General features: G+C 39.3%; 3 protein-coding genes across 5 annotated transcripts; 1 reads left to right on the top strand and 2 right to left on the bottom strand.

The window, feature by feature from the left end:
• Positions 1-10817: 10817 nt before the first annotated feature.
• Positions 10818-12872, bottom strand: LOC133986195 (transmembrane O-methyltransferase homolog). Its single transcript, XM_062425998.1, has 3 exons — positions 12337-12872; positions 11341-11537; positions 10818-11252 (listed from the first exon to the last, which is right to left on the bottom strand). The coding sequence occupies exons 1-3, from the start codon at positions 12590-12592 to the stop codon at positions 10908-10910; spliced, it is 798 nt and encodes a 265-aa protein (XP_062281982.1). The 5' UTR covers positions 12593-12872; the 3' UTR covers positions 10818-10907.
• A 4013-nt stretch (positions 12873-16885) lies between these two features.
• Positions 16886-112352, top strand: LOC133985822 (LIM and calponin homology domains-containing protein 1-like). Of its 3 annotated transcripts, XM_062425536.1 has the most exons (27): positions 16886-17033; positions 55682-55752; positions 61619-61688; positions 68094-68200; positions 75093-75123; positions 78633-78743; positions 80501-80699; positions 86976-87234; positions 91259-91654; positions 92918-92953; positions 95100-95226; positions 95576-95733; positions 95993-96479; positions 98280-98594; positions 99284-99389; positions 99553-99647; positions 99733-99832; positions 100514-100588; positions 101344-101372; positions 104659-104751; positions 105107-105271; positions 105453-105547; positions 106310-106471; positions 107290-107385; positions 108121-108229; positions 109067-109169; positions 110235-112352. In XM_062425536.1, exons 1-27 carry the CDS (start codon positions 16932-16934, stop codon positions 110258-110260), a joined length of 3723 nt encoding a protein of 1240 aa, XP_062281520.1. In that variant the 5' UTR covers positions 16886-16931; the 3' UTR covers positions 110261-112352. The 3 variants fall into 3 exon arrangements, with proteins under 3 accessions (XP_062281520.1, XP_062281521.1, XP_062281522.1); XM_062425537.1 differs by lacking the exon at positions 100514-100588 and having other exon boundaries at positions 16887-17033; XM_062425538.1 differs by lacking the exons at positions 16886-17033; positions 55682-55752; positions 61619-61688 and adding an exon at positions 67773-67799.
• Positions 112353-114842: 2490 nt separating this feature from the next.
• On the bottom strand, positions 114843-116770 carry phox2bb (paired like homeobox 2Bb). Its single transcript, XM_062425951.1, has 3 exons — positions 116530-116770; positions 115693-115880; positions 114843-115271 (listed from the first exon to the last, which is right to left on the bottom strand). The coding sequence occupies exons 1-3, from the start codon at positions 116768-116770 to the stop codon at positions 114843-114845; spliced, it is 858 nt and encodes a 285-aa protein (XP_062281935.1).
• Between the last annotated feature and the right edge of the window lie 27409 nt (positions 116771-144179).

The following is a 144179-nucleotide window of genomic DNA, read 5'->3' on the forward strand; positions in this document are numbered from 1 at the left end:
TTTCTCCACTGCTGTTTTCAAGGTCAAGAATTACCTTTGAAACTCAACTTTTTCTCCAACATAGACAAGAAGTACATAAAGAAATCAGAGAAAAAATGGAAATCTGAACATCTGCATTTCTGTGTGAACTGGGAAAACTCTGGAAAAAAAAGATCCAGAACAGCTTCTAAATTGACTTGAGATGAGTACTTCAATATCTAGAGAAATACACTTTTTTCACTGATGCAAAATGCGGGTATTAATCTTTTTATCTAACTCTCGGCAGGAAACCAAATAAGTGTATTTCCAAAAATGTTGTACTATCCCTTTTAAGCTTTGATTTTTCAAATATCACAAAATAATGATTCTTTAGTCACTGGAAAATAAGGTCGAGTTGGCAAACCATTTGAGATATTCTGTGATAATAAAGTAGATAAGACAAACTGTTTTCTTGATCCCGAGAAATATTTATTTGATGCAGGACAACACATATTTTTCATGTCCAGGTGTTGAGTCCCAAAAATTGTAGATATGTTCTGCCTCCTGAGGACTCGCAGCACTGTAAAACGCTCTCCTTCAACATCATTTTTCTTTGCATTTAGAAATACCCCTGTACTCTTTCTGGATAATATATTTTACAATGGAACATTTTACAGTGCTGCTGGCCAAAGGCTTCCATATAAATTACCTGGTTTCACAGTAACATACTTACGGCATCAGATCACACCATGGCTCCAACTCACAGGCGGGTTCAGATCCAGCCAACATGAGTGAATCATACTCACACACACACACACACACACATACACACACACACACACACACACACACACACACACACACACACACACACATGCACACACACCTGAACCCACACCAGTAAACAAAGACTTAGAGCAGTGCCAGCAGCTTCATTGTTTGAGATTTGATCAGCTGTGCTGCTGTTGTGATCCAAACCCATTCTGTGTCATAATGAAAAGTCCATTTGGACGACGAGCAATGTTACCTCCTCTTCTCATGTGGGCTTGTAAAATGAGGGTCCACACAAGGGATTGAGTAACACTTGTCCTCCATTCTCAAATAGGATGAAAGAGACCATGGCGATGCACCAGATTAGACATTCACAGCAGCCGTTAGTGGCTGTGTGCAGGGGAATCTCAAAAGAAATAACATGAAATACCGCCAGAAAATAGGATGGACAGCGAAATAAGACAGGGCCCTGCAAGTGAATTTATGCCATTAGGGAATCTTAGAGATGGCCTCAATTCAAGTCTGCTGGTCAGAAATGAGGGAACAATACAATTTAAATTTAATATAATGCTGTTTCGCTACCAACTACATCAGGGATCGTCATGGAGCACATGGTGCTTATTCTGCTTCAAGGCGTAATATATCTATGGCTACTTCAGTGGTAATAGACTCATGGGAAATAAACTCAGCAGCTCCATAACCGTTTTTGCTCCACCCATGGCAGTTTGTTGGAATTACTCTCCATTTTAAAATAAGGTCATCGTGGCCTCTTCTTTGGGGCAAGATGAAGAATGTAGGAAGTGTGGGTGTTGCCTTTGCCTGCTAAATACATTAAATATATGACCCTCTATGACAGAGATTTTTCCAGATTTAGAGAAATAATTTAGTAATTTGGTAGCCATTCAATCTGGCTTCATGGCTTTCTTTTTCTTCTCAAAGCGGGGACAGACTTAAAAGACATGATGAAATAACAAATACATTTTACAAAATCCCTATCTTAAACTGTCCAGTTATCTCTTGTTACATAGGCTACTACATATGTGACCAAACAAATATTTTAATCCCATTCTTTTCATTTCCTGTAAAACTTTTTGATATTGTGATATTTGGGACAATTTACAATCCTTGCCCATCATGAAAAACTGTACTGGATGTTATTGAATATTATTTGACATTTCCAAAAATCATGGTTTTGCTCATATTTATTCATTGCCCCCTTTTGAGAGAGTCACGTGAATGATTTGAATAAAATCCCACATATTATTCTTTCACTCAGAAAAATGTCACATTGTAGAAGCGAGAGACAATCGAACAGATGTTTTTCTATGACTTTGATATGATGGAAAACTTTAGTAGACTACAAACTCCATAACAACTATTTCCACCAACATACAGGGTTTTTTTTGTCTTGAGTAAACACAGAGATGAAACACGGGAAAGTGGTTGATTAGAGTTGGATTGCGACGCTTTTGTGGTTTGTTGTTGTCATTATATCTCATGTTTGGCCCATTCACAGTCATACATATCAAACAAAATGATCATAATGAGAGCTATTTATAATCCTTGACCACCACATATTTTATCTGTGACTCTCAAATGGTTCACACTTGGTTCAACCCATTGACATAATTCAGCAAGGGTCCAATAGAAACAATGAAAGTCAAACACGTAGCATTAATTAATCAACTGTATCCCTATCAAATTACTGTTGTCTCCTTAATTGTGTAACATCGGAATAACACTGAAAGCTTGAACTTTCTGTAGTCTCCCAAAGATTATTTTAACAACACCCTCCGCATGTTTGTATGGGAGAGGCACACAATTTAGAAGCCAATGAAGTCTTTTCACTAATGGTTTTGTTCATTTATAACTTACTTATTGCACTGGTGAAGACTTTTTGATGTAATAGGTAGCAATAAAGTCTTACGAACAACATATTTCCTTCTCTTTTTCTCTAAAATTAGGGATATCACTAATGCAGAATGTGCAATGTACATTTTCAGTCAAATAATCCCCTCCTGTTTTCTGCTATGAGAACTTTTTAGCAGCTATTCATTTCTTATTTCCCTGGTAACTTATAGATCAATGAATCCACATTTCTCCAGCCCACCTTTTTGTGTGTATTTTGTGCTGAAATCAATACACCCTTAGTGAGCTTTGAAAGGTTGATGATGCAGAAACACAATTGATCCATTAATAAAACAGTCGAGTCCAATCCATAACGAACAAGCGAATGAACATTGGGCTACATGCATTCATAGGGGCACACACACATGCACAAACACACACACACACACACTATAGGCACACAATCTAATTTTTGCTTCTTGGCCGAGCAAATGCTTGAATAATACATAAAAAGGTCAATGATAATAAGATGCCCTGTCGATGTACGTTTATTGAAGTAATTGCACTTGTTCCATCCCTTCACCAAGACAATTCCCCCTCCACCTCCCTCATCGACCATCTCTTTATGTCCTGTATCTCTCTTTATCTCTCTTTGCTGCATGAGCCAAGTCACACCATAAAGGAGCAGAGCAAAATGAGTTTGCCTCTTGTCACAATGATACGCAGAAATAACTGTACTCTACTCCAAACAAGTAGCCCCATTTATTTTTTGCAGGTGAAAAGGCATCACAATATAAAAAGCCTAAAACAAAATGTAGAAAATGTCCTTAGTGTGGTAAAAGCATGAAGTGTCAAACACAGAAATACACACATATTACCTCAGCAAATGAACAAAATGTATCATCACACTTCAAACCTGTAGCCTATTCCTTCCAAACCTTTGAAGTGAAGCAAAGATAGCAGAGGATTGGTGTAATGTATGAAGTTGTACATAGTGTATAGTGCATCGTACCCAGCAAAAATATTAAAAAAAATATTACCTAGGTGACACAATTTCAACAAGTTTTGATTTGACAAAATACTCAAGGCCTAGACCTACTAGCTTTTTCTGGGGCTTTCAATCAAATCTCTGTCCTCATTATAGGCATGGAGCAGTAGTATTTATTGAAATGACACTATGAAAACTCATACATTGTCCTCTTCCAGTAATTTTTACCAATACATTACATAACTTTCATGTATTTGTAGAGGATACATTTGAATACATTCATCTAAAAAATTAAGTTTTAGCGCAATTTAGCGTTGCCTTTGCTCAAGTGTGACAATGCAAACTAAAAATCACTGGGTTAAAATTAGCAAAATATAGCACCAATACAGCTTTGAGTTAACTTTATCCAGTAGCAATCTTAACGCAATCTTAAAGATAAGAAGCTTTAGCTAAAAACTATGTATGTTTTTAAAAAAGAGTAGATTATAACAAACTTTAGTTTGTGTAGGCCTAAATAACCCAACAGTAAAATAAAAAAATAACGCTAAAACTGGGTCAAAATAACACTTTGTCTTGAATGGCTTTCTGGTTAACATTAATCAAGTACTGAGTTAGTGCTGATTAACCCGATGATTTTTAGTGTGTGGTTTGACACTGCTAAATCTTCAAAACGTCCCTATAACCAACCTAACAGCAGGTAGCTGGCTGTGTTAGCTTATAGCTAACATCAAGCTTCAACATTTCTTTGCTCAATATTTTGGTCATGATTATAAAGGTTGATGCAAATGTGTTTTTAAAGAGGACTTTTTAACCTTTATTTGACTAATGACAATGAAGAGCGATAGGAAATATAGGAGGGAATGTAGAATGACTTGCAACTAAATTAAGTTCCCAAATTGCTATTGAAAAAGGGCAGCAGCTTTATGGGTAAATAGCTATGTGTCAAAGGAACTAGCAAACTATAAGCTTGCTAGATTGGCATGTTGCTAACTTCATTCTTTTTCTTTTTAAGATTAATTATTTAGGTATTTTTACCTTTATTGGATATTTATTATATGGATAGTTGCAGTTATGTGGCATACACAGTAACCACTAAGGTACCTGGGCACTCCTGCTTCCAGTTCCTCTTTCTTGGTCTTTGAAATGAAACAAAATCTCAAAAATGTTAAATGTAATCATCAAAATAATAAGACAAAAGACAGATATAATCTTGAATAACGTTGAAAATATATTAGCATTTATTAATCTCTTTCAGAGTACATGCTTTGGTGACAAGTTTGCACCCGTGTATAAAACAAGTAAAATACAAGTACAATACTGTAAGATCTAAACAGCACTAGGAGTTTTGTTTGTATTTTTAATGAAGCCACGATCCCAGATCTCAATGAAAATGTATGAGGACAGCAGTAGTGCTTGTTCAATTTTCCCTCAGCACCATGTTCGGGCTCTTAATGTCTGAAGTATGAGACATGGACAGCGTGTCTTGCTTCAGCCTGCAAATAAAAAATCCCAAGTGTAGGAGGTCTCTTCAACCTGGAGCAGAGAAACTACATTCTGAGAGGCTTTGGCCCTCTTAAGACAGCGCATGGTGGGAGGTCTATTTTCTCTCAATCTTCCTTCTCTCCACAGGGAGGGTGTATGTGTGTGAATGCATATATGTGTTGTGTGTGTGGCAGTTGAAGTCCAGGTCAGAGGCGGGTGGTAGAGTCACTTCACACTGTTAGATCCTTCCACAGATTAAAAGAGAGAACTTGAGTGTTGTCATCTTTCAGTGGCTGACACTCATCAAAATCATAGGAATTAAAGGAACAGGTCACAAAGACAATACTGAATTTGAGCCTGTCTTTATTAAATATGTGTGTTCTGTGTGATTAAGTGAACAATAAGGCAGGGTGTATCTTAAAGCAACAATGTTTTTAATTAAAATTGATTCAGTTTATTTAATCTATTTAATCTTTAATAAAGCATGTTCGATCTCCTGATAACCAGATTCCATATTTGGAACTGAGAAACATTGTGAATACAATGAGGTGGGAGGCGAAATGACAAGATGAAGCAGCCATTGCACAATCATGTGACTAGTAAAGGGGACATATTATGCTTTTTGTGATTTTATATACTGATTTCAAGTGAAGAATGAGAAAAAGAAGTCAAGGCAGCTACTGGGAGTTAACCAATCAGAAAGGCGTGGGCTCATGTGAGGGGGGCCTTAAAGAGACACAATCTAAAATTACCTGTTTCAAACTGACGCTAAACTGAGGGCTTACATAAAAAGCTAGTATATACAATAAATAAGGAGTTTGGTTTTTTAAACTGTAAATCATGCAAAGATATTCCAGTAGAGCCCCATGACAATAACAAAGTAACATTTGCATATGAAAAAAAATCATTCATTTAATGTATGATCTCCTTTGCAGCCATAGATCAAATAAGGATAGATACATAGATAGATCAATAGAAACTTATACTCTAGGTAGATACATAAATCCAACTTTGAAAACTGTAACAAACCCTAAGCTTATAAATTATTTTAAATACCACTGTAATATCTCAAGAGAGCACAGCAGTCAGTCTAAAAATACGACTGCTTCCCCACTCCTGGAGAGATGACATGTTGGAGGAACAACACTTTCAAGTGACAGCAGTCAAATGTGAGGGTACAGCATCATTACACAATGCTGAAGTGAACAGAATGAAGTGTGTGTGTGTCTGTGGTGTGCATGGGGATAACAGTGTACCAAAAATAGAAGTCCTTTGGTCTCTGGAGAGGCCATCAAGAGTCTCCTTTCTCCTTTTGCTCTGCCCACTCAAGTTGATGAACCAGGCGAAGAGGGGGAGGCTTTCTTCCTTCAACGACTGAGAAGAAACATGGTGTGAATTTAAAATGACTTTTCTGTAAACAGAGGTTTGCTGCTATTAGACATGCTGATGTAAAAAGAAAACAATTCATACAAAGGATAAAAATCCTACAGAGGACTGTTGCAGTGCAGGTGTGGGCTAATTTACGACTTTTTGTCCGTGCAATTTTGAAGAACTAAAGAAAATAGCATAAATTGTTTGTTCAAATGCCAAGATGGGTTGTGATTACAAGAGACTGTCATCCCAAAGAAAACAACAGCATCAGTGGTTTCAGTCCATGTCCAAAAGCATTTGTTTACATTCAAGTGACAATGCCCCCAAGTGACAGGAGGATCGACTCTTGTCTGTCAGGATCAAAAGAAGAAGAAGTGTGATGTCATTATAATAAGTCTGCAGAGAGGAGGTCGGGATGGATAGATGGATTAATAAAAGGTCGTAGGACCACTGTTTGATTCCAGTTTCATAGAGAGTTTTAACATTGATGTCACTGAATCCAGATCATTACAGGTGTAGCTATGGCTCAGAAGATAGAGTGAGTAAAATTGCTTCAAATTGTGAGCGTGTGTAGGTGATTGAGCATCAGAGACATTGGAAAGTGTTACATTGCTTCTGATGAGCAGGTGAGTATGATGAGTGGCCGCCTCTGCCATCAGTGTGTGAATGTTGGCATGTGTTGCAAAGCAATTTGAGTGGTCGGTAGACTAGAAAAGCACAATATAAATGCAGTCCATTTACCAATGCATTCCATTCTTTAACCTTAACCTTGTGGTTATTATTGTGGCCATGATGACAGAAGTTCCCTAACCTTAATGAAGTATTTACTTTAAATGAAACCGTGCCTAAATCTAACCAAACCTTAATCTTAGTGGTATCAGATCGGAAAAAGGTTTAATTTTTTTGAAACAGTGATTTGTTATAGTTTAGTTTAAGGCACTGATAAATGTCAGCCTGTTGATCAGATCAGAAAATGTCCAAGTGTATTGTTTCAGAGAGCAATGACAAGTGACATTTTGAAATTGGAGGATTTGTTGCTTGACAATTATTGAACGAGGGTCTCTAGTGGCATCATGAATGACGTTTATTAGGAGAAAATGCTGAAGTAACATAACTACACAACCTGTTTCTTACCAACAGTCAATGTTGGTTTCTTTTACCTATGATCAAGACTTAACTTTAATGTTAACCAAGTTGTTTTTGTGTCTAAACCATACCAAACCTCAATCATAGCAGGGGCAGATAAGAAAAAAAGTCATATGAGTCATTTTGTTACAGCCATATGTAATGGTTTTGGAAAGCACTGACAAACACTTTATTATGTTGTTTAGTTTCCACTATAATCAAACCAGAGGGGTGAAAGATACGGTTGCAGGGTATTGATTTATCAACAAAAATGTACAATTCTATTTCATTTGTCCTTCTCACAGTGCTGTGCATGAAACAAGGGACAGATTGCTACATTTCTGATATACATAAGCTGTATGTTTGATTCAATTATGTAAATCCAGACAAGTATAAACGCTATGACAAAAATAAAAAAATTCGTCAAACCTCTGCTTTAAGTTTAGTAGTATAAGATGATGGATGGCATAATACCCAACACAGTATAAAAGATGAGCATCACACTCTCTGCATAACTTTGACAGACAGTTACAGAAAAAGTTTCTGTCTCTGTTGTGAATTTATCCTGGTGAATAGTTGTCCAGAAGTTGTCCAGAAGTTCCCAGCAGTGCGATGTGGGCTGTTTGGGTATGAAGGCTGGGCCTTTGTGTGGAAAGCCCGGGGGCAGCAGAGTGTGGCTCTTTTAGGGTTTGATTTATAATTGAAAGCTGTGTTTACATCCGCTCTCCAGCCTCCATAGCACAGAGTGCAGTTCATAGCTTGATGAAGGAGAAACCCAGAAATTGAACCCATTAAAATAGGAATTTTTAGGGAACTGAAGCAAGGGGGCAAAGGGTTAAGGTGGTCACAGAGCATGGTGTTTACATTTGGTTGTACATCATTGTGTACACTAGTGGTGCTCTGAAAGGAGGGCAAGGAAATGTTAAATCACCTCTGACAGCTGAGAAATTGACCACGTCTTGGCTCCAACACTTGTGTTTTGGGACGTTGGGAGACTATCTGAGCTGAGATAGTAGTGGAAGCTAATGAGCAATCATTACAGTTGGTCTACTTTGTATAATTACATACACACATTGGCCATTTGGGGATGTGCTGGGTCCAGCTAACATGATTGTAATGCTGCTAGTTTTTCTAAAATGCCTGCTAGAATCACAAAGTCATTATCTCATTGTAGATACGAGGCAGTTCTAGGGAAATAGACATATATGCAAATATGAACATGAATAAAGGTTAACAGACATACAGTATGCATGAGCAGGGGTACATGAGGACACTAATATGTTATTAATGTGGCATCATCCTGTTTTTCTTTTCAGTTGTGCACATCTGTTTAGGGGTACAGAAAGGAAAGTTAAGTCAGATTCCTTCATTACTTATCTACCATGTTGCTTTTATAGATGAAAAGGGATTAGTTTGAATTTAAAAGACCCAAAAACACAAATTGTAAACCATTTTCATTGGATGAATAAAAATCCTCACAGATGATTACACCCGCCCTGAATGTTGCTATTTTCCAAGTGAAACGCTCCAGATTGCTAATTAGCGATTATAATATTCAATACTTTGACTTGCATGGAGGCAATCACTTCCTCAGAGTGGGCGTTCCCTTTTTTTTCAATATTTTTTTTGATATCTTAATTTGGTACTGATTATGAGACTAACTTTGTATACTAATGAGTTAGTTGTTTCTACTTCTGCAGTTCTCCATAATAGAAGTAATATTACTAGGTGAGGAGCAGACACTAACCTTAAAATGCCTCTAGTCCCTCTCTTATTAATTCAGATTGAACAGCAAATCCATGTGACCTTGTAGTGCAGACGATTGGACATTTATGTCTGGCAGCAGTCAGTTTTCAGCTGATACATGAACAACGACCCAAACATATCAAAGTTTGCTGTAAATCTCCTGTTTCCCCTCAAGCATCAACGTACTATTCAACAAATGCACCACTTCCCCTTCTGAGCAAATAGTGGTCCATGTATGAGTTTATAAAGTATTCATTATCTTGTCATATCTGCCATTATAGCTCCAAGCTCCATTACCTGCTTCTCCGTGTGGAAACATTCACATTGGACAGTTAAACTGGATGGATTTGCAAAGTTTTCATCCCTGGCTGTGCATTATCTCCATGTTGAAGTCATAATAGTTAAAAATGTACACCCCTTCTCCTGACTCTCCTTTCTCTCTGCGTGTCTCCTTCACTTGTTCTCTTTAACTGCACTAAGCTCTGTAAGTTTGTATAATTTTAGAACATTACAACATCCATCATGCTGTTGTGTAACAACTGTGACCTCGAGTCAGGACCCACCCCGAGGCTCCTGGAAATATTGCATTTAATTAAATCCTGTTATTGCACAAGTATTATTTATTTAAATTCTGCACTAAATTGTCTCTAAACCATGTAATTGCTTCTTGGCTGCTATAAAAGCCTAGGCAGTGCCATTAGGATCTAATTTAGAGAACCCCACCTTATTTCTGCCCAGAAGAAAACACAGCTACCTCCTCATATTCAGGGGCTCATTATAGACGTTATAGCTATTTGTGGTGAAGGTGTTGATTTAACTATAAAAAGGGTAAAAAAAAAAAAAAAGAAAAGATATTTTCTTGATTGTAAACACTGAAATTTGGCTCTGAAAGTAAATATCACAATGCTCACAAGAGGGAGTGTTTGTCTTTGCTTCGGATCCTCCTCCTCATCATGAATTAATCAGGAAACATAAGTGTTCATATCACAAATTCAAAGGTTAACCAAGGCTGCTGTTCTATCATGAGCTGAGCTGTAGGGTGTAGAAAAAAATATTATATTTAAAAATGTGTGGTATTTCCCTTTAAATGTTTGCTTTGTCTGGACCAGTTCCATGTCTGCATTTTTTGTTTTCTTAGAGCAGACAGCACCATCAAGTGGTTATTCTATGCTCTACATCTACCCCTTTCTTTCTTTGTTTCTTTTGTTGTCAGGGGAGGTCTTTGTGAAAGCATGTTTGGGTTTTTCCTCAATATTACATGTAAAGCTAAATCAAATTTAGCATCTCTCTTACCTATATTATTGAAATCATTGTTTTCATTTATTGTTTGTCTTTTAAGTGCACGACATAACTGTGTTGATATAATAAAGTAAATCATAATGTATAATTTCTTTTTTTTAGCTGCAAATGAAATCCAACTGTCTCAGCAATGATATTCTTGTAATTATTGAAGACAAAAAAAAAAAGACAAAAGCATTTTTTTCAACAGCAATTTGAAAAATTGTAGTAAACCATTTATTCAGCACACGTTTTACACAGTAGTACCACTTGAGAAGACAGGATGGTTAAAGATGTCTGACTGATAAATTACACAAACAAAGAAAACTCACACACTTCTTTAGACTTTCTGGTCCATGTTTACCTCTGTGCTTTCCTTCTGGAAGAGGACCTCAGTCATAAACTGAAGCTCTGTCTTGATGCAGTAACAGTCTGGTTTTGCTCTGATATAATCCACAATCTCTCCCAGACTTTCAGCTCTTCGGTCCCTGTGGATCAGAAGAACAGAGCAGCCAGAGGGACAAAGGAGCTCCTCTTTCTCCAGGGCCAGCAAATCTGTAAGGTACTGCTGTGGGTTATGGTCCATCAGCACCAGATTGAAACCCTCACTGGTCCCTTGATCAGGTTTAATAAATGGACGCAATGTTGGGATGCTCTCATTTGAACTACAAGTCACCACCTGGAACTGCAAAAGAGCAAAGGGAATGATTAGATCTGATGTAATTTTCGGCTTTTGTTTTCACACCTTGTCTGTTCTGCGGATGTGAACATACCTGGGAGTGTTTAAAGCCCGAGACCAGTATGATTTCCTCTCCGAGCTCTGCTGTGAGTGGGTCCAGCTCCACCGTGACCAGTCTGCCAGCAGGGGGCAGCAGACGCAGCAGTCGGACAGAGCTGTAGCCACAGTGCATCCCCAGCTCCAGCACCCTAGAGGGGCAAACACGCCTCACCACCTCATCCAACGCCTCACCTGGGTTCACAGGAAAGGGTGGTGTTTATTTCTTCAATTAATGAAATAAGGATCAAAAGGATCTAGTGGATTTAGGATCATAAATGTTGTGCCGTGTAGGTAGAATTAGATCAGTATATGATAAGCGTCTTATTTTAAGCTTCTTATTGTAAAGACAGACTAAAATTCAAGTATGTTCCATTAAACTAAAATCTGGATTATCAAGTGGGGGTTGAAATACTCTGGACATGGTATCACCAGTTTTCTCATTTAACCTTTTTTATTGTATTGTACCATTACACAACGGACAGGACAGGTGAAATGCTGAAACAACAGTGAGTTTGTAGCAATAAACAAAAAACTGATCATAATCCCATATCAGTCAAATCTTAGTCTCATGTATGTGACTCCGTTTATTATTCGCATCTCTGTATCACTGATGGTTATTCAAGATGTCAACTTGCATGTGCATTGCATATATATCAAATATAATGACTTCAGACTTGACTCAAACTCTTAATAATGACTTACAAACAATACAAATTGTTCATGGGTTGTTAAGGAACAGTGAATATGCACCTGCCCATCACCAGAGCCTAACACTGAATCCAAACACAATACACTTTGCTGGTATGTTGGCAGCCTAAACTGGATCTGTACCTCACATTAAAGCCTTTGGTTTAAGAGACTTCAAACATCTTTGGTTTAATAGATGATCTGTGATGTGGAGGAAGAAAGACTAAACCATAAACCTTAAACTTCAGATAAATGCTGCTGAAAAAACTTTCAAGGACGATTTCTTGTAACTTGATGTACTGACCAATTTTTGGACCGATGCAGAGAGAAGGCTGCGTGGCACCATAGAGGTCAAAGGTCTCCAGGACGCTGTCAGCATTGCCATGAGTGCATTGGGAGAACACAAAGGCGTGGGTGCTCCTTACGCACACTCTTCCTCGCACCAGCCTCAGTACCCAGGCCAGAGCTCGATGGCACAGTGCGGTAACTTTGACACGATAGCGGCTGGATAACATCATGATGACAGGAAGCAGCGGGATGGAAACAACCATCAGTGACATTGGAATAACTGTGGAGGAAACAGTAGGAGGCCTCAAAATCTGTGGATGAAAAGAAGAGAAGGTGAGATCAGTCTGTGGACCTTAAATGTGTGGCTGATTTGATGAATGTGATATTGGCTTTTTGACAAAAGAAATATATTGGGTATGATTTAAGTGAAGTTTGATAACCAATTTTTACTCATTTACAGCTGTTATGAAACAGCAGATTAGATTCTTGGCAAGAAACAAAAGAAAACTAAAAGCAAAAAGCACTTTCATTTTCAGTAGATTTAGGCAATAATTTTGTCATATTTGATAAGGTGTTTTGTGATAAAGACAATCCTCTGAAAATACTCTCACTTGTTTTTTTATGCCAAGATGAATGAGAAGTCCTGAAAGTCCATCCACTGACTAAGCTAGAGCTCAGGGTGGATCTTGACATGCAGAAGTTAACTATTTACTATTTTATACTTATTATTGTGTATATGTGTTTCTCCAATGTGGAGCTGGTTCTTGATAACCAACACCACATCATTAATTAACAGATAGTATTCAGGACATTGAGCAAACTTTGACTTGTATGTTGTTTTTGTTTTTTTACTAACAGGCAACAAAAATGTACAGAAACACTGATCTTTGGCACCCCCTATAGACAAAATGTGGTATGATTTTGATGTGAACTGGTAAAAGTGTTTTGATCCTTTCTACAGCAATCAATGTGACACCATAAATCATGGAGGGCAAATAGCCAATAGGTTTTAACTTCCAATAAAAGCACTACAGCAACCACTTTCCCTGAATTAATTTAACACTAAACACACAATAAATGGGTGAACGGTATCTTTTAAGCTCTCAGTATAATAAATACACCACACTGCCTACTGCCTTTCCGAATTTTATATTGCCCCTACAAGTACTAACTTCAACTTTCTCAGTAAAATAAAGCACACTGTATTTCTCTTTGTGAGTCAAAACATTACTTTGTGAGTTGTGTATCTCTGTGGTTTCATAGATTTACCACATCGAACCACATTTAACAGGAAAAAGAAACAACTACAAGCACATTTTCAGCATCAAACATACCAAACAGAATGATAATGATGATTAAAGTGCTGTCTGCCAAGCAACAAGCTACACGTAATTTAAATTACTTTATTTATTTTGCAAAACCATTCCATGTCTTATTCTTCTACTGCAGGCTCCATCATTCATTTATAGTCTATTGTATCTTGCAATAAATAATTTAAAAAACACTATAACATCAATACACATATCTAATAAATGGTGTTTTAGTTTAAAATTGAATGAGGATTGTGGATATTATAGTAGCTTAAAATAATGAGAATGAACCTTTTAACAAGGACATTGAAACAGTTTCTTGAGACAGAAGTAACAAATCATTAACAGTAGTTGAGTAATACTTGCGAAACTGTTGCTCGTCCAGAATACGAGTGTGTCCTGTTAAACACAGATGGCTGTGTCACTCTGTTAAGTCAAGTACTCTGTCTCTGTGGGTGATCAGCACATGACAGCAGCGTACCTACTGAAAGACAGACATTGATTTTATTTTAGACATAGATCTCCTACGACATGGTCAAAGGAGGGAAAGGAAATAGATGCATGTGCACGGAAGAGAGGAGTAGCGAGTGAATACACCTTTAGTTCATATATCCTGTCAGGGAAGCCACTCCTCCCACTTTATAGCACTACTGCTTTATTCCACAAGAGGTCAGCAGAGATGTTAGAATATATATCACCTGTGCAGGACCACAGACTTCATTGGCATCATCTACCCTTAACTATGTTGTATTTATTTGTGTTTGGGATTTCTGTTTGAGAGATCTGCCATATTTAAGCTGATTTACTATGTAGGCAGCTTTTGTCTTATTGTTTTGCAGACCAGAATGGGATTGTATTTCACTTTATATGCAGCTAGAAATGTCTTTAAAAAAAGACTTAAATGCAACACAGGTGGCACAGGGACAAGACTGCAGAGCCCAGGTAAGCCTTGGTAATAGTACCTCTGGTTATGACTGAGTTTTTTCTAACCTCAGCCTTTACAGATGTTCACCTTTTTATTTGATTTGGCCTTGTGAAAGATAACCAAGCTTTTTATTGACAGATAAGATATTCCTTTATTAGTCCCACAGAGGGGACATTTACATTAGGGCAGCAGCAAGTGGATAACAAACACAGAAAGAGCATCAATAAAAATAATAAAGAATGGTAAGGACACAAGCAATTAAAGACAATAGTAGTAAGACATCTAGTAAATAAAAAAGTGTATTTTAATTATTTAAAAAGAAACATAAATCACAGAAGCCATAATTTGCACTATAATCAAACTAATGGAAGTGGTAGGAAAACAGGTTGATTAAAAGAGATAAAGACATTTTCTAAATAGCAGGCTATATTTTAGTTAATTGCCTTATGGTGCTCACAATCACTGGGAGGTGATACACTGTTTTGGATGCTTGTGCTCTATCTCCAGTGAACTCTTTGCTCACTCAGTTGCCCCATATAGTGAAAGTGGGTGTGAGATCCCCCCGTGTGTTGCTGCCCTCATTGGCTGGTGGCGGAGCGGCACTGCTCTGTGTATTTTTGGCTATTAGAGCGAATCATAATGCGGCGTGCAAGTCCCTCTGTCAGTGCAGCTGCGCCAAGTTAGCCAGGAGCAGCCAGTAGATCACCGGAAGCACAACCATTTTGCCATTAAAATAAGAGCATGAGCGGATGGAGGCCTCAGTCAGTAGGCTGTTTTATAGCCCAGATTTGTCGACTGAGAAATGAGCTCTTTTGGGCATTTTCACTGACAGCAACTACACCACAACTATTATTTTGTTCAGCAAGTCGCAGACATAGATGTGAATGAACTGCGCATGTGCAAACGGGACCAATCAGGAGTCATACTGTCTTTAAATATAAACAATTTAAATTAACCGTTATCGCTGTTCACTATCAGGCGGTGACAGGGCTTTACTTCAATCGCATAACCTTCATTTTTTTAACATATAAACTGATAACTACTGTAAACATGAACTTATAAGCATTACAGTAACCCACAGTTGTAGTTTTATTTCTTTCTTTTTGAACCACAGTTGTAGTTTTACTTATTTTTGAGGCAACAGGTTTAGTTTTCTCAGGCTGTGTTAGCTCAGCAGCTCCTCCGTCCGGACTGCTGCTATAGCAACGTTACTGACACACTATTAATCAACAGCCTGTTAGCACCTTCTGCCATTAATGTTGCTGACAAAAAATAACGTTTAAACAGGTGGCAGGCTAATTGAATATGTATATACGAGCTGTGTGGAGGTTTATCAAGGACTTTCAGATGTTTACCATGTTTTATGAGAGCAGCCCGCTTTCAGAAAAGGACTGCAATATTAATCTCAACATTTCTGGTGGAGTTATGCGGTTTAGCTCAACGTCGTCTGCTCTTGGAAGGCAAGTTAACATTAGCTAGTAACCGTCTATGCTAAAGCAGATTAGCTTCTGTTTTAACGTTGTCTGCTAAGCTATCGTAACCGCCTATGCTAACCAGATAGTAGTTTAGTAGCTGCTGTCTTCTGACTTCCAGTTTTATTTCACAGCCACGATTAAAACAAAATAAAATGCATTACTACTTTTCATTTTCAATATTTCAAAGTATGCTTCTCATTATCGGTGGCCTGTTGTCCATGATCCTGTGTCAAGCACTAAAGCTTAATTTTCGGCTAAATTAGTACTTTTACTTTAGTACTTTTAATCAAGTTTTTTAAATACAGGATTCTTACATATAATTAAGTATTTTAACATTGTGGAATTGACACTCAAAGAAAGGGACTTCTTCCAACACTGCATGTCACAGAGCTAATGATAGGCTACCAAATACAGTGTAACACCTGTTAGCTGGCATTAGCAACAATAATGTAAATTCAACTTTTGGTAAACAATGTTTTTAGCCTTTTTTTCTTCTTATTGATAATTCACTTAGCGGTTAAATATTGCCAAAATGACAAAAACATTTAAATAAAATCTTACTTTTAGGGTAATAGGTGTCAGAACAAAACAAGTAAGGTGCCTCTTCCTTGCACACGTTTATGTTAGGGGCCCTCACCGGAAGCTGTGCATGTGACTGTGGCTAACTTGACGCTGATGTCTGCACACAGCCTCCCTACTGGAGTGATACTGGAGAGCAGCAACTGGTTCGTCCGCCTCGCCGGTGCTGCTGCTGCTGCGACACCTACAACAGACGGAGGAGACAGAGCTGACTGACGCGGTTCACGACTTATTTTCTGTGGAATAACACCTCACACACACAGCTGTTTTTTTGTTTTGTTTTTTACACATTTAATACTTGCAGAGCAGAGCTTCCTCGCCAATGGCAAGTCCGGTTGCAGACATAGGACAGTCTCATCAGCATCACCCTGTGACCGAGTCGGCCGCAGACTCCGCTTTTCAAGAGGCGCAGAAATGGATCGAGGTGAGTCATTGACCATCAACAAAAGAGCCAGTATACTGGATCAACACTTCGACACTTTGCTTCCCTTTTGGTGCAAGTGTTTTGTTGTCATTATGTGGCCTTAGTTACTGGTTTGCAGCCTGAACCTGCAGCTCTAAACGCCTGTTTGATTTTTTTATTGCTTCGTCACCTGTTGAAAGGTGCAATAATTTGATTAGCAGAAAAAACACCCAATTATATCTTTGAAGTTTCTGTGTTGTATTACATGGTGTCTGTTGCTCAGTTGCTATTTATAGCAACTATGTTTAATTTAATAGTGTTTTAATCTAATCAGCCATATAACATTCCTGTAGTAGTCCAATAGGGACTCAAGTTAATTACTATCACATTGTCCCCAAAGTAGAAAGTTATATGAATTAGCACATATGTTTTAGCATTTCTACAATAATCTTTTAATATTTAGATAAGATACTGTCCATATTTATAGTGGACCCTCCTGAGTGTTACATTAGGCTCTCAGTTGTTTTTTGGGCCATTGTACAGTGGCTGCTGCTGCTGTGGGGCCTGGTGCGTGTTTAGCTGAAAACAATGAATGCATCATGTGGAATGGATTTTTGCCTCATTGCTAGCCCGGTGAACAATAATCACACAAATGAGGTTTTGTTCTGGGAGAATTTCAATCACGACACTCGCTTGCCCCCGTTGCATTTGACTTTGTCATCCTGCAGCGAGCTGCCCCCCCTTGTCAGCCTTCAAAACACTGATGACTGGCTGATTATCTGCGTGCTGTTGGTGGAATGCAGTCACAGCTTTGTAGGTTTACATAAAGGCTTAAATATGCGATTTAAAGCCCACCATGGCACAGAAAGAGCTTTTTAAGTGATTGATTCAGTGCAGCAGAGGCATAGGTAGGAATTAAGGGGCCTCTTTACAACAGAGAACTTGAGGGAACCCTGTACTTTTCCTCCATTTAAATTTCATAATCAATCATTTGACATTTTGAGTACATTAAATCCTCAGCACATCAATTCCTGTTAGTCTCAGTTAACCGGACTCCTTCTGTATCTATTTTTGAGGATTCTCTGTTTGTAGTTTCATAATGTAAAAAAAAGAAAACAGTGTGAAGCAGAAGTGTGAGATATTAAACAGGAACTACTTTTAAAGTTTTAACCACAATCTCTTACATTGTATTTGTATTAGTGGGACTCTCCTACCAGCTATTTATCCTATCATTATTAATGCATATATCACAGCTACAACTTTACTCAAAGCCTTTGTATTACTATTGAGACAGTAAGTGATTTTACATTTTTTATTAAAGGTCTCTTGTTTCTTGTCTACATCTGCCCTGACTTCTATTTTCACATTTATAATATTGTGTTTCTTCTTAAAACTTCTGACATTAACTTGCTTTGTTCAAACAAATGTGAGTGTATGCAACCTTGAAAATGTCTAAAAACTGATAGATCCTCTTTAATTGTGTCAGGCACCATTACAGGCCTATTTAGCAGGACCAAACTCCTTGGAGGCCCATATCACATCTTTAAAAAGCCATTACTGACCTAGAATCTCTGAGGCAGATCAGGGCTGAGAGCTGAAGGAGGTGAACTGAGGGAACTGATACCACTCCTGTGTTGTTGTTGTTCTGTCACCCTTCTCCTGAGGGGGTTGATTTCATTACCTGCACACACACACACACACACAAACACACACGTTAATCGCTCTTCAGTCTCCTCAGGGAAGCAGAGGCAGGTCACTGGTTTCTGAGTGAATGCAACAGGACAAAGCCTCAGTTTGCATCCCAACAGGTCTACTGTGTGCCGTCTATTGTCACTGACAAATTAGAGCGCGTAAAGAAACTAAATCTAGCATTTTCACAGCTGCAACTCATCATCCAAGCACTGGAAATTGAAACTTTTTCTGCATTTTCCCGTTCTTTGTGCTCAGTTTCCAGTTTCATTTTCTGCTTTTAAGTAATAATCGCACCTATTTATATCATGTCCAAAATGTCATGGAGGGAATAAAGACCCATAGGGCAGCATTGGATATCTTAATTGAGAAGTCATAGCTTCTTACTTTCCATATAAACATCAGACTTGACATGAGACTTGACATGAGGTAGCTTATTTGGGGTGTTTGGGGTAATTTTTCATAACGAGGAGCAAGTTACTCTTTTCATTGTGGTTTGTTTTGGCAGGTGAATAATTTTGAACTCGCTTCTTGACCCTGTAACCACACTGAGACTCTTTAGGCTGCTGTTGAAAACCAGATTTATGCTTCTCTGTCAACATGTTCTGGTGGTCCCGCCATAGTCGCAGTAAAGGAGGAACTGATTTATAGTACAGCGCAGGTTTTTACCCTGTTGATTGGTGCAACGGTATGTGTATGTGTACTGTATTATCAGGCTGTTTCATGCATTCATTACACATGGCTAAGCACTGGAAATGACTTTGCCAGATAACACATTTGAAAGTAATGTAGCGTTGCTGGAAAGGTAAAAGACAACTGAATCTCCAGCTTGTTTCATGTTGTCTTCCAGCATTAAACATGTAGGAGAAAACATAAGCTACCTTAGCCGACTTAACAGTCTCCATGTGGTATCACCATTGCTGATGCGTACAATAAATGCATTTTTGAGGAAGTGTATGTCTCAAGCAAAATGTTAAAGTACATTTCCCACTGAGATTTGTTTCATAAATAATCCCTAATTGGGGTAAAGAACTTTCTTCTTATTCAACCTTATTTTCTCCTCTTTGATTTATGAAATAATGTGTCATGATGGGAACCAAAGCTTAGACAAATGGCATCCAACAGCGTTGCCTGTAAAACCCAACACTGTGACACGCAGCATTCACACCTGCACTCTATACTTCCTTACAGCCACTTCCTCTCACCTTATCCTCAGTAACGCTGTCACTAATGACGGTGTTTAGGCTCCTCTGAACTTCAGAAGAGACTGACTGGCCCTTTTGAAGAGGGTGGAAACCTTCAGTTGGATTAGGGTGATTGATTCGTGTCATGTAACCACAGGCTGTTTGCATGAACGGAAAACCAGAGGAATTATTTCACCGGTTCTTTTCTCGTCAAATATCTCAGTGGCGTGATGTATGGGCTTTCTTCTTCTTAACTGTGGTCGAGGACTATTCTGCTGCAGGCAAATTCATGTCAAAACATAAACGGAGGAGAGTATTTCTGTTAAGAGTTGTGTTATTTCATCGGTCGTTATGTTATGATTAAAGACATTTCTGGAGGGGGAAAAATATCCAACAAGATAGATGAACATGAAGAATATATGTTGGAACAAATGGAAAGAAAGTTTAAAATTATGTAATGAAAAACTTGCCAAGAAAAGTTTGGCACGTGGAGCGTAATAAGATATCTTGTCAGTTTTAAGCAACGCTAAATTCAAAACATTAACTCACTGAATTGTGTTTCATGTTGGTCGCTGGTTTCCTTGGGGAGTCAGCCATATAAAATAATGAATCAAGTCTATATATACTGGAAGTTTAACCTCACTGCCAGGGAGGCTGTCTTGTAAAGCTTGGAAAAGACTGCATGATTTAAAACTCTTAGATGGACATGGCAGCTGTTTCTTGAGATTTTGGCACAGGTCACCTTCACTGTAGTTTGAAAGTAACAATAATAATACACTTTATTTCAATAGCACCTTTCCAAACTGAAATTACAAGGTGCTTCACATAAAACATTATATACCATTTAAGCATAGTAAAATTAATGGTATATTTTACACTAAAACACTAGTCAAAACAATAGTCAAGCATAAATAGATGAATCAAATATAAAATGAACACATTAAGCAATTAAAAAAATGAATTATACAATATTAGAATCAATAAAATACAATATTAGTATATAAAAAGTGTAGTTTATTCACATCTCTTGCCTCCTTATTGAGGGTCTGTCCAGTGGTAACTACTCATACAATGACTATATGATCTCTCTCTGTCTCTCTCTTTACCCTCAACTCCCACCCCCCTCCGGTCCAAGTCGTGGCTGTTTAGGGGCCTGTGAATAATGCGGAGCTCCATTGTGACAAGCCTGAAAGGAAAAGTGATACCATCTACATGTCTATGGCTGATATCATTGTGCTGAACAGTAAAAATCACCAGACGGATCCATCTAGTTGGATTCTGCTTTCAGTGCATATCATCTGTGACAGGATAATCTCATCCTCACTCTGCAGTTCACAGGATGTGAAACCATCCTGGGACTTGAGTTGCAAGGCCTTTCAATATATGTGCAGAGTAGTCATGTTTATAGAGAAGGCACAACATAAAAACTTGCTCAAAACTGCTTCAACCAGCATATAACCTTGTTTGATATTTGTTATTTTTTGAAAAAGTAATGGAACTATTGTCAGGGGAAATTCAATAGACAATCGGCTGCACTACCAAACATATTTGTGAGGTGAAATAGTGACAATGAGGACCACCCTAATCTGACTGGAATGAGAAACGGCATCTGATTAAAGTAGCAAACAGGACTAGACTTGATGACAGCTCGTCCACAATGTTTGCTGTGAAACCTTCAAGTTAAACAGCTAGGAACTAATGAACCGAGACAATACAATGGAGGAAAAATGGAGCGTATTTAACACTGATGACGATCTTCATTATCAGTGTAGTCACCACGGCAACCAAAAGTACAAGATTTGTTTTGCTGTGCTTGTGTTGTGGTGGGAGAGAAACTACTCCGCATTACAAGGGAATGCTGGCGCGCATCTCAGATAGACAATTGACTGTGAACTAAACTGCTTGTGTGATTAATGTGGCCTTTCTGCATTTTGCTTGAGTTTTTTGTTTTGTTTTTCCATTTTCTGTCTGTGTGTTTTGATTGCTCCCTGAGTTGGTGCAATCTATTATTCTCTTGAACTGGTGGACTTTGGATTAACTTAAGGAAAGTACTGCTTATCTTCTCTTCTGTGATTTATGGAGTTTGTATTATTCAACTTAACATGCTTCCCACCTGCTCTATTGGGATCCCTTTTCTCTGAAAGGCAGCAGCTATCTCTACCTGCAGTCTGGCAGCTCAGGTGTGCCACAAAGCCCCCACCTGGTCCCTCTGTTTTCTCTATCAGAAATGGAAATCACCGGACGGACTCTACTGACTGGGGTTTTTTCTTCAACTGGAGCTCCTCTCATGTTTGGTGTAATGATCTCCACTGTGTGACTATAACTGTGGCAGTTGCCAACGGCTGCTGTTCTGCCCAAACTACACAACTGCTTTTTGGAGGGATTTTCTACACAGCTACAGAGTTTATGCAGCTTTCTAATTACAACCCAGCTGCCAAGAGTTTGGGATTTGAAGAAACAGGCCTTGTTACATCCATAAACTCACACAGTGGTTTCAATGTGGAATACAGAAGCAAAACAAACTTGAGCATCATAGTTGGAAACATTGCAAGACTATCCTTTACCAGGTGAGATGCAAAATATGGAGTGGTTGTGCTTTTGAAGCTTGAAATGTCCTGAAACGATGCTTCAGATGCTCTGGGCTCGCTGTCCATAAACTGGCATTCTGTCAACATCAGAGCCCCTTGTGGACGCTCAGTCACATTTGTCCTCCAACTTAATTAATAACAATCCTGGCAACCCAAAGCATCTTTTTTCCACATAAATCCTCTCCTGAAGCCCCATTTGTGGCTACGGAAGAGTGATGTAACACAGCTTCATTGACTTCTTCAGAGCCAAGGTCAACAACATCCGGTCTCTGATGTCTAGTCCTTCCTCTCTGCCCCCTCCTGTCATTGACCCGCTGTCTGGGAGGTTGCTGTCTCTACTCTGTTTTACTGGCGTCAGGCAGAGCCACATTGAGGAAATCCTGAGGAAGATGAAACCCTGTACTTGTGCCCTGGACCCCATTCCCACAGCTCTGCTCCAATCATATGTACCCATTCTCAGCCCCCCCACAAACCGTCAAACTCTCCCTGTGAGGTGTAGTTCACCTGCCCTCAAGGTCACAGTCAAGCTGCCCCCTCTTCAAAAAACAAGTTCTTGCCAGCTACAAACCAATCTCCAACGTCCCTTTCCTGTCCTAGGTGTTGGAGAAGGTGGTTGCTTCTGAGCTTCAGTACCACCTTAAACGCACCAACCTATTTGAAAAATTTCAGTCAAGTTTTTGTTCAGCACTGAAACAGCTCTGCTCAGGTTTTTGAATGACCTGCTGATGGCAGTGGATGCAGGGTCCCTTTCAATCCTGATTGTTCTTGACCTGAGCACTGCATTTGATACTGTCCTCTTACAGTGCCTCCACATCACCAGACTCTACACATAGGTGGCTCTCAGGGATGCGGGTCTAGATTGCTCCATGTCACCTGTAGAGTCCAGCAATGATCGGTTCTCAGTCCTGTCCTGTTTACTTTCTACATGTTCCCGCTTGGACGTGTCATCAGCAAATAGGGGATGCCTTTTCCTTACTGCCAAACTGTACATTAGGCTCTTCTGCTGCCTAGTCAAGCCTTCACACCTGTCCTAAGGATGAAGATGAAGGCCCTGATGAGCACACATCTCCTCTTGTCAAACTGAAGCAGAACCGGAGCATTCCTTATCGGCACAACACACCAGATACAGTCTTCCACCATACCTCATGACAGCTTTGACGGACAGGATATCCCTGTCATCTGCTCAGTCACTAATCTGGGTGTTAGATTTGACCTTCAGCTGACTTTTTAAGACCATACAAGACATCTGTGTAAAACCTCTTTCTAACATCTCAAAAGAATCTCTTGAACTCTGCCCTCTCTAACCCTGTCAGATGCAGAGAAACTAGTTATATCCTCAAGACTTGACGACTGCAATGCACTCTTCACAGGGATCTAGGACAAGAGCATCCAGAAGCTCCAGTACATTCAAAACATCATTGCAAGGATCCTGATGACAGTGTGGAACTGGAAACATTTAACACCAATTCTGTTTTCATTGCACTGGCTCCAATGTGTCCTACAGGATTGACTAATGAGTGCTGCCACTTACATACAAATCCATCAGCGGACATGCGTTTCCCTACATGAAATGATCACGCCACAAAGCTCCACCAGCAGCCTCAGATCTGCCAGCAGCTTGCTCCTCTGGGCCTCCAGAGCTCCGCACCATGTGGAACAAAACTGTTGGAGGGTGCTGTTATTGCTGAGGAAACTAATTCTTCATAATAAAACACAGAAATTACATCCATCTGGTTCATCTCCTGCATTAAAATGAGAGGGCAAGCAAGCCTTTGTTGAGAGATTTCAGAGAAAGAGACTGTGATATATCGATGTTAATAAGTGCTTCACTATTATGTGTTCATTCAGTCTTCTTTGCTGACATATAGTTTGTGTACATTTTGCGAAATATATATTTTTTTAAGCAAAACTCTTCCCCTTGGCATAAAATACTTCTATTTTAGGGGTCAGAGCACCTTCAATTTTGGCAACAGCCAATAACCACATCCGTGATGCTGTGCTAGTTTCATCAAAATGCTTATTTCTTCACATCTTTTTAAAGCTGACACATACTGAATTGAAATTCATCATAATGTCTCTGTAGCTGCCTTTGCAATTGTTATGAGGTACTTTTAAAGTTCTATTTCTGGAAGCACTTTTTAGTTTTGCTGCACATAAATTGTTGATGGATACACACAGGCAAACCATCATTCTCCTTGTCTGACTTTCAAAGAGCACCGTGATAGCCCGGTGTTTAGTGAAACTGGCCCAAAAGGTCACAAGGTGTATATTACAGAAGCTAATGCACATCTGTCAACAGCTATTTGTGCTGTCAAAATGTCCTTGAGCTCCAGCTTTATACCTGCACTATAAAATGTCTTTGCCTTGTTGGATATTATGACAGCAACTTCCTTTGAAATGCAATGCCACACCTCCCTCTATTTGTCCCCCGAGGCTGTTTTTTCAAAGGCAGCGTGCCATGTGCAGTCACTCTCAGAGTTCTTCCATGATGTCATTCACAGTTTTTGGGGTATCGTCATTCTTTGTTGTCAAGTGTTCAGCTTTGCTGTCACCTTTTTCTGGAAGTAGGCTACATGCTACATGACTACAAGCTGTAGAGGAATGTAATTTTAGAAGTATCTGTCAGAGAAGGGTTTAGGGTAGATTGAGGATGTCCCCCTCATCACTCACCTTAATGATCTGATGAGCTGGAAATCTACAGTCTACCACAAACCCCCTCTTTCTGACTGTGCAGCTTAAATGACGAGCTTAGAGTAAACAGTAATGTGTGTATTATTCCAGGATGAGAATTAAGTTAGATGGAAATTATTATTCTCAGATGCCCAAGTCTTCTGCTTGTTTTTTCTGCATTCAAAGCCATATTTCTGCCATCTGTTGTCAGTATGTTTATGGACATAGTTAAATACAGTCAATACAGTCATTTCAATGCAGATTTCCCTAATATAGAATATGATTTGTGCCACTTAAATCAGAGTAAGTAACTGCAGTGAAGTCCTCAAGTCAAGATATTGACAGTTCAGTCAACTGAAAAGTAGTTACACTCTATTGATCCACAAGTGAAGAGAGTGGGTACTTTTATTTTGTCATTTTAAACAGTACAAAATACTACTATTGATGTTTTTGAGTAGATTAAAGGCATGAAGCACCCTAGTATTCAAATAATGTATATAAGCTTGTTAAAGTAAGCAACAGTTTCATTAGTTCATTATTATTCATGTTGACTACATTGATCAATTGAACAACTTGCAACATGTTCTGCTCGGCTTAACTATGGCTGATAAAAGTGCAATACAAAATTGGATGCTGTGGTGTATAACATTCAATTCTCTGCCGGTACATAAATCACTTCTGCATAGCTTCACTCACACACATGAGAAATCCCTGAAAGTAAGATACTAATCACTAATCCTGTGGTTATGATTCTCTTAATCTCAGCAGAAGCCTTCTGTCCAGTCCCAGTGAAGCAGGGAAAAGAGCTGGCGTGTTGACACGGTGGCATTAGTGAAACAACAAGCAGTAAGGATTAGATGTTTTAAAGAAGCAGGCTGATGGGGGGGGGGGGGTTATTTATTATATCAGTCACTTAATACAACTATACTTTCAAAGTTGAGGCATCTTCTGGCCAAAGTTGGTCAGATATGGACTATATTTTACTGAGATAAGGACAGCTTGTAAATAAAATGTTCTGGATTGCAAACAAATGTCAATGTTGTACAGTAAAGATGCAGTTGTCAGCGAATGCCTACCATTTATGAACACGCACGTTTGGGGTGACAAGTGATTATGTGGTGGGATTACAAAAGTAGATGGGAAGATTAGCCCCCCCCCCCCCCCCCCCCCCCCCTTCAACGAGGTATTTGTATTTGTTCAGCACTGAGGCAACATGCATTCATTCATGGTTATGGTTCACCATTTTTTGTAGTTTCTGAAAATCCATTGTTCACATTAGCACATTTACGAAATGTGGCTGAGTCAGTAATCTCTTTTAAGTCCCTTCTTAAGACATACTTTCATCGAAGAGGGTTTCCTGATCATATTTGAGTCTTAATTTTCAATGAATTGCTTTTATCCCCCTTTAAAATATGGTTAGTCTATTCTTGCTCTTTTCCCTACATTGAATTGGTTTTACTCACCAGTTATCTCTTTTATAATGTAATTATTTCATGATTTGAGTATTTTGCTGCCTTGTGAAGCACTTCATAACTTGGATATTGAAAAGTGTATACTTTTGTTATTATTATTATTATTATTATTATTACTACTAATGATAACCAGGGATGCTTTGCTTCCCCATTGGCTGCAGCTGATCTTGAAGCATCACTTGATCATTAGCCATTTTTCTGGTGCTCATGTGTGTCCTGCCTGTAGCTAATTTGTATGACGCCCTTCTTCTAAAGGACCTTTCACATAAAACAGTGGATGTGTTAGCTGCTGTTCCAATAAGTTCAAGTGGATATTTGAAAGCTATACCTGCCACTAAGTAGACAGCAGAGCAAACAAGGAACACACACACACACACACACACCCATAAGAAAAGCTCTTCTGTAACAAGGAAGAAAGGAAAAGGCAGATGGCTCAACTTATCTAGTAAAATCCACTGCTACTTAATTTCATAATCAAATATAAACAAATGAGGCTGGCCACTGTAGTAAATGAAAGCAACATTATCCAGGTAGGCTGATGACAGTTTATCAAAAATTATAATTTTACATAATAAATATCACCCTTTTATACTGAACAGGAATGTGTTGATATAAGGAAGGAGGATTAATGGCTAATTGTCCAAAGATTTAAAAAAATACCTGTATTCGTTGAGCCTGTACTGAGGTGTAAGAATATTTTTTTTGACTTTCTGAATAATAAAGGGAAATGATCTTGTGTGAGACAGAATGCGTATCAGTTTTTAAATAGTTAAAAAGTTCAGATGAATTTGTTAATTAAAAAAAAAGTGAGACCATGATGTCATAAAATCTGTTACCACTTTGACTGTGAAATGGTGTAGAACATGGCTTGATCAATGGATAGATAAATGGGATTGTAGAGAGCCAAGAAAAGAACACCAAAATATATTCTGCTCACTCAGGGTGTCTCTTTTTGACTTTCTGCTGTCTGTGACAAGGTGGACATATTTATCTTGTTCAGCTGTCAGGTCTGTATGTTCACACAAAAAAAAAAGAAAGAAGTGAAAATGAGCCTTCAAGGAGGAGAGTGCAAGGCAACCTGGCTCTCAAACTGCAGTGCGACACACACACACACAGAGACAATAAGCAATAGCCGGCTTCGTGCCAGAGCTGCACAGCCTCTCTCTGCAGGGAAGCTGTTACCAGTAGTAGTTGCTACACTGGCCAGTGCACCTAATACTCACTCTGAGAAGAAACATAAGCAATGGATGATTACAGTTTGTTGAAGAGAGAAAGTATATTTCAAGCGTCTCAAGAATACTTTATCCAGAGTAACTTACATTACAACAGTTGAGTCGGCTAAAAGCGACAAAATACAAGTTTTTCATGTACAGTTAATCTGCATAACTTTATCACTATGTTCTTCTGTTTCCTGTGTATGTTTGCACAGCTTTTCCGCTACATTATTAAGTAGCGGCAGGCCATTTTGAGCTGGACTTTTGTCGGGCAAGAAACAACTGATCCGTTTAGTTAAAATGAGGAGTTATCTCTATGATACCTCCTCATTTCACTCCAAAAATGTAAATCAGGTGGTAGCTGGTTGTAGAGTGATCACCAGGGAGCTGGAAGCTTCTGGTTAAGGCGTTGTTGCCTGCATTGTCATTTCCAGTAAATAAACTAAAGTAAAAAAATCTAAGTATCACAATATACAATGTGTTTTTTCTGTTTAAATAGTACAAAAAAGGATCAAGTAATCACCCATCTTTTACTTAAGTGGTTACATCTCCAGTTCACAGCTGTTTGTGGTGACACAGACAGACAGGGGGAAAAGAGGAAAGAGTAGATTTACTTAATGTTAGATTCAGATTTTACAGTTAAAAACTTTCACTATGTGTTATTATTACAATGTGTTATATTCACAACTAATTATTAATGTTAAGAATTATACAATTATAGCCTAGAAAGTAATTTTAGTTCTTTTTCTGCCACTGGCACACTGCATCACTCAGATACTTAATACCCTTAGCACCAGCTGCTGAAAAAATCCTTGGGGAAACACTACTAAATATCCCCTTTTTTTTTGCCTGAAATTAGTTTTTAGTTGTGGTTGATGTAGCTTTGACTCTCCGCACCCTAATGAAGAATTTAAGATAATTTAGTCCTAGAATAATGATGAGACATTAATATGGAAAATTAAAGCTAATTAGCCAAAGAAACGTTCCTTCTGTTGGTCTGTGCAAGCTGCAGCTGCTTTTTAGAGACGTCGCCATTAATAATTCTTTAAAAGAAAAAACAAAGCCACTTCAAGCCATTTTTCACAAGTAGAATTTATTATGGAGCCTGGTCCTCTGCAATTTGGTGTGCTTCCTCTTTATGAAACCACAACAAGTCCAAAGAGCCCCAGGGTTGTTTTCAGTTGACTATATATTCTTTTGAACTAACCATAAAATGAGGACTTTTTTAAAAGTTTTACTTGAAGTTTACCTTTTTTAAACAGCTTTCCCTTTCATTAAGTTGCAGACCACGATCCAAAGATAACCTTCAAAAGGACATTAAAAAAAATTTAGTAGAAAAACTCTAAGTAACTAAGGTTATTTGAGATTTTAAGCTCTGGCTTTGTGGAGAGAGAAAGCAACCATACCTGGAATCTCTCTGAGGAGTCACCACCTCTTCTAGGTTATTATTTATAGTAGGCGAAATACTTCACCTCTAACAGGTTTTCTTGACACGCTCAGGGACTCAAACCATTCAGTCACAAGCCCCGTTCCCTAATCTTATAGGCCGAGCCTCCTCTGTCATGTAATCTGCCATCACTCTATTGATTGCCCTCATTCACAGGCGATGTGGGTCGCTTTGCATGCCTCCTATTTAACTCACATTTATTGATTGTTTTGTGGCCTTTTGACTAAAAAGCTCACAGTTTCAAGTTCTTACACTAGCTGCGGAAACCTTGACAAATGTGCAACAGATATTCTCCAGTAAATAGTGTGCTGACCTAATACTTTATCTGCTATTTTTCATTTAGTATCCAGCAGTTTAAGATTTAGTTGTATTGGACAGTTTTTCAGTATATTTTAAGAGTTATCCTAAACATATTACATGAGGTGTCACTTGCACTTCTTCCTGCATCCTTCACTCGGAGCCGTTCTTAACTAGCAAATGGGACCGTTTGATGGAAAGGACAAGACTGATGTTTCTCCCCCGTCTTGGGGATGTTTCTAATTGGGTCATGCGAGGCTGAGCTGGTTTCCTAGTTTTCTGAGTTGGGGCACTGGGGATCTGGACTCCTTCCGACTATCAGGGGAGCGAGTGCAACCTGTACTAGATGACACGCTCACTGACTGACAGTTGTGTAGCAACAGTGTGAGACAGAGATTATGAAAGCCCTTTTTCTCTCTGGCTTTTAGCTCGCTGTTTTGCTGTACATGATCTTTTTAAAAGCACAAAAGTTGATGTTTTATCATATTGTGTCCTTTTAAATTACACTGATCATGAATAGAACTGCAACGATTCATCAATTAGTCATAATCATTTATAAGAAATACATTTGAAATTGTCTTATTCCAGCTTCTGAAATGTAAAAATTGGATGGTTTATATATAGTCTTCTGTGACCTCAAACTAAATATGTTTTGGTTATGGACTTGTGGATGGGTTAAGAGAAAATATTTGAGGACGTCACTTTCTGCTTTTTTTACCCATTTTTGACATTTTATACACAAAATCGATTAATGGCGAAAATAATCCAAAGAACCCAACAATTTGACTTGATTGTTCCCCAGTTGTCTTAGTAGTAGTAGTATCTTTATTGTCATTATATTGAGGGTCAGACAACAATATAACAAAGTTTAGATAGCACTACCAGAGGCATAAAAAGCATTTAAGACTATCTTGGCATAAGGCGCAATGATTTGACGATTAATCCCTGTTCATGTTTGCTTGGATTCACTTCACATGTTCAGTTTCAATTCAGATTGTTTCAGCATTTTGTTGAGAGTGAAAAGTTTCTGTATCTGTGAGCAGGTAGATGAAGCTACCTCAGCTGTCTTGTCTAATTTCATATAAAGATATTTTCTTTGGTTTTGAGCAAAAAACTGAAATTTTTAGACTCATTACAGGGTATGAGATTTTTTTTTCAACTGGAGAGAAGTGGATGACTGAGGTCCGTCATGAATGGAGGATTTCAGTATTGGAGGGGGTCGGCTGTCATTGTCTCACACACAGAGTCTCATACACATGATTCTGTGCCCACTCACCCCAACATTCCTAAACCCCTCAATCCCCATCCCATTCAGACGCTTGTACACATACACACACACACACACACACACACACACACACACACACACACACACAGCTCCCCCAGCTGTTTGCCCCCAACAACAATGTGTGCTGTCACCACGCTCTGGAAAATGACACGATCGTCTCTCAGCTGACTAGCGTTTGTCTGGACTGGGCTGCATGATGCAGCATTGCTGTCATCAGTGTGTATTTCTGCCAAATCAGAGGTGAAAGTCTGTACAGTCAATATGTTGCATGTATTTTGTGTATCTGCAAGTCTACAGGGTTTAGTATAGTTCATAGTTTATAGTTATTTGTTTTTCCAAATTATGTTTAAGATGAGTCTACATTCCTGTCCAAGTATCATGAAGGAATACCACACAATTCAGGTGGATGTAACATGCATGGTCCTGTGCCCCCGCCCCGTCCCTATGGTGCCCTCGCTGACCCTTATTAGGTATTCAGCTAAAACCATTATCAATATTTGCATGAGAATAACCGTCTGCTTTCTTTCTTTTTCTCACTTTTTTTTTTAATGTCTGCTATTCCGTTAGATTCGTTAATCACATTGCGATAATTCTGAACCTTTTTCCAGCCGATTACAATGAAATTTATAACCTTCTATAGATTTCTCAGTTAGCTTCTGGCACAGAGAGTAGAGGTCACTACAGTAGTTAATTTCCAGAACCTCTGACTTATAAATAATAAATGTGAGGAGGAAAGTGTAGCTGCGAGGACTTTAACACAGACTCTCACTCCTCAGTTTGTGTTTTGTATGACAGTGTATGAAAATGTAATTGATTTATTGGATGGTTTTTTTTCCAGTCCAGCTACCAGTTACATGCTCTGATAATTTCCTGTCATCCGTCTGCACTTTTCAAAGATGTCACGACTGAACTTGGAAGTTTTTCGTTGGCAGGGAAGGAACTATGTCTCCTTCAGTAGAGTGTCAGCAGATGTAAAATAATAAACCTGTCTGTCCAATCATCCTGACACTGTTGCTCCAACATTCACAGACAAAAATGTACTGTCTCTCCTTTTTGCCCTTTTATTAGAAGTTCTCTTTCTTCAGCAGTGAAATATGAAATAGACTTTATACGACCTACAAAGCAGCACATGGTTATAAAAACATCTACTGTGTAGCTGCTTCAGTATTTTAGTCTTTGGAGATTCATCAATGTTTTTTGATACTGGAGGGATCAATAGCAGAAAATGAGCAGAACAATAAAAAAAAGTGGGTAAATGAAACAATCATAACTGAATTCATAAATGGCTCCATCTGCTGTTCAGAAATATAAACCTTATTGTTTGATAGACATGTATTTTTTTAGGCATTGTAGCGCTGATCAAGACCTTTTTGACATGTCAGAGCAAAAGATCATGCAGATTACTGGTTAAAGAAATTACACAGACACATCCAACTATGATTTATTTCATTGGAAGTGTTGAATTAAAATGAGGTGAAAACATGTTAGTGTGTACCAACAAGCATGTAAGTACTGTCAGCAGAGATATGCAAACAGAGATCTCAAAATATAGAGCAAAATGTCACAGAATTGACAAATTACATTAAAATATAAACTCACATCCTCTTCAGCCGTTACCAATTTACTGCATATCCAGATCCAGACTGCAGATATGATCAGGCTGGAGGAGGCAGGCTTTTCCTGCCGGTTTGTGGCTTTATCTACTAATGTGTTATCTTGCAAAAATCTAAATTTAGTATGCTAATGTTTTTTTTTTTGTTACTTTTGGGTCATTGGTGAAGCTAAGCTACAGAGTGAAATCCATTAAATTTGCAGGTTTATGTGCGTCTGTGACAGGGATAGACATAGAGTGGGAAAGGAAGAGAGAGACAACCAAAAAAGACATTTCATAAAATAATTCTTCATACTTGTTCCCCTAAATATTTTTTTTACATTTGCACAAGATTATTACGACATCAATATAGCAACCATTTTATCTACCTAGGCAACCAATAGCTGGTTACAAGGCCAGCAACAGGTTTTAGACTGTCAGCTGTCAGTTTGATTGTTGCTCAGTAGTCTCAGCTGGATGCTGCCACTGCTCGGATAAAGGGTTTAGATATCCGCTGGGCTCAACCATGCTGAAAATGCAAGCACTCACTGTGGCGATGGGGATAAAAGCATCTACTAAATGGTATGTTTGACTTACAGTAGGAGCCCTGTTCTCCCCGACTGCAGCACGTCAGCCCCTGTGTAAAAGGCGGCAGGCTGGGGTCTCCTGAGGTTACTTCAGTCCTGGACCACAGCCAGCCCTGCAATTCATCAAGGCTGTTTGTTAAAGGCTGGCAACAATTTAAATTACGACAGGGACATTAGAAGTCCAAACTAAAAAGTTAACTTACATCAAGCTTTTCTGTTGCTTTGTTGGATAACTTGATGATGTTGATGATGCATTTAGTAGTGATCCTTTAACCAACATATTTACTTAGCTTGATCTAACGCAGTGGTCGCTGTGCACTGTATGTCGGGCCAAAGTGTCCTTGATCAAAACACTCGCCGTTCACTCGGTGCAAGTCTTTCTAGTTAAGAGTGTCAACTGAATACCTACAGTGGAATGGCTTAGCTTACAGCACTGGTCTCTTGAGTGCAGTTATCCCCATCAGCTTGCTGGTAGCAGGGATTAAACTCTAATCCTGACTAATCTAGCCACCTGCACGTCCCTCTTTTCAGAGGTGAGCACGACAGCTTCGCTAGGTGGCCTGAGTCCAACTTGGTCATCATTCAAAGGGACACAAGAAGCTTTGTGACCACTGTTACCTTGACCTTTAGAAACATTATTGTTATTGGTTTCCTGCAATGGTTGCATTACAAAAAATGTAAAAGAAACCAAAGTAATGGGGATTGACGTATGGTACACCTGTCTCGATCAATTACATGTGCTTTATTGCTAAATTAAATGTTGCATAACCATTTAATAAACTAGAGTGATAGGTGATTTGACACTCACATTAACCACAGGAGCCCAATATTACAGCAATTTGTAATCATGCACCATGGAGAGAGAAGAGGGTACACTGTAATTTTATTGATGAGAAACTTAAACTGGAGCGCAGGCAGCCAGAAATACCTGCACCGAAAGCAGACTGATGGCCTGTAGTCGCTGCACTATATTTGCCTGATTCTGCTGTCATTTAGCCCCCTGGTGGCAGAATGCAGCCAAATCAGCCACCATTAAACCAACTCGGCTGGCAATCTGGGAGCAGAAGCTTTAGTTGAATAATGAGGTAGGAGCCAAACAAAACCAAACTGCACATTTTTATACTCACATTGGTTCACGAATGGAGATCTTATGTCATTGTGCAGACACAAGACAAGATGCAGTTTCTGTGCTTCGTCACAGGTAACCCCCAGCTGAAAGCGAGAAGGTAATGGTCCTTCTGTGAGGTTTGTTTAAAGGCTTTCAGGGAATTCAATATTTTTTAATTAGGTAGACAAGACAGGTTGAGGGATCACAATGAAAAAACACATCGAATGCATGAGACAACGGTAAGAACATTCGAAACTTTATCCGCTCTTGTAGAGAATGTGTGTCGCTTCAGATGAGGCTACCAGCTAAATGAAATCTGAGATGGCTTGAATGATGAGATCAAAATGTAGCTGTAGCTTTGTTTTTTGTCTGTGGTTGATCTAATCTTACTCTGTGTGTGTCTTTCTCAAATAAAATATCAAATTTTTCTCTGTGTTAAGCAAATTGACAAGCAAAGTTATCTAAAGCCTACTGTTTTCCCCCCAAAGTGTGTAGCGCAACACATTCAGAGTTGTTTTAAATTCGTTTTTACATTGTGTCCCCTCACTCAGCAGTCGACCGTTAATGTTCAGTCAGTTATTCAAACATCTACTAAGCAACTTATGCAATGTGAGCAAAGGGTAAGCTTCACAGATTTTAGCCATAATTGTAAGAACTATTCAGACTTCTTCTTTTCAAAGCTTTATTACAGCAGTAATGTTAATCCGACTGCCCAACCTAAGCGGCCATCAGTCCATCTCAAATAGTGTACGGCATTTGCAAGCATATTGGTGTGTGTGTGTGTCTCTAGGCATTATGAGTAATATGAGTAAGTGCAACTAGGTAAATAACTGAAGGCTATTGGTTTTCATGTTCCTACAATAGAAATGAAACCAATACAAATGTCCTTTTTAGTGCAGTGTAGTGTAGTGGAAACTTTTAGGGTTTAGCTCACAATCACAGAGCATTCCTGTTTTTTGTCACGTGGATTTAAAGGGGACTAACCTATAGCCTCTTTACGTCAACGTTGAATCCCTTGTGCTGTGTTTTGTTTTTTTGTTTTCAAGTTAGACAGGAAGTAGTTGGTGTTGATTAAGCACACTCACACCAAGATAATTATAATTTTATTTCAGTTTACTGTCTCATTGGCGATTTTTTATTTAGCTGCCTCATAGAATGGTGTTTAGCTCATTACTCAGAGACATGAGGGTTTTGGTTAACACACATCAGCTCCAGTTCAGAATTGTGACGTTAGAATTTCAGTCTCCCTAACTTTCTATTGTGTTTTACTCCATTGCACTTAAGCAATTGCTGTAAAGAAAGTTTGAATTTGTGAATTTACTTATATGGAACAACATTGAATTAATTCTCCATAACTATTGTGCCTCTATGTTATGGGTTTTGAAGAACGTTGGTGACATTGTGATCTATACTATCTCACCTTTACTGCACCTTCTAAGGAATTTAGGCAGTGAGGTCCGTTAATCTGTCCTAGATGGAAGATACTGTTGAGGTCTCTGGGTTCTTTATTAAAATCCTTAAACCCCTGGGGCGAGGCACAATGGCAGGATTTCTGTGCATTTTGGGTAAGGAAAGCCTGGCTCCACTGCTTCCTTTTTACCTAATGGGAGATCATTGCTAACGTGGACTGACAGACGCCCATGTTCCCAGGGGTGACAGAGGGGCTTAGCGATGGGAAACTGTTGTGGGGGTAAAGAGATTCCTTTACATTCCACTTAAATGTGGTGTAGAGAAGGGATTCATGAGCTTTAAAGTAAAAAACAAAACAAAACTTTGTCAAATAAGCTCACTTAACCTGTAGTGTCCTCCTGTGACAGCTTTAATCAAAGAGAATAGTGGATTTATACATCTTAAACTGGCTTAATTGTCTTTGTGTTGCGGTTCAGAATTCTACATGTAATGCATGACTGAGACTGAATGTGACAATACAGCTTAATCATTTGCACTCGATTAACCTGCAGATTTTAAATTAAGATCTCATCACTGTATATCCACAGATTAATGCCAGCTATGTCTCAAGTGCTCTTTGATTTGATTGAAGTGCAGATTTAACAGTTAATTGTCTGAGTTTTAAAGTATTTTGTTGTAGAAAACCTGGAGATACATATTTATATATACATTTTCAAGTTCCTAGCCTGTTTTGTTGAAGGTGGAATGGAAACCTAATTGTAATGAAATTAGGGTTGAATTGTTTTTCAAGTGTTTCAACATGACTAATGGCCAAAAAGTGTCTCTCATGTCCAACACTTGTGAGATCAGCAGCCAATGAAAAGACTGATTAACCCCCATTGTGCTCTGGTGTTGACACAGTATGTTATTGAAGCTGCTGATTAGTTCAGCATTGCTGAGGACAAATCTTGGTAATGACGAGAAGGAAGGGCATGTCTGAACGTGTGCGTAAACGGAGAACATAATCTTATCACATTTGAAGTAGAAACAGATTTTTATTTGTTTTGGCTGACATATAGATCTTCATTTCTTAAAATGACAGCATGAAGATGAACTGGCTGTTATGATCCTTCATGTATTTACTAAGATCCAAGGTCTGTTGCCTGGATACTGTACTGATCATGGTGCACTACACAAGCACACTGTGCCAAATCTTATATTGCTCTCAGCATCCAAGAAAATGACTCTTGGGTTATACTTCACTATTTTTTTAAAGTCGCTAAGTAAAAACTAAATTTGATGCTTAACCACTTCTACCATTACATTCATATTGTCTTGAGAAAGGTAGTGATTCAAAATGATTGCGGTAAGTGTCAGTGATACTAATCTGGTACCTGCTATAATTGGGTGAAGAGAGAAGACTCATGAAAGTACTTGATTGTGACAGTGATTGTAATCTCACACAAATCAAACTGTCAATTAGGGCTGTTGCAATAACCGCAATATTGCAATAATGAACTATTGCCAAGCCAACTATGGTGGATTGCAGATACCCATCACAACTGTGCTATTTACATGTCAGTGCATGTGTATTGAATATTCAGTGGCTCCTCCAGTCCAGTTTGATCCTATCTACCACATGCAGTATCTCACATTCTGAGTTGTGCTTGTGGAGCTGTATAGAGCCCCTATGTGAGCCTCCTGCCACTAATATCAAAGCTAACCTGTGTTATTAATTGACTTGAGCAACATTTTCAGCCATAATATGTTTTACAAAATGTACCCTCTGTAATATCACAATCACACCTATTTCTTTATCATGAGTGTACCAACCCTTTCAACAACCCGTGCCCAAGCGGCTATCTCTTGGTCTAAAAGGTGATATCAATGCAGGTTATATGGAAGTGAGTAAAATTACCTGACTTCTCACTTGATTTATTACGTCGGTAAATACTCTCCTAATGAGTTTATGGTCTCAATCACTAATTTTGAAGTCTTCTTGTAATGCAGCATGATGTCCATTTTGTTGATTATAGTCCCATTTAAAAGTAAATAGATGATACAAGCAGAATATGCTTTAGGGCAGGGCTAGCTTGAAATTGACAAGTCGCTACCATGGCAACAGCACTGGTTAGGTATCTTAACCCCAGATTCTGTTTGTTTATTAAAGTTACTTGTAACATTTTTGTAATTTTGGTTCGGCTGTACTAAAAGACGCTCTAAGGAGTCGGCTGTTCAGTTTTTTTGGTTTGAAGCCTGTTTTTCATTTGCCAAAATTAGCATCCCAGTTAATATCACAGTTATCGTGAATTACGGATTCACCATGCTAAATAAGACAGCTAGTATAAGGGTAAGCCCCACCCTTACTACCTCATAATATTCCATATTCTCCAAATATGGTGACATCTGGCTCCAAAAAACCAAGATGGTGAAATTTGAGGCTTGACAATGATAGTCTGCAAACTAGTGGATGATGTCATGGTGGCTACTTCACTTTTATACATTATGTTCCAGAAATACCAAAGGGAAGGATATGCTCAAATATTTCAGTGTAGTAGACAAGTCTATAATCGGATCCCTAAATGGGCCCCTGTGCTCAATAAAAGCCCCTTTTAAATATGGCTGAAGGAACACTGGCGTCATGATGTCCACCCCAGCAGGTCAAGGCCGGTTGTCTGCCTGTCTGTCTGACTGTGGCTCCCAGTGTGGCCTGTGGCTCATAGTTGCCCTCGGCCTCAGGGAGAGTGTAGCAGGCAGGATATTGGAGACTAGCGGAGGCCCCTGGAAAAGCCCCACTGCTCAGGAAGCTAAGCTCAGAGAGCCGGTGGCGACACGGAGGCTCTTTGTTTCTGATCTTGCAGAGCTGTGGGGGGTTGTCACAAAAATCCTGGTAGGTATGGGGTGTATGTTAAGTTACAAGCTGTGCTTTGCATTGGTTAATGTGTAAAATCAGCATTTTTTCACATCAGAGTTGGGTTGTTTTTGATCTATGTAGCTATACCCAGGGAGTTTAGTTGTTGGAAGGGCTATCCTGTAACCCAGGGCAAAGTCTGACAGTGTGTGGCCACCCTCAGACAAAATAGAGACAACTACACCCAACAACCCAGGGGCCAATTTCAAGTTGTGATAATTTAGGGGTTTTTTTTCCAATAGTTTTCAACAAGGCAAATATGAGAATTAAAAATAGAAAAATATTAAGTTAATATTAATGGGTTTGCCACCCTTATTATTATTTGTTCTCCACACAGTAGTCTTCTATATCCATTCACACTATCACTTCCTGTGTTTAATTTCACTTTTAAAAAATGTATGTGAGATGATCTGGGTTAGTAGAATGGGGATTTGTAACTGCACACCCAGGGTAATAGCTAAATTTGAAGAGGCGGCATTTGTGCCACTGAGAGGAGTTGAGAGGACCCTGGAGTGTGTACTGGGTGGAGGGGTTTGAAGGTTCAGTACTCCTCTCTCACACACACACACACACACACACACACACACACACACACACACATCTCTTTAGTCAAAGTGGGGCAACACAATGAAAGCCCTGTGTAGATCTGTCCCAGTCCCAACCAACTGGTCTCCCTAAACTTCTAAAGGGACATTGTTGGTGAGATCAGACGGTTTGACTTCTCAGCAGCTTTTACCTGATAGCAGAGCAGCGCTGCAGAGAGAGCAGAGGGTTATCTAAACTTTTTAAGGCTCAATCAGTTATTCAGATGTACAGTATATAAAATATAGTCAGTACATCACCAAAATTCAAAGTAATGAGACATACTATCAGACTTATCACTAGTGCTGGGCGATATAGATAAAATCAAATATCACAATATTTTTTACCAGATACCTCAATATTGAAACAATATTGAAGGATGGCTATTGGTGATTTCACAAAATATTACACAATAAGATTATTGATAAATAATCATTAGAAATTTGGATATAATGACAAAGTGGGTAAATGCAAATAATAACAGTCTGGTAAGTTCAGAAAATTACCTAATTTTACTGTAATGCAGCCTTTGAAACCAGGAAAAGACAACACTTCTGCCCTAACACAGTATTGATGTATTGCCCAGCCCTATTTATCACACATAATACAACTTCACTGGTTATCATTTGGGGGAAAAGACACACAAAAAGCTGATTTTACATGTATAACTCAAATTCTTAGTCATGAATATATCTATAATGTATATGGTCAAAGCTTAGGTCTCGAAGACAAAAAAGTAATATCCGACAATTAAATGGACAATATATCCTCTTCTTCAAAATATTACATGTGAACAGGTTTGCACATACTGTTAGTGGACTCACATAGCACTGTTACATTACCCGTTTTCCCAGTACCTATCTATACTGACCCTGTTTGGAAACAATTTGAATTTCATACAGATATTATCTATCATGGTCATGTCAGCAAACTGCAAACAGTTCACTCATCAACCTGGACACTGGTGCTTTGTAAAGAAAGAAAAAATGAGGTAAAGAAGATCTGACATTGGTGAAAGCTCTCTCGAAGTGGACTAGTTGCATAGGCTGCTTTTGAGGAAACGGTACCTTATCTTATAGGATTAATTTTAGGTTAATAAGGTGTGAATGTCATTTAGTTGTAAGAGTGTGACAGCTTCTCTGCTGCAGCTACATTTGGTAGTTTAGACTGATGGAAGAGGTGTATTTTTATTCAGCCAGGTGCACACATTTTATTCCCAGATTTCAGCCTCATGCCAGAAATGGCTTATCAGATGAGGAGTGACATATTTCAAATTTCACTGCCAAATTAAGGTTTTTCTAACACTGGGTACATACATACATCAGGTTCTAACAAAGCGCAGCTGCTGAATCACATTATTCATAGGTAATAACAATTACTGTATGTTGTGCCAGTGTTGGTTATAGTGTGATTGCTTGTATAGATTTCCATATCCTGTCATGGCATTAGTAAATTTCATGCCCACTGTATTCCCACACAAATCTTTGGATGTAGTGTTGTATTGGCTCACTAATAGAATTAAAGTGTGACTGTAACCGTTTCAGTCCCACTCCCACACAGATTTATGAAATGGTAAATGACTTGGCAGGAAAGTCACAGCTGTCAGCATCACCTTGCAGCTAAAACAGGACAATGTAATCATTTCCACCCCACCCCCCGCTGACCTCACACCTTATTTCATGTCTGACCCCGGTCATAGTTTCCTTTTTAGCACCGGTCCCTCTTCCCTCTTCTTTATCCTCAACCAACTGCCAGGCCATCTTCAAGCCACATGCTCCTTCCTTTCCCCGTATGTGGGCTCACGGACCTGCCAAGCCTGGAAGAGAATGAGGAGAAAGACGTGGGAGGGAAATGGGGGTGGAAGTGAGTACCACCAATGGGGGCCAGGAGTGGGGTTAATCCGCAACCCAAACATTGTTCCATCATCTAATCAGGGGGGAAATAGGATGGACCGGCTGGAATACTAACATTTTAGCTCAAGGCTAGGCCGTTTTAGTCGCAGGATATTTGGCTTGTTTAATCAGAGGGGCTTATCATGACTCGAGGGGGGGACGAGAGACATAAAGAAGTGAACCGGCGTCGGAATTCAGACGGGTTAAAGCTCTTAGGAAAACAAGTTGGGAAGAAAGCAGTCTCCTCCGTCTGAATGCCAGGTTTATGGTTTGAATGCAAAGTGCTCATTGTCGTAATTAAAGGTCTGAATTTGTTAGCAAATTCAGAAAATGCAGTTTATTTTTTGAACTTTTAGACATTTAAAAAGTTTCTGCACTACTTTTGTGCTTCAGTCAGCCCACTCGGTTCTTATACACAATAGCACTGGACAAGCCTGAGTAGAAATGGGTCCTGTCTGGTATATGAATGGCTTCAGTGTGGGAGTGTGTGGCACACTTGCTAAGCTTTTTTAGCCTCATTGAGTAATAATCACTGCTGCAATGTGGTACACTCTCTGCATTCATTTTGAACTTATTGGAATAACATTTTCTAGTGATAACTTGCAATAGTTCAGTTTGGGCTTCATACAAGATATACACTGTTCAACATATAAATCAATGTATCCTTTGAACAAGAAATGGGACCCCGCCCCCCAAATCAAAAATAACCACTACAGTAAATGTATACAGAAAAAAACTTGTGAACGTGTGAACACATTGACTGGACCAGATAATGAACTAGGTTGTGTTTTTATAATTTATCTTTTGTGTTTTTGTAGATTATCTATTCTGCTTTAATGGTTCATCTTACTCATAATTGTTCTTTTATTTTATCTTGTGTTTTAAGCTTGTACAGCACTTTGGTCAACTGAGGTTGTTTTAAATGTGCTATATAAATAAACCTTGACTTGACTTGGTTACAGTTATCAATCAGCACAGATGGATGGCAGTCTGCACTGCTTAAAGCTAGCTAAACTTTGTCACAAGATAGCCAAGTGAGTTTTTAATACAGTTTAAGGTTGTGGTGCTTTCATTTTTTATCACTCACAAATAGTTTTGGTAATATAAAAAAAAAAAAAAAACAGAGCAGGTGGTAGAAAGTAAAAGCTTTTGATAGTGTTGGACTCGCACACAAAAAAAATAATTAATTTTCAAAAACGAAATACTGTAATCTATACTTACGTCTTAACTTATTTGCTTCCTTAATGTCTTCTCTGTGTTACGTAACACATTCTCATACTTATATGGAGACTTGATTTGAACCAGCAGAGATGCGCTCTTGAACTCTTGAGCTTGTGCCTTAGTGTTGAACACTACATCCCTATTGCTCTCAAAGTACGGATCCTGAATAGAGGAGTGTGGAGATATTTGAAAGTTGACCTTCTTGTTTAGTTTTGAGCTTCCTCAAGCCGTGAGTTTATGTGAACAGTGGCATGAGGCCATTCTACTTTTCATCTCTCATGTGAAAGGAAATGGAGAACAAGAGCCACTTCCGCTGCCAAACCTAGAAATATACAAGGGTCAAAGCTTGTTCTGAAATCAGCTGAGAACCACTGAAACATCACAGATAACTGAGCTGTTGTCTATGCTGGAGTCACAAAGGAAATGAACATTGTGTACATATTTTATACACTGCATTACATCATTTCTGGGTATTCTTTTTCAAACAGTTTCCTGCTGAAATGAAATCTCAATGCATTTTTCATTATTTTGTTTTTGTCCTTCACTTGCAGTCATTTAATAAAATTTGATATATCTAACAAAAAAAAAACGCCAAAAAACTATGATTTTCATGTGCTTTTTAAATTTTGATCAAACGGATAACTCTTTAAATATTATACTATAGTTTTATTTGAGTCACTGTTTCATTGATTTCTATCATTGCCCACAGTGACAGTACACAATTAGAAATATTTAAGGGATAGCTGAGTTGGTACAATCGTGGTTATTGTCCATCTCTGCGTCATATTGTATTGTTGAGGATACTCAATACTTTTCTTTCTTTTGCACCAGAAGCATTACATCCTATCTGTTCATCCATAGTGCCCAAACAAAATGTGGATGGTGGTAAAGGTTGCCTGTGTTCTCAACACTGGTCTCAATGTGGAAATAATTGTTTATCTGGCAATAATCTGTTTAAAATGCTACCTAGAGCACATTTTTAAGTATGCAGTTGGCTGGCAATGTAGTTAAATTAGGATGTTGAATTTGTAATGTTCTAGGAACCGTAACAAAAAAGTTTCCTTGCCTAGAGAGCAGGATTTTATTTTTTTAATTTTTTTTTGGACAATACTCCTCAGTCTCCGCATGGCTCCCAGTTGACATCATGTGTGTAACTCCCTTTCGTATTCATGACACAACGTGTTTAACGTTTGATTGATGCCGGAAAGAGAATGCACCTGTGTGAGATTCCCAACATACCTGGATGACATGTATCAATGGCAAATTAGCAGTAGCTTGTTCGTTAGAGTACACCTCCTCACAGAGAAAGACAAAGACAGACGAAAGGAACAAATGATCAAAGTCAGCGGATTCGTAACTTGACCTTTTGCACTCGTGTCTCAGCGAAGCATGGTTAATATTGGTGTATCACATGGCTCTTTTCTCCCTTGAGCTGTCTTTTGATTCATTGCTCCGTTGAAGCGAGATGCAAAAGTTGAGCCAAGTCTGGAAAACTTCTCGCACACCGAGTTCCTCCGGTTGTCTTTGGGAATTGCTGTCACTGAGTTTCAAGTTGGCTATGACAGCGTGTGTGCGTGCGCGCGTGTGTGTGTGTGTACATTTCTTTCTAATCATAAGCGGGTGACAGACTGTTAAACTTACAGGCATATTTTTCTAGAGGGATTAATAAAATAAAAAGGCTTAATGTTATCTTAATCAATGTTACGACTACATCAGTATCAATTTGTCTAGAAATGTACACATGCTGTATCTGCATTGAGATGTAAAAGCACCGCAGACATTGCCTATTAAGACTTCAGGTAGAGTGTACTTTTAAAAAACCCTCAAGGTGACAACATTCAAACAGCTTTCATCTTCATCGCTGTCAGGATTCATGTGGGGTTTTTTTTATTTGAAGATCACTTGCTATTCACTGAAAAAATAGAGATCTTAATTTTCGTGCCCATATACTGTAACTTGGGAAAAGGGTTGGCCTAATTGTGTTAGATGTGTTGTGGATTATATTATGTTTTTTTTCCTGTAATGTTACCTTGGAGATTTAGTTTGAGGCTTAGTGACTTATTATCTCCAAAATAGCTGCAACTACATATTAAATGTGGTTAGATTTTTAAGGTAATTCATTGTGATTCTAACAAGAACAGCATTGTTTCTCACAGATGAGCAGCTGATGGTCAGAGCATTTTTATAGTGATGTGAATAGCTCAAGATTTAAAGTATGATGTAATATCATTACATTTACAAACACTGTGATGTCGTATTAGTCTGCATGATCACAAGCTACATTTGTCACCTTTCAAGTGGTCTGACAATCATCACTTTGATATGTGAGTATTCAGAGTATCAAAAAACAAATTATGCAGCTCAGAGGGATCACATTATCTAAGCCCTGTTGCAGGTGCACAGGTGAATATCAGAATATTTTGTGTCAAGAACAGTTTTGAAAATCATGACAAAATATTAAATACAAACTATATTGTCAAATGTTAGATAGGGCTGGTTATTGTTTAAACAATTAAGATACCAGTACCGATCCAAGTACCCTTAAAGTGATATTGATACCAATTCAGTACTTGATTTGATACCCATCATGTGAATAGAAGCATTAAACTACATACAATGCCACCACTCCTCCAAGTTTTAATAATTCGATTTTTACGCAAATATATTTTGAAAGTCTTCAAATTATTAATATTTATTAAATACAAAATGCTCAAAATCAGCATGTGGGTCACAGCATACATCACACACACATACACACACACACTTATAAATCAATATATGTGTGTCCACAGATGGGTTGTAGCTGCTGTGGCAGTGGGCCAATCACATGTCGCATTAAATCAAAGAACGACTGCGTTGATTGGCTGTGAGCAAGTCCGTACAAATAGTCATATTTTCTAGATCTTGGTGCAAAAAGGATCGATTGCGGGTAACGTTTGACGGGAGACGTTTCGATACTACTTGACATCGATGTATTTCCGTTGATACCTTTACCCTTTAGTTTCCATGTTTTGTGTAATATAGGATTATGATATAGTGTTTGTTATATAGTTTTTTTATCATAAAAACTAAAGAATAAACCTTCTGCTCTCTGAAAGTTTCATTGAGTATAAATCATGAATCTGTGACTGATGAGGTCTTAATGAATGATTTGTGGCTCAGAAGTTTGGTATAGAGACTAATTATGTGAGGAAATACTGTGATGGGTGGAGAATAATCCCCCCCTCCTTTTTTAAAATAAATATTTTGTCTATTTTGTTATTTAGTCTACCCCTCACATTTAATTTGGGTTTCATTTTTATTTTGAGCATAAATGAACTCTTTATTCCACATTTGGTCTCTGTTTGTGTTAATACAGCGATATGTTTTTCATCCATTTAATAAGCGTCTATCATGTTGATGTTAGAGAATACAGCAACATACATGGACCGCGCTACCAGGTGGTCTCCAGATTTTATAATGTGAACCCAGAAGACGGACATTCATTCAGGAGCTCATCAGTTCATTTTGACAGACAGTGGACGAGTCTCCAGAGATGAAGGTGTGACATTTAAAACAGGCCCAAAGACCCGTGCATCCGACACACCGGCAGTCCCCTGGGTGCTGTTACTGAAGTTTCTGATTTTAGCATGACCAGTCACAGTTTTGAATTATTTAAAATGCTTAGGTTGTCTGCCAGACACGAGTTGACTTTGCTTGTGTGCTGATTTAAGTTTAAATATTTATTTGGACCTTTTTGTGTCTTTTTAAGAAGAAAATATATCATTGGTTTGGTTTAACCAAACAATAAGCGTTTATCAGTATCTAAAGCTGAATACTGTGTACTATAAATACAGAAATATAAAGAGAAATGTGGACTAAACCTTCAGCTAGTCAGTTGTTGGATCATGCCGTCCTTCATTAAAAAAAACAACCCTGTATTATTCTAGCTGCCATTACGATGAATGAATATAGTACTAGTAATTTCCCGTGAGTGTCAGCTACATCTAACAATATAACATCTAAATGTAATAATGTGATTTCTACACCGATGAAAACAGTTTGTCTTGCTGAGTAGGAGCTTTACATGACTAATCAGGGGTTGTGTAAGGTTTCCCACGCCAGATGACTCTCAGGATCCATCGTGTGCCTGGGAACATTTGTGCTTTTCTGACTAAAAAAAACGAGAGAAGCAACAGAAAGAAAAGTGTTTTCAATCCATGAAAAAGCAGTGACGAATTAAGCAGTCCTAACATTCTTCAGTGTATTGGAAGATGTTAAACTTGTTGTACAGTGAAAATGCTGACTGTCATGCAATCTGGTAGTTCACACTTAAAATTAAAAGATTTTAAAGCACCTTCTGTTTTTGTTTAACTGATGTGGTTCAGGGTGATTCCTCTCCACTCTTGGAATAAAACACATATTACAATGCATGCTCTCCGTGACTACAAATCAATATAATTCATTGTTGCTGCCTACAATGTGTGGTTGGCATGTGAATGGTAAACTCGTGCTAATCCAGCACAAAAGGTCTTGCATTACATTCCGTCCCACGCACTCTTCATCTCATGTCGTATGCGATAGATTTTTTGTAGCTGGATGTTGTTTGAATGAGTGTTAGGACCTTTCGTCTGACAGGTCATTATTCTTATTACTTCGGGGTGGTCTTTCGAAGTTTGCCGCCATTAAGAAGTCTTACTGTATGAAACACGATCGTCTATCTCAACAGATTGAGCCCAAATAGTCTGCTGTCATCATCTCAACCCAAAATATTCCCTCTCAGAAGCCGAGGTCCGACTCTGGGATTAGTCTGTTGCGGTCCACTGCTGATTCCACAGTTTAATACCCTGCCAATTATGCTCTATTAACTGTCATTACCTGTGATGATCCATGTTTCATAATAGTCTTTTGTTCATTTTCTCTGGCCCGGGCAGCGACTCTCTCTCTCTCTCTCTCTCTCTCTCTCTCTCTCTCTCTCTCTCTCTCTCTCTCTCTCTCTCTCTCTCCTCTCTCTCTCTCTCTCTCTCTCTCTCTCTCTCTCTCTCTCTCTCTCTCTCTCTCTCTCTCTCTCTCTCTCTCTCTCTCTCTCTCTCGGCTGTGGTTCCAGTTTGGCCCAATTTGATTTAAAAACTTTGGATGCTTCCTCTGTCTCAACTCCCGCCAAAAAAACAACAAAAAAACTGGGGTGTCTGCAGTCGGCCTCCTGTAAACACACGCTGACATTGAATATCTGCACTGCTGATCCACGTGGGTGACCGAGTGAATGCTTTTCTTATGTGTGTCCCAGTGGGGGGTCGGTGAATCTTTTAAAGTTTGTGTCACTTAAAAAAATATCACGTGTCAGACCTCACTTGCACTTGGCGCTCGACCGTGTGAATGTGCCCGTCTGATCGTTCCTCTGGCTCTCACCGACGAGATACGCTCGGCCCGTATCTGCTGGCGTCACTGTCTGACACGCTGAACGGTCGGATCTGCAACTGATTGTGGTGATTTAGCGGTGACGGTGATCTGCCATGCAGGCTTTAGAAGCATGATCCAATATTAGCCCAAATTTTATAAAAGCTCTGCCAACTTACAGAAACCTCATGATGCGTGCTAAAATTAAGCAACGTGGAAAAATATACAAACTATTCTGTTTTCCAGGCCCACATTGGCCCCAGATGGCTTAAGCACCTCAGTCTGCTTTCTGAAAGGGAATTTGTATCATGAGGATGCTGTATTATCTTTAATGTAAAACACTGTTTAATATTGCATATTATTCCTCTAGATTCTTCATTTTATTTTGATCTCCTGTACTGAAAAGAAAAACTGCACAGGAAAGCTTAAGTGAGATGGAACATGTATTTAATATGTGGCCATGGACTCAAAATGCCCTTAACTATCATCACAGCCTGCTTGTTGAATACTAAAGTTACATGTACTGTTTTATAGTTAAAGCTTTTGGATTTCAAATCAAAGTATTTCTCAGTAATGGGGTTTTTTTAAGTCTGAGATGGTGTTTCTTCCCTCAGGCCCACCCTCCTTAGTTTACTTGCTTAGTTTCGCTGAATTCCTGGATGCTTATGGGATCATAATTATGTTATCTGATCCGATAGATGTTTAATAATTGAGCCAAGATAGCCTGATATTGCTTTTTGACATAACTTTAGACTACATAAAAGAAAATACATTTATCTGAGTTGTTGCACCACCATGCACCAGTCAGAGCACTGAGGTCAACTGAACAGATGCTTCTGCATGCTCCGAGGTCAAGACCTAAAACCAGAGGTGACAGAGCCTTTGCGGTGGCTGCTCCAAACTTGTGGAACAGTATACCTTACAATATCCGAACTGCTCGGACCCGGGAAAGTTTTACAAAGACTCACCTCTTTGCATTGGCTTTTAATCCTAGTTGAGCTTGACATCCTGAATTGTATTGTGTAATTATATTTGTTTTATGTATTCATGTATTCTGTGTGATCTCCTTTGGGACACTAATGTCATATTTTTATCAGTTCCACTTCTTCTATTTTGGCCTCCCTCTTTGAAAATGTCTCCTCTACAACTTTAAACATTCCTGACAACTATTTAAGTTCAGAATAAAAAAACACTGATTGTTATAATACATATAAAAAAGAGTTAACCACTCTCTCAAACTCAGCTTACATGCTTCATCAGGACTGTGTGGGTGTGGTTTGACGCTCTTGCAACATGTGCAACCCCTGTCACTGCCATCAGTTATTGATTTTAAAAGGTGCCAAATTCTTCCTCAAGTATGCAGCATCACCTTCTTTTTTTTTCTCAACTGAGCCATGCCCTCTTTAAAACCAATGGAAGAGAACGCAGACAACCATAAATTTAAGTGCAAAAATCTATCATTCAAATAAATAAAAATATTATTCATGTTGGAAACCATTTCTCATAGCAGGAATTTGATTTCAAAAGTTGTTTTCAGGACCTATAAAAGTTGAAATGGACTTCTTTTGAGCTCATGTTTTTATTGTACATTATAAAACATAAGACTGAGTGGTTGAAATACTCTCCCCCTCTGATTCCCAGCGCTCCCCTCTCCACCCTCCTCCCTCACTGCCAGCACACCGAGAACAGAGCAAACAGTCCATACAGTCACAATAGAGGATCCCCGTGGTGGTGGCAGTGGTGGCAGCTAGTGAAAAGGTCCGGATGATTGATCGTAGGCAGATACCACCACTGACCTTTGGCTGAACTTGCTGAAGCTCCATGAGTTGAGGGTACCCCCAGTCAGAGCCCCCTCCCACCCCCCTTTCATATGAAGAGTCAGATGTTACCAATTTTAATACTGTTGTTTGTCTTTTTTTTTTTTTTTCATCAAATCCGACTTCTCAGAAAGTCAAAAGCGAGATTTGTATCTGTTTTATGATGATAAAAACTTGGCAGTTGACTCAGTGCTTCTGTGCCAGAGCGGTGTTTTGTCTGGGCATGAAAACTGTTTAGATTTAGATTCTGCAGAGCTGAACAAATTCAGCGTTTTTTTATCGCTCAGTCTCTCTCTCTTGCTTTGCTTGAAGAGGACACACGACTACACAAATCATGCATCAGCAGTATTGTTTGTCTCTACTCTCCCCCTCGCTCAAGTCATCAAATTTGCCCCGCTGAATCGGCCAGGTTGCACACTGTTGTTGTTAATCAGAACCGAAAGCATTTACAGATTAAGCTTTCTTGCCAAATTGAATTAACGAGATTACTGGCTGACCGAAGGGAAGACGTGTTTACGTGTGTTCTTGAACTTGGTTGCATAGTGTCGGATTTTGCGAGGATTATGCAACACACTTAACACAACATCCTGTGAGGAAGAATGCTTTGACTACACAAAGCAGGCGTGTGACTAGAAAGCAGGCGTGTGGGTTCGGGAGCACATGTCTCTTGTTTATGTTCGCCAGCCCTTGAGCTAACAGCTGTCAACTCTTTAACACACTTTGCCTCAAGGCCTTGAAGTAAGTAGTGCCTTTTCCTCCCTTAGTCACAGAAACACGCCTGTCTCTAAACCTTGAATTATTCGTCGTTAATTTGGGACAGGTAGCCGTCCAGGCGCAGGGCCTCTAAGATTACTGCTGCAGTGCAATGGATCTGTTTTCATTGGCTGTCTCTCAGGTTGGAGGGATTGTAGTGAGCTAGTTCAGACAGGGAAGAAGTACAAGCACAGATACAGTCATGGACTTGATTGCTGTTTAAAGGAATGCTTTTTATTTGGCTGTTGTGTTGATTTGAATGTTCTGTATAGGTTTTTCATCTGTATCCTGTTTTTAAAAAATGTGTTTTTCTTTGCAATATTATTTGAGCAAATTGTCTGTGGTCCTCTGCCAGACATGAGTTTACTTTAGTGGAGTCTCTTTTCATCACATTGATGTTTTATCTCAGGACATAAAAGGGTTGTCTCCTGAGAATTTTTATGGGAAAACTTCATTGGCTTGTCTATTTTATAATTCACCAAAGTAAAAAAAAAAATGAAAAAAAGAGAGTAGATTGACACACTACTGATCCCTCGGGGAAACCGGATTTGGCATAAGCCAAGTTAGCTTCTGCAAAGTTCATTCATGCATTTCCAAACCAACAAAGACTTCCTTTCTTTGTGGAAACCAAAGTGATAGTGATGGTCGTTGTGGACATCAGTCCATGAGAATGACTTTGGTCAGTAAATGAAGTGTGTTCAAGGAGAAAAGGAAAAAAAAAGCCAGCATTGTTTGATTGTTTGTGAAACAATGCGGGCGACATTCCACCGAAAACAACAAAGGCGACACATTCCTCTTTTTAATTGAGTCCTCAAATGACCCCACATTGGTTTGGAAACACTGTCTGGACCCAGAAGTTTCCAGCATCTTTAGGACACATTTTTACAATATACACTACGTTACTGTAATGCACCTAAACGTCTACTTTTTATTTGATTACACTGTTTTGTATGTCCACTTGAGATATTTCATCCACCGTACTAAAAGAGACTTTCTTATCCAAGCAGAACATTTGCTTTTTAGATCAACAAATGGTAATTATTACTCTGGGTGATCTTTTGTGATTATTTATTACATCCTTTTTAAATACGCCTCTGGATTTTCAGAGTGTGTGTTTTTCTACAATTCTTGGCACAACCTACATACCAACTCAGGTTTCTTGAGTTGACTTTCAGTAGGTTTTTTTCTGTGTCCTTGCATGAAAAAAGAATATGTCACATTGTCTTTTATAGCAGTGTTACTGTAGCTAAACATCCTGCTGTAACTCTGCAGATGTTTTATTAGTCAGGAAGGTACAAAACGCACACTGAATCTGAGATAGTCTCTTGTTCCCCCCCAGGTGGGTTTTTTTTTTACGCTCTGAGTCTGTTTCTGTTGTACTCAGTGAAGCATAATCTGAGCAAGCCGCTGTTTAAATCACACAAATATCTCGCTGTACATGTGGGTCCATCATAACCGTATCAATAGATCAATAAATAAAATCACTGTAATTTACTTCTGACATGCAAACTACTGTATTTAGATTCAGTGAATTTCTGCTGCCCGTCAGTGTGGTGAAGCCAGTGTGACTGACCGCTGTCCTCTCAGCTCTCGAGGAACTGCAGCTGACAGACGGCTGCTTCTGTGGACAGAGACGCTGATCTCAGGTCGAGTTAGAAGTCGGGGAGGTCGAAGAGAGGCGGAGAAGGTGGATGGACTAACCGTGCTCTGATTTCTGCCATATTTCTCTGGTTGTTCCTTTGGGGGGTCAGAGCCTCTAAAGGAGCATGAAGGGAGGGGGTGTATTTATTTGGGTGTTTAGTTCAAATATCAACAATCTTTCTCCATAATGACTGAATCTGCTTTTAATAGAAAAAAACTAATTTTTTCATGTTCATGTTCACGTGCACAAATGTGTGTTGTCTTTACACTAAGTGTTCCCTCTGTCCAGATGGGAGTCTCATGTGCTCTTCAGCTCAGGACGACACTTATGGGAGCAACAGATGTACTGTACATGAATCAAGGACCTCAGCAAGCGCGGCTGTCACTGCCAAACAGAACAGCGAGATAATGAGAAAAACGAATCCCTGCCATTTTCTCCAGCTCAGACATTGTCATGGCCAGAAGAGGAATATGTAATTTATGTTAATATGCATGAACCCCAAAGGACAGAATGTTAATTGACCTAACCTTTAAGACACTGCTTTCCACCGCGTGGTGTGGGCCCACCAGAGGCCCATGAAATTAAATTTGGGATGTATTGTCTGCGGGGAAAAATAATTGAAACACATATTTTGTCTTGTCTTTGCTTTTTTTCGTATGAAGTTATGAGTACAAGAAGTTTGTGTTTCCACTTTGAACCTTGTACAGTATCACCTGCAGGAAAATTACAAGCCTCACTTATTTGCATAACGGAGATTTCCAGAAGAACCACTGGGTTTTTCACTTTAATATTTATAGCCAGTATCATTATTGTTCTTCTTTTCATCTTTTGCTGTACATTGATCTACAGTTTGAGTACAGACAGTATAAGATGTAATCGCTCTTTGTAAGGTGGCGAGACACTTCAGTCTCTCCACGCAGAGCTGACCTAGTTGTTAGTGAGACTGTAACTGTATAGGCTCTTCTATACAGAGATCCCACATTATAGCCATAAAGATCTGAAATTAAGCGTTGCTTTTTTTTACACTGAACCAAACAAAGAAGGCATAATGACGCCCCCATGTGTGTTTTTACACAGCATGCCGGCAATCTGGATTCAGAGGTGTGACTTACAATGCAACAGCGTCGGCTCTCTGTCCCGCCGTGACATCGATCCTGCTCTGACTACCTCTGTATCCGGCTTATTTGGCAGAACAACTGTGCCCCTTGACTCCGTGTCTGTATCTTTTATACAGAGCAGCAAGGCAGGATAAAGGAGCAGCACTCCCGCCTTGAATCGGCTATGTAAAAGGGGTTTAAAACACATGTTCCACCTCATTTTGTTTCCCCTACAGTGTCGGTCTGTGAGAAAGACATCAAATCCTGACGATATTTGCTGTACGGTGGGGCATACAAAGCAGTTAAAGGTCATCCTAGCAAGCACAGCACTAAGTCATCTGACACATTTATTGAGGAACTCCTAAATCAAGGTCATCGGCTCAGCTGCAGATTTTTTTTAGCTGCAGATATAAAAGTATCCAGGCCACCGAATCTTTACTGAGATCAGACATGAAATGTTACACTCTTAAGAAACAAAACCAGGGAATACTCTGTTATAATTATAGCCTGACAGTGTTTTTCCTCATGTGAAAGACTACAGGATGATATTTTGTAATGTAGGATCTGGGAATGTCATTCTTGTGTATATAAAATACAGAAATGTAATATTAATGGTGCAGTCTGCTGTCAGCTAGTCACATGGTTGCAAACAAAATATTGAACCTTTTGCTTCACAAACATCTCTCTGTGTCAGATGTGGACACAGAATTAATCTCATTTACTAAATTAAACCTCAGCGGCAGAGCCAAAGAAGTTTTTTTTTTTTTTTTTTTCTCTTGGCCAAGTAATATTAGACTGAAGTCCAGTGGAAAAGACAAAAAGTAAAAGGGGAGAAAGATAATTACCATGAATCCTGCTCTTGCTGATAACTGAGTCTAGCAGCATTAGGGAGGTGTGTGTTGGCTAGTCTGACTAATCTTCTAGTCTAAGCCTATAAATGTGTACGGATACTTTGACATTTCTTCGATTACACGCCAAGTGTTAGATAAGGAGCTTGAGATGTCCATTTATTATGACATTTGAGCCAACAACTGGTTAGCTTAGCATATAGACTTAAAACAGGTGGAAACAACTGTAACAAAATCTGCCCACCACAACCTCTATTGCTCACTAATTAACACATAGTATCTAATTTATGTTACAAAAATGACATTTTCTGGTTTTACAGAGGTTTTTTGTTTGTAAGAGTTTTAAGAAGTCACAGCGTCTGGTCATGAAATAATCCAGCATGTGACTCCTGTGATACAAATTATTTTACTATTTGGTTTTTGTATGGATTAAACAAAGATATAAAATGTTAATTAGTGAGCTTTAGTAGGGCTGGTGGGTGGAGTTTGACGGATGTTGAGCTATTCCTTTTTAAAATGTAGTTAGCTAGCCTGCTGCGCTGTCCTGACATTCAGAGGTCATAAATACATTGTCAGGAATAGATTAAAAAAAAAAAAAAAAAAAGTAGTCAAAACAGAGAGGCTCCTGTTCTCCGTTGAAGTTTGCCGCTCTGCCCATTTATGTTTATTTCAATAATATTATGTCTTGCTCCAGAGGAAGTCCATTAACTATAATAATAGAATGTGGCTTTTGTGGACCATATGTTTGTACTGTGAGGCGGATATTTAGGCCTCACACTCACGACCTCACTCGTCAATTCAGCGCTGTCAACACCAGTCTCACAAAGCCCTGCTCACAAGCGCTGCCGCAGTAGGGAAGGGTGGCAGTGAATAGCCAAATGTCAACACACTGAGAAAATCTGTGCCACTTTCTTTTCTCCGTTTGTCTCTCTTAATCTGCCTTTCTGCCCGTCTAACTCCAAAACACCAGACGTGACACCTCACGGCTCTCCCGGCAGCAGAAATGAGACCTGCTGTCGGTCCACTCGCTGACATACAGCAGTCCATTTCTTTTGTAACGGGTCCAGGCTCCCCGATGAGCCAAGAGGCTGACAGTAACACACAGCCGGGCCAGACGCTCTACATCTACTCACCTTTTTTTTCACACAGCTGTGCAAATACATGTGAAAGAAACTCTAAGGAAATGTAATTTTGTAATTGTTTTGGCTTCCAGACCCAGTGATCCAAAGGGGGTCCCCCTCGTTTTTTTGTTTTTTTTAAATCGCCACATGTCTGTCAGTATTTGTGAGAATTTAAGTGGGCTTGGTTCTCACAACAGCTGATATGTTGGCGTGGTAGGCACTTATTTCACTGGTGCTTATGTTTGCACTTGGTATTTCCTGTTAAGTGAAGGGGAATGGTCAACAATTCTGCTGAAGGTTAAACAACAGAAGCATAAAAAAGCAATTTGTGAAATCAACTTTGCCGCAGCTGAACCTTACAGATATTTGGAGCATGTACAAGTTTTCTGCCCGAGGGTTTTGTGCACTTAAACGTCACACAACGAAAAAAGAAGCATTTGCATGTGATGCAATATTTGTTCTAGAGTAGCATGCATGCATGACAACGTCCTGTAGTCATGCAAATATATGCAAACAGACAGGTTCTCCTCCTCCTCGGAGGGTCTGAACAACTATTACCCAATAAATCCCCTGTCACAACTCATTAGCTTGCCAGAGCCATTTGGACAGGATGATTGCAGCTTATGTCAAGCTTGTTAGTGTTTAGCACTGTTAACCAGAGAGGGACTTGATATACGGCCGGCAGCTCTTTGTACGACTCTCTGTGCCATTCCTAGGATTTACTGTGAAGGAAAGACGTGAAAGGAGTGTGAATAAAGGTTGTGCTTGTTTCTTGTTTCCAAGTGGCGTTTGTGTGTCTAGACTTTAGATTCATAGACTGGTGTTTGTGCTCTTCAGGCCACTCGTTGTCATATGTCTAACTCACTTCTTTTATTCCCTCTGCAGGCTGTGACAGGAAGATGCTTTGGTGACAAAGACTTCAGAGGAGGGTTGGAGAATGGGATACTGCTGTGCGAGTAAGTCCTGAATACATATGTTTGTTGTTGTAGTGATTGTTAAATAGAAATTTGACTCTGATTTTATTTTATTTGACGCCCTGCAGTCATGTTTTATGTGCTTACTTTAAGTGACTCCAACAATAAAGAAAGCTTCAGTCCTGAGAGTCAGAGTGCAACAATCATAGTTACAATTTTCACAAATATCTTAAGTGAGCCCTCTCAAATGCTCTTCTTACATTGGTCTTTTATTAATTTAAAGTCTGTATAAAACAATGTGTTCAGAGTTTGTCACACCACATATAGATGTTGATTAACCACTAAGCCAAATTTGAATTATTAAAGAAAATCGCCAAGTATATAAAGTTAGGATTCAAAATCATGAAATAACAAGCAGTATCTCTGCTCTGAAATGCTGGAGGCATTTCTGCTGGAGGTGAGGAAAGCATGGCCCAACTTAACAGCCTCTTAGTTGACAATGCTCAAACCAAGCTCCTGTATACATTCACACAATTTAAAATAGGCCTAGTTTGTTGGTATAAGGCAAGCAACACAACAATATTTTAAAAATAAAGTAACATTTGGAGGCATTGTTTATTTGAGCACATAATTTGTTTATAAATTCGGACTGATTTCAGAAAAAAATTAACTTATATGACTAGTTAACAATCGAACAATCAACAAACATCATTATGTTAAATAGTAATTTTTTCAGTGGAGTTTGGGGCAATAAATGTCCTACTTCTCTGCTGAAAAGTGGCTTCATTCCCTCTTATTGGCTCTCACATCGTGCTTTTTGGTGAAGTGCTGCCCAGTAAAGGCTCTCCCTCTGGCTGGGGAACCTCCAAGTCGAAGTGACCGATTTCAGCCGTTCTCCCAGCTGATCAGCTGGTGCCAGCTCCACCAGTCAACGGTCGCTTCAGCTGGGTTTAAAATAACTCCTTAAGCAGTAACATTGACTGAGAATGGCCCCATTCACTAGTAACAGTGGATTATCCAGAGTGAATCCTAGTTTTCTCAAATGAAACGTTATAAAACTACTGTGTGTAAAAAAAGTAACTATGAGTATGTGTGCGGGGGGGGGGGGGGGGTCATGTTAGTCACCCGTTTACGACTTGGAGCCACAATTTCAAGCCTGCCCAAAAAATCATGAACATAGAAATGCTGAAAAAAGTTTAATGCTCTAACTCCATAATCCAGCACTACATATTTCAGTCTTTTCATGTTTTCAGCAAATTATTGTCTGACATGTAAAATGTGTTTGAAAAGAAATCTCTCATTTTCCTTTTTATACAGACTTTAATAGGAAAGGTTCATTTGAACACACAGAGATTTCAGACTCTGATGTGAACCTAAAATAATGACACATAATTTCAGTAATAACAGGATGAACATTAGCAATCACACTTTTTCTTATGAGTGCACTGTGTTGCAGCGCTACATGGCCCAGTGATCAGAGAGAAACTGTTAAATTGTCCTCCAGAGCGACCCTCGTCCGCCCACTCAGAATGAGTCGAGGTGGTGAAAGGAGACTAGAAACGCACAAACTTGCACTTACTGTCTTCTGCATTCCTCTGTGCCAAGATCAGTTACACAAGCGAAGTGTTAACAATATTGTTATTGTGAATACAGACATATGAACCCGTTCAAAAGTGTCCCTGCTGGGTTTGGAATTTCTGGAATATCATTGGAAAAAGGCCCTGAAAATTTGGGGATTATGTGTCAATCACACATTTCAAAAAGCAGTAAATGATGTCAGAGAAGTGATTCTACTTAGGGTTAGGCTACTGCTGAACTGTCAGAAAGTGAATCACCAATAACTGATAGTTAATTGATAATTTAAGTAATTCAATTCTAAGCTAAAAACTTCTCATGTGAAGATTTTCTACTTTTCTCCATTTTATATCCTTGTAAATTGAATATATTTGGGTTTTGGACTGTTAGTTTAAAAAAAAGCAAGCGGCATCCGACACTTATGATGAAAGTTTTTCATTTTGTTTTCTTACATTTTATAGCCTTAAAGAATAGTTGGTTAATTGACAAAATAATCAACAGATTAATTGACAATTATATAATGTAGTGCTGGGCGATGTGCAGACTGACTGCTGTGTGATATAGGATGCTAGATCTACCAATATCAAGTAAAACATGTTCAAAGTTATCATCATTATCAGTATAATATCCATAGATTGTCAGTGTTCAGTTGCTTTTTAAATTTGGGCAGTTTAAAGGTATATCATTCATTAAAAATGTTTATATATAGGTTTGTAGTGGCTTATTCCACTGTCAGGAGCACATAGACTTTACATGAAATGTGTGTCTGAGACTGAAAGAAACACAGGAACTAGCCGCCTGTAGCAGACTTATGGCTAACTGCATATAGATGTATATCCAGGGCAGAACTCCCCATATATTATATATATCCATACCCTGGTTTATTTATATGCATGAGGCTGACTTTCACTGCTGTTAGACTGTAAGGAAACCAAAAAAAAAAACTGAGTGAAATAATGGATTATCCAGCAGACTATTATGAGGATGAACATGAGTAATGTCATGCCCGGTGCATTTATTTGAGCTGGAGTACACAGAGAGGAGATAAAACTACTGAAAGAAGGAAAAACAAAGAATGGAGGTAGAAGGGCAACAGGACCATCGGTCAACGAACAGTAACAGTTACCTCAGAGAAACTGCTGATGTTCCTGCGGTCACTGCTTCCCTAAAGAGTGAAGAGGAAAACTTTCTGCAGTGGGACTCGTTGCTGCCAGATCCGGAAAATTTAGAAGTGTCCGTGGATGAGAGTATAATCCCAGCTGTGGTATCGACTTCACATGGATTTACAGCATTTAACAACATTGTTGTCCTGGAGATTGTTTCACCTCCACAAAATCTACTGTAAGAAAAGAGCGAAGTCAGCTGGATCGGATGTTGAACTTCATACAGTAAGAAAAATTACACCACGTAGCTGTGTGATAAATTACAAGATGCAACTCTTTATCTTCCAGCGGTACTGCATGAAAACTACTCAGTGTGTATTTGGTCAATTTATCCTCACAAATTTGGGAAACCTGCAGACATGAACCATTTCTTCTCAAGCATGAGCAGACGCTGAGATCTCCACAGTCTTAGATGAAAAGAAACTGATGTAAAAACTTCCATGGATGTAATTCCCTCTGCATTTAGCCATAAGGCTGATACAGACGGCTATTTCCTGTGTTTTCTTTCATTCAGACTCACAAACAACCTTTCGAAGTGTTTCATGTAAAAAATCACATTTATTTCTAAAGCAGTAGAAGACTGACGGAGGTTGCTCCTATAACCTTCATCATATATGAGGCCTTGTTAGCCCGAATCTCAATCTAAATCTCCATGAACTCAATAATGGAGCTACCTCACTTACTAGTGAGCTAAGTGAGTAATTGTAAATGTACAATTATGAGTGAGACAAATTGATAATGTCACAAATTGGTGTGTGTCATGGTGTTTAAACAGTTATTTGTTGGTTATTAATTGTTGTGTTTAAAGTTTATAACTGTTAGTAAGAAGGTTAGGCAGTTTATAGGTGTCCCCGTCCCCTTTCACTATACTCCTCACAGCTTACCCTGACTTTCATAGTCTTCACAGGAATGATATATTTTACTGCCTATTAAAGACTTACAGCAGTTATTTCAGCTGTGCACCAGTATGGCGGTATATGAAAAGTTCATATCACATGGGAAATTAAAATCGGTATGCTCCCCAGCACTATGTTTAGATTACTCGTGTGATTTGATCATTTACCTTAAATCGCCTTGTCCTAATGCCAAGTGTCAAGTAATGCACTACAGTACTTAGATCTAAGCAGCAGGGGAGAGAGCAGATTGGACTTTCTTTGTGAAGCTTCTTTTGAATCTCTCTAACCTCCTCCACTTTTTCCCGTTATCTTCTGCATCAGGAAAAGTATTTATTCCTGTAGATACCAATAAGCTTGATATATTTATGTTCTCTTGAACTGTGTGTTTTGAGTTCATCAAACTTTTCTGTAAATCAAAGTCACTTCTCCTAAGTCTTGAACATTTGATACTAATCAATCAAACATGAAGAAAAAAAACCTTACTTACTTCTTTTCCATTTTCAGTCTGACATTGCCTCCCCACTGTCTGATTTCTGTGGGATGTTGGGATTCAATTCGATCACCACTAAAAGTTTTGACTCATCCATTTTCAACATGGCGTTCAGGTTACAAACGTTCTCATACTACAGTGAAACAGTACACTAACATATGTGTCTGAAAACATTCGAGGGCAAGAAATAGGCTGTGTCCAAAATGCACTACATTTACCTTCAGCCATATATGTGTAAATATGTCCATTATGTAACATTGGAGCCCTCAAATATTCCACAATGCAATGAAAAAGTAGCGTCCATGGCATATAAGCTACCTTCTACTACAATGCAATGCTCTACATTTTAAAGATGTGAAAAAACCGTCACGTGACTGTACAGCTGATGGTGATGTCACAAAATAATGACTAGAGCCCGACCGATACTGGATTTTAGGGGCCGATATAGATATTAGGGAGTAAAAAAATTCTGATATTGATATATTGTCCGATAATCTTATATATACATGAACATACACCTATCTTTTTGAAGTATTTCATGTTTATTATATAGGGAGTAGTGAATGAGGGAGTGATTTCGGACACAGCCGTAGGCAATGCTGTAATAGAGTCTTGATTCATATTTGATCAGCACTGCCTAATTTTACTCCTCCTTGGTTCTGGTGCACAGTTTGACAACAGCGTTAGTCTCACGTATAGCACTGATTGACTCATTGTTAGACATCCCCGCAGCGCTCATTGGGTCGATGGAAAAACTGCTGTTTCATGTCATGATGCCAGACCAGAATCAGTCAGCTTGACTCAGTGAAGTGGGCAGATTCAAAGGTCTGGACCCAGGCAAACAGAAACCCCACTTGAATAACTTTTTTTTGTAATTTTGGAGGAAGAAAAAAAAAAAGGACACTGCAACATTATTCTCCTTCTAGGCCCTTTTTTTAAAGAGTGGAAACACTGTCTTCACTGTTGCTATGGCTCACTCTCTCTCTCTCTCTCTCTCTCCACCTACACGTATTGTATGGAGCACTGAGAACACCTCTCCCGGGGTCATTGACAGTTATTCTGGGAAACACACACAGGAAATCTCTATGTGAAGTAAAAGTGGATGAGGCATGTCGAGGAAAAGAAGGTTCACCAAAAAGGAAAATTACAGCCCTCCATCACATAATAACCGCTGGAATGTCGCGAACATCACAGGGGCCGCTGATATCTTATACCGTAAGAGTATCCAAGGATGGGTTTTTCCTCCCTCCACAGGGGCTAAATCTTGTTACAGTGCTTCCTCTGATGAAAACACACACAAAAGACAAACTTGGAGCTGGAGAGAGAGAGGTTGGAAAAGCTTGAGAGGCGGGAAACTCTAAAACTGAAGCAGTCAAAAGTTGCAAGAATATACTGCTCACCTCTCTGTGTGTGATCTAAGATAGATGGCAGCAGTAACATACCTCTTCACATGTGTTTTTTATATGAAATGTACTACAACTAGATAACAGCTCCCAGCGGGTGAAGCAGCGTCGATTTTCATCTCTGATTTAGAATCTGTCGTTATTAAACTTCCAGACGCCGCTGTGGGACACTCAAAAATGTTTCTTTCTCCTTTTTTTTTTGTTGGTTCCCCCTCATTTCTCTGAGGACACACAAATGCACTTTCACACACTTCATCTGTTGTGCCTGCAGTTATTTCAATCTTGCTCATGATGCATTTCAATTTAGTGTGTGATGTAACTTCTGAAATTTTCTTTTTAAAAAGCTCATGTCTATTTTTCCTGCCCGTCTTTTTTTTCCAGGTTGCTAAGCTCAATTAAACCTGGCCTGGTGAAGAAAATCAACAGACTTCCAACACCTATAGCTGGCCTGGTGAGTCTTCAACCCTTACATTATCCTTTTTTTCCCCTTCATACTATCTCTTTGCATTTCCCTTCTCCTCCTCAAATTCCTGTATGTCTGCGTGCTCTGTCTCTTCTTCCCGTCTCTTTTATATCAGTGTCTGGTTCCTTCTCCAAAGATACTTTTGATGTTGCTCTGGTTTAATGTTGTCCGATGTTTAAAAACTTGCTGTAACCTGTTGTCACCTCCCTTGAATTACGTGTCCTCAGCATTACGGCAGCTACATGCCTTGTAACATAAGATTAAGGCTCTGATAGCAGCTGTCCAAAGCAAAAAGATATCCTAAGGGGCCTTTTATAAAATAAATCATCATATATATGTCATGTTATTGGTGCTGTATATATGGTTTGAAGTGTGAAATTCTTCCAGCTTTCAGATTTTTTCAGCCTCACTCATAGTAATAAATATCCATCACACTTCCACTGTGTTGGCTAAGTGCCAAAGATCCAAGAAAAAGGGCGTAAAATCTCAAGTTTTTCTTTTGTACATAATCTCCCCCCCCCCAAGGCAATGACTTCAGACCAACACTGACAATCATGTGACATGCAGATTTACATTTTAAGCCACCAGGTGTGTCATCGGGGTTTGATTACACATAAATGCAGCTGCACAAGCTCAGTTTCGGTCCCCACAGCCAAAGGTGTCCGTCAGCAGCCAACCGCTCACTTGTTGTCCAGTGAGTCAGTTTTGGAGTGAGCTAGATCATCTGTTGTCTGTAAAATATTATGGGTCACATCATCAGGATAAAATATCTTCAGGACCTTATTGGATGTTTGATCCATTAGTATTTTTTTCATCCGAGCGGAACAAATTCACCTTATGGTCCCAAAAGCTTGAAGTGAATATTGTTCATTGTTGTCTGAGGTTTTATTTAAGAATCTTAAGTTCTGGCTTTGAATGGAGCCAGCCTGTGAATTTCAGTGGACCTGAACACTGATACATTTCAACAGAGTACAGTGTTATACAGTGGAGCCCTTTCATGGCGACCTAAGACCTTGATCTGGATGAAGTGGCCTTTCAGGACCAGGAGCGACATGTAAACAGAGGCTTATGGAAAGTTGATAGCGTCAGAGCTCACACTAAACGTACCTCCATCTTTCTTTCTTTCTTTCTTTATTTCTTTGCTCACTTTCACTCCACTGGATTCATCACTGTCAATAAAGGCTGTTCATGTTGAAGTTTAATTTTATATTTTGTCGCATTTATTTGATAATCTTGTTTAGAGAACAGATCACACCAAGCACAGGTGCAAAATTACATTACAAAAGTAAAGCTCAAGGGGAGAAAACCAATGAATTTAGTTTAGATTTGTGAAGTAGGAGGGGCAGCTGGGCTCCTCCCACTTCACAACTTCAAATTGTAGAATTTGTAGCATAAAATAAATGTCACGATTACTTTGACCTTGATTAACTGAGATTTCATGCTTTAAACATTAACTTTTCATCCTTTTTTTAATGTTTTTGTAGCAAATATTTGTTGCTAATCTCTTTCTGAAATTGTGGGATTATCATTTATACCAACGTGAGGCCACATGAATGTAATTAAGGAAATTAAACTTCGCTCCATCTCCTCAATCACACTGATAGAAGTTGAAGTTGGATTGCTTTCATCAAATTTTGTACAAATCTTTATGATCAGTGAAAATTGAGCTTGACAATGCGGCCATGGTGTAAACGAGGGGTGCAGATGATAAGGACTTAAGTTGCGCTGCAGCGTAAAGGGACGTGGCTATCATTTGGTTCACAGCATGGCGGGACAGACAAGGAAGTCTGGGTTGGGCTGAAATGACTTTTACTTATCTCATGGCGTCACTAATGGCCTGTTCTGCCTTTTTACAAGTGGCGGTTCATTACACAGCCACATTCCTCACCGCATAATGACTCCTACAATAAACTGATTGTCTTGTTATAGTACTCCATCTTGGTAAAGTTTCAACTATCTGATGAGTGCATGAACATACATTCAGTTTTTGTTAATATTCTGTATGATCTGACAGACTTTTAAACTATTTTCAGTGAATTTCCATCAGTTTCCATGTAATGTTCTTCCTAATGGACTCTAATCAGTGTCTCTAATCTGCACTCGTTGACGGCCATGTTTGTTTGTTAAGTTTGTTTGTTTTAAAGGCTTTTTAAGGACTGTCATAAATCCAGTAAAAACACATCAGTGGGGACATTACACTAGAAAACTATTGACCTTATAAGTTGTTGAGTGTTTAGTTGTTATATTTTTAGTTTTCTTAAAATAAATCAAAACTTTACCATAACTGAAAGAGAAAATGGATTTGAAGTGGCACTCTCTTTTAAACTTTGCACTCAATATATTACATCAACAGCAAGGTGGACACCATAACGTTAACACAGACTTGGCATTTGTTTTATTAGATTACAGGAAGGTGATTGTTCAGTTTATGCTGTTTCAAACATCAGTGATTGATGTATTGTTATTCTAAGAAACAATATAATTGGCCCAAGGGGGACATTACAATTACAGGACAAAAACACAGGGCATGACCATTATTTTTTTTTCCCAAAGGACCAAATGACAACAACATGTTTACAGTTGTAGTTTGATGACGTCTTATAAAAAGTAAAATCGACACCTGCTTGTTTTCTTCCTGTCCATACACTGTCACCCACTATACTTAAATTTCATAATCCTGCCTCTCAGCTTCTCGTGGCTTTGCAGGGATATTTTTTTCTTCCCCCTGGCTGTGATTGGAGAGGTGAGAAACACATAAACAAGGGGTCTGCTGTAATCTGGCCGATCATAATAAAACAGAGGCTACTCCCCCTTCCTCTTCCTGTTTGGGGGCTAATGGGAAAATGGGTCTCTGAGGAGTTGTGGCTGTTTTGTAATTAGAGCGGCTAACTCTGTGCTTTGGCAGCTCGGCCTGTATGGCTCAGTGTTCGTCTGATCAGGTCGGTTGTTGCGCGCTCTGTTCCCAGCAGTCTCTGGGTCGGCTGGTATGTTCATGTTTTACAGTGTGTAAACAGACAAGCAGCGGAGAGTTACTGGTAGTAATTCACATGCTTCCAAAAGGTGTTGTTTTCCAGACGTCCAGTATGAGGCAACTGGCATTAGTGTTACTTTTTAGTGACGCACATGCAAACAAGCAACATTTTGGGCTGTTATGTAAAACCTCCATAAATTCCAGCTTTGGGTTATTTTAATTTTTAGTTTTAATTTAAGGGGTGCATGCTTCATTAGTGTCATGAGATAATTTAACTGTCAAGTTAAGAGTTAGGGTTACATCTTGGAAGTTTTTACCTGGAGACATGATAAGCAAAATAAAGCTGATAAGAATTGGCTCTTGATGTTTGTTATTTGCAGACATTTTGCTGCGATTTATTTAATTGTATCACTTGTTTTGCCACAATATTGATATTTCCACAGCGGGTACGACTGCCCAAATTTATTATGACTTTTTTTTTTTTTTTTTTTTTTTTAACAGAGTGGACAGAGGTTTTGTGTTAGAGTCAAAGTTCCACCTCTGTATCCTTCTACAAACACATTCAGCTGTCAGTCATTTCTTTGCGGTAGAAACCCAGCTTCCTGTGGCAGTGACCTGCAAATCACCACAAAGTTATGCTCACTTCTTTATATACACACACACACACACACACACACACACACACACACACACTCACACACCACAAAATGCCAGTCACTGCAAAATAGAGAAAAATGTAAAAACAATTTGATGTACACTCGTAGATGTATAGTGTCATTGGTGGCTCCTTTATCATACAGCTGCTTTATGCTTCAATTATACACAATTATTAATCACACGTATCTTGGTTTCAGAGAAGAAAGTCTGTGATTCAGATGAGGCAGTAGCTCTCTTAAAGATGCATATTTTTGCGCTCACTCTTCGTATTCTGACTATCCTTTTTTGTAAGAGGTTTAATATTTTAAAATTAAATTATTATTCATTGAATCAATCATGTTTGCAGGGAAGTTTATCTGAGCACACACATCAAACACTGAGAGATGTCAAACACATTGTCTGTCCTCCACCGTTTTGAAGCATGTTCAGTGTTCCTAAGTTTCCCAATTTTTCTTAAGGATTTAATAACACAGAGTTTCCATTCAGAAAAGTTTTCCAACATGCGTCCAAGCTTTTGCACAAGTGGGTTAAAGTGCATATAATAATCCATGAGAAAAATGAAGTGGTAATTCACCATTCTCATATACTTGACTAAAACACATATTGGGTTCTAGTCTCTGAGTTCTGGGAAATGTTGTTAAAGAAAGATGAGCATCTCTTCTTAGTACCTATAGTTGCAGATTGCTTGATGTGTTGTAGGCAGGGCTGAAGGATGTGTGATTGTAGCAAACCATTTGCCTGTTTTTTGCTCACACAATTATCTTCAGATAATCTATCAGAGAACAAAGTATTATTTAAATTAAATTATTATTCATTGAATCAGTCATATTTCTCACTAAAATGATTTAACTTTTTACAAAATTTGATTGAATGCTCAGAATCAGCTCGTCTAGTAAACTTTGCTTATGTTTGCAGGGAAGTTTATCTGAGGACACACATCACTGAGAGATGTCAAACATATTGTCTGTGATTTCTGAGTCCTGGCAAATGTTTAGTTCACATTTGACCTTTACGGGTAGTGTGAGAGTTATTCCCACTGTAGGTGTGTCCTCCCTGGAGTAAAAAGTTTGAAGAGGTTTGATATTTTAAAATTAGATTATTACTCATTGAATCAATCATGTTTGCAGGGGAAGTTTATCTGAGGACACACATCACTGAGAGATGTCAAACACATTGTCTGTCCTCCACCGTTAGCCAGCAGCTCCAATTTATGCAGGCATAGATTAAACAAGCTCACAGATGAACACTGTTATGAAGCATACAGTGTTCCACTTCAAGTTTTCCAAATTTTTCTTTAAGGATTTAAAAAGAGTTTCCTTTCAGAAAAGTTTTCCAACATGAGTCTAAGCTTTTGCACAAGTGGAAGGTAAGTGCATCATGATCCATGAGCAATATTAAGTTATAATTCACCATCCTCATATTCGGGTTCTAGTCAGATTTGTTTACTTGAGTCAAAAAGTTCAGGAGTCCAAGTTACAGGCCGTCCTCACCCTGAGGGAGTCGCTTATTGGTCCAACTGATAGCTCATTTCTGAGCTCTGGGAAATGTGAAAGAAAGGCTACACTGATATTGGATGCAACTACACTGAAAGTCATTTATTTTGAGGCCAAATATGACCTTTATGGATAGTGTGTGCGTATTAGACACAGTTAATCCCGCTCTAGGTGTGCCCTCCCTGGAGTAAAACTGTCAAAAGAGGCAGTAGTTGTGTCCTCTGCCAAAAAAGTGTGTGTGTGTGTCTGTGTGTGTGTGGTTGGGTGGGGTAACGCCACCAGTAGTGCACAAATAACGCTGTCTCAAAAACACAGGAAGCCGTCGGGTGGGCTTGGACTGGGTGTTCTGTCACAAATAAAACAAGATTGTGAGAACAAGTGTTTCCAAGTGTGTGTTTACATGTTTGTTACCATGCATATACTCTTCCACCAGCTCGTGTGCACATATAAATAAGGCTCATAGTTTGGTGTGTTTGTGCACTTGAAATATGATTTGAATCAGCAATTCTAAAAGTCTAAATGTGTGAATGTGAACAGAAATGCATTGTATTTCTGTTTTGGTGAGTCACAGAGTTAAAATGTGCTTGGGACAGGAAATGGTGACACCCTGAGATAGAGAGAGAGAGGGAGAGAGGGAAGGGCTTTTGGCTGTGGCCCTCTGAACGATAAAAAGACAGAAACAAAGGAGGGAGAGAGAACCTGGGAACAGGAGAGGAGAGCTCAGGTTGCATCCAACAAAGACTTCTTCTGAGAGGGGAGAGAGGGAGAAAGGCTGAGAAGATGGGAAGAGAGTGAAGTGCAGGGAAGAAGAGAAAGGAGCAATGTTCGAGGAGAAGCAGGTGAAGGAAGGAATATAAAAAGGAAGCAGGGTGGACCCTTTGGAAGGAGGTAAAAAGTGAAGAGTGGAAGTAATCTGAGAGAGGAGACGTACGAAAGCCCAACCACAAAACCTGGTGGTGTCACATTTCTGTCGTGCAGGTATCCTGATTTTCATGTTGTGCAGAAACTGTGTGTTGCATGTTTATATACAGGACATCTCTGGTCAACATGTGTTTGTGTGTCTGCCTGAGTGTAAAATCATGAGTTTCATGTGTTTGTATCCATCTTTATTGGTGTGTAACATACTTAACGAGCCAGACTTTACTTTCTCTTCCTTACCTGGCGCCCGTGTGTTTCCTGCAGAGGTCAGGTCTGCGCAGTTCCCTGTGCAGACCTGACCTCACTTTGCACACACAGCGTCTTTATCCTGATGAAACTTTGTGCTCTGTGCAGGACAACCTGAGTGTGTTTCTGCGCGGCTGTGAGGAGTTAGGACTGAAGGGCTCTCAGCTGTTTGACCCTGGAGACCTGCAGGACACGTCAACACGCCCCACCGCCAAGTAAGACTTAAAGCCTCAGTGATACCTTAATGTTTGTGCTTGTGTGAGGGAATTGAGATGTGTGTGTGTGTGTGTGTGTGTGTGTGTGTGTGTGTGTGTGTGTGTGTGTGTGTGTGTGTGTGTGTGTGTGTGTGTGTGTGTGTGTGTGTGTGTGTGTGTGTGTGTCTTACAGTTTTATTCCAAAACACAGCAACACACATATATTTTACTTTGTGGGGAAGCTGGATTTGCAAGATCATGCCAGAATCTATCTTGTCAGAGTTTAAGTTATTTGTTTATGCCTGAGCCACCGCTGGTTCAGACCGATCAGCATCCTATGAGAAATCTTCCGTGATCTAGCAAATCCAGCTGCCTCGCAAGGTAACGCAGTGATAGACGGATGGTTAATCCAATCACCTGCCAAGTATTTCCAAACATTTTCCAAAGAGGACTTCTCAGAAGGTTCTGTGTAACAAACCATCTGGTGTGTCAGGTTTCACTTTCTTCCATTTGAACAAGTTTGGGCCAAATTTGTTGTTAAGAAAGCTATTATTGTTTTAAAAAGACCAGTAAAGTAACTTTTACCTGTATGAAGTAAGAGTTTGCAAGCATTTACAAGCAGCTACTTTCAGATGGATTACTATAAATATGAAGTAGTCAAATCAGAACCAAACAAATCTCTTTCTTAGATTCTTCATGTTAGGTTGAATATAGTTTCAAAATAAAGGTTTGATTATGCTTGTAAAAGGATTTGACATTATCTGAGGTAACACTCTTGTTGATTTAAACTAATCTGTAAAGGTCTTACAGTTTACTTCTTAAAGACCACATGAAAAGAAAGATACATGTTGCATCCAATGAAAATGCTTTTTGGGGATTTTTATGTCCCTCTCCCATGACTATAAATTATTTGAGTGACTGACCTGCACAAAGTATAGAGCCACGCAAAGCAGTTCTTTTCAGTTTTCTCATTCACTCAAATCAGATCATTAAAAACGTTGTTCAAAAAATGTGTTCACTCAGTCGTGCGGCTCAGTTCAGTGAGCAGGACACAGACTGAGCTGATATGTGGACATCACAACACAGCTAGTGTATGTGTAATTGCTACCCCCAGAGCTAATAGCTAATAGTTGTCCTATTTTCAGAACAGTGTGTGTGTGTGTGGTGTGTTTTTTTTATTCCACGCTGTTGGCTGCTGCAAATGCCAATCAATAACTCGTCCCTCCCTCGCTTTGTGTTTTTACCAGAAACACGTAAATATGGGGATCAAATATCACTCAAACATCTGTTTCATGGAGCCTTTTGAAGGCAGTGTTTTTGTTATCACTGATGCTTTCTTGTCAGCTGAGAAATGGACTATAGATCTTTATCTTTACACATTGTGCTCTTCCTGACAGAATCATCAACACATTTATGTTTGAACTGTTTTCATTGCCACACCAGTGTTTCCATGCTGCCCACTTGGTCAGGTCTGTGTTTGAAAAAAATCAATTTTTAATCAGATTTTACTGTTCAGGGTCAAATTTGACCCATTTTTACATTTGAGAGCTGTAAAAACAGCCTATAAACATTTCTTTTAGCCAGACCTTTCCTAATGTCACCCACAGTATAAAAAATGGAAATAAAATGCATATTTTTTAAACGTTTTTATGCAACCGATACACATTTTTATTTATGCAAATGTTCAAGTTTGACCTGAGGTTATTAAGAAAAGATGTTTCATCATATTCTATAAAATGTTCTCCTGGATCATAAAATAGTGAACGTGAATGTCTTTTTTTTAATCAAACCTTTATTAACGACTAACGATGAGTCAGATTATGAACAGTATGTAAGGGTTAAGATCAATATGCTTTGCTGCACCAAACAGAAATAGGGTGCTGTTCTTCCCAAGCAAAATGATGTCAAGACTTTCTGTTACTGGCAGGTGCTTATGCTCTTTAGTGACACAAAAACAGAAAACAATGAAGCTCTGGAAACAAGAAGTTTTTGAGAAGTGTAGTCTTTTTTTGGTGTTGGGGATGAAAGGTATAACAATCTTTAAACAAACAGTGTTGACAGATGTATTTTTGGTTGGCAAAATGTTGATAACTTTTTTTTTTTTACACTTGATTCTGGATTTTTTTTTTTTTTTTTTTTAATATTAATAAATTAAAGGCTGTATTTTACTGAGAAAGAACCGTATTTTGATAATGAACCCCTCAGTTGAGTGTTAATAGCTTCTCTTTGCGACTGATTGTTTGCTTCTTTGTGTGTCAGTCATTGACAGTCACTCACTTATTCTTGGCATCAAACAATCACATAGTTCACTGCCAATACAAATAAGTAAATGAGAGCAAATGGAATAATTCTATGAGTCTGTGTCAGAGAAGCAACAATAGTACATCTGTTAAACACAACCGGTCTCTGTCCAAACATAACACCAAGGGTTTGTATCGCCCCGTGAACCATGGATCCTACTTTTGTTGCTTGGTAACAAAGACAAGTGTAATGTAGTTTTTATATTTATTTTGTATGTGTTTGTGTGAATGTGTGGGTGTGTGAATTTTTTGGTGTGTGTGTGTGTGTGTGTGTGTGTGTGTGTGTGTGTGTGTGTGTGTGTGTGTGTGTGTGTGTGTGTGTGCGTGTGTGTGTCTGTGTGTGTGTGTGTGTGTGTGTGTGTGGCATGTGCTGTCCTCGTGCTAACTGTGTATCAACAAGGTTTCATTCACAGAAGGGTTTAGAAAGGTGCTGCTGGAGATGGAAAGAGAGAGAGGGAGAGGATAGTGCTAATCTTAGCTGGTCTCAGGAGGAGCTGCTTGACTGGTTCTGTGAGGACCAGGAATTCTTTGGAAACAGGAGGTGTGTGTGTGTGTGTGTGTGCGTGCGTCCATGCGTGCGTGCATTTGCCTTTGTTTTTTCAGCAAGTTTACAAGTAAAGGCATCATTCTGTTGCATTGATTCAGCTCCAGTTTAAATGGGACACTGATGTTTGTTGTTCATGTTTCTCCAACAATCATGTCAGTTTTTAACAAGATTTACAGTATTGGTTTCAGTAATAGAGATATTATGTCAAACCTTGCGTGACAGTAATTGCCAACACACAGAATACACTGAGAAAATAATAAGACATGGATGTCTCATTAAAGTTTGTAAAGTTATAGAGTAATACTAGGGTAAAATCCTAAAGATCAGATTTCAGTCCCCACTTTTTTTTCTATGAGAAACTGTCATGGCTGACCACACATGGTGGTCGCTTCATGGAGATCACTTCATTGCTTCAGATAGATTAAAATATTTCAGAAACATGATTGCACGGCTCTTCAGTGTCCAGTTAGTTTAAGAGGTGAGTTTGAAGTGTCAAGAGTCAGCAAATACACATTTAGGAAGGAATTCGAAGCACGGACTGTTGCAATCATACATAGAGAATTTTGAATTTGAACAAATGATAATAGATCAAATACTTAATTATTATGTTCCTTGTGATCATATGTAAATAAATCTAAATAAATGTAAATGTGCAATCTAGAAATATAATGAAGGATAAGCTATATGGACAATATGTACACAATAAGCACAAAGCTGAGAAGAAACATTTGCGTCATTGTTTTAGTGGCCCTGTGCCATTTCCAGTGGTTATGCAACCATCCTTCATACAGGATGTAATTTTCTTGCAGCTCATACCCATGACAGGAAGCCCCCCCCTCACCCCCCCTGAGTCTTTGGACAGGTGTTTACTCTTCTAGGAAACCGCTCTGGATGGGGAGGCGTAAACACAGGCAGGTTCTCGTACACTATGAGCTCAGACCTGAAATATCTCCCGCTCCTTTGCGCGTTGATGGAAACAGATCGATTTCCAAGATAAGTGACAGTTTGCCTGGCACAGTCAATGAGAGGAGAGGAGAGAGTGACTGAGTTTCCATGCAGCCGTCTAATAAATTGAAAAAAACGCTGGAATTAATAACATATGAATCGAATGTGTTTTTCTCAGCTGGTTTGTAGTAAATATGATGAAAATCAGAAATGCCTGCACACAAGAAAACATCTTTCAGGATGAATATTGATCAGTAGTTGATATTACGATTAATTGTCAGCAAAGTACTGCAACATATTTCATGCTTCTATCTAAAAGAAGCACACCTGGTCATATTTGCAGTAGTAAAACTTAAGCTTCCCACCAGGTGACATAAAGCTTAAAATGGAAAATTCTTAAAGGTTTTTCTTGACGGATATTAAAAAGAAAAACGCTTCAGGACGTCCAACGCCAGATAGGTAGGAGTGTTTATGCGCTGAAATGTACAGATTGTGCCAAGCCTGCATAAAATAGTTATTCAAAAAATGTATTTTGTTTGAAATATGTTGTACTTTTATTTATTTAAAAAAATGTTGGATGTGAGTTAGGTTTTTGAAGTTTTCTTAGAAGTGCAGAATTGTGTGGTTGTAAGCACAGCTGGTAGAAAGAGAACTTTAGACATAATACAAACACAAAAAAACATAATTTAGACTTTCATAAAATCTGAACACATCATTGCAGACTTTATCAAAAGGTCTGGAATAAGATTTCCTTCAATAATGATGCTGTAATACTTTTGGTATTCATTTGGAGCTATTTACATACAGTATATTTATAGTTAATCTCAAGGAAGAGTGAGAATAATACCGATATATAGTCTACTGTATATTGCATATTTTCAAGTATGAAAAGTACTTCAAGTAAGAAAACTCCCTTAACTCTGATCTAATACCTTGTGGAATCTGTTGTTTTTGTCCTTCAGGTTTGTCTTCCAAAGGTTACAGCAAAGAAAAGCAACTTGTCTCCATGTTTATTTAGTCAGCTGACAGAGAGAGAGAGAAAGGATGAGGAGGGGAGAGAGGGGGGATTTACAGATCAGCCCCTCCAGCTACCTTCACCTCGCTCTCCTCCTCATTTCTTTCTCAGGTCACTGCTGTCATGGAAAAACCTGCACAGCTGCAATTTAGGTGTCACTTGTGTGTTGAGTGAGTTTGTCTTTGTGACCCTCAGCACCCTAAAACTAGCTGTAAAAACTCCTATAATGTGTACAGTAAAAACAGGAATAAAACGGAGTCAAATGCACCAGATTTTTACATTTCGCAGATGTGTTTGGGGCATTTGTCCAACAACAGTTTTATATGATGTAATATTAAAAAAACCTCAACCTCTATAGGGCTCATGCTAGACAAGGTAACAGTTTATCATCCATATTTTATCCTTAACAGATGATGCTGTTGCTGCAATGCAATATATAAGAACACATGTTGTCTTTATTCATCTATTGGACATGTATCATAACTGTTATCTACGGTTCTCCTTAAAAGTTTCGACATATATGGAAAACAGTTATGCATAAAAGCAATTCTTTACCCACAGAAGGCAATGTGCTTTTCATAGATAAGAGTTTATTTTGGATTTAAACTGATGTGTTGTTCATATTTGTAAATAAAACTTTACCTATACAATCTATTTAAAGCTGATGAGGAGGCCACTGTCATACTATCTCTTCAGATAGCACCAGAAAGACCACATCACCCCACTGTGGCTGCTCTCCATTGTCTCCTTGTCAATAAAGTGTGACTTCCAAGAATTTATCGATCTCCTCGTAAGGCAGGTGTTAGGCCTGCATTTGATAAAATTGCTCAGCATTAAACCTGATTAGTCCTAGTATAGTCTTTAAAGTCCTTTTATTTGTCCCAGTCCAGTCTGAGGCCTGAGGGCGACCAGACTTCTCGGTCAGGGTGTGTAGACTCTGGCGGGTCGTTCCTGCCTCAAAACATAAAGCTGGAAGGCTCATATTTTGTCTTGAGAACACTATTTAAAACTAGTTTTCTTCTCACTCATTTTTAAATGTATGCAAATCATATATACACATATAAATAAATAAAGTAAATAATCATATGTCCTTGTTTTCTTCATTTCCTTTAGAAACAGTGACAAACCAAAAACAAAAGGTGTAGCGTTCAACACCTGCCCTTTTTACATCCCTACATACACAACACATTTATAATAATATATACATAATGCACTTATGGTAGTACACTAAAAAAAAAGTTTTTCTTGTATATGCATTTTATATATCCCTGAAAAGTACCAAGGTTCATATACGTAACAAAATCATTATAAAATTCATATATGCAGTAATATTTCAAAGTTTAGAAAGAAGATAATAGAGTTTTTTGTAGCTTGATCTCTGCCTGTGGGTGTTTTCTAAAAGTGTATTTCTCCAGTTCTCCTCTGCCTCCCTCTCATAGTCTAGAAGTATGTTGTGTTTTTTTCCACAACATAAGTGTGTGTTGGGGTCACTTTTACAACTGCTTCGCTCCACTTCCCATTTATAGCCTCAAGTGGTGATCCACGAGATCCACAACTTTTCATTTTGGCAACATCTGTGGTGCTAAGTGGCCGCTGCTGTGGTGTTTCTGCGCTGCACCTCCCTGAGATCACTTGGCAGTCAAACCATATGGACACCACTGGGATATTTTTCTCCTCTAATTTTCTGTGGAAGAAGGATTTGTGAATAGTCAACGCTTGTGCAAATGCGAAATAGCACCTCCAGAAAGACGCCCTCGCTCTTTCATCCCGAGGTGCCTAAACACCAAAACTGACTTTTATATGAAGGCAAAGTGCTTCCATTAAATTTAAGTGTAGTTCTTCTGGAAGTGGTGAATAAATATTTAATAAATGCATCACATAACAACAAATTAGATGCCGAGATGCAAGTGTTAGTGAGTTCAGCATGTGTGGGCGTCTATCACATATGTACAATAAGTTTTATTGTTGTTGCTGCTGTTTTGTGTGGGTATGTTGAGAGCTGTTGAGTTTAGTTTAAATGTCTGCTGTTATTTTTATATAAGATATATCAGTAAATATCAACATCTCACTGACTGTGTCTCTCTCTCTCTGTCTTGTCCTCCTCAGGGGAAGTGACTGCAACCGAAAGCTAAAGAATGTAAGTGATGCCTCCCGATTACAGTGGGATCATTTGTTTGTGTGCTAAATGTATTTTATTTTTGAGTGGAAACTGTTATTATGGTCTGGTGTTTGTGTTTGTGTTGTGGCCGTGATTCTTTTCTTACAGCTGCTATTGTCGTGTCATTTTCAACTCTACCAATACTTTTCAATCCATCTTTATGTACTGTATTACTCTACTTATACAGTCTGTCTGTACTGATCATAACTAACTTTATTCATCTTTTTATTCTATATTCACTGAGTCGCTGTACTGTCTATTCTAGCTATACATATTATATTTGCATTGCCTAGTTTACTCGCAATCTGCCATCTGTTTATTCTTACTCTTTTTAGTCCATCTCTTCTCACTTTCTCTTTTCACATGCACTATCTTCTACTTATTCTGCCTCTTTAAACTCAGCTTTCTCCGCCATTTGTAGTTTTATTTAATTTGATTTGTCCTACAGCTATTTTTTCCCCCTCTATTCATTTCAATTTCAAATATTTGAACTCCAGTCATGTTTTCTGCACACTCTACCAGGTTTAGCTCTGTTTGCTCTTGAACTCATTTAATTATTCACTCTTACAGTCTGTTTTGTCTATTTATACTCAAATGCACCTCAACATCCACCTCTTTTTTTCCCAATAATGCTGCTTTAAGAAGTAGAACACCAGTTTAGCCCTGCCCACTCTGCAGTCAATGCTCCCTCTCTCTCTCTGTGTGATGCTGGTGTGCACTGTACAAGTAAATGTGTGGAGCTGCAGAGCCGGCCTGGGCTGCTAGCTCATTTAGCTGACTACACAACAGCAGGGACTCTCGGCAGCCCACATAAACCCTCGTAAATTGAGGCAATAGCTAATGACCCACAAACTCCCAGCAGCCATCGCATTAGCCGGGACCTGCTACTACACAACTGTGGATCTGTTCTGCAGACTGTGGACTAGGATTTGATAGCTGCTGCTGCTTCTCTGCACCTCATCACCTATTCAAAGAAGGGGGAACTGCACCGAGAGGAAATTGCTGATGTGGTGATAAAGGTGTTGTATAGCAATAAGTCGTAAAGGTTGAAGTCATTGCATGGATAGGTGAAATATTGCTGATGTCATGAAATGATCGTTTAGTAGGAGCAGGTGTTAAAAAGGCCAATTGCATGTGGTGAATCTGCATTTGTACGTAGCACTTCTGGTTTGCGGATTATGATGTGCTCTAAGGTGTGTGTGTGTGTGTTTATTTTTGGTTAATTCATGCCCTTGTATTTATGTGTCACTCAGGTGTGTGTGCACATGAAACAAAGGGGTGATGACTGAGAGATGATGTCAGTGGAACCTCTTTTGACAGGTGTTTCCACAAGTGCCAGAGCAGACGGCTGCTGAAACTGAAGAGTCAAAAGCAATGTGATGATGCACTGTAATAATCTCTTCACTGTCAGGCCTGCCGTTGACGTTTGTGTCAGTCAAACAAAGCTTTTCTTTGAGCTGTTGTAACTCCATCGCTGGTGTCCAAGTTTCAGTTTTTGCACGGTCGGGTTATTGTTGATTCAGTGTTGCATTTCCAAATCATGCTGGCAGAGTTGTGGTATGTTTTTTATCATTGTGTTTGTGCAGTTGGGATCAATAGGGATGCATTTGAAGCACGCTAGAATGAAACTGAAACACATTTGGTGCTGACCCACTTCTAATGGGAGCTGGCATGGATTTTATCATTATACTGGTGACAAACCCTGCTGCTCAGGATGCTAAAGTGAGCAGATAATGAACCACAGCCACAGCAGGTGGCTTATGGCTATAGCGCAGTATGTGTATATTTGTGGCATTCTTTGCAGTAAAAAAGTATCAGAAAAAACATAATTTGCATGTGTTTAGCATTAAAATGAATGCCAGTGAAAAGTAAACCAGTAGTTTTGTACTGCATTTGATCAGACTTCTAGTGTCTGAAGCTCCAAGGTAAAAAAAAAGTTGCAGCTCATTGATGCTGCTTTGACCAATAAGCAAAATTTCCCATCAGGATTCAGCATTTGATCACACAGAAAATGACTGTTTAGCTTTGTGCCTTTTCTGATCAGCAGATCCTTTGCTCTTCCTCAACGTGTCTTTGAACGGCAGAATGTTTGCAGTGACAGTTTGACTGAAACATTAAGCCATGCTGAGCTTTCTTATCAGAGCAATCCCTGTGGAGTGCCGGTTGACATGGACACAGTAAATATAGCTGGGAACACTGGGCCAACAGTGTTAAAGGTGCAGCTCTGTGTTAGCTCCCTGCCCTGGAGTCTTTCTGTGCATTTAGCATTTTAGGCATTTAGCTGACACTAAATAGACTTACAGTGAATGTTGAAAGCTGCGGTTCACACTGCAGTGTTACTACAGGACATCAGATAATAAGGAAGAAGCATTGACCCCTTTCTACTGCTGATTATACACAGGCAGTGTGTTTGAAGAAGATGAGAATGACCAACAATTTATGCATTGACCGCTAAGCTAGCTAAAGGCAAATATAAATCACTTCAGGCCCTGAATGTAGCAGGTCTTGTCGTGTTTGTGCAGAACGCCTTAGCTAACATGTAACTTGTTTGAAGGAGGCTGGATTGTAATAGCCAGGAAACCAGATTGTGTTGCTTTGTAGGGGGAAAGTGAAGGGAACAGAGTGGAAAAGGGCTTGAAGTGTTTACTTCATGCTCTCATACCTTCCGTCAATACAACCATTAAGCCATACGGGCTGACAAAATATTATCAATCCCCTATTTAGAAGACATGTGAAGTTTCATGTTTGCCTGTGCACCTACGACAAATGCTCACTTATTTGTTTTGTTTTTTTCTCTGGCAATCAGAGCAGTACTCTAATGTTATGCAGTTTTACTCATTTTTGTGGTCAAATTTGGTGAAGCTCCAAAAAAACTGGCTAAATTGAAGCTGAATTGTTTGTTGTGACGAAGTGTAATGGACAGTATGTCTGGATCCAGGGCGTCACTATGAAGACTGTAGACTGCACTGGTGAACATGAAGTCAGGATTTCTGGATGAGTTGTGTTGTTGTTGTTGTTGTTGTTTTGAATAGGAAAAGAGTTGGCTAAAACAGTTCTCTCCTAATCTACTAATCAGGGGTCTCAATTTGGTAATGACTAAAAAAAACAAGTAGTAAGTTTGTTTTCTTTTATTGATTAATGAATCTGGGCAACATAAACACACACAAACACACATTTAATGTATTGTAAAGATTACTTTTCAGAAGTTGAGCCTGTAAAGGTGTAAGGACAGTGAATAAAAATAAGTGTCTCTACCAGATGAAACCTCAATGTGACTGAAAAATCACATACATATCTGCTATTATTATAAATGGGAGATTTGGTGGGTTTCTCCACTTTTTACTGCATTTAATAATTAATCAACTTTCTGTCCACAGCTGTGCTTCGTGGTTCATTGAGTCTCAGCAGACTGATGTGCAGTTTTCTTTCCTCCTTTCATGTTATCATAATCTTTGACCGAAAGGAATAAAATGAATTGTTTTCTTTAGGTTCTAATCACCATCTACTGGCTGGGTCGAGCTGCCAACGGCTGTACCTCCTACAACGGGCCCACGCTGGACCTGAAAGAGTTTGAGGGCCTGCTGTCACAGATGCGAAAGGTTCGGCAAGTCATGTTTAGTACAAATCTAAACTACAGGGATAATGCAGTGAGTGATTGCTCATGAGGTTGTGTTAAAAAGCTCCTAGCAACCGCAGGTGATGAGGTGTAAGTGATGGAGAGGCTGCTGGATCCTGTAAGTAGAGGATCAGGTGTTTGATCCCTGCGGTGACCAAATCTCTGAGTTACCTGAGGCGATGACACACACGTTCTCCTGAATAACTTATGTGAGATTCACTAATGTAGTCAGTAAATGTACCCAGACTTCTATGAAATCATCTCAGGCAAAGGACAAGGGCCTCATTGTAGGTCCAGTGATGACCTCTGTCAGTTTGGACTCCAGTGTCAGTCACCTGGTTTTATTCTTTACTGACGCAAAGAGACAGAAAAGCAGTAGCTAGCCCCCAAGGCACACATTTACACACACACACAAAAACAATTATACATACACGTACTATGTACTGGTCATTACCATGATGTCACCCTTATGCAATTTATTCCACATTGTGACGTCCCTTTTCTGTTCTATAAAACTGAGAAATCACTGCCAACTCAGCAAAATAACTTTCCCAGATGTCCACACGTTGCAGATGACCAAAATAAAGCCACATTTCCATGAAACTGAAAAGGTATTAAAAAAATTAAGGGGGACAAGGAAAGAACATAGGGTGCACATATTCAAGACTACGTTGGCACAGTTTTCCTCTTTTAAAGATGATGAAATAGAGGCTGAACTTCAAAAAAATGATGATTGAAATGCAAGCAGGTGAAGGTGAGGCATTGCTGCACCGTTTGCTGCTCACTGATAGCTTAAGATAAGTGCATCAGTTAAAGGGTTTGTTCACCCAAATTAAGAAAAAAAATTTTTTTTCACACACCACTAGAGGAACCTAGATTTTTTTTTTTTTTTTTTTTTTTTTTTAAATCTGGATCAATAAACCAAAAATATGCATAGCTATTTACCGCTTTTTTTTTCTTTTTTTTTTAAAGTTGGGTAAATTAAAGCACTTTTAAATACAACGCATGGTTTTGGAGTTTTAGGTTTAGGCAACTACAAAAAAACTAAAACTAAAATTTGACAGCTGATTTGTGAATTAAGCTATGTCAATGGCATTTTCAAGCAGATGTTTTCTGCTATTCAGAAAATGTGACCGGCACACCTCCACATTATGATGTCATTACTTCCCCAAGTGCATTTGGTGTATGAAAGATGTACAGTATTTGATATACAGAAAATATGTGGAAGGAATCTAGCTGAAATCATAATATGTAGTTTGGAGTTACAAATCAGACTGCACAGGGGTCAGAAACAGGAAGTCTTTTACTAGGCAGGAAAGGCCTTTCCCCACCTTCCATTAGCTGCAGAGACATGTTTCGGCTGCAGACAGATGGAGGGAGGGGTCCCTGAGGTGAAGAGAGAGTAATAGAGGGGGATTCAAGCAGAGAAAAAGATGACATAACACAGAAGCAATAGGAGAAAGAGCGAGAGGGTTAGCGAAAGTTCATCTACAAGAGACAAGAGAAGTAAATTAGATTTTAGAGGTTAGATGCTGGAGAACTGCAGAGATACGGTGTGATGATTATGGTGATGAGGACATGAACAAACTCCTCAGGTATTGTTTGACCAGACACAAAGTCAGTTCATGTTTAATTATTAATATGCACCAAATGTCATGTCTCTTTCCTTTTTTTTCTCCATGCATTTTACACACATTTGTCCATTTGATGCAACCTGGGTGTGTTTCCATACATTTTTAGGAGGTGGAGGAGGCAGAGAGCCCTAAACGTAGCATCCGGGACAGTGGCTACATCGACTGCTGGGACTCCGAACGCAGCGACTCCCTCTCCCCGCCACGCCACGGCCGCGAGGACTCGTTCGACAGCCTGGACTCCTTCGGCTCACGCTCACGACAGACCCCGTCGCCAGACGTCCTGGTCGCCCGCGGCAGCAGCGATGGTAGGATGGAATCTTATTTAACACCCTCATATTCACATAGAACTCATACTGTACAAGTTCAGAAGTGATTATGGCGGTGTGATGTGAATTTATAAAGGTCGTTCCTAAAAATACAAGGCTGGAGGTTAAATCTGTTCAATGAGCATTGTGTCATTTTAGCTACAGCCATTTGTCTTGTGGAAGGGAAGTAATTCAGTACGGGCCGCTTTGTTTGGGTTAAATTTGGTGTACAGATACATTATAGAGATGAATGAGGTGCATTGTCCTTCCAGTGTTACTGTAGTAAAGCCTGTTGTTCTGCTCCCTGTGTTTTTGCAGGACAACGCCCAGAGCTGCTCAAAGGCTATCTGAAAGAATAAAGTGAATGATCTCAGTGCAATGCCTTTTTTTTTTTTTGTTGAAGCCAAGCTGTTGGTTTTTTTTTTTAGGTAGCTGGCTTAGGAAACACTATGTGACTGCCTCTGTGGGGCGTCGATCATGACATGGGAGGGCAGGTATTTCTTTCTCATATTCATGGCAGGAACTCTGATAGAAAGATTACTTTGTACACATAGCCATTGTTTTAATTTCAGCCATATGTATCATGCTGTGAAGGCCTATTGTGTAATGCCTGCATATGCTCCAAACTGCTCCACACCTATTGCAGAAGTAAAACATTTACAATATTAAAATATGAGATTTAAAATATTAGGGATTCACTTTATTAATCTATGACAAAAACGACACTTGCACCACATGTTCCTTGCTGGAAAGCTTCATTCACATCTGTTCATATCTGCACTAGCATCATCCATATCTGATGTCAGTCTGAAATAACTAATATCAAAAATCATGCACGAGTCCAACTACAAAAACAAATGTGGTCACATCTGTTTTTGTGATTGAACACATCTCCGTTATGTCACGGTAACACAGACTCCACCAAGATGACATCTTAGACAGACACATTAGATTCATTTGTCCTAATGGAAACATGGAAAACTTCTGACTTGTGTGATGAAATAAGTGGTAAGACGGCTACACAGATACAGATCAGGGATTAAGAAGCGCAATTTCATGTTGTAATTTGCAGTTAAGATATCAGATCTGTGTTCCTTTTTATAGAGGATAAAATTGACACAGTTATAGCTGTGGTTTAAACAATGTGAGACATTGAATCCCGGCCTGCTCAGTTGTAGCTGTTTTAAAATCAGATAAATGCTTATCATAGACATTTTAAGATATACTAAGACAACACCCCCCCCCCCTTTTACTTTCACTCATTCAGTACATAACTATCCCTCCTCCTTTTAGACAAGTAACAGGGTGATAAATAATTAAATTCTCCTCCTCTTGATCTTTTATTCCTCCTCATTTTCTGCTCAGATTTTTCCAATACTTTCCAAAATTGCATATAACCGCATTTCTGTTTTATTGCACAGTAATTGAATCTATGTCTGCATCTGCGTGGGTCTATTTATATACACTATATGAACAATCGGGAGCCTTAGCCACTGTGCTTGTCGAGGCTCGCCATTCATACTATATGTGACACCTTTCCAGTCCTGCCATTGACATCAACACAAAGGTGTCTCTGTGCTTCAGTGTTTGAGCCCGTTGTCCTGGACTACGGCTGTTTTGATGGCGCTCTCTTGAAGTGTGGTGCGAGATGGTGAGTGACAGCACTTACAGAGAGATGAAGCGGTGTGATGTAGCGTGTGACACAAAGAAGAGAAAGAGAGGGAAGTGCGGTTGTTTGAATGATGGCTCGCACCGGGGGTTTTTGATCTGACACTTGGCAGATCTGTCAGGGATCACTGGATAACAGAAACTGATATGGTTTCAGTTTAAGAACAAAGGACACATCCCCATCTTTATCATAATGAAACTCAGACTCGATACTTGGAATGCAAACTCATCAAATGAAGTTTACGAAATGTGACTTCCTGAGATGATATATCCTGGCAATAAGATTTTTGAGTTTTCCAGGAATTTGTTTTCAGATTTCAAGTACTGTACAAGGAAATCCTTGTATGATTCATTTTTTACCTCCCTCATCCACTATTTCATGAGTCTATTATATATCAGTTGTCATGACACCAGGCTCATGTTATCTGTGAGGAGTCTCCCAGCCAACTTTCCATAAAGGCTGCGCAGTAACGGTGCCAGATAGGTATTTCTCACTTTGATTTCTAACCCTTCTTCTCTAGATTCACCTGCCAAATTAAGTTTATCTTCAGTTTGTTTTTAGGGTGGTTGTTTCAGTGTTTGCTGTGAGATTCAAAAGCCAGTAGACTCTTCAGGTATTAACAAACACACAGAGCCACACTGGTGGATATAATAAAGAATTAGACACTAAAACTGAACATAAGGATTAAATTATATGCATTTTATCTCTGCACATTGCTGTGTCTTTCACTCTATGATAACTTTATTTTCACAGAAGTGTTAAGACATAATAGGTTTTTCAAGCATAAACTGCAAACAGCTGTGAAGGTTTTTGTTCTACTTTGTGCTGAAGTTAAATATGGGTTGGCCGCATACAGTAAATACTTTTTAATGCCACGCTGACCATATGCTGCCATTGAAAGCTGTTGATTGCGACACTTGTGTTTGAATGTCACCCTTTTATATTTTAATGACAGCCTATAAAAGGTTACGGCAGCCATCGCAGAGCGTAATGCGTGTTTCATCTCTGAACTGCATGTGGGAAAACACGGAGCAAAAACCAAGCATCCTGTCTGACTGTGTTTTTGTTTTGAGGGAAGTGCAAAGGAAACTGCCATCTCCGAAGCTGCTGTCACCAAGAATCAAGCTATCCAAAAATGTAGTTGTTGTTTTGGAAGGTTATGTTAAACTTTTTGGGGAAATGAGAAGGGAAAAAATACACTTCTGTTAAAAAAAACCAAGCAATTAACCGTATTGTTTGGTCATGTATTTTCTCATCCTTGCAGATAAGCAGCCATAGGTTTTTAAATAAAAGATTAACGCTTGTTAAACAGTCACATTTTTGCACTTTGATGGTTATGTAATAAATCCATAAAAGGACAGAAAGACACCACTTTCACCTCCTACATTAGCCTTAATTGACTAGAATGTAAAGCTGTCAAAAGACACTGTTTTACCCCCTCTAATTCATGTGATGCAAGTGTTATCACCACCATCCCTCCACCCTATATATATCCCTATATATATATATATATATATATATATATATATATATTCATAACCCACAGCTGATTAGTCATATTGTCAAGCTGCTTCTATTCCCATACACCCACCTTTCATCAAAAGCAGCAAGCTCAGTCGTTTTAAAATTAAGAAACTAATTACTAACCGATGAAAATAAGGCAGGTTGGAGAAATGGGCTTAGCAAAGAACTAAATGGCCGCATGTAATAAAAAAAATATCCTGGAATGCTTTGAACATTACAGATTGATGATATAGTGCAACATAAGATTGTCTGAAGTTGGAATTTCCTTTGGGTATTTTCTGGATTTATTACTGTCAGATCCACTTTGCGGTTCAGGCACATTTTAGGAGGATAAAGATGTTAGTCAGAGGCCACAATCTACACATGTGGTTCAATAGTTTTATAGAAATCTGCATGTCTGATCAGATTTTGCACATCCACTATTCTGGTTATCATAATATAAACAGTTCAGATCAGGCCCCGGGAGGCACAGACAAGATTAGCGGATAACAATGCAGCTTTCATCCAATCACAGAGCACTTTGAGTTCACCCAGAACAGAAGCATCCATTTATTAACATTCACCGAAATTGTGCTCTGCCATTTTCTTCCCTGCTCTGACCTTAAGTCCTTTCTCTATTCATCTCCGCAGATTGACTTCACCCTGACAGTAATTAAGGGGGACGAGTTTAATTCAATCTCTTGGAGAAATGTAATATTGGTAATGCTCTTTTGTTTGAGCCAAGTTTTGTAGATAGATACAGTGTTGATAAATGAGTCACTTTGTGCTTCTGGTGCTCCTACAGTACAGCCTGTCCTTCTCTTTTTTTTGCAGGACAACACCCATTGCTAGTTAACGGTTGCTTGTAAGAATAAACTGAGTAATGTCCTTAAGATAATTTCCTTTTTCTGTTAAAAAAGAAATCCCTGAAGTCCAGCAGATACAGATCTGTGAAGGGTTGTAACACCACTTCACAGCTACATGCCTTCATGCTCTGATCCAAGTTGCTGCTGATATCCAACTGTTCTTATCTGTTCAGGGATTTCTCAGTGTGGTGAAAACCAGCACATGTGACTCATTGCAGAGTTTTTCTGTTCATCCTGCTTAAAAAGATCTGTGTCAAATAATTGAGAAAAAAAAGTATTAATACAATCCCAGAAAGTGTCATCACTTATTTCACTTTATTACTATTAGAAAATTTGTGGGGCGTGACTATCACTCTGCATTTGTAAGTCTGTTCCATCTTTTCAGTTATTTAACAAGACTCTATGGCTTTTATGTTTCCTGTAGCATGATGTTGATGATTATTGATGTAAATAGTTTTCTGTGAAGCCCTGGTACAGTATGGCACTGAACCATGATGAACGTTCCCCTCAAGCTTCAGTGTTACCATATGTGCAAAGAGAGGAGATCGCCCCACGAAGACATATGTTGTTCCTTAAAGACTTGAATACTGGAGTCACTCATGTTTCCAATTGATGGGTTAAGAGTCATAATTGAACCATTCATTTTTGGAAGTGTAGATACCTCAAGGCCTCTTCTGGACCTTGATCTGTCAATCTGTTTCAGACCACATAAAAATGAAGAAGTTTATTGATAGAAGAAGAGGTTTTCACAAGTTCAAAATGTGACGTGTGTTTCCAGTGGGAGCTGCGGCTGCATCCACATGTATCAGTTCAAAACTTAAGGTTTGGATCTGTTTGAAATGGGTCGTAGATTGAGTACACACATATATTCAGGGAGGGGGGATTCCAGTAGCACATGTGCTGAACATCTTGGAGAGGAATTTTTGGAGACCTTGAGTGAAGTAAGACTGAAGGTATCTATTACCTGCTGTCGTACATATTGCCTTTGGGCTATTAGCAAAAAACATCTAAATGAAGGTGACACAACACTGGAAATGTAGTGAGGAATTTAAGACGCCAAGCAGGGAAAGTCCTTGAGCAATGCACGTCTGCAAAGCCAGGTGTTGCCACTGACATTAAAGAGCTCACAGTGTGTTTAAAAAATGATACAGGCAGACACAGTGGCATGCTAAGTGAATTCTTCCGAATTGTAGGCTAGAATTTAGGCAGCAGAAGCTGCACAATACAAATTTAGTGATGATTTATGCGTCTTGCTTTGTTTCATAAAAAACAGCCCATCAAGCTGCTCTGTGTTGATTTATGCTCAGCCGCTGGAATGCACTGTATATAATAATACTGAAACAGAAACTGTAATGTTTTGTAGGCCTATATGATGTAATAGGAAAGATTTTTACAGATTTGAAGTGATATTTATTGCAGAGATTGGCAATCCGGGTTAGCCGCCGTGAGATTCCTCAGTCAAGTGTCTCTCTCTCCAATTTATTTTTGGATTTATTCTCTGTGTCTATCTCACCCTCCCTTTCTGTCTATCTCTCTCTCACTCTGACTCAGCAATCTGGGTGCTTCTTGCTTTCTGGGATATTTAAAGGGCAATCACAGTTCATTTTAATACACAGTATCAATCAGAAGGTAACAGAACATATTTGACATGAGACATTGTTGTTACTTAGACTGCTTAATAGCAAGTAATAGCATGTTAAATGAGAAAATTGAGGGGTGTATAGAATTGCAAACAAAATTGTGTTTAAATAACCTTTGTAATAATAACTGTAACACAAAGATATAATGCCACACCTTTGAGTTACTTTGTTTTACAGTCATCAGAGTGTTCTTATAGACTTAAAGAAATGGAAATCAAGTACATCCAGTCACTTCACTATAATGATGACTTGCCTCCTCAATTATATTTAAAAGTAATTGCAAGCACTAAGCATTTATTTAATGTCTCCTATCAAAGAATGACAAGAAAATTACCTCCTTTCAGTTGTAAAAAGTTCATCCCTCATCACATTTCTAAATCACAAAAAAGTCTCCTCAATTATACAATTTTTTTTTTTTTAAATGGCTGATTTTTTCTCTAAAGAGAGTAAATATTGTATTGCTAATTGTGGAATTGAGTTTTTGGAAGTTCAACTATGACCAAATCAGCTGCAGGATGATTTTCCTGTGATGCCCTTATAGTAAAAAGTCCATGAAACTAACAAATATCTTCATTAACATTTCATCTCCTCTTAACAGGCCGCGGCAGTGACTCAGAGTCCGACGGCGCCCCCCACCGGAAGATGCCAGACGTCCGTAAAGACGACATGTTGGCGCGGCGGACCTCAGTCAGCGAGCCCCGGACCGCCATGCCTTTTAACCAGTACCTGCCCAATAGGAGCAACCAGAGTGGATATTTGCCAAACCCGCTCCGCAAGAAGAAGAGCGACAAAGACGAGGGAGGACGCAAGAGCTGGAGTACAGCCACTTCACCTATAGGGGGAGACAGACCTTTCAGGTGAGTGTGGCTTGTGGCCTAATGAAAAACTTTTTTAAAAATGACAGAATTAAACAACGTAATGATCGAGCTTTTCTTGCCTATTTGGGTTACTCAAAAGGACATTTAAAAAAGGTGGTGATTGCTTTATAAAGTTTATCTGTTAACTGAACTGAACTCTGTACTAAGTCTGCAAATGCTTATACAATTAAATACTTAATCCCCTTTGCATAGAAAAATAGGACATTCTGCATAGGAGGCTTTAATCAGGGTTTTTTGAGCAATACATAATAAATGTATTGTAAATGTACCATTACATAATCCTGTTTTTGTTCTAAGAACATAAAGACCTTATTTCCTAAACAAAACAAGCCTTTATGTTAAGCTTTCCTCTGTGAATTTGTTGTAAACTTTGACACAGGCACATTTTATATCTGATGATATTTTTTTTTAAAGATGGGTGGTACCTCCAGTGCTGAGCCAGTCGAGGTCTTGAATGTTGCTGGTAGTTGTCAGGAGGAGGAGTGTAGTTGCGTAATAAATCTGGTTATTTGGGAATAGGGTGTACTACCATGACTTGAATGTTGCAACTTTATTTGGCAGAGAAATGTATTGTATTTCTGCTTTAGTTGAAAATGCAGTTTGATCAGAAGAAGTTTATTAAGTATGATCTAGCGTCCATCTGTTTCGTGTCTTTTAAATTTGCATGAGTAATTTTAAACACAAAGGACTTAAACATGGGTGGAGGTAGACAATAAACTGAGCGCACTGACTGGATGATAGATCTTGGGGGGGAAAAAACAAATCATATCTACTTTTATCGTTCAATACTGATATTGTAGTCCCCATCGACATCCTTGTGAGGTCATCTTGTGTTTATCCATTTTTGTCTCTTGTGTCAAAATGCAGATGTCTGGAATCAAACTTTTCAACTTTTGATTGTTTCTCTCTGTCCAGTTCTGTACATGTGGGAGTGGCTGATGGAGGCCAGATGTGTGTTTTCATTGGCTCGAACTCTGATTGAAGCGAACGTGTGAAATATGCCACACAGACAAAAATGAGGCAGATTTAAGTCTAACGGTCTTATTGGCATTTATTGGTTTGGCGAGTCATCATAAGAACGCCGGATTATCACAGATTTTCGTGAAGTGTTTTATCGTTATCTTGGCTCGCCCCATGTAGAAGTTTCAAAAATGTGCTTGCTAAGTGGATTCTTCGATGTGCTGTAATCAATCGTAGCATCAGTATGTGCAGCTTCAGTCGAGTATATAGTGTATAGAAGTGTGAGAAGTCTGACTGATATTAGTTTTTGAAGGCTGATATTTTCAAGGTTTTGACGTATCCTAACTTAACTGCATTGACATACAACATCAGGCGATTGAAGACATTTGTTTAAAAGCCATATTTATAATTTCTGCATGTTCTTAAACAGTACTGGGAGTGGGTGGATATACTGGACTGGATGTGCATCACATCACCAAGTGTGTGCTGCTAATTTGTCACTCATTTCTCCCCTTAACTTCATCCACCATGGTGTTTCAACAAGATTCATGTATTCATTGATTTTTCATTCATTGTTTTTTTTTTTCTCCTCCATCTCCTTCCTTTGCATTGTGTGCCATACCATTTTCCCCTCTTTCTGTCTTCTTCTACCTCTGTGAACCCACTCATCCCTCATTACATTCATGCTTGTTCCATGTCTCGTAACCGTCATGTCTTTGTTGCTCATTTTGCTCCGCCGTGATTACATCTTCCTTCCCTGTGTGATGCATGTAAATGGGTGATATAACAGTTTAAATGAGGTCCCTAGGATAGACACCCCACCTCCAGTGTCCCCCAGTCTGTACCCCGCCCTGCCCCTTGAACCCCAGACACAGATTGAGATGGAGAACCAGAGTAAAACGGACCAGGAGAAAGAGGAGTGGACTCCCTCCACACTTTGCATTGAGGTCCATGCGTCATGCTTGAGGAGGAGCAGTGAGCCTCTGCCCTATAGCCTCCCCGAATCCTATGCAGAGTCCTCCGGGGAGGCTGTAAATCACCTGAAGGTCACCTCAGCGGAAAGGTCTTTACCTTAGTTCATGTTTTTCTCAGTTCCCATAATAAGCAGCCAAATTCTCTTTTTCCATCCTTCCTCTAAATGAATCAAATCTTAAAGCTAATCGATCGGACTTACAGCATTTGCAATTTCTTGTTAATATTTTTCTGATTATAAATGTTTATTGCTTCTGGGTTTTTTTCATCTTCTCTTTAATAATAGCCATAAATTAAATGAGCAGCACAGGTTTTTACTTAGCTCAACATTTCTTCTGTTTAAGGCCCATTAAGTCCCAGGGACATGTAGATAAAACCTGTATGCTTTGAAATATCTGCCTCTGAGACTCCTGCCTGCACCACAGTACAGTCCTGGTGAATGGGACTGTATCTGTGCCACTTTTTGTTTCCAAAAACAATGTCTCAGTCATTTAGGATAATCCACCAACTTTACTTAGAAGAATTTTCACACCATCTGGTCCCTTTTCTCTTTGGCATTGCCACGGCCCGAGCATTGTTTCCATTACAGTTAACAAGTTACATGAAGGACATAATATCAGTGTACAGGGGCTTTATCAAGCAGGCGAGTCTGGGGCCACAACTTTTATACTTGGTGTCAGGTAGCAAGGGTGAGGATTATGAGCTATTATCTATTTTACAGTTCAGAAGTCCAGTGTGATTATAATGTTCTCACTCCAGTGTGAGTTTTAGCTCTCTGATGTTATTTTACAATCCAATCCAGCTTTATCCGGTGTTATTTCCTAGTCAAGCAGAGGTTTCATTCACAGTCCTGTTGGAGGGTTATTAGAGTCACACCCCCAGTTTCCCCCTCTTTTTTTCCGGCACATATTTTATGGCACTGATTGGATTGTCAGTGTTTCAAGGGGAGTGAAAAGAATCCTTAGTAGAATCGAAGTTGTTGTTGTTGTGATTTATAGCTTCATTCCTGCTTTAGTTGGTAACAGCTTCCATTTCCAAAAGATAACTTGAGACTGGAATTTGTGCATTTTAGTGCTGCCAGGAGTTAATGCTGTTAAGTGGTTGTATCACATCAGCATATCAGTGTTTTGAATTTTTAAGGAAATTGTGTGGTCAGAGCTGACTTTGAGTCCTGTGGTGGTGGTGGTGGTGGTGGTGGTGGTGGTGGTGGTGGTGGTGGTGGTGGTGGTGGTGTGTGTGTGTGTGTGTGTGTGTGTGTGTGTGTGTGTGTGTGTGTGTGTGTGTGTGTGTGTGTGTGTGTGTGTGTGTGTGTGTGTGTGTGTGTGTGTGTGTGTGTGTTAGCTGTTTATTGTGTTTCTTAGCTTGAATTGAAATGGAGAGTGAGGTATAACATTTTATAGGGGTGAATATTTATTTTATGTTTCACCACAGAGACAAAAATATGTAATTAATAGATAAACTGTGAATCTAGAAATTAAACAAGCTTGGACCAAGAAACACAATTGAGAAGCGTGTAGTTTCCAATAATATTGCAATAGGGCATTCCAGTCTACACTACTGTTGAACTCTTGGGGCAAAACTGTACATGTCTTAAAATACCAACCATACATAAACAGCACGCACACACAAAAATGTGTCTACACACACAAACACACTTGCAGGGAACATGTGGCCCACCCTAAGGATGTAAGGAAATGAGGCCTTTTTCCTTCCCTGACCCTGAGCAGGCTTGGACTGAATCTGGCTCTTTCACTGCCGGCAGCTGGCCAGTCTCTCCCTCCCTGCCATGCATTCTGGGAATTTACAGTCGAATAATAAGCCTCCCAGAAAGTAGCTGTTCATCACAGGATAACAAACAACAGAGTGTTCAGTGAATTTTGCTTTGGCTGTGTGACTCAAATTTGCTTTCCCGTCCAGTCTGCACTGAAGGGATTTGTGATGATGCTTTGCTATTTTCTCAGATTTATGTCCTCAAAAAAACCTTCATTTAGGCTCCTCCAGAGGAATGCTGTCTGATGATTTAGGATGATAACCAGGCAGCAATACGTTTAGTTTGCTCTGCTCTCTGCAGCACTCCAGCTCGCTCGTGCTCAGAGGAACTCTTCCACCATCCGTCGACCCTAGCGGCAAACGCCACAGCAGCATCTGTGGTCGCGACAAGCCCCGTCAACACACCTGGGAAACATCCACCTGTTCCAGAGAGAGAGAAGGCCGGGGCGAGGAAGGGTGACGTCGGCGCTCCATTACTCGCAGATGCAGAGCGAGATGATAAGCGGGCCCGTCGTGCGCTGACGCCACCCAAACACATCAGCATCCCGAGCCCATCCCACTTCCTTCCTGTGCCCGCTGCCGTGGCAACCGCTACAGCTGCACCGACGGATACAGGACGTCGGAAGGGAAGGGCGCTGAGTGAAAGTGACAACCTGCAAGGAGGGACATCTTGGTTGGACAGCAATCCTCCAGCAACGTGAGCCCCGTCTAGCAACTACACTACATTTAATGAATTTCTGCCGCGTTGAAATAAAAGCTACACAATTCAACGTTAAACTCAAGGGATCAACAGTTTTCACAAATCCTTTTTTTTTCGATAATGTATGTGACCTTGACCTCAGACGACAATGGATGACATCTAGCTAAAGATTGCATGACCTTATTAACATGCAAGTTGATATTGTTTGCCAAATAACAGTTGTTATTGTACACAGGATGCATGGAAACTCTGAAAAAACCTATTTTTTTTCTCATTTCCTTGCTTTTTTTCTGTTAAGAAATTTGGAGAATAATGAAGATGTCTGAGAATGTGGTAATATTAATTAACAGTGCATGGCCTTAGTTAACAATCTTTGACTTCTTAGGAGACTGAAGCTGAATTTAATTTAAACGAATTTGACCTACTTTTATATCTATGATAGTTCTTGCGCATATGTAACATACATTGGTTCAGCCAATGGTTTTGGCTTTAATGCAAACCACTGAATCACAGGCAGACATCTTTCTACAAAAAAAAAACATTTAAAAAAAGTAATCTTTCCAAACAATCTATCTGGTCTTGATTTAGTGAAGCTCTTAATTTAGTCTCCTTTTTTCTGTTGTGGTAAGCAACCACAGGCCACGCTCTCTCACACCCCTGTCACATCACAGAGGCAGCTCCATAAAAAAAAAAAAAGACTGTGCGAAGACCTTTTGTGGTTAAGGCCAAACCTACAAGTGGTGCTCACAGACAGAAAGAGAGCCACATCCTCTTGATGTTGCTCTCGTGCTGTCTAATAAAAGATGCATGTGCTTTAATTTAATAGTTATGTGTCAGCTTCATTATAAGATTGTTGCCATATGCATTTGTTTTATGCTGGCAGTGTTTTGGTTTGCAGTGCTGCAGTAAACTTCTCTTCTGCTCTGCCTTTGTTTTGGGTAAGACTGCCCTCTTGTGCTTGGTTTGAGGTGTATCATTAAAACCTAGGAACCGACAAATACATCTGTGCATACACATAAACCCACCAGGCACACTTGATTATTCATTAAACTATCCTTGAATATGTCGTCTGTTTAAACTGTCATGAACTAACTCATTGTCTGTTGTTATCACACAGTACACTACAGCTCACTAGCCAACTATCGAACATTTCATAGCAGCGTTTCGTTATTCACACGGATGAATGATGTCTCTCTCTGTTGAATGAACTTGTGTTCATTTGTGATTGTGTTCTCTCTCCACGCTCTCCGCCTTCTGTAGATTCAGCCACACAGATAGTGTGTCAGGTGACCCACAGTAAGTTGTCTTTTCACCACTCAGCTGCATGGCCGAGCTCCGCTGTGCACTACAACAAGCAAGTCATTTAATTACTCATTTGGTGTAACAATTATGCATGTGGGAAAATCTGCCAACAGAAAGACGTAATTGTTAAGACAATTCAAGAGAGTGTTCCAGCTGAAAAGGTTTATTCTTGTTTGTTGGCCTCACAGCCAATATAGAGTGCCAGTATCCATTATCTTAGACAAAATTAGAAGAGAACACTTTTTTGATATTGTAAAGGCCTTTAGACCCTCATGTGATACTGAAATCTTCTTAATTTCTTCAATTAGTTATTTCATGCAATTATTATTCATTTAAAAAATGCTCTGCACAGTGGAACTAATAGAACAAAACAAATACTGTACGTTAAGGCTGTAAATCGTCTTAACTTTACACAGACTGTGTATGTAGGTAAATGTGGTTAAGTACAGTCATTCACAGCCAGTGTATAGATCCAAAATAATCTTATGTAATCCAAGACATCTCTGTCAAGAAGTTAATTGGACACAGCTGTAGTTAACCAAATTAAGCAGATGTTTCCCCACTTGTATTACCTAATTTAACATTAAGTTAGATGACTTGTGATGATGGACATTTTTGGCAACATGCTCTTAACAATGTTAAATAATGTCCATCAATCCAAACACTGCCTCTGACCACTATACTAAAATCATTACATCTGAAATAAAAAAAAAAAAAAAAAAGTTTATAAGAAATCTAGCGGACGTGCATTCTTGTCTTTTTGACTCACTGCAGTCCAAAAGCGTCCGCAGTCGTGGCTGTGAGGAGGAATTAAACTGTGCTGCTCCGTCACGGCCTCATAGCTTCTGCCAGCTACTTTTTTAATGTAACATAACTTTAACCACCTTCACTTCACCCACCCCCCCTGTCCCTCAACCCTCTACATCCTGCAGATCAGGTATAAAATCACATCATGATAATCTCATTTGCTGCTTAAAGCTGATGCAAAAAGTGCAATTTTGTCTAAAGCAGGAGAGAGGATTCATAGAAAAGAAATGACTCAACTGCATGTTTGTTTAAAATGATTAATTTTAGAGGAGACTACAGTCCACAGATTAAACCTGCGGCTTTATTTTTATATCAAAGCTTTTTAGATGGTGTTACATGTCAGTCATCTCTTGGGTTGAAAACACTCTCCTGCTTTAAGTTTCTTTGGTCCAGCCAGTGACCAGCAGATGCTTTAAAACATTTGTAAGTGTGTGAGCAATGCAAGAAAATATTGTAATCTTCAACGTCACTTTCCCTTTTCCAACATGAATTTGTGTGTTGGAAATGCATCAATTTTCTCAGTGTCACTCACCAAAACAATATTTATACTAAACATCATCAGTAGGACTACTAATTCACGTGTGAATGTATTGACCACTCTACCACACAACACAGCTGAATGCTTCTAACTGTATGGCTGCACTTATAACTAGACGCTTTAACATTATCTACTGAACAATTATAATTTTCTATAACATCTCTGTGCCTTCTTGAAGGTGATACTGGTTGTTGCATCTCATGCGTGCACACATACTTACGCCAGAATGTCACTAAAAGCTTCCCATGTGCAGGTACCTGCTCCTGAGGCTGATATCTTCAAAGGCCCATCAAATGGCATTTTTATGTCCACATTTTATGCATTTCCTGTTGAGTACAACTATAAACTTAGAGAACTTACTTAGAGGAAGACAGGGAGGAGGATCACAATGGTGGAATTTTTAAAAGATCTGGGATGGTTAATTGACCATAAATACTTAAGCCTACTGTGTCAGCATGAAGTAATCTTTGAAGATGCAGTTTTCCAGGAAGTTCAAGTCCCCATAACACGAGGTCTTTTAAAGGATGCAAAACATTTTGGGAAGCTGTACTCATGTCTCAGTTTCCTTATCATTACGGTTTGTTCCACAGGACTGTATGAAATGGAATAATATGCCAGTCATACATGCAGATACACTTTACTTACAGTGCAAAACATTAAGGAGAAGTTATGGTGTCATCTGCAGCAATATGAAAGAGGGAAAAAAAAACATGTCGTATCCTGGCAATGACTTGTCAACGCGATCTTCATTATCTATGTTTTCTATGTCTCTCTCTCTCCTTTCCTCTTCTCCAGGAGTGTGAGTATGATCGACATGCGTAGCGAGGAGGAGGCCATGTTGCAGCCCCACAGTCAGGTGCGTCATGAACTGATGCACAACCAGTACAACAGGTTGAAGGAAGAGGAGGATCACTGGCAGGATGTGAGTGTGTCAGATTTTCCAACCTTTATTTTTCTTTGTTTTTGTGCATTTTTTAATGTTGTTTTTTTAAGTGGGGCTTGAATAAGGTGTTTTCATAAGAATGTTGTCTCACTTCCACAGTTTGTATTTCTTGTCTCCATTGTGTCAGAGGTTTATTAGATAGATGCAGTGATTTAGTGCCTGCAGGCTGAAGCACAGACTCCAGTAATATTTTGCCCCAGTTAAACAACTTGAATCAGTTTCCGAGGGCTACAGCAGTGCTTCAGGTCTCACAACGCTGCTAAACTGAGACCCTCGGGATTTGTTTCATGTGGAGTTAAAACACATATAATCTGTTTGTGTGTGTCAGGACCTGGCCCGATGGAAAAACAGACGGAGGAGTATTTCCCAGGATCTGATCAAGAAGGAGGAGGAGAGGAAAATGATGGAGCATTTGTTGACAGGAGATGGCTGTATCTCCCAAAGGAGGAGGAGCATCAAAACCTACAGAGAGATAGTGGAGGACAAGTAGGTTAAATTCACACTAACTGATGACAGGTCCCAGTTGGTACTGAATAATTCTGTATAAGGGACATTATGTCATTAAGATATTTTGCTCATTTTGCTCCCTGTTAGTGGACATCAAAGTGTTCAAGGTGTTTCCCCTTTGTTTAAATTTAGCTCTATAATATGGTTTGAAACTCAAATTGTATCTTATCTGTTGATCCACCTTTTTACGCAGTCGTTTCAATTTATCCTCTCTGTACGGCTTCCCTCTTTTTACCAGGGAGCGTCGAGAGGAGGAGCTGCGGTTGGCTTACAGGAGGGCCAGAACCCCGGAGGAGGCGACTGTCATCCTCAACCGTTACGCCCAGCGTTTCTCCATCAGCGAGTCAGTGCTGGAACGCCTGCAGCTGCCAAAGCTCCTGGACCGCAGCATATCCGCTGACCCTTCCTTCCCTACATCACCCTTATCACTCTCCCTTTCCCTGTCCTCCTCCCCGACGACCCCAGATCCCTTTGATATGGACCCTAACGGGCCCTTGAAGTATCTGCGGCAGCAGTCCGCCCCAGCTCCAAAGTTCACATCTACACTGGAGGCGCGAATCGAGGAGTTTCCCAAAGACTCGTCCACACACCCGCGGCACCAGATTCGCTCACATTCGTCTGAGCCACCATCCACCCGAGCCCTGTCACCCAAACCGGTGCCTTTGCTCACGCCCAAGCCTTACATCCACCACCGGCCCGCAGTGGTTGAACCATTGTCCAGCAAGGTGAGATTAACTACAGCATATCATTATCTTTTCTGTGGAGTTTGCATGTTCTCCCCGTTCCTGCATTGGTTCTCTCTGGGTACTCCGGCTTCCTCCCACAGACCAAAAACTTGCAGGTTAGGTAAAACCTGCAAGTTGCCTAAATTGCCTGTAGGTGTAAATGTGAGTGTAAATGGTTGTTAACTACATGTTAGCCCTTTGATGGACTGGTGACCTTTCCAATGTCTGCTGAGATTGGCACCAACCCCGCCCACGACCCTCTAGAGGATAAGCGGTATGGATGGAAAATGTATGAATGAATGTCATTATCTCAACAGAGAAAGTCAAGGATACCACTTTTCCAGGATAATGGGAGCATTTCCCAGCTATAAAAATGATGACGCATTCTTAGTGCTTTGTACGTTTTGGATTACAGTGTCCTTCAAATGCCTTTTGGGTCCTTGCCTTGTCAAATGTTTTGGTTGCCATAGTAAAATCTGCCCTATAGACTAATATCCCACAGTGTAAAATGTTCCCTATGTGGTCATGAATGATACAGATCTTTTCATCAATAAAATAATTAGATTAGCATAACTGCAGCAGTTCCTCAGTAGGCATGATCGAGGTCTTGACCACTTTACATGTGGTTTATTTCCAGTGCTGGCTGCCCTCCTCACAGACTGGTGGGTAAATTCGCCTCCAGCTCTGTTGGCATTTACATTCGAATGCCACAGAACCGCCATGGTGATGAGCCGGCTGGTTTCGAGAGAAAAAAAAAAACTTCCCTTCTCAGTGGAAGCATGTCATGTTTCAATTTAGCTCAAAGTGCTCTCAACAGGATCCATTTCCTCCTCTTCTGGAAAAAACTGCCAAATGGGAATATTCAAAATGAGATCTTATGTTTTGGTGTGGCGGGGAGGGGAGGGGGAAGTTATTACCAGACCAGATGGAGCAGAGCGCTTTGCTGGAATGTCTTGTCAGGAGTCTGAGCGAAGCCCGGCTTTGAATGGAGCCCTCTGTTCCCTATTGACTTAAGAAGTTGACAAGTAGGGCCCTCTCAATGTGAAGTGGGCTCCCAGTGGACAAAGAGGGCCCACACAGGCTGCTAGGAGAGGGATGAGAAGGTGGAGGTTGGAGGAGGAGGGGGGCGGCGCGCACAGAGAGGCTGTATTCACCCAAACTGCAGCACTGTGTCTTAAGTTACCGCTCACCAGGAGCTCCCCACACATATATTAGTGCCTCTTTGTCATAGAGGCCAGGGTGGTGTTGTGGGCTACATGAATAGGTAATAATGAACAGAGAGGAGTGGTTGGTAATGACCACAAATGAGAGCACAGGGTTTTTAGCCATGAGGTTTGTTTTAATTTTTGGTTTGTCATTGAAAAGACTTAAAACAGTTTGGTTAAAGTGGATATATTTCTTCCAGATGTTTCATACCTATAAACACATTTTTAAATCACCTAAGTCATTTACAGTAAGGGCTGGAAAATAAGCTAAACGTAACAGATTATAAAGAAAGTATTAGCCAATAAATGTAGACAAAATTAAACAATTTATTGTCTAAAGAGAAGTTTAATTAACTGGTCAGTCAACACTCAAGTCCAAATCTCCACCTGGTTAAATTGTTATTGATTATAAATGAATTTTTTTAAAGGCTGCATTCAGATTTATGTCACAGATGTTTGAGTATATCATCCACCCCTGTTGCAAGATATTGTTGGGTTGTTTCTTAAGTGACCTTTAAAGCTTTCAAAACATCTTCATGAACAGTACAGGACACGTATAAAACCAAACAGTAAACCCGTTCTCTTCTGATCCTAGGCGGATGGTTTGCTCCGAGTCAACGGCAACATAGGAAGTGACGATGTTCCAACCACACCTGAGAGTCAAGGAAGGGAATCTCCTCCTCATTTCCAAGCCTCCCCTTCCAAAACCAGCAACAGCACTGTAGACGTTCCCTCGTCAACAGCCTCGCCCGCACACAGTACACACGCCTCCCCTGGAAGAGGAGGAAGCCCAGTGTCGACAAAGTCCGCAGAGACACCGGGTGGCACAGAGTCGCCATCTGAAGGCGTCGAAGAAGGGAAAGTCACAGAGCATTCGACGCCACCGAGCCGGCCCACCTCACTCCCAACGGTCAGGATTAAGATCTTTATAGTTGGATACAGTGAGAAGTGGAAATAAAAGACTGAATTAAGTCTGTTTCCTTTAGAGAAGATTATTGCTGTAGGCAGTTATAGTATAAAGCCCATACAGCATATATATGATTTGTAGTCCTCAATAAAAAGTCAAATAGTGATTGGTTGGACCCAGTTTAGGTTTAGTAGTACAAATTCTACCTATCATCTATCTATATATATATCAGTTTTCTGGTGGTCCCACAACACTGAAGATCCAGAATGATTTGTTTAATTTGCTATTGAAAATACTCTCCGTTGGTCTTTGTATACACGTAACTATCCAACATGTTTAGTATGATTGAAATAAGATAAGAAAATCCATCAGTAGTCCCATGATGGGGAAATTTACATCAGCAAAATGATCCATCCAATCTACCACACACAGAAGAAAGGTTCACTTCCTTTTCTTGACAGAATCTAGTATAAAAAAGCTTGTGCCAAATCATTTGTTTATGTACATATAAGTATAAAGATGTAATCTGCTCTTTATCTTTAGGTGTTTTACACTATCTTTAAAAATGTCAGTGCGTCTAAGAAAATTTGCTCTTCAAGGCTTTTTGATCTGCACAGCTTTACCTTGATACCACGCCTCTTTTTTTTTATTTTTTATTAATCAATGTGAAAACAATCTATGCCTTTTTACAGGAATTGCAGAAACCAGAGGAAAGCTTCGAGAAGAGTGGAGGTCAGACAGCAGCTGCTCCAGAGGAGAAAAAGTCAAATGCTGCAGATCAACAAACAGCACCTGCAGGTTTGAGCAGCATGTTGCTATGCTGCCCCCTTGTGGTCGTGTAAAGACGTCTATTATTGCAGCTCATGGACCATTGTATTTTATCTTAGAAAATATTGTAATAATGTGATTTGTTTTGATTTGTTTTAATATGTGTGATAAAATGTTGTCTGTGTGTTTTCAGAAACACATCAAAAACAAGAGAAGATTGAGCAAAACATCTCCAATCTTGCCCAATCAGAGGTCAGCACACACGAAAGTCAGCCAGTAACTTCACAGGTGAGATTGCCAACTGAGCCAATAAAAACATTTTAACCTAACATATCATAACAGCCATTTATCAGTCCTGTAAATCTGCCTCCAGATCTGCAGTTCTCTGGAGTGGTCTCAGAGAAAGGAGATTGTACAGAGCGTCACTGCTTCGGCATCATCTGGATACGACCTGCCAAGTGAAACAACAGAAGGTGAGTGAACTCCTGACGTCAAATACCAAACTAGCAGCTTCTTTTTCCTCATACATCTTCTTGTTTTCTGAGTTTTGAATAGCAAATCCTCCTTGCCGGCTTTTTTCCCTTTTGCCTCTCAACCGTGTATTCTTTCTGTTTTGCATATTTACTGCGAGATGTTAGAATAAGAGTTAAGGGGGCGGTCAGTAACTTAATTTGTATCAACCTGTTTTGGAAATATTACCTTGGCTAACTCCTGCATCACCATTCTCAAGTCGCAATTATCTCTAATAAAGTCCTTCTTTCACTTTTGATAATGAAGACAGGTACAGAAGCTAGTAAGAACTGAGAATGACCAAAAACAAGCTATTACACTGCCAAATGTTGTAATAAAAACACAGCTTTGGTGTTTTTTACCTGTCTTTTATTTATACGTTGTCTTGAAACTCTAGCAGAGTAGAAAAGAGGTATTTTAAGAAAGGAGTTTTAAAAAAATTAAAATTACAACTTCTTTAAAAACTCTAAAGATTGCTTTTCCAATTACATTTCATTTAGCCTCCCCCAATTAGATTCCTCCAATTCTCTCGATGTCCATTCCAACACCTGGTTTTGACATCTGTCTATCCCTTATTGCTCCCCTTCTTCCCCTCCCTTCCCTCCTTTCTTTCCACCCACATATACTTTTTTATTTCGATATAGACTTTGCAAACAGTGTCAGGTCTCCGTCTGCAACCAGCAACCCTAAGTTACGCTGGGACTTCTTCGCTCCAGCAGGTAAACACCTCCATTCATCAGTGGAGCTCATGTTTCTGCCTTCAAGAGTGCTGAATGCACAGGGTTTCCCTGCTACTCCTCCAAGGGCCAGGCAGCAGCCCCTCAGTCCCATCCATTTGTTTTGAATTCATTTCCAGTTCAGAGTTTTGTGGATGATCAGATTTGATGTTTCTCATTTGTACTATGCACGTTGAAACATACAGTTGTTAAAGATGTAAGTCATCAGTATGTTGTTACTGTTAGAGTTAACTTCATTTTGGTTTATACTGGTGTTGATTAGGATGCACTGTTGGGAAAAAGTGAAATAGGTCACCTGTGACAGTTTCTGGAAATTATCATGGATGACCTTCTTAACTTGAGAAATGATCCTCTTCAGTTATGTGTTTGCTTCAGTGTGCTTTTCATTGCTATTCTTTCCACCAAAAGCTACATTAAGTTTGCCTCAGTTTTGAAAAATGTAGCTGAATATATTAAAACATCAAGATAAAATCAAGATAAAAAGGACAATTGTGTCAATTAACTCTAGATTATGCTTATTTGTCGCTTTTGGTGGAAGTTTTCTGACTTTTTCCTTTTCATTCATCAACATCTTTACTCCTCAGGACTTAAAACTTCAGCTTGGCATGTTCTGAGTTTATTTAACATGTGTCCCGTCATAAAGCGCTTTGAGATTGATGATCACTAACATCAAAAAATGTTGTGGTTTGTTTTAAATTGTATTTTAAATAATGTCCCCTCTCACATTTACTCTACAGAGGAAGCAGAGAAGGATCGCCGTGGCAACGTGAGTAAAAAAGCATCATCCTCTTCATTTTTTAAAATATATTTTATGGTCAGACTCACAAGATATACTCATTTTTACTGCTTCTCATCTGGCTTACCATCTCCTGGGTTTTATTGGGTACCAGAACTTTACAAATTATCTCTGTGTACAAAAAAATAAGACAGAAAATAAGAACAACTAAAAATTCTGCAGATAAGATAGAAAAAAAATCTCCAGGATCTTATAAAGAGCCTCTCACCTGAACTTAAACATAATATAAACCAAGAAAATTAACCACTTTTTATCAGCAGTGTTTAGTTCCAACATGTAACATCCTGTATAATATTAATTTAAAAACATGATCATATCTCAAAATCCTGTAAAATGTTGCATAGGCAGCAGTTCAGGCTTAGCTAGAATCCATAATGGCAGTCTGTGTTGATTTGGTAATCATTTTCTAACGTCAGGCATTAGCTTTTAGTGCAGTTTTTGGCTCAAATCGTGAACTCGCTGTATCACTCAGCTACACATCATAGCGCACACACAGCTGTTAATGTAGCATGCCAGATGAAGATGCTGTAGACAATGGCCGAAACTGCTTTCATTTTCATTTGAGCTCACCTCTCTCTTTCTCTGTCTTCTTTCTCCTTTAGTAGGAATCCTTTGGCTAGCATTGGAGTAGTGCTGTTGTGGTAGACCAACTATTTCTGTCTCTTCCCTTCCCTTCTTTCTCCTGTGGTGGATGTGTGTGTGCACATTGGTGTCGATCTGTGTGTGTGTATGTGTGTGTGTGTTTATTGGGGGCCTCATCTATCTCATCGGTCTCTCACTGGCTTCGTGGTTGGATGAGAGGGTGTTTGTGTCTGAATGGTGGCTTGTGGGCGGGTGGTTGTGAATGCGTGCATGAATATCTGTATGCCGTGTGTGTATTTATGCATGTCTGTGTGTGTTTTGGTGTGTGTGTCGGGGTCTACTATTAGGTGTCAGTCCCGGTGTTGCCTCAGGCCAGGCGGGGTGACCGCTGGTCTTGGGACCCGGATGAGGAGCGAAAGCGTCAGAAAAGGTGGCAGCAAGAGCAGGAGCGCATGCTGCAGGTACATAGTATATACCTCAAAGGGGCAAAGCATAGCACATGAGACCACCAGGAGTTCAGAATGAGATGCAAATTTAGATTTTAGTTGTACAAACAGTTGTCAGGAATGAAAAGTTAAACCCTAACCCTGCAAAAAAAAGCCTACTTTAATCTACCTATTTAGCCAGCTAATTTTGAAGCCTCGCACTCTTGCTATTATGTTTTAACGGTAATGTGTTCTCTCAGCACACAGCTAGCCTTTCAAGTTCAGCCACACATTTGAGAAAGAGCACAACAGCTTTAGTTAAGAAGAAAATGATTATTAGATATTTAGCAATAAATGGCTCCACTTTTCATGAGGGTTTGATAACATAAGTGTGTCAGAAACTCATAAAAGTTACAGGTGAAACAAAGAAGTGTTTTATTTCCAAGTACAGCAGTGGATAACCATGTTTGTTAGAAAATGAATGGAATAGCCATTTTTAATATTATGTTTGAGCATTTCAGAAAGATTGTTTTCATATTACAACAGAGGCTCTCCTGGCTATTAAACTGCCTTAAAGCCTTGAACTGAAAGTGAGTGCAGCAGCCCATGTTATTGAATTTATATCAGAGTTGCGTTACATGAAAGCAAATTGCAAATGTTTTGTTTAATGTTGCCCAAAAGCTTCTGGGACGGCTCACTAATAAAAGCTTGAATTGATGCAAGGCATGTTATGCTAGTAAGCACTGATTTGGTGATTTGCAGGTCAGTAAACGTCTAAGGGTGGAGGATAAGACTTAAGTAAAGATGATAATGATGGTATTTTAATGCGAGGCAGGTCATAACTACACATGTCCTTTTTAAATGTTGTTGAAACAATTTTATATGTGACCTTGACCTATATTAAAAAAAACATATCAGCCAAATTTCAACCTAGACATCCTGACTGGCAAAACACCAAATCCCTGCTTAGTAGGATACTAAACTGCCAAAACCCTAAAAGTGAATTCAAACACAGATTTTCGGCAGCTGCTGTGTGACACTCACTGACTTGCTCTGCTCAGAATCAGACGGATTAACCACATTTCATTGCTACTTGCCAAGCTTTTGTCCATATTTGTTTTGTATGAAGCATATCCTCCTTCCAAAGACACACCCCAGCTGCTCCTATACACACTTTGACCACCGGAGGGCGATTTTGTGCAGTGGAAGAACCTCTAGCTTTGGTTTCTTTCCCCTCACTGTCTCCATCTCATGCACATACATCGCAAACACAGATGAGGACATTGTCCAAGGTTGCTGCTGTTGCTGCTGCCCAAATCACCCTCTCTCTCCTCAACCAATGAGAGCTGCATCTCAAGCCCGCATTTTTTTTACTTTTTTTTTTTTTTTTTATTTAACCTTCAAAGGATTCTCAGATATGTTGGTCTCATCCACAGTATAATCTTGATAGATAAATCTTAAAAACAACAGTGATAAGAGCAGATTTCTCTCTGCGGTTGTTTCAGGACTGCTTGAGATGAAAACGCCCTGAAATGGATGAATGTGCTCGTTTCCTCCCTGGTTGACTCTGTGTTGTCTCTGCGCCTTGATCTTGGTCTTTCATCTGTCTTGCCTTAAGTTGCTTTCTCTCTCAATCTTTGTTTTTTCTGGCCTGCTGTCAGGCTTCCTACACAAGTGTGAAAAAAAGAGTTAAACATTTAGTCTTATGCTTGTTTAGAATAATCTCAGAGGGATGGGTTATATTCCCCAGTTGCAATAACAGTAGCGAACATCATGGGAAAGTATGAAGGCAACCTTTTTAAAAATGAAAAATTGTGTAGGAACCCTGTGCTCAGCAGGTTCTGCATGTTCTGCTTTTGCCTTTTGTCCGCACCGCCTGCTTCTGGTCTGTTTTTGTTTGCTTTTTTTCCCTGACAAGCAAATATCAGATCTGAGCAAGTGTTTAGCCAGAACAGAGAACTACCTTTTGGATTCATTTATTCTTTCTAAATCAAGGCTTATATTTTAAGTAGTTACTGTGGGCAACTTACAAGCAAATCTTATATAGTCTACTGAGCAGGCAGTATGTACTAGGAAGGAATTTTAACATTGACTCTAATTTTATTTTTTAAATTGACTTTGATCCCAGTTATACATATCTGCGTATCGGCTCTGTTTTCCTGCCAATTGCATCACCCGCAGACAGATTAGTCTTCCTTGTTCGTTGAGGCTTTGTGCTGTATGTCATGTGTCTGTTGCCATGGTAACAGGAGAAGTACCAGCGTGAGCAGGAGAAGCTGAAGGAGGAGTGGGAGAAAGCTCAGAGGGAGGTGGCCGAGGAGGAGAGGAAGTACCATGAGGAGGTGTGTGTGTGTGTGTGTGTGTGTGTGTGTGTGTGTGTGTGTGTGTGTGTGTGTGTGTGTGTGTGTGTGTGTGTGTGTGTGTGTGTGTGTGTGTGTGTGTGTGTGTGTTTATGTTTCGGGGCATGTGTTGCCTCTGTGATGTGTTTTTTTGGGGGGCTCTTTTGATATTTTTTTGGTATAAAAGGCACCCAAAATAATTGAAACCAGCATCATTTTTGACTCATCTAACTTAAAATGTATAATATGTGTGTATTTCACATGTTTAAATCTAAATAAGGGTGTATTTGCTGACTGATAGTCAATAATAACAGTACTTACATACATGTTAACAATTCACTGTCCTCCATCACAACAGGAGCGTAGGATACTGGAGGAGACTGTGGCGCCTCTGACTCCCCGTTCATCAGCCCTGCCCTCCCCCAGCCGAGGGGAGCTCTCCTCCACCTCGCAGCCTCAGGACGCCATCGTCCGCTCACTCGCCGACTGGGAACGCAAGCAGGAAATGTTGGAGAATCAGTCGGTGAATAGCTCATTTAGTGATTATAGTTGATTTATTAGATGGTGCAGTTTGCATTAATCTTGTATCAATTCAACCGGGAGACTATGGGTGGCAATTGGCTTGAATTGCATGAGTGGGCACATTGTTTTTTTTAGATTGGTTGATCAGCTAACTGTTCGCTGTTTCTGATTGGTTGAAACAGAGAGAAAGCACAGAGAGCGTGGAATGGAAACGAAGAGAAAACGACAGGACCAGTGACATCAGCACTGCTGACGACAGCATGAAAACAGGCAGAAGGTTGGTGAAGTGTGTCACAAGATACATCAACCGTAAATGATGCATTTCATCACACCCAGAGTGGCTAAAATGAGGCTGTGATGCCTTAAGGGACAAGTCCATTTTATTTGGTCTTAATATGTGAAATTTATTACCAACCACATAAGAAACATAAGAGCCCAAAAGATGGAAACTTCTGAGAGGTTGGAGGAATGCTCAGAGAAGTTGATACGTTCAGATTTAAAAATTATAAAACAACCGCTTATGTGGATTAATATTTTGAAATAGTTATGTAATTGTATAGACACCTGTAAGATAAACAATAAAATGTCATCAGTATCTTTGATTTGATTTCTTGTGAAACTGAACCTTTCACATTTTCTCAAATTGAGAGGATTTGCTGCTTTTCTTTGCTTTATATAATGTTGGACAAATGCAAGTTGATTATGTCACCTCATACTTTACACATATCAGGATCCATTTCCCCTATTTTCTGACATTTTATGGATTAAACAGTTATAGGATAATATTAAAATAATTCTTAGTTGCAGCCATGACCGGCTCTCATCTTCATGTGTCTCCAATATACTTTTGCAAGTTTTTTGGTATTTTTGGGATGTTCTATCTCTGTTTTGTTCTATTTCTTCAACAGGTTTCTAATTTAATATAGATATAGATATCAGTGGGATTAATCAAATAAAAATGATATAAAAGGAAAAGCATAAATCTACAATGTGACATGAGCATGTACAAGAGTTAATGTTTTATTTCTGTCATCGTCAGCTCGGTGAGCCAGAGCAGCAGTCAGGTCGAGATGTTCGGTCACAGTCTGCAGAACGGCCAGAAGCTTCCCTCGGTGCCGGCCAAAACCTCAACTCCTGTCAAGAAACAACAAGAGCTCAAAGCAGACAGCAACAAGCCCAGCCGGCCTTCAGGAGACCGCAGGTGTGTGTGTGTATATGTGTGTGTGGGAGAGAGAGAATGAAATCCTTTTGTACCACAGTTCTGTATATTAAGTAGTCTGTGAAACAACAGTTCTGGCTCTTAAGATTGATTCCCATTTGTGTCCCTCTTAAATATAAAGGATTGCTGCATATTGTTCGTATAGTACAGAAAAATGTGTCCTTAAAATCCGCAAGATACACACACACAGCAAAGTTTATGACTTGAATAAGTAATTGTTATCACAGCCAGAAAAATCCTCAAGAATGTGAGAATGTGTCTGTACATGTTACATATTCATTCTGTCTAATAAAAGAAAGAACTTAAGAACCTTAAAATATATCATTTGCTGCTGTAATATTTATTTTATTATGTCCATTTTTAATTTTACCTATTTTCATAACATCAAAATCTTCCTTTACCTTCACATTTTACATTTATCTAAGGTTTAAATGCATATTTAAAAAGACCAGAATAACAAGCAGCAGGACTTTGGTTTGTGTGCATCCTTCAGTGAACATGTTTGACCAGCAGGTGGCGTCTTGCACCTGTGTTTTCTTTCATAGTCTTCCTCTGTAAAGCAACACTCCTGCTTGACAAGAAAAACACTGATTATCATTAGATTCATCTACTGTACACATTACATGTACATTGCATTTTAAAGAATAAAGTAGGATTGTGTTACACCCAAACATCACTGAATAAGTTCCACCTGTGTAGTTTTGTCCTGGTTTGGATTGGTTCGTGTCTGTTACTGTCAGCCAATAGAAACGCTGCGACTGTGAGTCATCATCATGTTGCATGTTGCTGTCCATTTCCAGGAGCAGCCCCATTGATAATAACATGGGCTGCAACTCATCAAAGCCCCCCGCAGCATGTCCTCCAACTCCAGACACAGTGCCTCCAGCACCCAATAGGTACTGCATCACAAACAGCTCCACATGGAGGGGAAGAGGGTGGGGAGAGGGAGAGGGAGAAGGGGTGGGGGGTGGAGGGTGGGTAGGGTGCTCATTTCTGCATTGTCATTTTCTGCTTCGCTGCCTGCATTTCTCCACCCACTTCATATCATCTAACAGCAAGGACTCTCCAACCTTCCTGGAATATCAATACAATAAAGGGGAACGTGGAGTCAGAGAGAAGCAGAAGGTTATTTATTAATATTGTTTGTCTATTTTACAGACAACAGAAAAAATGTGACAGAGTTTACAGTCCGCAGGCCGAGACCAGATTTTAAATATTTGAAAAAACAGGAAACATGCAAAGCCGCAGACAGTGATGAGCATTAGTGAGCACATGAACCCTGAGCAACAGACATAACGACAAAAACTAAGAAGGCAATGACTGAAAAGCTACCTATTAAATATACGTCAACACACAAGTTTTTCATTCTGTAAAATGAACTGAATACTGTGACTGCAAAGATGGTGGAAAGGTAGAAGATACTATCTGTCTTTGTAGATTAGGGAAGGATATAGCCGAAAAGTTCCAATATAATTAAAAGTACTGACAATTACAGCTCATTTCCTTTTGTATTTAGCTAAATAACAGTTAATTGGCAGGAAAGAGGCTGCAGGTCCATGAACATCCTTTAAAGTCGTTTCTAGTGTCATAGGCTGTGTGTCTCTATCCGTCTCTCTCTCTCTCTCCTGTAGGTCCGTCAGTGGGAAGAAGCTGTGCTCCAGCTGTGGGCAGCCATTAGGGAAGGGGGCGGCAATGATTATAGAGACCCTCAGCCTCTACTTCCACATTCATTGCTTTAAGGTTAGTAGCAGAGAGAGAATTTGTCCTCCCACGACTGCTTTTTGTCATCAAATATCCAGTCTCGTTCTTTGTGTGTTTTTTCCTTTGTTTAATGGTCAATTATGAGCATGAGTTGTACTTGAGCAGCAGAGCTTAAGCTCGTAAACACAATAAAAGGATAAGGCTGAATATATTTTGTATGTTTCTTGTTGCCAACAAACAGCATTAACAGACCAAAACTAATATTAGCAGTCTAAGTAACTGTAAGTATTGTCTGTGGAGCCAAAACCTGATATTACTTTATTATTATATTCCTTCTTCCTTTTGTTAAAAACACATCAAGAGGCATGTCTTCTTATTACCATGAATATAGGGACAGTATGTAATTATATGTCAGTCCCACACACACACACACACACACACACACACACACACACACACACACACACACACACACTAGAGCACCAAATTTGTATTAATCCACAGCTGAAAGTAGTCCCAACCAAATGCAGAATTTACTCATATTTGAATTACCTTTGCTTAAAGTCACAGTTGCCCCGACTGCTTGAGAAATTACTGAGCCTCTTCTTGGAAATGAAACTATATATATGTGACCTGTTTTAAAGATTCATGTCCTCTGTAGGAACTAATGGGTTTGGGACTAGGAGACACAGGCAGGGTGGAGAAAAGTATTGAGAGGTGGACTAATGTATCGGTTGTTTTTTGGTCTTTTTATTGATATTTGTTGACAATAAGAAACTGATTAATGCGAGCCTTCTCCTTTTCAGATTCACCTGTTATAACATCTAATAAATCACCTTTCTGCTTCTCTCTCTCTCTCTGTCTCTCTGTCTTCAGTGCGGAGTGTGTAAGGGACAGCTAGGCGACACGACCACGGGGACAGACGTCCGAATTAGGAACGGCCTCCTCAACTGCCACCAGTGCTACATCCGCTCCCGCTGTGAGTCCCTCCACCTCTCTCTCTCTCTCTCTCTCTCTCTCTGTCTCTCTCTCTCTCTCTCTCTCTCTCTCTCTCTCTCTCTCTCTCTCTCTCTCTCTCTCTCTATGTCCTCCTCTTTCTCCCCATTTATCTCTCAACCAGCATCTTGTCTGCATCCCTTTGTTTTCTGTCTCACCCTCTTTCATTTCCATCCAAAAACTTAAAGGGATTATCAATGTAGTCACTTTCTTGCAGCTGACTCCAAGCATATAAAAACACTGTTATGAATATCAAAAAGCAGAACCACCACAAAATAATTAAACTTTCATGTTACATAAAGCTCACAAAGAGAAAGCTTAATCATTCTCTAAAATTAGAAAAAGGGAAAGGTGTTATTGTTCCTTATTGTTTGCTAATGTTGGCCATATTTCATATATTCCTTGATGAATAAATGCATTTTTCAATAAGGCAACATTGGTACAGCACCAGCATTAAATACGGTGCCCACGAACCAGCCGTAAATTTGGTGTCTGATTTATTGTTTTCAAAGTAAACGCGACAGTATTTTCTGGTAAAGATTCAAGGTGTGTTTCAAACCCCACATTCTTTATTGCAGCTTGCTGTGAGGCTGATAAGACGCATGTATTTTAATATAAAAATCCAACTGAGTGCGGCTTTAATAAAGAAGTGTCAGACACAGTGAAGCAGTGATGAATGGAGGGATGAATCTGAAGCTGCGTCCAGTGAAAGGCAGAAAGAGAGAGAGGGAGAGAGAAAGTAGGGATGTTTCAGTCAGGCGAGGATGACGGTAAGTTTTGCAACCCTTTCACCTGCTCAAGAGGGAAATTTCATGTTTGTTTTTTTAACTTTTAGATAACCTCTCAGCAGCTGTTGTCACTTGAGGATCAGCAAGCAGCAAAATCAAATCAGAGACTCAATCAAAAGACCGTTAAGTCCTGAATTAAGAGGGTTTTCTCTCATTACAGCTGCATGTCCTTAACTCAAGATCCCAGGAAACGATTGTGGGTTGTTGTTGTTTTTTAAATTGTGGGTTTCCTTTTGTGTTTCTCTCTCTTTTCTTTCCAGCGGCCGGACAGCCAACCACGTTGTGACGCTCGACAGAAAAGCACAAGGTTCACGGAAGAAATCTCATCCCTGTTTAACCAGATTATCTGCAAAATCATGTCCTTCAAAGCGTGTCGGGGTTTTTTTTTTGCATCCTCCGCAGCTCAATAACCAACGAAGATTCATCACTTGGGTCAAACAGAGATCTGTGGACAGTCAAAAAAAAAAGAAAAAATCTATTCTTTGTGTGTATGTCATCTGATATGTGAGTGAAATGAATCAAACTCTGGATTCGATTGGTCCTCATAACACCACACAGACTCTATTATATCATGCAGCAAGAGAGAGAGAGACTGTTTTGGGGGGCAGCGGCCATTTTAACAAAACATTTACAGATGCTTCAAACACAGGAAGGCTCTGTCAACGTCCTGTCGCTCAGGTGTTGATTATCAGATTTTACTTTCCTGGTTTGGAAAAGAAATGTGAAAAATTCACCATTCAGTTCCATAAAATGGAAATGCAGTATATCACAGTAACGTAATCGCTTCTTTTTTTATCATTTAAGAAACATTTTCTTAATTTGGAGTGATAGGAATAAAAAGATAACCGAATGTGGCGTCAGGCAGCTCAGATTGGTATTTTTTAATTTCTCATAACAGGCTGGATCTGGAAAAATATGAATAATTTTATGCCCCTGCAATGAAGTGTGAGATTAAAACAAAATATTACTAACACAGTTCTTTTATGAATAGCAATAAAGGTCACTATAAACACACTATTTAGATCCACAGATGAAATATATTCAGAAAATCCCTATTTGTTGAACCTTTGGCCCACACAGTGACCTCTTGTGTCTCTCATTCTGTGCTCAAAATAAAATTAGCTTCTGATATAAATACATATTATGAATGTAGTTTCATCATTAGGGCAATAACATGACTTGTGAGCTGTTCTCGTGCTTTGGGTCACATCAGGTTGTTCCTCGCCAGCCTGTCAGCTTGGAAAGTCAGGACTTTAATGTGCCTTAAGAAAGCAAGGTGATGCAGGAAAGAAACACCAGCTGTATGGTGTTTTATTTCTTTTTTTATTATAATTATAATGATTATGATTATTTTGGGTAGAGGGAGGGATTTTGGCCAAATTTTACCTTTTAAACTGCAGACAGACGGGCTGCAGCCCTCCCGTATACAACGCGCTTTACTTCAGTTGGTAAGTACTTATTTTCACATAAACACCCTTTACTTAATTTCCCACATGTGACTCCTCTGTGATTTGCAGTGATAAATCCTGTGCAAAGGAATACATTTGTTGTCTATTTGGAAAAGAAAAAAAAACACAGTATAGATTAAATATATACTGCAGGGGAAACCATTGATTTAATTTTGAATGTTGTTTTATTCTAGGGCAATATAGACTTCTGTATGCTATTAATTGAGGTAATTTTGATAATTGCTCAGTGGTAGGATTCATTCATTTAAAATAAAAATTAAAAAAATAAAAATGAAATAAAAAATAAAAACACAAATATCACCAATACATGTTACATCTAGTTAATCAGCAGAGGTTAATATTGAACACACATACCAGCAGTTGCACCTGTGCAATATTTGGTTGGATGAAACTAAAGATCTGTGCCGCCAGCTGGATATTTTTAAGTCACTTGCTTCTTCTTTTTTTTCTGAAATTGTATGAGAAGAGCTCGGTTATGTATTGTGGATGTTTAAAAAAAATGCACGTTTAAGCCTAAAACCAAATGATTTGCTCAATGAAAGCAAACTAGCAGCCTCCTCCTCCTCTTCCTCAACTGCGTCCTATAGCCAAGCTTTTCCTCCGGGTTCATTTCTCTGATCTACAGTATTTTTAAGCTTCTGTTCTAATTGTGTGTTTAGTTTTTTTTTTTTTTTCTTCTTTTTTTTAAATCCTCATTTAGATAACAAATAAATCTCGGCTGAGTCTCTTATAGCGGGATCTTTGAGACGGAGCTCTATATTCAGACGGTCTTCTTTAACATGGATAGTTGGGGAATGAAAAACCTTTTACGTCTGTTCTGTATTTATTGTAATATTCACCTGAACACTATCCGAAATATAAATACATTTGATGTCCAAATGCGATGGCATTGATAGCATACTGTATGTTTATAAATAAAATGGTATAAATTTGAAGAAAAAAAATGTGCAGCTGTGTTTTCATTTTTACAAGAATCACCTAAAACGAATGAGTTAAATAAATACTTTTTATATTTTCTTACAGCAGCTTTAATCTGTTTTCTGGCTCCTTTTAGAAATCTGGAAATATGTAGACAGTGTAATTAGAGGAAACTCACTGTGTTTAGGTGTCGTAGAGATGACTGGTTGAGGTTAGATGTGATCAAATTTGGGTTCATCGATGGTAAAACAAGTACAGGTGTTAAATTATTTGAAGTTCACCTGTTACCATGTTGCGTAAATGGTGTTTCTAAGTATTAAAACGGGGATTGTAAAATCTGGTTCGTTGTTATTGCAAAATTATGATCCCATAATATTAAAATTGGGTCACACATTTTGATAGCTGTTACCAAATATTGTGAGCTCAGATACACACACATATTAAACTCTGACAGCACAAACCGGTGACCAGGATCAATAAAGGTTTTCCTGTAGAGTCCACTAACACTTCACCTGCCCAAATATGGCTCAAAAATGGTTGAAGTATTTGATCCTCCAGCATCACAAAATCTGAAACACCTCATTCAACATTTCCACTCCAAATCAGCCCCGCCTCATCTTCAAGTTATAATTTGACTAAAATGACTAAAGAAAAATAAATCCTTTCCAACTTGAATCAACTTTACGTTTTTTTGTATCTCCACATTTAAATTTGCTCTCCAATCAGATGAATGTTCATTGGTGTTAGTGGAGCAGTTTTTCAGATTCCGTCTCATTTCAGTAACCTGGCCCTTGTGTCTGGACATCTCCATCGAAATTAAAATAAATAATTGAACCTTAAATGCAACAGTTTGCATTTTTAGGGAGAAATAAATAAATAAAAAAGGTTGAATAAATTGTGTGCGGTGCTGTCCGTGGTGCTGAAATCACTGATCGTCTTGGAAACGAGCCTCAATGAACATTATTAATGAGCAACACCTAAAAAGATTGTTTAAAGATTGTAATATTAGATATTTAAAACCTCTGATGTCCAATCATAATAATAATAATAACCTTTACCTGTGTTTCCTAACGTCTCCAAAGAAAAACATGACAAATCAACTTGCACTATTATTTTTTTGTTTTTTATCATCAACAACCATTTCAATGGTACACCTGGAAAACTATGTGCACATGTAGAAATATTTCCTTCTTAAATATAAGCATTCATTACCTACATATAAATAACTTTCAGATCCCGGACAAAACATGTTACATAATGCTCACAAAATGGGAGGGAAATCATTGTAAAATCAGACAGAGAGACAACATGCAAATTATATAGAAATAAATACAATGTTTGCATCCATTCCCTTTTTTCTTTTTGTTTTTTACCCAAAATAAATTCTTCCGAGGGAATTTTTGTAAAACATCAAAAAGACTTGTATGATCGATCTACGAGGGAGTATGGCCTATGGTTCAACTATAGGAGACAATAATACGTATTAACACTATACAATTTGAGCCACAAAAACACTGCCGTAGAAAGACACACAAAACATACAGATTCCTGTCAGAGGTGAACATTGCAGTAGTTTGTGCCTTATTTTTTCTCGAGGAAACAATTGTGTTTTTATATCGATAATTTAAAGAAACTAAATTCTCAGCAGCCCCGGAAAAAACAAAAAAAATAACGCAGCTGTAAGAGGCTACTTCCACGCAGCAGGTTGTGTCTACAAGACAACAGAAATGCAAAAAAACGCGTCAGTTTCTGGGTTCGATATTTGTTGCTTCACACCTTGCATTGTGTGTGTGTGTGTGTGTGTGTGTGTGTGTGTGTGTGTGTGTGTGTGTGTGTGTGTGTGTGTGTGTGTGTGTGTGTGTGTGTGTGTGTGTGTGTGTGTGTGTGTGTGATAGAGAGAGAGAGAGATAGAGAGAGCATCCGCAGTCATGGATATTAAACGTCTCTCTACCAAACAAAGCAGCTGTTGAACTCTGACATTATAATGTGACAAAAAAAGAGGCTCCTTTTTGCTCACTGATGGCACGACGTGTCTCCAGTGTGCAGACGTCTGCTCATTATCAGAGCAGGAAAATATTCATCTTAACAAGTCACATAATCCAGTATTGAGTCTTAAATGTGTAGTTGTTGTTTTTTTTCTTAAAACAAGAGTGTTGTGAGTTACAGTGATCTGCATTATTCTGCCTTTTTTCAGGACATGATGAAACAAAAAAGGGTGGAGAAACATTTCATCTTGCACTTGTTTTAAGAAAAAAAGACAAACCATGACTTGTGAAGGTGGATATTTCTACAGCCAAAGTGTCAACTGACCACAAGAAACGGCGCAAGGCATAAAAACGAAATAACAGAGTTGTCATCTTCTTTTTAACTGCGTTTTATTGTCCTTAAGTCTGTCTTGAGCAATTGCTTTTCAGTCTCCGGAGGGAGGAAACTTCTCTTTTCTCCTCTGCTCTGTTGTTCTTCCCCCGCTGTGAAGCTTCATTAGAACATGCTGGTCTTTACTAATGTAGGTTTGGCTCCGTTCTGTCTTTGCAAAGACGACAGTACGCTGGCGAATGGCCCGCCCAATGAGTCCGGGATGGAGGTGATGGTCCCCGGGGCAGGAGCCCAGCCTTGGCTCGGTGCTGTCACCCCCATGCCGGTGGACACGGAGTTCTTCACTTGATCCACCTGTCCGTTCCCGGTGGTGTTGACTTGGCCTCCGGTGGGGCTCGGTCCGCCGCAGTTGGAGGTGGGCACGGGGTTCGGGCCCGGTCCTCCTGTGCTATCGGGGTCGGTAGATTTGGTGTCTTTGATGTCTTCGTCTCTGGGGTCGGACTTCTTCCCGGAGTTGGACTTGGCTGCCGCTGCGGCCGCTGCAGCTGCCCGCTCCTGCTTGCGGAACTTGGCGCGCCGGTTTTGAAACCACACCTGGATAATTGAGAGAGAATAAGAGAGGAAAGGTTAAACAACCATTGGTGTTTGATTTGTACATAAATAAATAAATCACTGCTAATCTAAAGCGATATAACAGCTCAGTTATGAACACATGAGGCTCTTTAGTGGAGATGATGTGAATTAATTCTGCTTATAAATGTGTTTTGGGGTTAAAATGTTAAAAGTGTCCTTAAAGAAGAACAACAACCCTTTATTTGGCGCATTAGTACACAACATGCTGTCACGTGTCAAAGCAGTTAAGTGTTTATTTCACTAAAATCTAGTAAAAAATAAGTGATATGAAGTTGAAATGTTTCTCATTTGCATCCTGAATCCACCCGTGCGTAATTGTAGCGTAATCGTGCGTAACGGGAGCAGTTTGGCGCCTGTTGCTGGAGAGCTGGTGGCTGTTTACCTGAACTCTGGCTTCAGTCAGATCGATTTTGAGTGCCAGCTCCTCTCTGGTGTAGATGTCCGGGTAGTGTGTTTCAGCAAAAACCCGCTCCAGCTCCTTCAGCTGGGCGCTGGTGAAAGTGGTCCGAATGCGCCTCTGCTTTCTCTTCTCGTTCAGTCCGCCGTGATCCGTGAAGAGTTTGTAGGGAACTGTAAACGAAATGAAATGTCACCGTTAGACGTGCCAGTGGTCTTATCTGTGCAGTAATGGGAAGATATGAGCGTGTGTAATAGTGATGTTGTCAAATGAAAGTAAATTCAAATTCGATATTTTGTATAAAATCCAGTTAAGGGCGCCGGGCTAGAGCTTTCAATTCTATTACGCCTGTGATTACCTGTGAATTAGTTCTGAATTGATAACGTGGCTGACCTGTGATGCGGTTAATTGTAATGTTAAACTAATTGTTGCTCCTCAAACTGAGGCTCAAGTTTGAAAACTTGTCATAATGTTCCCATCCGCCCCGCTTGTTGCTACTGTAACTCCAATTCGGTGTCAATAATGAGCTTTAGTCTTTGGTTATCTAATTATTTTCGAAGCTTTATGTCTCATCGCAAAGTAAATAAATTATGCCTATCATTTTGGCAGCTTAAGATAATTCTGTTGGCGGTTTTGGGTGTGACTGGGATAGTATAACCCCGTAACCGAATTACCGCTTGCCTGCAATCGCTTCTAACGTGATAAATTCTTTCATTTATGTAAGCAAATTTCGTTTGGTAAATACTAAACACATTTCCATTTTCAAATGCAATCAAGGAGTCCTATAATACGCCTGGTTGAGGCTCCGGAGCCGCTGCTTACCTGCGGCGTACGGGCTGCTCTGGTGGTCCCGTAGGGTCCCCAGGCTGCAGGACCCCGGCGTGAGAGACGGACAGCCGGAGGTGGCCCCGAAAGTGGTCCTGATGGGATTGTACTGAAACCCACTGGCTTGACTGCACGAACTGAAGTCCGCATAGGCCGATGCCAAGCTCGACGTGTCCATCCCGGCCATACATGACTCGTAGGCAGAGGAATTTAGGTAAGAATACTCCATTTTATACATTTGAGAAGGCTCGGTGGAGTTAGAAAGCTGCACTTCCCGGGAAAAAATATGAAACACAAAAAAAAAACCCACAAAAAATTGGGTTAAGAAAGGAAAAAAATAATAAAAAACAAAACTGAGGAGGACGCGCGGTCTGAGTTGGGGAGGGAAAGATGACTTGTTTGGTTTGAACTGGTTGGAAAGAGGCTGGACGGTGGGTAGATGTTCACTGCTCAGCGCCTGCTCCAAAACTGGCCTCCTTTATAGGAACCTAGCCCTGTTTTATGAAAAGCCCCCTAAGAGCCGCCTAGCCCGAGGTCTCTAGAGCATATAGTCCTCATAATAAACTTGGCTCTTTCCGCTTGGACAATAGCAAAGCGTTTGGTCTTATTGCTAGCGCTTTTTTACATGACAATAACTCATCAGTCTATTGGGCTGGCACTGGGGGCCCGGGCTGTCCAACCTCCCTATCATTGATCCCCTGCATCTCTAATTAGAATTTAATACCACGCCATTACGCAGCCCCTCCACCACCACCAGCACCACCACCCCTCTACCCATCCACCCCACTCCTCTCCAACCACCATCTTGCCCTTTAATTCAATCACACCACTTGGAAATAATGAAAGTTGGGTGACGATTCTCCCTGATCCAATTTTCTCCAAGCTTTTAAGCCTTTTAAGCGACCGTATACCTTGGGCAGGATTTCACATAGTATTCCCCCTCTGCTTCTCTTTCTGCCCGTCTGCTCCTCTGACTGTTTTCACTGGCTTGTTTGATTTCTCTCGTGATCGTCTGCATGCACCGAAGCAGCGAGTCGTGTGTGCATTTTACCCTCTATAACGGGTTATTTTGTCGCTTAGGTATTAGGATTTCTTGAGGTTTGAATATCTTTTTTTTTCCGTCTTTTTTTTGACAAATAAAAAAATCAGCCTCTTAGGTTACAGTTGCAGGTGCACTTACAGTATCAAATGCAACTGGTTTTAATCATATTTTCTATGTGTGTGATCCGTATTTTTCCTGCTTTGTTCCAGGACTCTTATTGCAAGAAAGAAGCTGTTTCCACTGCAGCAAGTCCTCTTTATTATTGGCTGATTTTACACACAGAACATGCATGCACTGAGCAGTCTATGCACACTTGTTTTTGTTATATGTCACATTAAATTTGATATGCTATGACCATTTTTTAATGATTTTGAACCAGTCATTTAGGCTTTTAAATCCAGTCTTTGCCAGTACATGATTCATGAATGTGTAGAAGCTGAAGTACATCTAAATAAATGAAAGTTATGGTCCAACATATTGCAGTTTGCGTGCAGTAATAAACTAATTTGCCAGTTTAATTTCGATGGCAATATTGGTCTCTTATTTTATTTTTTTTGCCAAATAAACAAAACGTTGTCCACATTTCTTCTCCTCTGCACTGCTGCAGTATAATCTCTGCTAAACTTCCGGGTGTGTTTTTAGGATTCAAATGAGTTTGTAATTGTCTTTATTACTTTCATTATTTCGTTTATTTAGCAAATAACATCTTTCTAATGAAAGTAACGAACTGGCGAGGCAGTCATCGGACCTCTTAGGCTCACAATATTGGCTGAGTGGTTAATTTGGTTTGTGTAATAAGGTGAAGCGTTTTGTATGGCGCTTACACCGAGTGTGTGTTTCTTTCTTTCTTTTTTTTTCTTTTTCTTTTCTTTTTTTTTTACCCCCTTTGGATCGAGTTCAAGTCCTCATTTGAAGCCTCCAAATGATCAAAAACACAAAAAGGCGCAGCAGGAATTCTGATGCATCAATTAAATTTAGCAGATGAGTGTTTGATGTTTCAATTTCTTCATCACTTTTCGTGTTTCACTGATTGATCTGCTTGGTAATGTTCTTATTTTGAGGCTGTACATCTGAAAAAATCCCCATAATATTCCTTTAATAGCGGCTGAGAATATGATGCTCATTGGTATCAGCATCTTTATGTTACTGTACCATCAATTTAAGCACTTTTGTCTCAAAGCCTATTAGATTATATTAAAGGATTATTACAGATGTTTTGCTTTGAACTGGTTTATTATTTATTACTTTCACACTGATTTCACATTTTCATCATTATTAAGGAGGTGGGAAAATATGAAATTAACACGTTTTGTTAAAAGGGGAACTATATATTTGCACTTAATTTGAAAAAAATACTATAACGTGCTGCTATTGGTGAGATAAATATAGGTCAATATCTGAGGTCACTGCTGTAAAATTGAGTTTTTATATATTTCTTTATGAAAAAAGTGATTAAATTATTTATACATCTTCATTTTATTTCAGATGTGTCGATATCTGTGAAGAACTAGCTGCTATTTTTTACGATATTATCTCCAAATATCTATAGAAACAAGATTGCATGTGATAAAAATGTCCACTTAAAGGCTGAATATGACTCCAGACGTTGTTATAAATGGTACATTTTGTCTTTTTACAGGCCGCAAGGTGCAGCTCTCACATTATCTGACCCGCCTGCATTTGCCATCAATTATCTTTTTCTTTTTTTTTCTCCACAATTGCTGACGTGTTGCAGTGTGTTTCTGCCTTTTCTTTCGTGTGTACATTGTCTTTTCAGAGATCAACGAGAGCGAAAAAGAAGTTAATTCTTTCTTGACACAACCCGGTACCTATTATGTAAATGTTTTCTTTTTTTCTTTTCCCCCTTTCTACACACGAGCTGGGACCCAAAAGTTGTACCAAATGGTTAATTTGATTATTGAAACCAAAGAGCCAAATGGTTCACCGTCCTCCCTCCACGCGTCTGGCAGCGAGAAAAGAAACCATCTCTGGGAATTAATCTAATAACGCTCAAAGAAACGAGAAGTCTTTTCTGATATTTCGCCGAGGCAAATACAATTATAGCTTTTAGCCATCGGGTTTCTTTCACTGAAGCCACTCTTTATTCTTGCGGTCTATAGTCCCTCCACCATAGTCCACCAGCTATTGAAACGCCTCCCTTTTATAGTTTCAACATCTTTTAATTCTTTCAGCTGGTGCGGGAGGGACGAGCAGCCACAGTTTGATGTTTTGATGTGAGAATATTAATTCCGAAAGGCCAGACTCTGCAGCCTGAGTTCATTTAAAAAGATTGTTTAGCTTCTTTTTTTTTGTTTTTGCAGGATACAAAACATGCACACAGTTTTCAACACATGCACAGTTCAGCTTCTGGTGGCTGCAGGATGTTTCCAAACAGCAAACAAAGTTGGAAACAGTGATTTACAGTAACATAATGGTCCTTTAATTCAAGTAAATTGGTAGTTAATGTGTAATTATGTGGCAAATAAAGGGCTTCAACCATATGCCTTCACTTAAATAAATCAGGAAAATGCGATGTGTGCAAGACCCTAAATTCCCCTGGCAAGTGCCGGACAATAGCCGGGATATGGGAGGAACTCCTCTCCATTTAGTGCGGACTATCGTTGCTCAGCAATATAGGAATGCGGGTCGACAGGAGGGACAAAAAGAGGAACAAAATGCCATTGTCTCTGGATGGATTGGATGGATCCACTCCCCCGAAAAGGCAAAGAAACAGAGGAGGATAAAGAGAGAGAGAGCGATGGGAGGGTCCCGCTGTCACATTTCACCTACAATGTCTCACTCCTCCGCCCGAGGAAATCCTACGCTTATCAAAACGGTTATTAATAAGGCCGCGTGTTGCAGGGGAGGGGCTCGGGAACAGATAAAAAATTCATTTTGGTGGATGCTCTCGTGGCAATTTAGTGTGATGTCTCAATTTGACAGGATGGATAAAGACGAGGGGTCGAGCTGTCACCTGAAAATGCTGAAAAATAATAACAAAATAACATCATCAGAATGGATGAAATGGTGACCTTACAGCTCCAGATCTACAATAACAAACCCTGCACGATTATGAAAAACACATTGTCATCCAAAATTTCCAGGCAACCCTTTTTATAATAAATCCTCCTGCGATTTTAAAATCTAAAACCTCAGACAAAGAAACAAAAAAACACAACCATCTGAGTTAAAGGTGTTCCAGGCCGATGCGTAAAAGGCGCATCACGTTTCCAAGCGCACAGATGGAAAGTGACATCTGGAGAAGAGGCAAATTCAATTAGAAGCTTGAGTCTTCTCTCGGTGTCTGCACGAAAAAAAAAACACGCAGCACAAAAGATGTCAGAGTTTGAGCCTGCTGTGTGCAGACTAACTCATTGTTGTTATTGTTGTCTGATATTTTCACCTGATGCTTCCTCATTCTTACATTTGCCACAAATCTGAGGTCAGTGCGCTCTACACGTGGTAGGCGGGATGCAGAGAGAGGTAAAGCCACCTGATGTCCAATTTTAACCATATATAATAGAGTTTGTGCATCTTAACAGCTTGTTATAAATGCTGTAATGTTGATATCTATGGCCAAGAGTCACACAGATAAGAATATAAAGTGAAGATAGCTGGAGACCACTTAACCAACCTTTTTATTGAGCAAAAGAGTAAAAAAAATAAAATGTACAAAATTGACAGATTCTTCAAGAAATAGGTTAAATATTTTACTCTATCGGACTACAGGCTGTGCTGTGTGTGATACCCCGCTTCTTGTCTTCCATTAACTCATCCCGTTTGTTTTTCAGATGCTGCAGCCACCAGCAGAGCTCGGCTCATCTCTCCTGGCCGCTCCGAGCCCTCTGAGCCTTTATCTGTGCTTCCCAAGTGACCAAGAGACCAGCCAGTGGATTAACATAAAAATCTTATTCCGGGGGATAAGATTAGGAAACATTTTACCCTCAAACGCGGCCTTGGCACGAGCGAGAGCCAGGAAAGGAATCAATTACTAAATTACTCCAACCTCTAAGTCGACATTAACGCAGAGAAATGCCATCGACCGGTTCTAAAATAAGATTTCGCAAAGATGTGATCATTAAATCTCTTGCCAGTGTTCAAGAATTTGATTCATAAAATCGTCTGAAATGAGATGGAATTAAATTCTTATCGGAGCTCTTGTCATCGTTTCATCCCGCGCTGTTTAACGTTGGTCAATGGCCTTCATGAGATTTTCCCTGTAAATAAACTTGTAATTGAATCCGCCTCTCCACGACACATTGTTTGGTTGTTATTAATTTTGCAGCGGCGCAGGCGGACTGATGGAGCATGCAGCACCGAGTCTGGCCTGGATGTTTGCTTCATGTTGTCTCTAACACGTTTTATGATCCACACAAACGCCAAACCAACATTGTATTCTTCTTTTTTTAGAGCCGTTTATGCTGCAACCTGCTTTGAGGATAAAACAATCTGAAAAATCATCTGTCAATTTTTTTTCTTTTCTGGCCTCCTGCATTTCACCCCCAGTGGGGTCAAGGCATATTTTATTTAGCATAGTCTACAGGCATCACCCCCACCACACAAACCCCCCGCATTAGCAATTGACAATTATTAGCCCCAGCCTCATAAATCAGCTGCGTGACCCGTTATTATTGTTGAATTGAATAGCTGTTGGGGAAGTGAGGGTCAGTGTCATTAACTTGCCCCCCCTCCAACCCCCACCCCCCTCTTCTTACCCCACACACCACCCTCGGGCCCCCTGAAGGCATTTGGCCCTCTATACAAGGACCTGCTGGCTAATAATGCAGTGTGGTCTGCCTAAAAGCTTAATCACACATGCATTAAGGGGCAGACAGCGGCCTTTTGTGCTCACGTAGGTTTACTGGAATTAAGCGATTAATGGTCATCTGAGCGGCAGGCGACAAGGCGGCGCATCGAGGATGATGGAGCACTTTTTAATGTCAAAAAAGGGGAGCGAGGAAGAGAGGGCAGTAGGAGCGGAGGCGTCAGGCTGAAAGGAAGCAAAGGAGGGAGGGCAGCAATTACAGTAGACCATGTCTCCCAATCCATCATAAAACGTCAAGGTCATTGTGAATTATATTGATTATTATACAACACATTGTAATGTTTATTACGCCCTCCTCCCTCTGACGTTATAATATGCAAAATATACCACATGTAAACACCTGCTATCAATTTCTAAAACTGCTAATTTGTCTCGCCTCATGCACCCCCCCTTCTCCCTCCCTCCCAATTTCATATTCTTTTGATGTGTTATGACTAAACACGTGGCCTCGGTTGTACATTAAACTCTTTTATTTTGCCCCCAGCCTCCATCTGCATAAACCATCGGGCAGCTCCGCTCTGGGTTATTATTTCCATATAGTCAAAAGAGTCTCACAACAAGGGATCACAGCACACAACATGGCTTTATATAGAGAAGAAAAAAAACACATCATTCATCAATAATTGAACACATCTTTAATTGAGAGATTTGGGCTGCATGTAGACAGTAATATGATGTAAAAGCTGTTTGTATCAGTATAAAACAGGACAAACTCCTTAAAACAGCTTATAAATGAAGTGAACCCCTACAAGCCACATGTGTTTTCATGTATTTTGACTGATTACTGGACATTTACAGTTGCCCTCTTGTTTCATTACCTTCTTTATTCAAACAGCATTATGTTAAATTAGAGTCTGATCATTCAGCTTTATACCTTCACCAGGAATAATGGGTTGAAAACCACTTTATATACACTGTCAAACATCACACAAGGCATAATATGGGACAATTACATCATTTAATAATCAGGCCATCATGTGTGTCACCTGCAGTGTTACCTGTCACATTGTTGCACCATCTTGTGGTTAATTTAAAACAAATGAAAGCAGTCGCAAAAAAAGATCCAGTTTAATTCCCAACAAATTGTATCAAAGCTAAGTGATAACAGTTGGCTTGTTTGATTTACATCTAACTGACCAACTTAGTATGTTACACTTGTTTGTGTTGGACAACTTAAAGCTCTTCACACCTTTCATACAGTCACACTCTCTTATTAGGTTTATGTGAATGAGGACAAACTGGATTTATTTGAACTTGATTTATATTTCGCTCAGTGTCCCGTTAGTTACTGTATGTTGGACCTGTAACAGGACAGCATGCAATCTTAATATTTTTTATTTCTGCAGACAATTTGGTGACATCTTGTAATTCCCATTTTATCAAAACCCAACTTTAACCCGAAGCAGAGGTAACACCTGTCAGCAGCTGTATGTGCACACAACTTACATGAACTCACAGCTCATTAAACCAATGAATACCATGCCTCAGTTTTTCTGTTATGCACAATTTTTCATATTTTTCATCGATGTAAGTAGGAACAGTGAATGAGAACAGCCTGATATACCTTGAATTAAGTCATTTAATGTAAAAATCAACTGAGCAGCAACATGAAGGGCTTGACTTTGTTGAACTTTAAGATCACATTAATTGATTTTATTTATTTCAGGAACATTTTATCGTCATCTGAATCTCATTTTTAAAGTGTTTAATGGGGTTTTAAATCCAAAATTAAGGCGAGAACGTTCTTTATTTTGATATTTCAATGTGTGCTGAACAAAACTTACTAAAATGTTGTTTCACATTATGTTATAAATACCACAAATGATTTGTTGTGTTTTAAAAATGGATTATATGCCTTTCAATTAAAACCTCAACCTAAAACTATATACCTTTTTTATTAATATACACTTAAAGGCAATAGATATATATTACACAAGTCAAAATTAATGACAGAAATAGTCACAATATATGGAACATCATTTTTTAGTGGTGGTTCAGGAATGATCTATAAAAATGATAATAAATAGAAATTGAGGTGTTGTCTCTCATTTCATTTGAGTAAGGTCGACTCACATACAGTTAACTTTCTACGACTAATGAACCACAACAAGATTTCATGATTTGTGTTGTTTGAAGGTCCAGTTTGATTTCTATGAATCTGTTTAGATTCAGGGTAAGTCAACATGTGTTTATACTGTAACCTTTAAGACTTAGCTTCCTGTTGATATGACCAAATATTGATTTCGACCTTTCTTTTTCTCCCTCTTCCTCCCTCCTTCTCCTTTTCTACCCTTGGTATTTTAATTAGAATAACTTGATTTCATATTTAGAGCTATTTTATTGAGTCTAAGTCTAATCTAAGTTCGTATTTGCACAGCTTACTACTTTAATAAAGCACATCTCATATATCAAAACCAAAAGAGAAATGTTGTCATTTATAGTATTATTAGGTGAAAATTGTTGATAATTCATTGATAATGAGAGTTCCTCTGTGAATATTGAGATTTATTTGAAGGAAAATACACTTCATAACATTTTTCAAGGTATTTATTTCCAGAAGATAGATGTTTACATTTTTAGGAGTTTTTCTTATCTGCTGTTTATCGCTTCATGTTTCTCAAAGCGCTCCATAACAGCTATAAATGTGAATAATAATCTGCTGGTTTATTTTCATGGTAGTAAACTGTTTTATGAAAGCAGACAGCAGGGTTTTTGACACGTGCATTTAAATACTTTGAAACTCTTTAAATTTCTGTTTGTTTTTCAGGATTCATGTTGACACACATCCTCTGTCAACCACCAGAAACGTGACATCATCGTCTCTCCCGTCACTTACAGAATCCTTAAATTAGTGAACTGCCTACTGGACGCAAGGAAGTCAACTTCCTTGAATTTCATGCGCACTTTGTCACCATTGCTCCCCCTCAGGAAAGCCATCCATATTGATGGCAGAGGGTGAATTATATTAACATGACCACCATCCAATGGCAGTGTCTGTTGATCAATCAAACCTAATTTGATTGGATGGAATCCTTAAAGAACAGCCAGATGGGAGCCATCAGAGTCTGTCCACTGCAGACTCTGATTCACTTCCTGTTCCCAGAAGGCCGCTCACGGTGCTCTGAAGGATGATGCTGCGCCACAGAGCTGGAAGAGATAGATTCGGCATTCTGTGAGAAATCAATGCATGCGGATGGTGAAATGCTGCTATGTGTGATAGCTGCGGAAAAATGTTTTATAATGCTGTCATGACAAATTTGGGTTAGTGGCTCAGAAAGATGCTTGTTAGAGGACGATAACGTGATTTTCAGCAGCAGTAGTGCCTAGCTTTTCTCATGTCTGAGTCTGTAGCACAGTGCAAATGAAGCAATGACAACACTATTAAAGGATAAGACAATGGATTGATCTTCCTAACAGCCTCTGTGCCACAGAGCTCCATTGTAGTCCAAAACTGTTTGACTGGCAGACATCTTTCTTCATTACTATGTAGTTTTTTTTGACTCGGTTCCCCTTCACACACACACACACACACACACACACACACACACACACACACACACACACACACACACACACACACACGCACACACACACACACACACACACACCGCCCTGCTGCTGTAAACTACTCTCACTAGCGCACCAAATCCGCCACTGAAAATAATCCTCAAAAATCTAATATTAACTCCTGTTTGAGAAGCTTTTTTCCCCCAAGCTACAGAGCCTGTCTTAGGAAATTCTTTCAACTTAAAAAACAATTAAAGTATATATATATGTAAGTACCCTTCCACCTAAAATGTTGTTGTTCCTACAGTTGGTTGTTAGAGCTTCATTGCACAGAATGATGTACAGTACCAGTGTCCACTTTACCACGTATGAGCAGAGTTTGAGTTTGTTTTTTTCATATTCATCTGCTGAAAGTGGGCGGTTACTTTGTGCTCACTGAAAATTTGAGTTTAGAGCGTGTGCCTGTCAGTATGATTTGTGACATTACAACTAATTTAGAACCAATTGTTATCCAATATGCAACTTCTACAAGTGTGATGTGGAAACTTGAAGACTCTAGTGCACATAGAGAACAGACCAGCAATTACACACTTGAAATGATAGACTCATAGACTATTTTTTTTAGAGAAGGAGTAATTGTCATTTCAAGGATTTTAACAAGGCAATTGGGCTGGTTTTTTTTAACCATATTAGACACAAACCACTATTTTAAGCAGAGTATATGTCTTAAAACATGCCTGGAGGGTGTCTTTAGGAATGAATGGACATAGATAAGCTTGAGAAGTCAGACACTACATTGTTTGTTCTGGCCTATTTTATTAAGATTTGTTGACAATAAGGATAATGTTTAACATGTCTTTCAGTTGTAGCAGTGGCTGAATTTCCCCCAAGTTTTTGAAACTTAAACCTTGTTTAAACTGCAAATGAGGCAATGGCAACAACTCAACGAAAAACTCAGGTAGCGTCCTTAGCTGCACCAAAGGAGACTCCTGTTCACTGAGCTTTCTCTCTATCTCTTCTATTTCTATGCTGAGTATCTTCCCTCCTCTACCTCCCCTGTGTAAGCTTGACGTGACAAATAGCTGGATCTGCACTTTTCTGCAGCAAAACCAACATGCCCCTCATCATCGCTGGGTGCAAATTTGATCAGAACACACCCAGAATCCCCCGGCTGCCTGATGATGAATTGGCATATTAGGAACGATGTTTATGCATCAGGCCAGCACTCTCCTGCAAATGACAGTAAATTGCCTCTCAGACAAATCTCTGGTCTGGGATTCCTCAGACTCTGGGATGAATTGAACCTTCCTCGTGGATCCCACGGGTTCCAGGAAACCTTGTCAAAAAGAGTAGATGATGACTTGTCCTTAATCAGATCAGATTTGCATAGTTTTATGTGAAATTAATCATTTCAGCTCATTCGGTTAATGTGAAGGTGAAAGTGCACAACAGAACTTCAAAGTGCTCATGCTGGTCAATGCAAGAAAGATGTACGTAAAGCAATACTCAAAACCACATTTAGTCTTCAAACTATTACATTTTGTATATGTACTCATTTGTTAAAAATGAAACCTAAATGCACACCCAGAAGTACTTTGATGTTATCAGTTTAAAGAGTCTGAGCAGTTACTTTCATCCATAAATTACCATTACTGTAAATGTACCTTTTAATACACTCTGTCAAATGTTTCTGGCCCTTTGATTGAGTGAGCTTGTGAAGTCAGGAGTTGGATCCTTGGCTGTTAATATAGCCTTTATACGAATTAACGTCAGTGTAAGCTGGTCTAGCTTGGTCTGGTCCAGGTCCAGATTGGAGCCACAGAATAAAAACCAATAGCCCTGGGCTGATATAGAGTAGCAGCAAGAAGACGGAAGGAACCATAAGAGGAGCAATAAAGCTAATGTGATCAAAGAAAATGGCTCTCTGAATGGAGGTGGGATGAAAGCCATATCCCTGAAATCTGGGTTCACAGGCTCTGGCAGAGGTGACAGCATGATGAAGTTTCTATTGGATTTTCTGAGAGTCGAGGCAAAGTAGCCTTAAACCACTACCACTCACGTGTTGGATATGAAATTGATAGGCTGTATGTGTTCAGGAGAAAAATTACACTGCTAAACTTGGTAAGATTGTGGGTTTAGGCCTATATAAAGTATAGATAACAGACTGGAAAAATACATTAGACGTGTACATATGTAAATTAACTAGCTGTATTAATGCCTTCAGTGTTGCTAGGTGTGTAATAATTTACCTCTTTGTGGGATGTGCAATTAATATCTAAAAGAATCCTTATTTATGATAGTTCAAACATGTTATAGTTTCATTTTTTCCATAATAATAAAATGGTATGAAGCTGATTGGGAACTAGTCTGAATCCAGGTCCAGGTCCATGTCAGGGAACCTGGAAATTCAGACATTTAGTTCAGCAAAAATACCAATACAGCAATGTAAAAATACTCCATTACAAGTAAAAGTCCTGCATGAAAAATCCTGCTTAACTAAAAGTACATGACTATTAGCAGCCAAATGTACTTAAGGTATCACAGCACATCATTAAATAACCACAGCAGAGAGAGGTCTATCCCATTAAAGTCAATAAAAACCACATAAAATCGAAAAGGTGGTGCAGGATTTCTTCCTTGGCCACTGAGTGCAGTGTGTCTTGGCTGCCGTGCACTCAGTACTGCCACTTGTGGCTGGTAGAATATCAATACTACTAAATAAAACAGTATTACAATTACTACTGAGGTGAGTCTCTTCCCATGACACATTTTATGAGCCACAGGAGGTTGATGGAGGAGAACATGATGAATACACAAGTGTACAGTAACTACTTCTGCAATGTATTATGGAAAACTGACCTTTTAATCTGGTTTATTTTTTATGGTTTAAATGTTTCAGAGACCACTGCAGTGAAGTTGTTAAACATACACTCTCAGAGCCCTTTATTAGTAACACATGTGCTTTTTAATGCACTTCAGTACATCATCAAGGCCCAAGAATAAATATAAAGTAGAATTATCATCTTTCTGACAATGTAAACAAACACGGAAAATGTATAAGCTTCGTAAAAGTAGAATTTATAGCAGAGCTGCTGTATTGTATTGCAGTAGATTGCACAGATGTACTTAATAAAGTGCTCAGTGAGTGTATGTATTTCATGTTCTGGGTGCACTGCGGTCTAAATTTGAATGTGTGATAAGTTGCACTGAAATGCAGCAACTTTGGAGTCTTTTTTCTGATGCATGGCAACACTGACAGGAATTAAAAGGATATTATTGACATAATAATTAATTATTGATGTAGAATACCATTTGTTGTAACAGTAAACTGAAAAGTGGTGTCTGTAGTAGTATTAGTTGAATAGGATAGAATTAATCTGCAGTTTTCGATGAAAAAGGAGACGAAATTATTCTTTTTTTGTCCTTAAAAAACTACTTTTGACTTGTTTTTCAGCAGAGATTTTTTTATCTTAATTTCTTTTTGCTACCAACAGCAAATTTTAGCATGCTAGAATGCTAACATACACTTAGCATTTGAGTGCAACATGTTAACGTTTAGATAAATAGTGTGTTAGTGATGACTTCAAATTACAACTGAGGCAGAATGTAGAGGGGAAGGTGAAGAGGTGTCCCGTTATGAACTGAGATGTTAAAAGTGATATCTGTTTAAAAGAGGAAGTCTGGCAAAAAATAAAAGATCATGGCAGCTTTAAAAGAGGAATTTTTGACTTGTTGGTGAAGCTAGATGAAAAGTCAGGCTGATCACGAATGTTTTAATTTCACAATAATCTATCCAATAATAAACCACTGTTAACTTGCCAGAGTCATGTACTCAAAGCTAAAATGTCTTGCTCTGTCTATATTTCACATTAAATTGAGGAATGAGATTGGGATGAGTTGGTTGAGCTCATATCTAGCTCAGATGATTGACTTATTATTGTAGCATGATAACACCTTTAATGTATCTCACTGATTATGTGAAACAAGGCATTATGGGTTCAATTTGAGTTCTTCTCTGCATGAAAACTCTGCAGCTCCTTTTGATAGCGTTTCATTCTTGTTTTTGTTTTTTTTATTCTTTACAATAAAAACAAAGTGGTACGGCAGCAGTCATCATCATTTTTGATTTATAGTATTTATTGGCCGTCTGCAGCACATAACACCCTACAGGCAACAGTTCGGGTGTGTCCGGGTCTTATTTAGCCCTTTATTCAAAAGCAATCACAAAATGCCCACCAGTTTGAGACCAGCGTTTGTCCGCCCTCTCCTTCCCCTGGCTGTGTTTGCAGGTTTGCATCAGAATCAGGGTGCTGGCGGGGGACCGAGCGCTCGGCCACGTGGACCAGATTGATGTCATTGTCTCGGCACACTGACCTTTGCTGTAATACCCACGGCAGACATCACAAACTCTCACATCAATTTAGTCCAATTGGATGTGGCATGTCTTGGCTAACTCAATTTGTGGAGAAATGCACCTGTCTCTGCCTTCCCTCCCTATAGATTTACTCGAGGGGAGGGGAGGAGGAGAAGGTGGTGTTGCAGGAGAAGAGAAAAGAGGGAGAGTGAGGGGAGGGTTTTTGGAGTGGAGTTGGCTGCTGATCCACTACCCCCCACCTCCTCCTCCTCCTCCTCCTCACCCCCAAAAACCCTCACATACGTGCATATAAACACCAACATCTCCCTCTTCCTTTTTCTCTCGGATCTTTTCCCCCTGCCATACTTTGCAGATGTCTGTAGCAGCACACACCCTGAACACTCTTTGTGTGTGTGTCTGTGTGTGTGTGTGTGTGTGTGTGTGTGTGTGTGTGTGTGTGTGTGTGTGTGTGTGTGTGTGTGTGTGTGTGTGTGTGTGTGTGTGTGTGTGTGTGTGTGTGTGTGTGTGTGTGTGTGTGTGTGTGTGTGTGTGTGTGTGTGTTTTCCAAGGTCTGGGCAGAGCGTCTGGGAGGAGCAGAAGGAGAGCCATTAGCCCAGCGGTAATCAGATTAGACCGACGTTAAAGGGGGATGTGAATTTAAACAGCCAGCAGAGAGAAGAAGAGGAAAAGTTGGAGGTGTTATTAAGGTTGTTCATTACTCATATGCTCCGAGGGTGTGTGTCAGTGTGCGTATGTTTGTGTGTGTGTGAAGCATATGTTACTGTATGGTATGCAAGGTCACTCTTGTATGCAGCCTATGTGAGCTCTGTGTGTCCATACAATACATGGGGTTTATGTTACTGTACAGTATGTATGCATTCATGACAGCCTGTTACGTTCATGTGTGATATGAGTGTGTGTTTGTGTGTGTTTGTGTGTTTGCGTGTGTGTTTTATGCAAAGCAAGCGAGCTGTCAGAGATGAATAATACGTGTTGGGATCTGAGCATTAGGTAATGAGCAGCATGCTGTGAGGTGAGGCATAAGCCCTCCATCTGCACTGATACTGTTTACTTGCAAACACACACACACACACACACACACCCTCTCTCTCGCTCTCTCTCTCTCTCTCTCTCTCTCTCTCTCTCTCTCTCTCTCTCTCTCTCTCTCTCTCTCTCTCTCTCTCACACACACATTTGTTCTACTACCCTTGTGAAGACCAAACAAAACAAAAGCTGAATCCAAACTTAAAGCTTAATTTTTAACATTGAATTAATTGTGAACTGCAAGTAAAAAAACATCCTAGACAATTATTTCCAAATGCAGCTTCTTATAGTCAAATATTTGGGCTTTATGTCACATTTACTGTATATTTAAGTCTTACAGTATCCACCAAACAGTGAAGAAGCTCCAATAAATTAACTGTATGCTACCTGCCCAGCACCAAAATGCAGACACAAAGTTAAAGACTACTTAGTGAAGAAAGTGGGATGGCGGAAAACCATCTGCTGCAGGTAATACACTGAGTATGGATAATCACCTTGTACAACCCCACTCTAAAAAATGTGAACTATCCCTTTAAATAGGCATACAACTTTTTAAGGCTATGACATATCAGGGATGTGTGTTTGTGAGCTTGTTTTAAAGGTGTTCTGTCGGCTACTGGCAAAAAAAAAAGATAATCACAACTTTAAACATTAACACACAGTCTGAGCCTCAATGTTAGCTATGGAGATCAGAATGACCTCATTTTGTAGGATACTTTACATGTTTCTGTTTTTAGTGTCCTCATGAGACCCCAACAAACACATTTACTGCATATTAACCTATTTAAGAGAGAGTATTCCCTTTGAACAATGCACCTTCGAGTAAAGTATTGTGTAAGACCTTTATAAAGCATCACAGGCATGACTGAACACACACACACACACGCCCACAAACGGATGTTGAGATAACATTTGCAGGCCTTATAGATTTTCCCTGCAGTGGTATTGACAGGCAAGTCAATAAGCCAGCAGGGTAAAGACAAACCCTAACCTTACTATTCACTTAACATTGACTGGGCTGGAATTTCCTGGACGACACAGTGAAAAGAGCACACTACACGTCTAAATCGCAAAATACACCCAACCCCCTCAGCCCCCCCACCCTGCATGTCAAAATGTAAGTGCTGATCATGTGACGAGTGTCAAAATGGTTCAACATGGCTGATTGTGATGCTGTAAAGAAACAGAAATCACAATATGTGTCTTTTGGGAAGTGTTAGTTGTCCTTTAAGGAGTGCAAAATATTATGGAAAATATTATGTGTGGATATTAGATTACATTATAACATATACAGTTTATTATAAAAAAAAAAAAATTTTACTCAAAGGTCTTGATTGGAAGACAATGTCAGCTTTGATTATTGCTATCTCAATTTTTATTTTTATTTATTCTTATTTTATTTTTGATTTGAGCCCACTCCTTGAGTGCACCTGAATGTTGTTGTATGTTTTGTACAATGACAATAAAGAATTTAATCTAATCTACAAATTTAAATTGATACCTCAGAATCTATCCTTTAATGATTGAATATTCCTCACGTGTAGACTTGACAGGTATTTCTAAAAGTCCTGTAGCTTGTCATTGATGGAGTGGTGGCCATAATCAGCAATAATCAACTCCAACTTCAACTGCCACACATTGATGGATTGACACTGAATGTGTCCCAGACATTCGTGTTCCCCACACGATGAATTGTAACCCTTTGATGACTCGTCACAACTTTTACTCCAGAGTCAATATGTTGGTTTATCACCAAATACCTGCAAAACTAATAACATTCAATCAGCCTCAACCATACTTTGTGTTTAGGGTTAATTAGCAGATGCTAGCAAGGTGACACAACCCACTCAAGGTGGGAATACTGCACCTTTAATCCACCTCGCTGTTCTGTATAAAACATACAGACACAGAGTGTGAGGGCAGAGTTGCTCCATCAATAAGCCGGCTACCGAGGTAGTCAAAGAGCCGGATTGACTGTGTGTGTAAAAGGGACAGCTGGCATGTCGGGACTCGGAGTTGATGTTGTTGTGTTACACGTCACGCCTCTGAATCTGCAGCGCTTGCATGCTACAGTATGTGAAAGCTCACACAGAGGTGGCTTTATGGCAGCTTTGTGTGGTTCAGTGTAAAAAATCAAAGGCAGCTCAAAGGTGGATCTTCTTTACGAGTATAATTCAGATTATCTGTAGAAAAGAGGCATAAGATAAACACTGTAAACATCTGCATGTTATCATTATCATTGTGAGCATGTTATGAACATGTTCAGCTCAAAACACTGTTGTGTCTTCTGCTATTTTACAGACATCTTGGAACTTGAAAATCTCCAACATCCTACTTAGAAAAGCTCTTGGAGAACTCAGATTGTGCTCATTTCATGCAACGCTGATGCGCCTAAAGAGGTGAACATGGAGGTCAACACCATGAATGGTGAGTAATTAGCTTAATATTAACATATAGTCATCTGCCCTGCCTAAAAACACTGTAAATAAAGTAATATACTAATATGAAAAACAAGTGTCTATGTATAATGATGTCAAAAAGAATCACAATTGTTACAACTATTCATATCCTGCCTGCCAATAGAGGATGAGTTTCTCACAGTGAACTATGGTGAATGTGGTCGGTTGTGAGTCGTAGAACGATTCAAGCACGAAATGTATAAGTTTCAACATGGAAAGTTTTTACTTCCAACTTGAATGGAGTGCAGGGATACAGCCTCACAGCCACTTTCATGACTATAGACCCCTGAAAACAATGATTGTTTGGAGCATATTGAACAGGAAGGCGGACAGCACATGGACAGTAGAGAAGTGGATAATATTGCAGAGGTGGTTTAAGACGTTTGTGTGGACATTCACTGTTTGAATCGGTTGTAATTTAATCTGAGTTTCTATTCTCTGCCTCAGTGTTGAAACTACAAACTTTTTACAGCCACTATTCAAGCCTCCACTGAGGCCAGAATGTCACTTCAACCTCTGGAAGTCGTCAAAAGGCATTCTGGGAAATGTAGGAGATCACAAACTGATGAAAGGTGCTTCACCACAAGAATAAATTACAGCAAATCATTGCAAAATCACATCATGTTTTGCTTACATTTTCCTCTGATGTGCCTGAACATGTTTCATTCACACATGCAAGACTGTGGCTGACATACATGCATGCTCACAGTCACATAACACATACAAACAAGTTTTTTCCCCTCTCTTGTTCCCAGTCAAAGGTCCAGTCCGTGACCTATTACAGCCAGGCTGCACAGAGTGACCCCCACTGCCCCCTCACACCACCACCACCCGTCCCTTTGCCCCGCTCCCCACCCGAATGCTGAGGCATCACTGCTCCTGAGCACACAGTCCTGTAGCACCCCCTGACCCCACGCTGTCCCCCATTATAGAGCAGTCAGAAAGCTTTTAGGGGCTCCGGTAACGCTGAAAGATTGATGGCGTAAAATGGGGTGGAGGAGGGGGAAGAGCAGGTGGTTAAGAAGAGAATGTCCTGCTTAATGGGTTGCCAGGAATGTAATTCAATAATTATGAAAAGTGACTCAGGAGAGCTGGCTGGATGGATGGACGGCTGCTGAGGGTAGCAGGGAGGCTGCCGGACTTCTGAACATGCCTGAGCATCCTCAGCCTCCTGGTCCAGCAGGAACAGGTGAACAGAAAGCTCTTTCACTCATTCAGCCTGGATATGAAGGGACTATCAGGGCTGGAGCCATGATTTTAGAGGTGATGTCTTTAAGATTTTTAGATTAGTTTATTTTAGTTTGTACAAGTTAAAATTAAGAAAATCAATGACAGATAATGACAGATAATATACAGTGCAGGGAGAGGCAGACAACCCAAAAGGGCTCATGTAAAGCCTCCACCTAACAATGTTAAAATTACACATATTACAGAAAATGATATGACTACATAGAACAAACCAAATAATTTCAACATACAGTATATATAAAAAAAACAACAATAAAAAAAACCCCAGAAAAAACGAGAGCACATCAGCAGACCTAGAAATGTTTAATATACACCAAAAAACTTTATATCAATTCAAGGTTTAAAATACTTCTCATTAGCAAGGAACCGTCAATTTATAGGCTGAAACTGACAACTGTAAGGCAGATTTTCTTACTGTAATAGCTAATTAAGGAGTTGTTTCATTTTGTCCTTTATTGAACCAGATAAAAGACTAAATAAGATTAAGATCACTTTTCAAAGAGAGTTTTAATGCCACCATGAAGGTGGCATTAAAACATTGATATGATAACAACAGGATAAGACTTACTGTCAGAGTTACAAAAGAGTAAAGATAACATCTAGTTAAGATCCATGTCCAGGTGTGAGTTTCTTAGAATGTGTAAAATGAAATAAACTAAAACTGACTTGAATTTAGCATCAGTTTTGACAATTTTAAGTCCTCCTGCTGCATATTTAAAAGTTTATTCAGCTAATCCATCCTCACTCGGGGAGCCAACATCTGTGGAACATCAGGAGTATACAAGCCATATTTGTTGATTTCTACACATGTATGTACACAAGTAAAGAGGAACCAGCCCAGGAGAAAATTATAAGTCAACAAAAGGGGAAAGTCTGTGTACATACAGTTTTAAAACAATCCCCTGCTAACTTTTTAATGAGTAAAAAGGTCTAAAAGGACCAATGTGTAAGATTTAGGGCGATCAATTGGCAAAAATTGAGTAAATTATTACTATATTTATTATTAAGTATTAAGTATATTTTAATTAGTGTATAATCACCTGAAAATAGGAATCTTTGTGTTTGCGTTACCTTAGAATGAGACCTTTATATCTACTTAGGGAGCAAATCCTCTGTCACGTAGCCCGCCATGTTTCTACAGTAGTCCTGAACAGGCAAAACAAACACTGGCTTTAGAGAGGACCTTTACTGTTTTTAGTGAGTTTCAGAGCCGCCGTAGATTCAACATGCTTGAAATGGAGAGGGAGTGGAGGGGTATTCAGCTGGTAGCAATCTGCAACTTCACTGCTAGATGGCACTCAATTTTACACACTGGTCCTTTAAATATGCACTTAATGGCTACATACCGTAGGCTTCTTAAAAACACGTTATGCTAACGTTAAAAGTTTTTATATTCATGGGTGTATGATCTAAATACTTCATGTAGATCATAAACCCTTGAATATGAAAACAACTCACTGAAATTGGTTGAGCAATGTAAATGTCATAGTGTTTTTTATCCAGAAAAGAACTGCAGCTCCCCCGTTTAATTGTATTTGTTTACAGGCCAGACTTGCTCAGTCCAATTATGGCGCCAACGTTGACGTACAATCCAAAGACCAACAAAGTGTCTATGTCTAAGCTCGAAACGCTTTAGATACCTTTCGCCTGCTGACACACCTGAGATTTTAATAAAGAACTATAATTTGGTTAAGTTTCCTCTTACGAGTTGCTTTAAAGAGTAAGCGCCTCTGGGTACGTAGGCAGAGGTGTGTTCATTCATTTTGCAGGTGACAATGTTTTATTAAAGTTTCACAGTTTGCAAAAACAACAACAAGCTGCACTTTCACGAAATAATTGAAACAAAAGCTTTGAGCATTTGAGATTGAACAGGTGATTAAAAAGTATCTACAAGCAGTATTTTTACTTCTGTGAACCTCGCCTAAAGTAATTGTGGGTATACATATTTATATTTTTGAAGTTATTGTCAATTTTTTAATCTGTGTTGACGTCAAACTCACATTCATGTCTGTGCTGCTGCTTTTTCAAAATCACATTTCAGGATGGATTTCTTCAGCTGTCCATGTTTACTGTCTGAGTTCACTGATCGAATCAAAGCTATTGGTTTGCCTCAAACTCTGCTTGTCATCAATATTTCACAGAGCAGATGCAAAACACTGCAGACCTGCTGCATCGCTGTGTAGCCTAGAGTGGAGTATAAGCCTGGAAGTATAATTTTAGTCCCTTTTTTTTCTCGCTGTCAGAATCATTTACTCAATAAAAGAAACAGATATCTGTGTTTAAACTGAAGCTATGATCAGACAAGCAGATGTTTTCTTCATTATATGAGTAAAAAAACAGAAGAATATCATCCGCTGCTGCTGATTGCAATATTGTAATTCTTTTGTTTTTGTGTTTAAAAGTTGACATCGCAATTTATCTGAAGAATGAGCTTCAAAACTTCTGCAACTTTCAGATTTGTTAAAAGCCAAAATAAGATATGTATTCGCTGAGAAAATTGGTTTTATTATTTTGTGCTCCATAAAAATGCCTTTTATTTATTTATTTTTTTTATTCCTGTCACCAGTGATACTGTGTCACTAAAATGGTATCTTTATGTAGTGTACAGCTCCTCTGTTCTACATTTCAATATATAACGTTTTTACTGACTGAATTTAACAGGCACACAATAAAGTATTGTCTGTGCACGAGGAGTATTTTGCAGTTTTGATGTGATTTTGAAACTGTAGCATATACATCTGACCCCAGTATGTCAATAAACCCCCTTTTCCAGTTGGTGAAAGTCTTCCCATCAAGTCTTCCTCATCTTTCATCTATTTCATCCTCCTCCGCCTCCCCCTCTCTCTATCCTTCTCTCTACCCAGGGTCTACTTTTGCTCTGTGTCTTCTTACTTTTGCTCTCCAAGATGTATTGATAATTTCCAGCAAAAATACGATTTCAGTTTATTCTACAGAGCAAAAAATCTAATAGCTGAGTCCTCAATCCAATTGTGTTTTACCGGAGTGGAGAACAATAAACAGGGAGGAGGGCTCCGTTCCACCATGAGATTATTGTTCAAAAGAGATCTGATATGATTACAGGAAGCAATAGATGATAATTACATCAGAACATGACTTTTCCTCAGCGAACACTTATATTCATCTGGGTTATGCATTGGTCCAAAACTGAAATGTGGCAATGCATGAGATGACATGGCCTGCTATAGTCTGAGGGACTGGCGGAGGGGTGGCTGAGGGGTTGACGTGGTGTATGCAGTCATTGCAGGGTCATGAGGTCACAGCGCAGGGCATTTATGTAGTTTAGTGGATTTCTTTATCCAAAAAACTAAAGTATAAACATTACTGCTTGTATTTAAACAAAAAATGTATTTCCAACTATTTTTTTTATAATCAGTCAACCATTAAAGTGTTTTTTAAAGAAAAAAAGCCCAGTATACTGGCTCCAGCTTTTCAGTTGTAAATATAGTTTCTTAGTCCTCTATATTTGCAATGTAGTATCTTTGGATGTTTTGGACAGAACAAACAAGCTATTTGAATATGAGCCATACCATATACGGTACCAAAATATAACAGTTAATTGAAAAAAATAATGTCATGATTAAAATAATATAATTTTTCTTCTTTTCATTATACATAGATATTTCAAAAACGTACGAACCAGTGGGTAAATGTCTATAGATATTTTGCCATATACATTTATGGTATGTTTATGTTCATTATTTTCATGTAAAAGTAGCAATTTTGTACCTCTGCTAATCATAATTTAAGATAAGGGCCAATATTCACAAACATACACTTTCACAGCAGCAGGAGACTTGGTGTATATTTGAGCCAAATGTTGGCCATAGATATCAATAGAAATATGTTATCACTGATAAAGCTGATTAAGTTTTGCCTTGTAAATAAAAAATGTTTTTTTTGAAACTCTCATAGATCCACGTTGTTATGATGCTAACTGCATGCTGCTCTGGCTCTGCCTCCACTGTTGAGCCAATCCATCAAAAAGTTGGCAACACGTTCGCTTAACAAAACCTGGGGAAAAAAAGCAAAATAAACAGAAAAAAAATAAACTTGGAGTAATGACACACACAGTTTGCCAGGCACTGCTGTTTGGTAAAGAACGAGCGGTGGTGAGGGCCAGGCGCTGAAAGATGGCCACTTTTACAAGGCAAGACAATGCAAAAGAAAAATAACAAAACCGGCCAACTTTGAAGGCCCCTGAATATATTGGGCACTCTGCCTCGGCTCTGTGTTGTGTGTGTGTGTGTGTGTGTGTGTGTGTGTGTGTGTGTGTGTGTGTGTGTGTGTGTGTGTGTGTGTGTGTGTGTGTGTGTGTGTGTGTGCGCCTGCAGCAGCGGGTGGGGGGCAGAAGGGTTAAGTAGGATAGAAGGCACCCATACTTCAGATTGGCAGCAAGCTGCCGCAAGGATAATCTAATCAGAGGATGCAATTCAATTAGCCAAGGGTCTCTGGGGCCACGGAGCCAGGCAGCCAGTGGCAGCGCTGCTACCGAAGGGGCTGCTGCCTCCACACCCGACACCCCGACGCTAGCCTCAGCCGGGGCCCTGGCTGCTCCGCATGAATGCAGATGAAATTTGAAATATGAAAATCTCCAATAATTTATGGAAGTTGTCAGGAACACAGAGCCAAGCTGCTGCTGGCCGAGGGGAGAGAGAGGGGGGAGGAGGGGGCAGAGGGGGAGAGGGTTGTTATTTTCTTTGGAGGTAAAATTGTCTTACAGCTGCTGCTGTTGCTGCTACTTCTACTGCTACTACTGTGTGAATAGTGACATTATAATATTATAATAATGTTTCAGTGCAGTGTGTCAGTGCTGTAATGAGAAATACTGCTATGTTATTTCCATTTTAGTGTTTACTGTACGTTGTTAAACAATCCAAGTGTACAATATAAAAATACATGCAACTATCATTTAGAGAAGGACATAAAGCTCAAGTTTTGTGTCATGGTTTTTGGAATATAATATGATCCACATGATTGTACAGTGTATCTTGTTTTCTTTCTTTCTTAAATGAAAAAGAAAAAACAATCACTTGGATTTCAACAAGGCCTTCACAACTTTTTGGTTTTTTTTTAATGCTGTAAACTGCAAAATAATCACAATTTTCCCACTTCATCTAGTCTTATTAGGTCTTTCATATATATATATATACATGTATAATATATATATTTGCATATGGAGAGAAAGATTAGTCTGTTGCGTCTTACTGTAAACATTTTGTTTTCCTTTGTCAAATGAAAATTAAATCTATGCTATGCAAACATTTTAAAGGTGCAGTGTGTAAAATTTTGTGGCATCTAGCAGAAAGGACTTGGCAGAAATGGAATATAATATTCATTAGTATGTTTTAAAAACCAATATATAATATATTTACTGTAGTAACTCATAAAATGAGCGTGATCTATTATCAGAGATTAAGGGTACATGCTGTGTTGAATTACGGGCTTCTCCAAGTATAATACTACAGTCAGTATGTTCTCCTTTCTGGTGTAGAAGGTGTGTTTTTGTTTTGTCCTGTGTGGTTCAACCCGCTGCCCATTCAACCTGATCATGCTGCTGGCTTGTAATTTAAACACATTATGCGCCGCCACCACCACATAAAGCGGTGTTAGGAGGTTGTGGTCATTTCACATATTTCTGCAAGATCAGGTTGTTGCCCATTTTGTCACCCCAGGTTGCCAAATATGAAACATTGGCACACTAACACAGCGTTCTGCAGCCATAGAAACAAACTGGATCAGCTAAGATAGATTTCACCTGACCACCTGAGCTTTGAGTCTGGGGAGCAAAGGCGGGGGGAGAATTTGGACTGCAGTACCCATTTTAAACACTTGCTGTCAGTGTTGCATATTTCTCTTTTAATTAGTGTATAATCACCCGAATCTAAGAATCATGTTTTCCGTACCTTAGAATGAGACTTTAGTCTGCCATATTGCAGCGCCATATTTCTACAGTAGCCCAGAATGGACAAACCAAACCCTGACTCTTAAGTGGGGGGCACTGTAGGTTTTCTTACATGTTTGGTAGGGGAGGTGGAGGGAAGGGTGTTTTCAGTTAGTGGCAATCTGCAACCTCACCACTAAGTGCCACTAAATCACAAAGGCCTAAATATTTTTTCCAAGACATTTCAATATGTTTTGAGATATTTCAGATTGCTAGCATCTTCAAGATCACACCACCAAAATGAAGACAATTGACAGACAATTCTTGAAACTAGTTGATTTGTTTGGAAATAGGTTAAAATAATCTCACTGCTCTGGCAAATTTGTTCACTTTTTCTAAAGGAACATTTTGGGCAAAGCTGTTCGTTAGTTGGCTTTCTTGCAGAGAGTTAGATGAGAAGGTTGATCATGTTTATACAGCAGAAATGATGTTAGCATAGAACATTTCATATCATAAAAAATAATTATTCAACTGATAGTGGCCAATATTTAAACATTTGTAGACATTCAACATATCTGGCGATTGGGTTGAAAATGAAGCTATAGAGCTAGCCACCTGTTACTTTAGCTTAGCATAAAGATTAGAAAGAGCGGGAAACAGTTAGCCTAAAACTATCCCAAAACAACCTTAAATCCACCAGCACCTGGTGGATTTAAAAAAATCTACCAGCACCTTTAAAGCTCATTAATGAACTAATGAAAAATGTGGTTTAATCCGTACAAAAATCAAAGTTTAAAAACAACAATACAGTATTTGGTATATTGGAGATGATATTGGTGCTCTCTATCTTAGCCAGAAACTGGTCAAGAAAAAGTCTAGCATTACTGAGACTGAGCTTTAAAGGTGCTGGTAGACTATGTTTTCTCTTATCCTTTGGACAGAGCCAGGCTAGCTGTTTCCAGTCTTTATGCTAAGCTAAGCTAACCATCTCCTGCCGCAGCTTAATGCCAAAACGGCATACATTAAAGTGGTATTTATCTATCTCTTAACTAGAAAGCAACTATAAATATGTCCTAAAATATTGAACTGTTCCTTTAAGAAAATAAGACCTCCATAATAGATTAATATTCCTTTGTCAGATTTATGCAGTGTACATTATATATCTTGCTTACACACATTTGTAAAATGTCGACATCTCCATCTTTATAATACTGAATGTACATTTATCGTGCAGATTTTTCTTGTCCCCCCCTTTCTTCCATATGTGTGTCACACAGCTGACATGCAGCTCTTCAGCAAAAAAAAAAGAGGAAGCTGATGAGAGCTGGAGTTGTGGGGGAGGGTGGAGGGGTGAGACAGGATGAGATAGAAGATGGAGGGAGAAACCACGCCACAGAGAGCGGAGGAGAGAGAGAGAGAGAGAAGCTCTTAGACAGATTATTGCTCATTAGAGGCTGCCTTGCACCGTACCATTATGTCAGGAGGAATCCTTTTTCATTTGCACAAATTTGCCTGGAATTTTTCTTATTTAGCCTGGCCTCCATTATCAGAGCTGGAAATCAGATTAGCCTATGATTATTCTCTGGCTCGCTTGCCAACATTTCCCCATGCGGCCAACGCCAGTGGCTTGGATTTGTCTTGGCCTTTTGTTAACCTCTGCCCACCAACAATGCACACAATATCAGCCGCAATATGAAATAATTCAGTGGTGGATAATGGCTCAGGCTGAGAGCCCACTCAGGATTAGATTTGTTGGTGCTGCACACAAACAGATGTTTTCCAGGTCAGCCGTGTAGTGAACATCACACGTCATATCCCTTGTTTAAATTTGGACGTATAATGTTTCTATATGAATAAAAAGGTGTCTTGAACTGGGTATTTTTTAGGAAATGGGAGAGGGATGTCTGAGCGTGACTCTCAAACACAGTTGACACTTTCAGAAGTACTGAGGAGGAGCAGGTGCCATGGTTTCCCATTGCTAAATAATCACTCCAATTAGTCAATTATAATCTAAAGCAGAATCAAGTTATGGATACCCCATGAATAAGCCCCCCGCACTAATCACAAATCAATAAAGACATGTTTGACTGTAGCGCTTTCATTAACCTATTGCTTTGGAACTGCTCACACAGATTTTGTGTGGCTTTAATTGGCTGTAAAGCAATAAAGTGTAATTTGTTGATAGTTAGGCCATTTTAGGTTCATTATAGTAAATAGTGTAAGTCGTTGATTCTAATCATGAAATTTAATAACGAGTGATCACCACACTGCACCTGAGTCGTCACTGTCATCATTTGTCAGCTCAGTAAACTCATGTTGTTGTTTTTTTATTACTGTAGCCTATAGCTTTAATGTCCACAGTGTGTGCTTTAATTTGTTGAGCCTGTTTTCAGATTGTGTGTCAGCTCCTGAGGTGTGTTTGTGACTCTTGTTGCAGGTCTGCAGTTCTTCGCATCAAAACACCCCGACGCTCATCACCTCATGTGGCCGCCCACTCCTAATGAGCTGTTTCGGTAATTTTTGATACTTAAACCCGTAAACTGTAACTGTTTATGTGATTGATCTGACTGGTGCAATGCTGGGATAGAACAAAGTATATTTATTCAAGAACAGCACTAATGTGTAACTGCTTTTAATTTTGTTTGTTTATTTGTTTTTTAACAATATTTTATATAGTTTTAAGAAGAGATGTGTAATTTTGAGAACTTGTACTTCACCTAAATAATACAGTTTATGCCACTTTATACTTCTACTATATTGTAGGTTACTTATTGCTTCCATATAATTACCTTGCAACAATAGCTGCTTTTCAGTTCTAGGTTTTGTTAAAAGCTGATGATGTATTTCATCTATTTTTTGTATATGTGTTAATTTAGATCATGTAATTATCTGTTTTAATTTTAACATTAAAGGGTGTTTTTCTGTTCACCCGTGCCAAAAAAGCACAGTTACTGATGAATCCCCTTTAATTAAATGTTTTAATTTTAGAATACATGAATCATTACAGTGCTTTTTTTTACACACACAGTATATTTGTATATATATTTGACACTGAGTGGTGCCATTTTGCATATTGAGTACATTTGATACTTTGCAAGACTTGAAATTGAATATTTTCATTTTGCTGTACTGTCACATTTACTTAAGTAAAAACACTGTCTGAATGTCAAGGTACATAACGTTTTCATTGTATGATGCCATTAATAATATACTTTTCATTCTCCAGCCCAAAAGCCGAGTCTGTCTCATCATATCGTTGTTGTCCT

The sequence above is a fragment of the Scomber scombrus genome, chromosome 9 (assembly GCF_963691925.1).
Source record: "Scomber scombrus chromosome 9, fScoSco1.1, whole genome shotgun sequence".
Taxonomy (NCBI): domain Eukaryota; kingdom Metazoa; phylum Chordata; class Actinopteri; order Scombriformes; family Scombridae; genus Scomber; species Scomber scombrus.

Coding starts and splice junctions, on each gene's coding strand:
- LOC133986195 (XM_062425998.1), bottom strand. CDS start 12,592: ATGTCACTGATGGTTGTTTCCATCCCGCTGCTTCCTGTCATCATGATG. Junction 11,538..12,336: donor CTGCATCGGTCCAAAAATTG/GTCAGTACATCA, acceptor CTGTGAACCCAG/GTGAGGCGTTGGATGAGGTG. Junction 11,253..11,340: donor CGGGCTTTAAACACTCCCAG/GTATGTTCACAT, acceptor GCTCTTTTGCAG/TTCCAGGTGGTGACTTGTAG.
- phox2bb (XM_062425951.1), bottom strand. CDS start 116,770: ATGTATAAAATGGAGTATTCTTACCTAAATTCCTCTGCCTACGAGTCA. Junction 115,881..116,529: donor GAGCAGCCCGTACGCCGCAG/GTAAGCAGCGGC, acceptor TTTCGTTTACAG/TTCCCTACAAACTCTTCACG. Junction 115,272..115,692: donor TGACTGAAGCCAGAGTTCAG/GTAAACAGCCAC, acceptor TCAATTATCCAG/GTGTGGTTTCAAAACCGGCG.
- LOC133985822 (XM_062425536.1), top strand. CDS start 16,932: ATGGCAAGTCCGGTTGCAGACATAGGACAGTCTCATCAGCATCACCCT. Junction 104,752..105,106: donor AGAGGAAGTACCATGAGGAG/GTGTGTGTGTGT, acceptor CCATCACAACAG/GAGCGTAGGATACTGGAGGA. Junction 105,272..105,452: donor AAATGTTGGAGAATCAGTCG/GTGAATAGCTCA, acceptor TGGTTGAAACAG/AGAGAAAGCACAGAGAGCGT.